The sequence below is a fragment of the Anopheles marshallii genome, chromosome X (assembly GCF_943734725.1).
Source record: "Anopheles marshallii chromosome X, idAnoMarsDA_429_01, whole genome shotgun sequence".
Lineage (NCBI taxonomy): Eukaryota > Metazoa > Arthropoda > Insecta > Diptera > Culicidae > Anopheles > Anopheles marshallii.
Window position 1 is genome coordinate 2,893,510 of NC_071325.1, and position 120,769 is coordinate 3,014,278.

Here is a 120,769-nt window from a genome sequence, read left to right on the forward strand (position 1 = left end):
GAAGATATTCTTTCGATTGTGCTACATGTCTTTGGCTATCTGTGAGGAGTTGCTGGGAGTGCTTCAATTTTCTCTTCAAATTCATACCGCTGCTAGGAAGACCTTCCGAAGAGCTCTGTAGGTTAGGTTCTATCTTCCCAGCATGATACTAATTTACACTCACACACGCTCAGCACATCTTCAACAAACCGTGTAGCTTCTGGTATGGTTTGGGATTTTTTTTTACTCTCCCCAACCGCGCTGGTTTGCCTACGTGGAAACGGTGGAAACGGAAAGAAAATCAAAGATTCCCCATGATGACGATGATGATGGTGAGTTGATTGGGCTAGAATGGGTTTTGAAGTAACGACCGGGGGTGCGGTGCACAGGGAAGAAAGGCGAAAGACACAAGGCTTTTTCCACTTTAACGGCTCCCGCTCCAGCCGCGCGGAAGGAAACGAAAATGGAATCTTGCCCCGGCAGCCCGGAGTGAAAGAGAAGGGCAGCCCATAAGAGACCGTTCCGTTCTGTGCGCGGGTAAAGGGATGGGCAAGGGACGGGGAGAATAGTTTTGGGGGAGAACCAGAACCGGTAGAAGGAAGGACGGAGTCGAGGGCGAGGTGACTACAGTTATACAGTAACAGCAAAAGTGTGGAAACGAAGGAACGAGCACTTAAAAACGGTTGGAGCCGGGCGGACATCGGACGGTGGTTTCCTCGGCTGCGCTGCTCTGCCACGTCCACGGGTGGATCATCTCCCAGAACCTGCCTAGAACCTGTAACCCAGGCCCAAAAAAAAAAAAAAACCGGCCAGAAGCGAGACAGCCCGACAGAACGGGAATGAGAATGGGACCGGAATGCAGCAGTGTGCGTGAGCGAGCGTACGTACGGGTGCGTTCGAGCTTAGCCACCTTCAATGAGAACCATGGATGGAACTGCGTTCGTGTGCGGATATCCACTGTATTTGATCGGGCGCTACTGAAGTTGCCCAATAAAGTCCAACAAAATTACTAGCAATCTTTATTGTTCTTAAGTTTCGAAACGAAGCTTGCTGGGTTGTGTTGTGCCGTTTTGGGAGATATTGTCACTTCTGAGTAATCATTCTTGTACATCTTAAACTTAATGAAGGTTTGAAAGCTTTGGTTGAACATATTTCTTTGCTAAGGTATGAGAGTTTTAAAGAGCTCTTTAGTAAAACATCGATGAGATGCAATTTAGAACATCTAAATCCTTCATCTTAAAACCCCAAAATTTGTGAATATCTTATAACAGTGACTTACACATGAGATCTTATCAAGAATTTCGTAGCCTTTCACCTCAGAATCCCTGAATTTCTGAACGTGTTCTCTAACACAACTAGTTCTTTAGTAAAAACTAACATTAGCAGACACATAAATGAGGTCTTCTACTCGTCTTCTAACTTCTAAACCTTAAACCTCTCAGAATCCTTGAATTTGTGAATGTCCAACCAACAAAAGGAGCTCTTTAGTAAGACATAAATAATGCCTCATTCAGAACTACTAAAACTTTAATCTCAGAATCCATGAATTTCTTATATCTAACCGACAAAGGTAGTTCTACAATAAAAATAACATTAATAGACTTATACATGAGATCTTACTTAGAGTTACTGAGCCTTTAATCTCAGAACCCCTGAAGATCTGAATGTCTAACTAAAAACAAAAGAAGTTTTTTGGTGAAACATAAATGAGGTCTTATTCAGTCTTATTTATTAATGTATCATCTTCTAAATTTTTCATCTCAGAATCCCAGAATTTTTAAAAGTCTTACTAACCACAGTAGTTCTTTAGTAAAAATAACATTATCAGACACGTAGACGAGGTCTTATTCCGAACTTCTGAACCATAAGTCTTAGAATCGCTGAGTTTCTTGATGTCAAACCAACAAAACATTGGTGTATTGGTAGCGGCGCCGATCTTCACTTCGACAGGACCGATCCAAAACTCTATTCGGACCAATCCCCCACTTACGCAGGACTAACTATCGCAGCTAAATTAAGTCAAGGAATACCAGAACTGCCAGGCCTACACCTCTTGAGGTTATTGTGCCCAAGAAGAACCAACAAAAGGAGCTCTTCAGTAAGACATTTACTTCGGTTTCGTGCAGAACAAAGAGAACGTTAGCAGATGACACATCTGTCACATCCGTCACATGTGGCTGAAATAGGTTAGCGAAACAAATTCGCACAATAACAACCGAATCGTCACCAATTGCGTACCCCGTTCTGGGCCTTCAAACAGATCACTCACCTCACCAGAAGGAAGACATGGAGCCAACCGCCATCTCCCCCATGCGAAAGAACCAAAACGCCTCTGGCAGCGAGAAGAAAGAGAGAGAGAGAAAGAGGGAGAGAGAAAGAGGGAGAGGGAGAGCACCGTTGTTGTAGCTTTTGCATCGTCCAGCGTCCGATCTGGTCCCACGGACGCGCGTTAGTATATCATCACACATCATCATCGATGTGTGCGTTCCGCTGTACCCGAAGGAGGCATTCTTCCAACCAGTTCACCGAGTTCGTTTGAAAATGAAATCATATACCGTTACAATCGAAGAGCAGCTCCAACTTGTCAATCAAGATTCTTCGCACCGTGCGTTCATACCCCCGAACCTCCCCCCCCCCCCCTCCCTCCCTCTCTTCACACAGTTCTGGATGGGGATCTTCACCATTGTCGCCCATGCTTGTTACTGTGCCCGGGCAAAGGAAAGAACCCACATCGCCACATCGTTGCGTTGCGTTGGTTTAGCGCTTTATGGTCAACTCCGCACAATGCCGTGCTGCTCGTTTTCGATTTAAAATTATTTATTTATTTACCCAATTTGCTTATTTGTGGCCAAAAGGTTTTCAAGTTTGTTTGTTTGTTTTTTTTTTTTAGCTGCACATTTCGCCCTGTGTGTTGGTGTATTTTTATTTTTGTGAATGTTCTAACACGCACACTCACACACACAGAGACAGAGGTAAGCGCGATCGTGGAGCTGGAGCGTGTGCCCCGTTTGACTACATTTCTTTCTTGCGCTTTTCCTTCAACATTCCCTCCCCACTGGGGGGGGGGTTTCTTTGGAGGTTTTTTTTTTAATGGTCCCCTTTCTTTTCCCGCTTTCTTCCGAGATGTTCCACCAAACTAAATTCTCTATCCTGGCGGCTAGCTCTGGATTCTGGTTTATTTCCAGTTTTCTGTTGCTTTTTTCCTCTCTCTCTCTCTCTGTTCTGTTTTTCTTTCCCTTCTTTTTTCCCCCCTCCACCCTCTTCTTTGCTCTTTACCGTAGGCTGAACTTCCGTTCTGTTTGTTACTGTGTTTTATTCCTCTTTCGAATTCGAACCGTCCAACATCGGATCGGCTTTTTTTTTTCACCATTTCCCGTTTCATTCCCTCCACTTGCCCTTGCTCGTTTGCTTCTTGTTTCCCTGCCCTGTTCTTCCTTTCGTTTTGTCTACTATATTTACGCTTTGTCTCACTTGTTCTTTGGATACATTTCTTTCGCTTCAAGTTCCTTGTTGTGGGGTTTTAGTTTTGTCCTCCCCGATTTTGCTTCTTAAATGTTGTTTACATATTAGCGGCTCGGCGGGGAAGGGCAGTAGTGCGTACGGGATGGTGGGCGGTGGAAGGTGCGAGCTTTAGAATTTGCTTACGAAAGAAATCCCATTCGGGGATATTCCGGCCCCGGGTGCCCGGGGTGGGCGATGGGACATAAGGGTTGTTGTTGTTCGTATGGGATTTCAATGCATGTCCAAGCGTTGGCGCGCGCGCATGTGTGCGTTTTATATTTTGATTATTTTTATTTTCGGCTTCGTTTTTTGCCGCTTCTTCCCCCGGCACCCTTGGCTTGGTTGTTGGCCCATTTCTTGACAGCGCCGTTTACAAACGTCACTGTTAGAGGCTGCCCGGTATGTGGGACAAAGCGACCGACGGCTTCCCTGGGAGGATCGACCTTCGTGGGGGCCGTTTCGGTTGGTTGGTGCTCCTTCCCTTCCCTCTACCGCCTCCAGAAGTTTCCAGGAATGCTTTGCATCCTTTATCGCGTCTCTGCAAACCTCCGACATCTTGTGTTGATTGAGCGGGCATAAAACTCCTGACATCTTCTTCGCAAGAACAACCAACCAGCTTAACCATCGTGGTAACTGTTGTTCTGATGTTTCATCACAATTCCGACAAGTACCAAAACCACCGCACGAGGCATTTTTGCGCATTACACTTTCCTTCTGCGGAGGGTAAAGCTCGCGAGAGTGGGCTGCAGAGGAGGGAAAGAGTTCTAAGGCCAACAAAATAACACTCCTTAGTGGGTGGGAAAGGAGGGGGAGGGGGGGGTGGGGAGGGATTGAAGACGCAACCTCAGGTAGTGAAGAGTGTGCGCCAATCATACGAGAACGAAAACAGCGCCACTGTTAAGCGTCAGCCCCTCCAGGGAGTTCGATGACCTGGAGCGGCTGCCCGGGGCTCGCGGGGTGGTGAGACGCGTGCAGCACGTGCGGCGCAGGTTAACCCCAATTTTGGGGTATTTTCGTTCGATTCGATCGGTTCAATCATACGAAAACGGCCCCCATCCAACCCTGCTCCCGGATAGCGTCCCAGGCACGCCGTCAGTTTTGTTAGGTTAGGTATTGATGTAGGGTTATTGCGTCATATATGCATCTTGGGTGCCCAACCATCCAATCTGAACCCTCTCGATGGCTCAAACTTTCTTCTTCCGGCTCTTTCAATGCTTTGATTAATGCGCAGCGCCCGGTGGAACGTCATTCGCGTGACATGACCCAGCACCGAGCCGTGCCGTGAAGAAAGTTATGAAATTCCACACACCATGAGCTCATACCCTGTTGTATCACTCGGGATCGGTTCCGTTTCGTGCGCCGTCACTCCATATCGTCGCTTCCCTCCCGCCCTCCGGCACCTTCATTTGGACGTCTGATGTCACAGCTCCAATTGCTTGACGTTTTCGCGTATGAGCGAGTGACCTCAGCCACCGATACTGCGCCCGGGTGAGGGGCTGATGGTGCGAGAGGATAAACAGAACACCCGCCCCACCGGGGTTTTACCCCAAGCTAGAAGATTTTGCACGGCGGATTGATGTTGCTGATGTTCGTGTTGCCAATGTACCGTTACGTTTCACTGTTGACGCATACTAAAGGAAGCAGAAAATGGCTGGGGAATGTCCAAGCCAAAACATTGTTGTTATTGGTCGTTAGCGCGTTTAAGTGCGTTGTTTGGCCGGTAGCACTTCGAGCTTTGCTGGAAGGGAAGGGGAAGGTATTGTGGGAGGGGAGGAGAATATGTTGGCCCTTTTTGTTACGAGCTGGTACGCACGTACAAGTGATTCGGCCATGTTGAATGTGTGTGTTTAAAGTCTGGAGAAGACAAGTTTGGATGAAAAAAAAAACACACACACACACACCGAGCCAGTGTATTTCATGTTTTGATAAGAAATGTAAGGCAAGAACAAGATGAGCATGGCTTGTAAGTAGCTGCTCCAAAAAGGTCTAAAAAGGCTGTTTCGATTGGAAGTAGCTACACTAGCGACGTATAGATGGCGTTGTACCGCCACCACTTCAAGCTTCCGATACTCACCACGAGAGACCGCTGCTACAATAATCACCGAACAGGATGCCTTTGGAAGGTTACCACATCTTTGTTTCTGTTCCATACTTTAAGACGTTATTTTTCGTACCTTTCGTACTTAATTGTAAGAATGTACAATGGAAATTATCTTAAAAAATAATACAAAAAACAGAAGCAGAGATGTTATTTAGTTTTGTACCTTTATAAACCAAACTGGTGCAGTTATAATGAGGAATAAATTATGATACATCAGCTATACTTTTGGTCGGCACGTTTAAGAATTAGACAATAAGCTGCTTAACAAACGCTTGTTCATACAAAAAAAAGTATTACAGATTTTACGAGAAAAAAAAAACATTTTGATAATAATTAAATGATCAAAAGAAAAATGATTTTAAGGAGCAAATTTAAATAACCTTATTTCCTACACGTTTTCCCTACATGAAACATTCCCGGTAAGCGGTGGGCCATTATAAATGTATGTTTTTCTTTCGCATTACCAAACCTTCGGGAAGCACACGGTACACACACTCGCAACATTCGCTGTTATTACACGCTGACGTATTTAATAGTAAAAATATAATATTATTAATAACAATAGATAATATAATAGATCATTAACCGTGATTATGATGTAGAAGACACGTTACTGGTCGGCACCAACACTTACACCTTCGTCGGTACATCCTTGAGCAGGCGGGGTAGGTGGTGCGGGGATCGGGTTCGAAGCGGACGAAAACGATGGGACGCATTGTTCGTACGCAAGCAAAAATGCACATAAATTTGGTGTAAAAATGGAATGCATCGTCCCGGAGATAGCAAGACAAAAAAAACGGATATATAATCTCCTTTCGTCTACTTTGACCCCCTCTGCCACCCACCGTCCCGATCTTCTTGTTCTTCCTTTAACTCCGTTGGGGGGGGTGTCTTTCGCTTTTCCACTCGGGCAATATTCGAAGGAAGTAAATCGTTAACCCCCCATCTCCCCATACTAACTGTTGATGGGCTTGTTCTTGTAAATTTTGGCCTTACTCTAATAAATTGTTCACTGCCCGCTATTTGTTTTGTATTGCCGTTGCTTGCATCTCCCTTGTGCAAGAAAATGATTGTTTCATTTCAGTTCGCATAATCGAGATGTGTGTGTATGTGTGTGTTGTTTACCTTTAATGAGTAATTGTTTTTCTCGATCGGTTTATCTCGCTGTATCCTCTTGCTTATCTAGTTCTCCTGCTACGCTTCACTTCTGTATCACGATGTTTGCGTAATTTTGATCAAAGTTGTCGAAAAATAAAAGTGTATAAAAATTACTTCAACCGGACGGGAACACGTAAATCATCCACTGTGAAAGAACAGTAAAATAAAACAAAAAGATAGTTAGATATAATCTAATGGGTAAGCTATCGCTCCAAAACCATAACTCCTCCTATTAACGTTACCTTTTCGTCGGTGCTGCCTTCTGGTACGGGTTTTGCAATATCTTCGGATGACATTCCATCACCTTCAGCAGCAGACTGTCGAGGTAGTCTTCCAGCTCCTTCACCTTCTGTTTCTGATAGTGCACCTCGTTCTCGAGCGTGTGCGCTATCTTAATCACATCCTCGCGCGATTTGCCCTCGTATTTGGCCAACGTTTCCGGCGACACCTGGGCAAGCTTGGACTGGCGCTGTGAGGCGGCCGCCGCTGCCGCCGCCGCTGCTATCTGCTCCCCATTCTCGCCACCGATGATGATGCGCTGGTCGGCCGAGGTGCCGAGCAGCTTCGAACCGTGCTTCTTGTGTGCGGCCAGTGCACCGACCCCAACGGCCGTGGAAAGGTTTTCTAGCGAATCCGCACGGTGGCCACTGCCCCGGTGCTCCTTGACGAAGTGTTTCAGCTTCTTGGTGAAGCTTTCCTTCTCTGGTTTGATTTCCGGTGCTGGGCCCGGTGACTGGCGACCGATAATGGCGACATCCTGCGAGCCGGTGCGTGGCAGCGGTTTCGGTGTCGTCGTTGCCGGTGCTTTGGTGCTGGTGGAATGTTGGTGCTCCCGATGGTTCGCTTTGCCATCTAGCTCGGGCGATGTCGGTGCCGTCACAGAGCGACCACGCTGCTGCTCACCCGCACCACCCTGAACGCCACCGCCCGCTTCCGGTTCCTGTTCCGATTCTTCCAGCCGGGCGGACAGCATTACCCGTGAGCTTTCCCAGCTGCGCCGCTTGAGCGAATCGGAATTTCCAATGTCGAGATGCTTGCCGTACAGCTTCTGTTCCCACTCGTCCACCTTTTCGCCAGTCGTCGCCACCGGTGTATCGCCCCGTTGCTCGGTATCGCGCCCGGACCACTCCAGCGGTGTTGAGGTGGTCACCGGTGCCGGCTTGGGAACGTTGGCGGCCGGGCGCAGGTTAAGCGACCCGTTTGAGCTCTTGTGCGACAAATTTTCCAGCACGAACTCGTCCTCGTCTTCGCTAATTACGCCCGGATCTGCATCGCCAAACGTTTGCTTCGACTGTCGTCCGCCGGACGATGGGTGCAACGATGCCGTGGACGGTGTGGCGCTACCACCACCGGTACCGCCGGCCAGGCTCGAGTAGCTTCCGCTGTACATCGACGTATCGTCCGCACCGTCCCGCTCCTTCCGGTTTTCCTTCTTCCCCATGCCGGAAATGTGCATCTTCGAGCCGATCGATTTGGCGATCTTCTTCAGCCCTTTGCGCTTTTCGATCGCACCGATGCTGAGCAGCGAACCGCCCACGCTGGATGCGAGATTGCTGATCGAGCTCTTGCTCTTCTCCTTCTTGCTCAGATCAGTTAGCGAACCGGCCTTCACCGTGAACGAGATGCGCACCTCCAGCTCGCCCCGGTCCTTTTCCTTCTTCTTTTCGCGATCCTTACTCTCCAGCTTATACCAGCGGGCGCGCGGCCGCTCGTACACCTCCATCTCGTTCAGCGGCAGCACGACCCGGCCCAAAAACTCATCCATCCCCACGCTGTTGTGATGAAGCGCGGTCAGTACCAGCTGGGCCTGGTTGCCTTGGGTTGGGATTTGCCTGTTCCGTGGGAGGGGGGAGAAAGACAAGATTAAACAATCGCGCTCCGCACGGGACAGCACCGATATACGTACAGCTCACATTCTTCATTCCACATCACCGAGTCGGGGGCCTTCTGTTTGATGGACGTTTGGTACTTCTCCTTGCCGAGCGCGATGATGACGAAGCAGTTGTTTGTGCCGCCCTTGCCCTTGATGAGCAGCCCTTTGGCGCGTTGCACTGCGGAACGGAAAACAAAAGCAAAATTAAAATAATCTTTCCTTTTAGGCGTGAACCTCCCACCGAATAAAAACACAAAGATTTGTCAAAAATCTTTTTTTTTTTTTGAGGAATATTCTTATTACCATTGTATTGTATACTTTAGGAGGCCATCCCCTTGTGTGGGAAAAGTAATTAATTAGGACGATCTTATTGCTTCTTGTGACAAGCAAAGATAAAACTCCCAAGCGAATTATTAATTGTTACTCGTTTAAATAAAAAATATATAAGCAAGTAACACAAAAAATAAAACAAATACATCCAAAGCAAGGAAATACATTCGGTCGCGATGTACGAAACGCATTTGAATGCGTTGAACGCAGCGCTTGATGAAGCATTGAACAATTTTTAACTGTTTCTCGCCCCCGGGGGCTCCGGGGGAGCACTCTGCGCGATTGCATATAAAACAACTAGCGCGAATTAATGGTGAAGGTAGTGGAACGAATTCGTGCGCTTTGAAGCACACAATGAACAGAACCGAGCGGTATAAGATATTAGGTGAACTCGTAAGTGATGTGACGATTATTTTTTCCTCGAGTTTTGTGACGAGTTCCCGAGATGGTACCGAAATAAAACAACACATTTGGTGAATAAAACATTCTAATTTAATCAAATCAATGTTTTGTAAATGTTGTTTCAAATGCTAAATGACAAAACAACTCAATAAAATAGCGGAATACATAAAATTCCATTCTAAAACTTGACACACTTACGAAATGTCCTCTAAATACGATCTTGAAATAAGAATTGTTAGCTAACATACGAAACATCGTTGGTTTAGGTGCAAACAATCAACATTTTGTCTTTTCGCAATAGAACTGCAAAACAAACAAACTTTCCGGTGTACCCCAATTTCCCAAAAGGGAACGGATAAGAAGAAAACCAAATTAATTCACCCGGCGTGGTGGCTCCGTGAGAGATTTTACCCGTGGAAACGTTTCGTCGCTTATTTCCCGGCGGTGCTAGGGAAATCATAACCCAAATTAATTAGTCATCGCGATCCACCTACACTCTCTCTCGTTGGTCTTCCTTTCACCCAAAGCAAATAAAACGGGCGAAAAGAGCAAAATTACCAACTAGAATTCAGTGTGCAATGATGTAAAGCAAAATTCGAATCTGCTTTACATACACTGGCAGGGAAAAATCATCCCGGAACACGGTGGAATATAGAAAAAAAGGCAGCAGTGTACAGATCGCTTCAATCGCATATAAAATAATTACTGAAGTTGGTAATGACTAGGATAAATGTTTGATTTCGCAATGTTTGTTCTTTCTGTGACACAAACCCCTCGCTAGTGAGTAACATAATGGTTGATATGCGGTACAAAACGTATACAACAGGGACGCTCCCTAATAACACAGCGTTTTCTGTGTAAGTGCAACAGTTTCTTCGGCCTGTATCGCTTATTGGAAATCTAAAAACATCTAACGAGTTGAAAACTAGAAGAAATGATCACGTTTGCTACTACATAAACAAAGCAAAACGTTGGCACAACCTTTTGTTGGTGGGATGATGGTGGTTTATGGGGTACCCTTGTCGGGTGGACGGGAGTTGCTTTTCCCTATCACCTTCTCCACCGGTGTTCTGTACGATTGAACGGCAGAAGGATGATGTTTTTAATGTTCCTAGCCGCCCCCTTGGTTTTGCTCGCTGGTGAACACGGCGCGCGAGCGATAATGAACCATTCTCGAGGGGGTTGTACAAGATAAGGGTGGCTTTAGAAGTGTAGTCAAGATGATTCAGTAACACAATCCTCCATCTCCGGTACCCGATCGTATCCCACCGTACGTGTGCACCTGTGCGTGCGTGCGTGCATGTAGTGGTATGTTGTATGTTTGGTTAGGGATGATTCATCACCCACGACCGTCGAAGCGTCGTGGCGCAAGCTGAGCATTATATGCACCAAACCAGCTGACACAACACAGCGAAAGAACGAGTAACGTGGACTACGGGTATGTGTGTTTATTTGCTGCTTCGCCATAGCCGTCCACCCATTTCGCATTCCAACTGCCGAATCCAGTGCCCGTTCGGGCGCACCTCTTCACTACAAAAACTATTGCATTTATTAATGTAGTTTCGCTTCTATTTGTTCAACCACCCTCATCTCAAAACCCCTCTGTGCCTCCTCCCACACACCCCTCCACCATCGAATCTTGCACACCTTCGTTCGACACTTCACCTCACCCTACCCGTTACGCTTCACTTACCTGTCACTTGAATGTGCGTCGGACTCCACATTTTGAACTGCGAATGCTCACGAAATTAATGCCTGATCACCACCTCCACCTCCGGCTAAAGCGCGTTGCAAAAAATTCCAAAAAATGTCCGGGTTTGTATGCTGATCGTGGAACAGCTGATTGGTGATGTGTGGGTGGGTGATATTGCGGAGCTTTCGGATTTTCGCTCCGCACAGCGAGGACGCGGAAGCCGCAGAAAGAAGCACGCAAATTGAAAATACCCGCTCACTGCCCGTTGGGTGAAGCGATCCAGCGACGAATACGGTCACTTTCTTTCCCTTCTCTTCGGCTCCCGTCCGCCACTGCTCCGAACCGCCCCTCTAACGTCTACCGCGAGCGGCCTTGTTGGTGTGCGTAGCCCACACAGGTAAATAGGCAAATGTGTGTACGCATTCAAGTAGCACAAAGAGGATTGTTGCGCTTTGCGTTGCCTTCGTTCAAATGCTGATTATCACAATGGGTGTATGTGGCTACGTGTGTGTTGGTACGTATTTGAGGAATGTCTCTCTGTACCTTCACGGTGCCACTGGGACAGATGATCGTCCGTTACGCACTAATCCCTGGCTCACTGGATATTCGTTCCCGTATGATGACGATGTTCGCCTCCTTTGATCAACAAAACAAAACGCACGACAAAACACAACCGCCACGCGTTCACGGATATTCACGGCGACACACTACACACTACAGCGTGAAACTTTACTGGGGTCAAGTTGTGAAGGCACAATATTACTTCTCTACGTAAGTTGGGAAAAGGCACTCCAGGAATTATCTAGCACAACGTACACTCCGTTATCCGGAATCTTCCGCAAACCCGGTTAATCGAACGCTCCCGGATCAGGCGCACCGAGCAAGCGGTTTATGACGCTTAGTTCAGTTCTGCTTCGTTACGTCAAAATGTTACATTAAGGCGCATTTACATCGTGCACGACATGCGTAAAAATGAAACCGATCAACGAAACAGAATGTTATCAGCCGAAATATCGAGAAATCTCAGTCTCAGCAGTAAAATTTGTATCGTGTATCGGAGCCAAGATATTTCTGGGCAAACTCGAATCTCGAACCACGTAGCGGCAGTTCGCTTAACACGTGCAACATCGTTCCAAAAACGTACAAGGTGATTTCATGAAATCTCGCAACATAAAAAACGGATAAGGCGAAATTTTAAGCCAAATGGCTTGGAACTTTGCAGTCTGTGGCATTATTTTCATTTCAACCATGCTCAGAGGTGAAAATATCTAAAGAATCCAACCATTCTATACAACATTTGTGCTTTTACAGAGTATTTTTGCATGTTCAACGTCGAAATATCTTCTTATAGGGAATGCTCCGCGGAGATAGCCTTACACAATTTTAACGCGCCATTTAATATGATAAATTTGTTAGGGCCACGGAGGACATGCTTGTTGCATGTCGTCGTAGGAAACCGAGATAGACTAAGTTGGATGCAAATACTCGACATAAGATCTCATTTGATTGTATGTTTTTGTAATCTTTTGTTAAATCATTCGTCTTTTGCAAAATAATCATAATCCTTTACATCCTCATTCATTCATATTAAATTAATATTCCTTTATACATGCTAAAGGAATTGATTCGTTCGGTTATCTAATAGGTAAAATATGAGCGGTGGTATGTTTGGTAGCAGCGCTGTTCCCACACGACAGGACCGAGACAAATCCCATCGTTCTCCCGTAGCAAGGACTGATGATCTACGCTACATGGTAAAGTCGATACGGTCTGATTGCTCTAACGAAATAAAAAGTAGACGATGCAACAACTCTACGAAAGAGCAGCGTAACTATAGCAGAAAATATTCTGTGGCTAGTCTAAACGGTAATCTGTTTTTGATGAAGAAGTGCATGATATGTCCTCGTGTACAAATACATTCTGAAGGATGTTGCGAAGTTCTAATAAAATATCAGCTATATCAGGTTTAAATATATTGTGTACTTTCATAACCAACGCTGAAATGCGTACAATGCTTTGCGCTTCGAAGATACGACAGAATGATTTGCCTATGCAACGACTGCCAACATCGTGTTCTGTTGCAGCGTTCCTTAAAATGGTGCTGCACAAATTGCTGACCGCACTGTTGTTTTAAAGCCCATCTGCCTTCTTCTTATCCCTCTTTTGACAGATCGGACCATTCGCACGCTTTCTCTCTTCCTTTTTTTTCCTTTCTCTCTTTCTTTCTCTTTGTTGCTCTATCAACCCTCTCTATCGCACGCACGCAGTGCGTCTGACCCGTGAAACCTCTTTGCAGGTTCAGGGTCTGCATTCCTTCCCTCTCCCACCCACCGCCTGGCGAAGGTGCCTTCCAGAAAGGTGATATCCCGCCCGCAGAACCTCGTCGGGCGAACCAAGAAAACCGCACCAGTGAAGAAGACAGCGTTGCGCCCATTGAGAATAAATACTCAACCAGCAGACGTCATTCTTGTCAGTTTTGTAACGAACGCGCCCGAAGATCGAGTTGCTGGTGGCTCGACGCAAATACGCTCTGTTCGATATTAACCGATCGTGATCAGCCCCATTACCTTTTACAATATCAATCTTACCGTCACCGTTGTGTTTTGTATATACGTGCATATGATTTTTTTATTGTCGTTTTATTTTTTTGTTACTTCGTTGTGTGTGTGCGTGTGCGTGTGGCTCAATTAGTGTGTGTTGTATGTATTTGTTTGAACCGTTTGAAGGTAGACAAGACAAATTGGAGCAGTGACAACAAAATGCAATGCATCTTCCCGCCACCATCCTCGCCTATATACGTTAGTGCACTGATCGGATGAAGTCTTTGCGCTCTCCGGGCAACATTCACACACTCACCGACCAACCGAACAGGATGAGGAACTAATTTTTGACGCCAGTTCGTCTAAAACTCCTGCAACATTCCCCGTTCTGTTTTTTTTTTGTTTTGCTTTTGGTGACCCCGAGAGAACGAAATTGTTTCCAGTGCGATCAACACGATCATCTTCCGCAACGGAGGACTCGCCATTGCAGCCAACACGGCACGGGACTTGTGGTTTACACGGACCCAAACTGCAGTACGCCTAATTGGAACGGAATAACACCTTTCGAACGGCAGAACAAACAAACAAACAGACAAAAATATTCCGTTCCGTATACGGGCGAGCGGCCGTCTCCGATTTGTGTGTCCGTGTTTGGTGGGCTTTAGTCGGATTTGTTGCCTTTTTTTTTTGCATACCCACACGTACGTTATTTACACACACACACACGCGTGCGCGCACACCTTTTTCGGGTGCAAAAACGACCCACGGCGCAGTGTGTTTCGGTTTAGTGCAAGAAAAATCCCGGACCCGACCGGAAAGGCAATAAAATAAAACTAAAAACAATAAACAACCGCTTGCAAAACGGCGAAGAAACCCGGGGAACCTCCCGTGCCCTGACCCGGTGAGCGTGCTGCTCCTGCAGAAGTAAGTTATATCCCCGATGTGCGCTGCTGATTTCGGTTTTTATCTTTTATTGATTAGCTTCTTCACGCACTCTGCGCCCCTGTATGTTGGGCTTGGTCCCTTTTATGCGTCTTCACCTTTCTTCCTATTTTGCACCGTGTGCTTTTCGGCCTCTCTTTCTATGTTTTTTTTTTTGCTTCATCCTACTTCCTTTATTTTTAACTTCCTGCACGCGGCGGTATCGACTGCAAAGAAAAAAGATTTGTTATCAAACTTTGGTACACGCAAAGATTTGTTTCAGTTTTGGTATTTACTGTTAATGCGTATCGAACAGCGTTTACGTTAAAGCGTGCGCAAGTTTGTTGTATTTGCTGATTAGGTTCGTCGCTTGCATCATTTCGAATGACATAGCAACGAGTTGTTTGTAACAACAACGACGAAAAAACAAGGGACTTGTGCCTTGCGCAACATATCGTACCCGATCGTAATGTTATCGATCGCTAAGAAGAATAAAAGAAAAACATCACAACAACAACGCACCACAAACCAGTACGGGAGAGAGAAGTCGCTAGGCAAACAGGAACTTCCCCACCCCCCTCCCTCCTCCCCCAGGCCCGTTCCCCTCGTTGTGGGTTTGCAAATGGCATCCGTTGCAAATGGCCCGTACGGTTGTTACCCTTGTGTTGCCGACTGTCGCACACCCGGTCCCGCAACCAGACGCAGAATCACTGCCCCCAGACCCAGCGTCTCGCAGGGCAATAAATTCACTCGCTGGCTCGATGCGCCTGCTGCAAAGCCTTCACAAATGCACGGCATCGAACCCCGCGGGCAGAACCGTCTGCTGAAGGCGAAAGCTATCCGGTTAAAGGGCAATAAAAAGTGGTTGACCATCGGTCAGTCGGTCCGAAGACAAAAAAAAAACCGGCATCTGCGCGCCGTACGGTACGGGTTCCCCGTTGCAGATTGACACCACAAACCTACAAATGGGCCGGCTAGACGGTGGGGTCGGAAGTTTCCTCATTCTAGCCGTGCTGTACGATCAATTCAGCACAGCCGGATGGATATTTAGTGCAGTTAGCACTGGTCGGCGTTTAATTGCGACCACTTGAGGCGTATTCGTTGAGTGCTCCTGTCTTTGCATCGACAGGGAAAGGCTAGAACAAGGTAGCTGTTGTTGTCTGTATTGGAGACGTCCGTAAGAGCATCCAGAGATAATAAAGCCATTCATGACAACTTTGAAGAATTCCCCCCTACGCAAATAAAGATATCAAAAGTCGCTCGATAAATGTCAACCGGAAGGAATTCCCATCTGCTGGATCTGCCTCATTACGAGTCTTGTATACGGCCTCACTAGAAACGTTCATTTGTATAACACGCTCAGGCAATGGCATGAATGCTCCTACAAACTCTTCGGGGTGCCTAGATCAATTGATAGAACTTCTGCTTGTGTTCTGGAAAGTTTTATAATAAAATATGTTTACATTAAAATAAGATTTTACAAGAATCCGCTTTGAAAACGTCATACTCCAACAGACCTGCTTAACTCTTATCTGCTTAACTGCTGCATCGTTACTGCTGTAGAACTAGTTTCACGTGCTGAAGTATATATTGATTTTATTTCTTTCTCTCTCTCTCTCTCTATCTCTCTCTCTCTCTTATTTTTTGTCCTACTATTGATAGGACGCTCCACTAATCCGTACTGCCTTATCCATTGTATAGGATGAAGGTACCAAAAGAAGCCAATGATAAACTGAGTCATTAAACTCTGCTGTCCTGAGAAGCTTTTGTTCCGAAATCTGGTTTAGTGTGCAGGTGTACTTGTAGACACGAGTAAGATAGATAACTAAGTTGATGAGGTAAACAAGGCTGACAGTAAGGCGAGTCCCAATACGGCGAACGTCTAATGAACGATCGAAGAGGATAGATGCACTGATTTCGGTGAGGAAAGCAAACGGCAAGAAGCGAAGCACTGCGAAAGACCAACCTTGGGGCTGTGTTAATTGGACGAACAACAAAAAACACACACACACACACACTTACAAAGCAATGACTGAATCGACAACCGGACATCAGCAGGCACTGATACTGTTGATGACACTCGCTTGCACACTGCTGCCCCCGGTAGTACACTCGCGCCAGGACTACTATTACACCAATCAAGATCCGTACGAAGACGACCTGTCGCTCTGGATCAACGAGCAGCAGGTGAAGATATTTAGCGGCGTCGCGATGAAGATCTACGCCATCGACAACGGGCGCGTCTCGCCCCATATTCGGGATCCAAACTTTAGCCAGTACCTGCCAGTCATCCCGTCCGAGGTGAGCAGCGTCAACTTCACCTGGAAGGCGGGCACGAAGAAGTACTACTACAACTTCGACCGGCTGATGTCGGTGGATGAAAACATTCTCAAGCCACCGACGATCTCGATCAAAACGTCCGGACGCATACCGACGGACGCCAAGGGTAGGTACGGGCAGGCTCCACCACACCGAACCTCCTTTGCGAATGTTCATTCTAACGTGCCGCTTTGTTATGCTCTTCTTTCCGCAAACCAGAGTTCAGTGTGATCCTGCCATGCTCCGGTAATGTATCGGGCATTGCAATGTTCAGCATTGGACTCCTGATCCAAACGCGGAAAGGCAAGCCGGTCCCCGGCACGCCTCTCCGCATCAAACTGCGTAAGGAATGTGCACATAGAGGTGTGTATGAAAGATCTTCTACTCTAACATCTTCTTCGCAAGGTAGCGTATGCCTTTTTGTTGTATTTGCCTTACTTCTGTTATGTTTTCTATTATGTTTGTTTCCCATTCAACCTGATTTCCCGCATATCCTCTGCAATACTGCTCCAACTCCTCTCGCTTGTATTTTCACCCTGTGCTCTGTTAACATGTCCTGTACTGTACTTTCCCCATTTCATGGCTAACACTATGCAAGCGCATCCCGGCATACCCATGCCCACACTTCCTGAGCACCCTGCATACCCTTCCCGATCCTACCTTGGGTACTGGTTGGTCTGTGACCCCCGTGGAGACACACTAGAATGACGGTGTTGTTATAACGTTTTGTAACGCGCAATTCCACCTGATCGTCTGGTCTTGCAACGATGGGCAAGGCTTGAGGTTAAATGCATTTCAATCCTTCGAAATAGCGAAATGAAACGTTTACTGAGGTAGTAAATACTTGCAAAAAAGAGACCCACTGGCTGGTAAATAATAGTGTGCAAACCTCCAATTCCCAGAACTGCGCGGATGGTTGAGGTTTATGAAAAGTCTGCTTGTTTCAAGTATCTCGAAGACTATTTCTCAGTTATCTCCAAGCCTTTGTACCTCAATGGTCAACGTATTGCAAACAACATCAACTTCTATTTGACCGCACATCAAAGACGCTTCGTAATTTTCAACACAGGCCACGACAAGGCCTCCTCTTTTGACTAGTCAAAAAAACCAAACTCCCCAAAATATCCCCGCCCCAGCTTCTTCGTTGTACTCAAAATCCTTTTACGCTGATTTGCTGCTTTCGCTTCAGTTAGTTTGTAAATGAACCGCTTCTACCTTGACCCTAGTGCATGTTCTTTGAAAACCGCTTTTGCACTCCTTGCTTGGCTTCCACCAGACTCGATTTGGAATAGATTGGCGCAGCGTCGATGTCACTGATGAGTACAAAGTGATACTGTCGGTAGATGCACTTCTAGACCAGATCTTGCCTTACTATATCAATAGATTAGGGACTTCTAATACCTTCAGTATATCATTAGACCAGGATCTCTTCAGGAGATCAAAAATACCTTAAATTAGTGACTGTTACAATTGTGATAGATTTTCGTGAGTATTGTGATTAAGTATTAAATGAGATAGTAAATCGGACCGTGACGTTGTGATTATGTTGAAAATGCCAATTGGACAACGTTTTAAAGAAACACTAAAAAGAAAATAAGTATCTACCTCAATGTCACAGATGTAATTACAATTGACATTGCAATCTGTCAAATCTCTTTATACTCACAAGTTTCAACCGACGCTGGCCAGTAAATGTTTGCTGTTTAACCGTTGTCCCTCTTTCCATCCTTTATGCACCTACAACGCCGGTACACAATTCCCACGCTTCGCGATTATGCAGCATTTCTGAGAACCGCGCGCCCACTGAAAATCGATTTTCTTGTTCTTCTCCCGGCTTTCGCAGCGATTTGTTGATTTATGTTTTCGGAACCGTCTGTGATGGGAGTGCAAAATTTTGAAGCACGCAAAAACAAATCACCAACCCCCAACCCCCGCTCAATCTCTCACTACCACCTCTCCCCCCCACCCACTCCACCTTTTCCTCTCGTGCCAACTATCCGCGTCTGTGTGGAAATGCTGCAAATCGTAACCCCTTTCGTTACACCACCGCAATCCTATCCTCCGTCCCCTCCGCTGGTTGGGACTTGGGTTGATCGGACTTTCCATATGTCAGTGCAGTTTTTTTTTGTAAGAAAACCCCCCCTTTTGGTTTTTTTTACAATCATATGTGATTAGAGGCGACAAAATTGTTTCCGGGGACTTAGCGTTTGTTGCAGTGCTGTTGAAACAACAAACAACACATGCAAAAATAGACAACCACACACACACACACACACAGCGAGAAATGAAACCCAAGAATGTGGAAAGTTCGAGTACGGGAAAACCGAAAGGGAGAGCTTTTCCTATTTACTATATTATTTACATGTTTTGCCAGGGGAGCTTCTGTGCGGTAAATGGCGGTTAAGGGTGGGTAATCGTAGAAAGAGAAAGTGCACTTTACGCCACCCAGCAAAAAAAAAACAAAACAAAAAATAAATAAAAACAAAACACAAACTGCAATACTATCCTACCTTAATATTACGCAAATCGTATCTACATCAATAATTATAAATAAAACCAGCTTCCATTTGTTTTCGTTTTGTTACGTTTTTCATGTGTTGTTTATGCCATATTCTTGCAAAACGCCATCTTAATTCTTCTATCCCCGGTTTGTAACTGCTCTATATATATGTATATATACTTGTGTGTATGCGTGCGTGCACCCGCACACTTGCCTATGTGTGCGTGCTTATGTGTGCACCTGTGTACGTGTGTCTAATGCCACGAACCAACCAAACACCGTCCTTATCACCGTGTCCCTATCGACCTTCCTCGTGTACGTCCTCTACATCCCAATTACAAACAAAAAAAAACAATTCTAAATGAAATTGAAATGAAACCGATACACACACAAAACGTATGTGCCCCCTTCCTTTGATACAAAAATGAAAAAAAAACAAAAACAAAACACGAACGATCGAACAAACACAACGGAACAACAATGGTTCCGACCACCTGCAACGATGACCTGCCCACCAACCCCGAATATCTTGGAAATAAAACACACACAACGAACTAAAGGACCCGACCCGGAGTGTGACAAGAAGTGCGCCAACAAGGGTGTTTGCAACGAGGACAAGATCTGCCAGTGTCCGGAAGGTTATATGGGGCAGTACTGTCAGACGGCGCTCTGCTATCCACAGTGCATGAACGGTGGGAACTGTACTGCGCCCGGGACCTGTTCCTGTCCGCACGGTTACCAGGGCCGCCATTGTGAGGGAGGTAAGGAAGATCTCCAGTACCGGATGCAACTAGTACATCTTACATCTCTCAACCACTTGTCTCTTTTTTTTGCAGGGATCTGTGCGGACAAGTGCCTAAACGGTGGCAAGTGCATCCAGAAGGACAAGTGCGAATGCACCAAGGGTTACTACGGATTGCGCTGCGAATACTGTAAGAACACTAAGACTTGGTTGGACCTCCGAACATTTCAGCGCTAACCTCAATATCAATTTACAGCCAAGTGTGTCATACCGTGTCTGCACGATGGCAAGTGCCGAGGGGTGAACAAATGCCGCTGCAAGCCGGGACTGAGCGGAGATCACTGCCAGATCGGGCGTCGGCAACGTTCCACCTGCAAGAGACCGTGCAAACATGGACTCTGCCAACCGAACCATACCTGCGCGTGCGACAGCGGATGGTACGGGCGGTTATGCAATCAGCGTACGTATGCTTGCGCCATCAAAAAGCAAGAACACTGATACTTCTATCGCTAATATTCTTCAATAATCACCGCAATTCATTCCCACAAAAATAGGTGAGAAGAAGCGCCGTAACACCAACGGAGATGGTGGTGGTTCAGCGAGACTTCCAAAGAAATAAGCGCCACACCACCAGCCGGTTTGGTTCACGCAAGACCGTTTGAATCTCAATGCGCGCGAGAAAAGCCTCGGACAATGGTGTCTACCATCTTCTCCCGATTTTCATCTGTACGTTGGATGTATGTGCAGCACATGGATGGTATTCTCGACTACGGAGCGTGTGTGTGTTCTTTTTATTCTATATAATTCAAGTCAACTCAGTCTTAGAAGGTAGTCAGCTCAAGCCTGAGTACGCTGTCGCGCACATTTGCGAAGGAAGGAAAAAAGAAGCCATGAGCAAAGCAGCGAAAGTAGTAGTTGCACTTCTGTCGCTTGTTCGCCATTATCATGCCAACCGTGCGAAACATTAAGAGTGAGAGATACGAGATGTAGTGGATACGTAACAACAACAACAAAGTGATATAATAAAGTAATGTCTTATCATGTCTTGTGCGGAGAATCTTCTCGGTGTATTATTCAATATGCTATAGACCAGTGATGTTTTAATTATCGATGGAGTCGAGTTCTTGACAGTGATCGGTACAAGAGTCTGCATGTTCAGAGCTCCGTGGACCTGTGGAATTAACTCCAAGTACCAGACTAGTACGAATGGCAATGAAATCCCAACCTCCACATCCTACGTAACAGATGATTATCAAATGATTGAGTCATCCACATCGAGTGAGTGATGGCGTTGATGTGTTCACCAGAAATCAGTTGTACATCAGTTTCATATTTCACTACAACAAAAAGTTTATTATAAAAGAATGGTGAAAGGACGTTCACAATGCATTAAACTATGCTACCAATACAAAGAAGTACAAATAAACGCACAATTAACCTTCCTGGTGAAGCACCTGCCCACAGTTGTATGGGATTAGGAACCAAAAAGGCCGAATGCATCTTACACCTTTTCTGCAATTTTGATCGCTGTACGGCAACCAAACTTAATGACGTCCGTCAGTGCACGATAGAACGGGGCTTGTTCCGCGCCGTGCTCTATGCCCGTATCGTGATGCTCTTGCTCCTCGTCCCGGAAGCGCTGAATCGTATCGAGCAACTCCTTATCGGTGAAGCTCGGATCGTCCATCAGCTTGCGCAGCTGGTCGTTGTAGTGTTCGACGATGACCGATTCTACCGCCACCGTACACGCCATAGCGGCCTTTTCGCCGAGCAGTGCCGTACCGGCACCGAGCGCAAACCCGGCCACGTTCCAGAACGGTAGCAGTGCCGTCGGCCGGACGCGATACTTGTTGATTAACCGATCGAACTCTTCCTTGTGGGCTTTCTCCTGTTCCCACATGTGCTGGATGGTTTTGCCCGCCTTGGTATGTCCTAAGGACAGAACGAGGACGAACAAGAGCGGTGAGCGGAGTTAAGATTTACAATCAAATTTGCGAGCTTGGCTATCTGTTTAAGGAAGGCTGGCAATTGCATGTCAAGATATCTTTCCTTTATGAGCGAGTGAGGATGATTCGGTGCGGAACGGTGCATAATGTTTGATATGCGATATGCATAAAATATCATTTCATGTTAGCTGTTATCCTACAGATAAGAGAAAATGCCTTACCAAGAACTGCCATCTGTCCACGGTATATTTGGTTCGCTCCCAGCTCACCGGCATGGTCCACTCTGATAACGCTGTCGATCAACTTCGAACAGCGCTGTGACAGCAGTTCACGACCGGTGTGAACGCCTCTCGTTATTTGTAACATAATTTAAGCTAAAAAGACAACAGAATTATGTAAGTATTCCAACCAAATTTATAAGTGTTGAATCTCGTTTCCACTAACCTTGCCTTATGGCGTGGATTGTGCAGAACGATGGAAGTTAGTATGAACTACCCCCTAACCTATTGCTTTGCGTAATAAACTATGTTAACCCCGAAACGTTCACAATTTTCAGTCTGATTACTAAAAAAAGTTCACAAATATTCTTATTGGTACGATATTTCACAACAGTTTTTACACATCTCACACAGTACACCTAGGAAACGCGTCGTGTTTTAAGCCGCTTGCCGGAATTTCATAACAACAACAAATAGAGCTGCTGTCAAATTGCGTCAGCTGTTTGTCGTTCACGGTGCATTGCCATAAAATGCGATACGGGGAACGTTCCGAAAGCCACAATGTTGCAGAGGTGTGTCTTGCGTTCACATCGCCTGGAACTATGCAATGGCGGTATTTGGGTTATTTTCCTCTCGTTACTACTACGGCAAAAAATACTGTTGGTCAAATTGGTAACATGCGGCAGATCATCCGGAAATTTTTAAAGTCCTAAACCTCTTCACTTCAAGCAGACTTCCTCAAAAAACAAATTCAGGGACGGACTGTTAAAATAATTTTCTTGAATTTATTCTTCAAGAATTATTCGGAACTTCAGCTAGATTTATATGAGTACCGTGTGTTACTTTTTATTGCAGATAAATAAAGATTGTGTAACGTGATTCGGATGAGTTAAAGATACCCATAGCTAGCCCGCTGTGTTTACGTATCACCATTATCACTCATTCAACCGTTTTCATTGCAAAATCGTTACGATCCCTCGTTGTTACGACTATTGGATCCGAAAGTTTCTGTGTACATATGTACCAGGTTTATATTGTGGGTGAGTAGATATTTGCCTTCCTTATCTTATCCGACTGCTGGAACCGTTGCAAATCAATATTAGCTATATCACAAACGATACACCATGTTCATCTTCATACGATGATGTACGCAGGGAAACGTATGGGAAGTAATTTAGGCGAGCTGATGTACTCGTTATCCAAAATAAGCTTTACAAAGCATGCTCAGTTAACGAAACAACTTATTGTAATATTTAATGTGTGATCACATGGTTAGAAGTTTTCGTAGCAAAACAAAAAGCAAACGCTCATCTCTTTCTTGTACGCTCTGTTAGTCTAATGACCGCTCGTTATTTGAAATCCAAAATCCAGGTTTGTGAATCTGCAAAGCATGCACTGATCGCTTGCCGAGATGTAGAAACAAATAATCTTTTTCGAATAAACTTAACCAATAAAAACGATAAATTTCTAGGGCTGGTGTTGTAGCTCGAATCAATGGTAAAAAGGTTCACAAGATGCACAATTGCTTACTCCATTGTGTTTATCGTTTGCTGTACTGTTGTTTAGTACTACTCTCGATGCGAAGCTCATTTTCCGTTCTAAATTGGTTCTATTATAATCGATCCTACATTACCTACTTCCCACCCGTACGGAGATGGCATATATTGGAATCATGTACTGTGTCGAACAAAACAATAGTACCATCTCTCAATGTTATCTGCAAGTTGTTGGAATGCCTACATAAATGCGATAGAATCAGGCGAATTTTTTGGGAAAGCATCGTTTGCATGTTGACACCAGATTGCACTTGTGCATGAGATTAGGAAAAATTTCGTTAAAACTGCCGACTGAACGTATCGACTGATGTTACGACGTAGCCGAACTTGCTATGGGGGAACGGTCCGAATAGGATTAAATATCTCGTATGATTTTAACACGTCTATGAAGGCATTTCAACAGCTTAAATATAACATTAGGAGGTGGTCCTAATGTTTTGTACGACACTGTACATCTATGCTTGTCGTCCGATCTCCGACCCTCACTAGCGCACACAAAAAAAAATATAATTAATTCATTTTCTCATCCGGCTTCCTTCCTAGTCCTACGCGATTCTATGCAATTCTGATCACAATTAATCAACCTCTCCGTGCACGCTAGTACCCTCCTCTAGTTCGTCCTCTTCCAGGTCGATAAAAAACTGCTGCAGCAAATCGCTAAAGATAATGTTCCGCTGCTCATACCTGCTGCCATCAAAGTATTTGACACCTATCTTCTGCAGATACTTTTCGTAGGACGGATCCCGCTCGAGCGATGGTTTGTACAGCTCGCAGAGCGCCCGAAACGTCGCATACTTGCGATTGTTCTGCTCGACCAGCTGCAGCAGAAAAAAGAGAAAGTTCAACAGCGGAAAGGCGAACGGTGGATCGGTACAGGCGATGCCCGTGTGAAATTTACAGTACGTCGCAAACGTATCTGCAGCAACCGTCGGTTCCTTCAAGGCAAGCTGCTGCAGTACAATATGGGCGACGAACAGATCGATCTCGCTGGTGAAACCTTTTGTGCGGCTGATTTCGATCAGCAGAAACCCGCAACTGGTACCGTCCCTAGCCAGGGCGAAGTGATGACGGGCGTGAGTGAGATCACTCTCCCGATAAAGTATCTGCGCGTACAGCTGGTGCATCAGCGGATGTCCGGTCGGAGACATCACGAGCGAACCGCTCCATTTCATTGCCTTTTCCTGCAATGGATAATGTGGTCAGTAATCGCGTATTACCTACGCTGCGGGAGAAATTTTATACTCACGAGCAACGTTTCCCGATCGACGATACTTGGTTTAATTTTGCCAATCAGCTCTGTAAGCCGTTTCATCCACTGCTCACTACATCCACCAGTAATGCCAGCCTTTTCGAGTGTTTGTATAATCAACAGACCGAGATCCGCACCACTGCTGTATTGTTCGTGCTCCAACATCGTCAGCGCACCGTCGTACAGCAGTTCCAGCACGTCGTCATATTTCCCCTGCGACACATACCGAAAGTAAAGCGTGCGGTACATCTGATGTGCTTCATAGAAGTTCTTCGATTCAATGGAAGCTCTCAGTTTGTCCAGCACCCTCGATACACCGCGCGATGATCCCGTTTTGATCGGTAGCGATTTCTCCTGTGATTCCTAGCAAATGTTGTGAGAAAACAATTAGTAATTAGTCCGGAAGGCACAGCGTGAAGTGCACGAAGGGAAACTATAACGAAATTGAACGTCCTCAATTCTTACCTGCATGTTATTTACACCATAAAATAGCTTCGAAAGCAAAATTTTTTACGAGCACGAGTGGCAACAATCACGTAGAATGCAAGATGCAAGACCACAAAATATCTAAACGTCAAAGTGTGTGTGTGTGGCTCGGCTGTCAAGATTTGGTCATGAAATACAAGACAGATGATGCGAACATTTCGACAGTTTGCGAACTATCGTTCAAATCGCGAATTTGTTATTTTAGCTCAAAATAATAAATTATTTGCTGAACACTTATTTGAACATGGAAGTTAATAAATTCTGCGTCATATTTTAATAAAAAGATATCATTTGAAGATTTAAATTAACGTTACCTAGATTGGAAAAACCAAGATACCACAGTTTAACTACACCAGTGGTGTCGAACTCTGTCGGACTGTTCTCCGTTTTGCTTGCAAATATTGTTTTATCATACATACAACCATCCTTTTACCTGTATTGCACTGCAACAAAAGATTGTTCAAATTGTTAATTAAGCTTTCCTATTGTTTGTTATCTAGCAGCTTTTTTGATCTTCGGAGAGCAGGTTTATGCGTGGGATTATTCAATTTTTATTTGAAAAAGAACATATTAGCGTTAAATAGTGACAATATGGAAAGAAACGTTTTTCAACGTATCATATAACATCGAAACGAAAGTGCATGAAAGCTTAGCTACAAGAGAGACAAGATGCACTCGATTCAAATGATTCTGGTTCCTGTTTCTTCTATTCTCCATCATCATATCACTTAAGCAAAGCGTGCACAAGCACAAACACAGATGCACACTCCAATGGAATGCCGAAAAGAATCGTCGGAACATCCATCTGGCTGGCTTTTACAGCTCATCATCGAGGGAAAACTCTTCCGGTGGAAAATCGCCCACCTCGATGGCTTTCGGTGCGACGAAGCTGCCATACTTCGGTCCACAGTCGAAGTATCGTTTGCCGTTCACGCTGCCATCGTTCACCCCGAGCGGTTCGTCAAACTTGACACCGATGAATACGCCCGGTTTCCCATCCAGCGGACCCTTGTACATGACGGTACCGAGCCGGACTGGATTGTTTTTGGCAGTCACCCGGCACCGAGCCCCGATGGTGGTGGCGTCGAGCTTACGGCTATCTTCCTCCTCTTGTCGTTTCCGCTCCTCTTCCTGTTTGGCCATCTCGTCCTCGTTGTATTTGCCAAGTTTGTTTTTCTTCAGAAAGCTGCGCAAACTGTCCGCCTTCTTGTCGTACTCTTCCTGCGATAGCTCGAATTTCGGTACATTCTCCTGGATGCACTGGAACTGATCGACAACGTGCACCCGCATACCGTCCTCGATCGGATATTTACCCAACGATTGGCTATCATCGTCCAATTTCGACACCAATCTATCCCCACTGTACAGTTCGAGCCGCATAGTACCAGCATTCCCACCGGTAATTGGTTCCAGCTTCGCCTGTAGGGAAACAAATCGATCCTTTGTTAGCAGATGGTGCGGATGGAATAGAGACAGAGAGAGACCATTACATGCCCAGCCGAAGCAGATGACTCACCTTGAACTCGTAGATCTTCAATGTTCGGCTGTATTTTCGTTCGAACGATACGGTGTCATTCTGTGAGTTGGATATGTTGATTGTGACGATATCGGAAAGCTCAAAATTACTCGTCGGTGCCATTGTTTGTTCCTGCTTTTCAACGTTCCTGTCCGGCCTTTTAATGCTTCTTCTATTTACGAGAAAAGATGTATCCACCTATGTTTGATTCGACTTTTGACTAAATCCCCACAATCAGAGGCTTCTTTCTCTAACCTGACTTTGACTTTCCAGATTAATATATCTTCTCTTTCATGCTTCGAGTCGGTGAACTTATTTCGCTTATGCTTATGTTTTTTTCTTCACTCCCCGTTATGATCTCGTGCGCCGACCACCCAATGCACAATGCAATGCACACAGCAAGGCAGCTTTCAAAAGGGCTCATTTCACTCAAATGTCAGCTGTCAAATCAGCTGTCACGCTCAAAATAATAAACACAATTATTTTAAATTCACTGTTTTTCGGATCGATTTATTGGGATTGTTTTACTGTTCCTGCTTATTTATTGAAAATACCAATAAGACGATTTTCTTCGTATTATCAAACTATTACTATTTGATAAGAAGCTATTCTTAAATATAAAAGAATAAATCAATCCTAATTTCAGAAAACCCTTTTCTGAGTAAAAAGATATGTATTTTTTTTTTTTTTTGTGTGGATAAATAATTTATTTGTAGTACTTTTCACTGTGGAAGTCTTTTTCAACACGCCCTAAAGTAGAACTAACAGAGGTAATAAAGACTCCCTGTGTAGCCGTATCTCCAGCACTGTTTAGCAGCGTAGAGCACAGTGCAGCTGGGGGGAATTCGAGCCCCAGTCCGGTTGGTTTTATTGGTTTTGTTCTTGAAATATGTTTACCGATAGTTTAAAATGCTATGTATGTGCAATGGATTAGCAATTGAAACTGATTGAACATGTGAGGCATTAAGTCGAAAGTTATTGAACGAAACATGAATCATATTTTGAGATATGTTTGATGCTGCCAATAATGTAATGTAATAATAAACAACTAGCATCACATTTCCAGACATTTAACTAGATTTCGGGATGCCTACTTGAGCTGTCTGCTTAGCTCAAAACAGACATCAAGTCCATTGACCCGATGTAATCTCTGCTCACTGCTGCCCTGAATCGGTGGTACGAGTGAGCTTCAAATTAATCACTTCCGGTAGGGACAATTGAAACCTTTCCGTTGCAACAGTTCGGTGGGTTATGAGTGGCGTTGATTCCAGAATCATTCAATTGCTGAACGCTAAAACAAACGCGCTGAACAAACGCGTACGAGTGAGTTTCGTTTGGGTTTTTGAGCATTGGTGGTAGTTTGGGCTTCAACCTCGTGCACTGTGGACGGTATGGATGAAATAAAAAAGGCCCTAACCGAGGCCGACCCATTTGCCAGTTGGTGGCCATTCATAATAGCCGGCATCGTGTTCGTGATCGGCACTGTCAGGTGAGTGGTGATGGGTGGTTAAATCGTCATGTTCGATCCTTCAATCAACCTCCCATTGCGCACCTGCGTTTCTCTCCCGGGTGCGTGTGCAGGACGTACATGGGTGGACAGCCCTGCCCGAATGGGAACACCATCCCGGAACGTGTAGTCGTGGTGACGGGAGCGTCCGGAGGCATCGGACGTGAGGTATGCCGAGAGTTGGCACGGCGGAAGGCGAGATGTTTGGTTCTGGCCTGCCGCAGCACCGAGCAGGGTGATGCGTTACGAGAGCTGCTCCACCGAGAAGCGCCCGACTGTACGTGTGAGGTGTTCGTGCTGGATCTACGCTCATTCGACAGCGTGCGGAGATTTGTGCGGCAGGTACAGGCGCACCATCCGACGGTGGATGCGCTGGTAAACTGTGCCGGAGTAATTTTCCAACCGGGCGGACGCACCGTGGACGGATACGAGCAACATCTGCAGTGTAACTTCCTGTCTCACTTCTTGCTAACGCAACTGCTTCGACCCCAACTGGTTCGGTCGCAGTACGGTGGCCGCGTGGTGAACGTATCCGCCCATGGGTACACTGCCGCCAAGATCGTCGATCGTGACGACCCACTCAATGTACGTCAGCTTACGCAGAGCGGACGGGATGCTTTCGCCCACTCAAAACTGGCCATCGTGCTGGCGAGCAGAGTTCTGGCCAGGAAGCTCCAGGCAGAGGGGCATCAAACCACCGTCAACTGCTGCTCACCGGGGTTGGTCCGAGGTACCGGACATCTGCGGCACTCCCCCATCATGAAGGCACTATTCGCGAAGGTGCTCACCTTTCCCTGGATGTGGCTGTTCATGAGGAGTCCGGCACAGGGCGCACACACCATCGTTCGCCTAGTAACGGACCCAGAACTGGCCAGCTGCAACGGAGACTTTTTCAAGTAAGTGTTTGCCCTGAGGCGTCCACAACGCGAGTGTTAATTTTTTGATGCCTATCAACAGTGATTGTGAGCGTGTGGAGATGTCAGACCTGGCGAAAGATGACGAGTTGGCCGAACGGTTGTACCACGCTTCGCTCAGTGCGGTTGGGCTGAGTGAGACTTCCTCGCAGCAGCATATCAAGGGCAAGAAGAATTAGCCGAGCAACACAGCAAACGGGAATGAAATCACCAAATACTCCGCCTGCAAGTATGCAATCCGCATCGCACAATCTACGTTTTTGTGGTTCCATTTCAACTCTTTGTTTAGCGCTGTCCAAGTTTGCACGCCTTTCACAACAAATAAATTCTCGTAGTATTATGCTTTGCTAATTCTACAAATTACACTCAATCTGTGGGTACAGCTGCCGGGGAATCAATCTTCCATGATGTACCCGGTTCTAAATCTATATTTAATGCGTGTTGTCTTGCCGCTATGCCTTGTTTTGCTTCCGCCGTAGCATTATTTGCACCCTCCAAACCCACGAAGATATCTTCCGACCACGGCCAAACTTACCTTACGTATCGTTGTATTTTCTGACACGTTTACATCTACCTTCTGGTTCCGTGCGATAAGGATGCGATTAAACGCTCTCCCCACCTAGTCATTACTACTGCATAAACTGGGGACTGTGATGAGGCTGTTCGGACACTTGTGCCGGAGCCTGGCGTTAGGTAACGGAGTGGTAAAGAAGAGGCATCATAAAAGATAATTTAACACTCTTAATATTTGGGAACAGACTGTAATATGCTAGCGCCTCATTGCTTTTTTGTTACTCTCTTTCTTTCCGTGAGGAAACCACCGAGTGGTCGATGAAAATGGGTATCGTTTATAACTTTTGCTGTAAAGTTACACCGTTTACTTACCATCATGGCTGGGAAGTTTCTTTCAATGCAATAATGGGATTTCGTGCTTTTATTGGGAGTTTCGGGGAGTTGGAGAGCAGCTAGTTGAAACATTTGTTCCCTATCGGGAACTTTTCGATTCGAGTGTATTAAGCTTGTGTGCGAGTGTGAAAAAAACGGCCTGTACACTCAACTCCTGGACGTCCTGGAGACACACCAACAAAGCAACATATTTCACAGCCATCTGTCACATTTAGACGACGACGATACTCTGCCCACACTACCAATTGACGTTACAATCGGGGCTTTCACAAAGTGGGCTCCGGTTTTCGTACGCCTTACCGCACACCATTTACAGCCCGCCATAAAAGCAAACCGACCCAATCGGACTGATAAGCGTGAGAAGCGTTTCAGCACACCACCACCAGTGCGTACCGCATCACGCCCACATCCATCCAAACCTCCGTTCCTTTGTCAGCATCCCAAGAAAAATGCGTGTCCCATGAAGTAACGTAGCGAGTTTGGATGAAACTTTGCATTAATCAGCCTTACCGCTTCTAAATGGGTTTTCGGACACAGTTTCGGAAACAATGAAACCCTTTTTTTTGTACCACTAACCAATTTTCATTCTGATTTGTTTGTTTTGTTTTTTTGTTTGTTTTTTTTTTTTTGGTTTGTTGATCCATTTAATTAAATTCTTATTTTTCATTATTTTTATAATTTTTCCTCCGATGCGTTCCCTTTCCGATCGCGCAACATTCGCGTTGTTAGGACAAAATTGCGCTCTAGAATTGTTGGTTGTTCACTTTCTTTAATTTATTATTATTTTGCGTGTGTGTTTTTTTCTGTAATGTGATTATGGTGTTGTTGCTGCTGATGCTTGGTTTGGTTTTTGAAGGGGACGCAATAATGTGCAAGTGTTACATCATCGCGGATGTGTGGGAATATACGGTGAGCGGTGTACCTCGTGTTTGAGTATGTATATGCAATATATTATAGAGCGAAAGAGAAAGAGAGGTGTACAACGTTTTGTTCGGCGTAGTGAGGGCATTAAGGGTACTAGAGATGAATAGAATTTAATGAAGTGTTAACACACTGCCCAGCTTTGCTAACCATTTTGTCTATCATTCTCTCTCTTTCTCCCTCTCTTTCTCTCTCTTTTCATTTATCTTTCCTCAAAGTTGCTAACGTTTTATCTATGGTGTGATTATCAACTCTTATTATCAACTTTATTTTCTCATCTGTGTGTGCCATTGTTTTTAAGCGATTGAGTGGTTTTTGTATGTTTGTAATTTTTGTTATTTTTTCACTCTGTTTTTTACATCTAACGTTTTTTTTGCTTCAAGGGGTTTAAGATTTCTTTAAGAAGTTTTGGTTCATTTTCCACGTATTTTTTCATCCTTTCCTTGATTTGATGCTTGTGGTCAAGTTAATGTAATGCATGCACATGATATATTTGTGTTTCTTTTGTTTTTTTCACACTCATTTTTGTTTTGTCTCATTGATTCTCCTCCCAACCGTTCTATTTTGGTTCTGGGCGACCGCTACTTGGTTCTCGAATGTATTGGGTGCTTAAAAACTTGCTCAATTGCGACTAGCGACAGCCGCACGTTGAAGGTGCAGTGCATTGTTTTCGCCTAATACAACGCAACCACACATACCACCTTGCCCCCGATGGTGGGTGGAAGGAGAAGGAAGTAACATTGTATATAGATATATTTTCTTTTGCATAACGTTTGCATTATAACTAAACAGGAACAGAAAATTAGAAACAAACAAACCATTCCTAACTAAGCAACGATCGGTTGATTTTCTAGCATTCATCTCGTCCGTTTTGTATTTTATTCTGCACCTTCGGATCGATTTCGGTTTTTTTTTGTTTTGAAACATTTTTCTCTTTTATTCCTGAAGATCCAACAGTCGTCTTTCTTTTGTCTATTATGTTACAAACTATGAATAAGGATTACAATATTAGGAATATTTTGTGAGCTGTTGCTTCTTTCACTGAGCTGCGGGATGGTAACAGCAAATTGTTCCACTTTGATTTGTATCGTTCGTTTTAGCGGTTTTGTTAGATTTGCTAATAAACAATTTATTAAAACTTGCATGTGTAGCTAGTGTTCTTTTTTCCTTTGGGACCAGCAATCGGAACAGTTGCGCTCATCGAACGCGTTAGTGTAAATTTACCACGGGTACTTTATTAATTGTTTTCAGTTGCGTTTATATTGGGATGTTTCGTGTTAAGTATTCACAAACAAAAAATAAAGAAACGATGCTTGTTTCCATTAACGTAGTTTTTTTCGTAAGAAATTCTAAAATTCAACAAACAACACGTTTAAACGTTTCTATTCGTTACAAAAAAAAACAATGTAATCTGAGTTTTGTCATGCTTTTAACGTGTTTATAATTTTCCGTAATTATCATATCCCTATAATTTTTTTATCGCTTTCAATGAAATAACTCAATTTTTGCTCAAATTAACCAAAGAAAATGGTGTATTGGTTCCTTTGGGTTTGCTTATATTTTCCTATATTGTGTGTTATCTTCATTGATTACTTGGTTCTCTTTCGCTATAGTTTCCACTTACTGTTATGTAGGCATATCTATGCGGAAACTGTACTTGCGGTTTTGTTTTTGTTTTCTCGCTGTGAGATGAATTCATTTTCTTAAATTAATTTTGCTAGCAAATTATTTAAAAAACATAACGATGTTTTCCTTTTTGCGGTATTTTCTGCCCGTTTTCTTCGTCTTTTCCACTCTGTCGCATGAGAGTGCGTGTGTTTGCAGTTGTTTTTGTGTTTCTTCTTCAGTTAGATGTGATATGTCAAACCGGTTCCACCCGCCCTACGTCTTTCCACTCTTGCGTTGGAGTTCTTCTTTTCTCGCCCTGGTGCTACCTTGGTGCCCCACCCGGACCGAAACACTTAAAGGAGTTGGTGCGTTGATTAGAGTACAAACAGTAGCATCACATAGCAGTCAAGTATCGTCAAACAAACGATACGCATACGCGCTCTCTCTCTATATCTAAACAAACAAATTAAAAGCATAAACGGACACTAACCCAATACCGAAAGCTTATTTAACGTATTTTTTTTGTTTATTATTTTTTGTCGATTAATCGTCTCCATCCGCCTTAAGCCTTACCACTACGCGTCCTTGCTCTCCTGCTGCTGCTTAAATAAAGAGTAACGAACACTCACTGATTATCACAAGATTGTTGTGTTGTGCACTGGCTTACTGGTCACCGAATACATGCGCTGAGTTAGTGTGTTTGCGTGTGTGTGGTGTGGTTGTCAGGCTTGCCGCCATGTAAACATTTACAAGAAGCGATAAGATACGGGTTTTCGCTCTTTTAAAAGGGATAGTTTTCCGGTGCAGAAAGGATAAACGCCCTAATGATTATTGTGTCGCTTTCTGTCCATCGCACTCGTCTTAATTTAATTGTTGCGTGTGATTTTAGTTATTACCACTACAGTTTTTCACTTAGCCGTGTAGCCTGATATTCTTTCTTACTGGGGCAAAACGCACGCGTCTGTTTGATTACCTTTTTAACAGTGAATTCTTGCTGCCAACATGTATAACACAATGATCTCACCTGCTTACCAAGGTACAGAAAGCAAGCATGAACAACCAGCAAACAGGCATTGGGAAAGCATTTGTTTGCATAAGTGTCTAACGCCTTTTAGAAACAAATTTCCCCAGACGAGTGTGAAAACGCCGTAAGATATGCAATTCGCGAGTTTTGGTTCATTTTCCGCACGTTTGACTGCATTTGGCCCAATGACTGGTCCGTGATCTCATGGATCTCGATAAGTGGAGTTTGAAAATTATAGCATACTTTCAGGCGTATACACCCCTAATGCAGTAGCGGATCCCTTTTGAGCGGATTAAATACGCTTTCTTCTATTTTGCTTTCAGGTGTGGCATTTTTTGTCCGTTTAAGGGAACGAAATGAAGTTCGCGATAAGTAGTTGCAGATATCAAGTTCATCATGGCCACTGCAGGATAATACGGCGTAATGGAATCCTCTTCCCGGTCTACAGTCTACTAGTAATGCACTATAGTACAACATCTGCAGGGTATTGTGCGTGGGAGTGTGTGTTAAAGATTAAAAAAATCCCTCTAAATCACACAGAGCAAAACAATCCATTAACCAACGAGCTATTATTAAAGCGGCTTTCAGGAGTAAAACAGATGGTACGTCTTGCGGATTGCATACTTGTTCGGGTGTTGGTTCAAAAATAAAATACGCCCAAAAATTATGCAACCCACCGGACACCCACGCCCCTTGAAGTTATGCTAATCGCACAGCAAAATGGCTTTAGTAACGGCTTGTTGGTCAACTTGTACCACAACGATCAACAGGGTTGTGTGTCTAGTGTGTTTTCCTCCCCCTCGTGCGTTTGAGCTATCAACTTCCACTGTCGTTTGCTTGCGTCCCTACCGCTCTATTCGTTTTCCTAATAATTTCGATAAAATAGTTACTTACACTCTTCGGCGTGATTAGCTTGCAATTCTTAACTAGTCCTACTTACTTAGATCGTCACAGTGTATAGTTTTTTGTTTTTTGGGGAGATAATAGAAATATCTATGAAGTACAGAACCGTTCCAATGTTTGTGCCCGTGCCGAGAAAGCAAAACCGCACCTCTTGCGTTCTCATTTCATCCTGTGCCTCTTCCTCTCTTAGCGGGAGGCTTAATCCCGTGTCTCTATTCGCTTTTTGTTTTATATGTTGCCAAAGGCCGCTGCTAGTCTCGTTTTAGGAAGATATAAATATGATATTATGAAAAAGGACGCGTTTACATCTAGCACGTCTCGTTTAAAGGGGAATTTGTTTCACTATTCCTAGAATGGTGGAAAACGTTTTGTAAGTGGGTTTGTTTGGTTTTCTGTTGTTTAATTTTTATCTTTCTTTTTTTCTCTTTCTTTCTCTCTCTCTCCAACATACTTTCTCTTATTCTTTTATGAGTTTGTTTTTTTTTTCTCATTACATTTTAGTTTTATTTTTACTTTATTTTTGTCGTACTCGTTTCTGATTTCGTGTGGTATTTTATACTGTGCCTGATTAAGCATTGTTATGCATTTTTATTCCTTTGTCAATTTTTTATCAGAACCTTTAGGCAATGGGTTTTTTGTTATTGTTCTTTTATAAATGTCGGTTCGGTATTTTTCTATATTTCCAGTGTTTCTCAAGTTCAATCAAGCTGTCATTTTTAGAGCAAAACAAAGGGAAAATTTTAAAAGGTTATGGGTATAGCAGGAAATCCCTGTGTGTGCCACAGCCACTCCAAAACCAGGTCAATGGGATCGGATCAAACCGTAAGAAATCATCTACAACCAAACCCGTTTACGACCGTCTAACCGTCGTTTTCGTCCCGTATCCCTCCAAACGGTGAATGTCAAGGATCAGGTTGTAGGACAAAAATCGATAAAAATGTTAATTGCCACCATTTAGCGAGACAACTGAGCCGACAACAAAATATCGGTGGCACGAGCAAACAAAAAACACAGCGCTGGAAAAATGATCACAAAAAAACGAGCAAATAATTTCATTTCGATGAGGAGCAAAAGGCAACCGTTCGTGCCGGTGTATGTGAAAGGTGGTTACTGCAAGGAGAATAATTGTACTGTGGCAGCCATTTTCGATTTCATGCCTCACCGGATAAATTATGGTATCCGGTGGTGCGCATACGATGACATTAAAAATAAAGGCTTTGGGAAATAATGTTACTTCCCACCGGAACATAAAAAAAATTGTTCCAAATGTTCGATCGGACAATGTTTCCCTGTCCGACCAAACGTTCTACATGGGGGACCGTTCTGCAGTAGCAAAGCAAGAAGTAATAAACAGGACGTTACCAGCGAGATAAACGCGAATATGGCGTTGAGTGTATTGTATGATCCAACCGTTGCTACGCAGAGACCGTAACCCATGCACTTAATTGTTTTCTCTTAGCGTGTCGCTGACCTAGAGTTCATTACCAAAGTGCAACTGCCGACTGCCGGCAAACGAAAAAAAAGAAAAAAAACAAATGGCGACACAAAACGATAACGCGATGATGGTAATAGTACTAAAAGGAATATAGCTCTTATATATCGATTACTTCACGCGATTGCACCGACAGGTAAAATTGGAAGCGAAAGGACATTTGGCAAAAACAAGTAACAAAAAAAAAACACTGTAACAAATCCTTTGGACACAGCGGGCCGAGGTGGAATAAATGTGTTTTCTATCCCGCGGTTCCATTTGGTTCCTTGTTTTCGCAAACCGTACCAGATGCTTTCTGATTGATCAATATCAACCGAAGGAAATAGGCCGCGGGTGCGTTGATATAACGAGAAGCGGCCAAAAAAATACATACGCCCGAAACGCGGCAATCCGCATTTCGCTAGCGTTAGTTGCGTACGTTCCGCGTAACGGCAAAGGAAGGAGAAGCTGTTGGGCGTTTTTTGTGTGTGTGCGTGTGCTTTCCTCTCATTCTACCCTCAATGTTTTTATTCTATTCACGGTTTTGAGGTCCCGAGTTTTATTTCCGGTCGACTGAGCATTGGTTTTAGCAGCAGTGCTACACGGAACGCTTGGGAATTTTTATTCAAATTTGCATCTTTCCAGTTTTTTCGTGAGTCTCCACCACTCCTCCACAATCGAATGGGCACGTACAGGGAGTGGGAGCGAGCCAAAGTGGTTACCAGTGTTTTTTTTTTTGCTATCCAATCAAGGAGTAATACTCCTGACACTGGGGATGGTTTTCCGGCAGAGGCCTTTTGGAATTGCCCTATTTCTAGCCATTCTAGCTGATTCGCCCGGATGACGTCAGTAAACCTGCTGTGGAGCGTACAAGGAAACATAAACCGTACCAAACAATTACCAAGAATTGGTCCTACTGCACAACCGATTCAATTAAAGATGCATACATGACACAATTTGATGGATTCTTGCAAACCCACCAGGCAATCTGCATTAAAACGTTGTATGTCGGAATAGTGACAGTAACCAAGTTTTTGGGCCTTCCCCACCCCCTCGAAACGAGTTCCAGACGTTTGTCTTTCAGAAAGTAGAAGTGTGTGAAGCATTTTGAGTGAGAGGAATCCTGGTGAATCCCCACGTCCGGGTAGGAAACTCTTCAAAACTCTGGTCTTGGTACATAGGTGACTCAGTCGTAGTACTGCCATCTTGCCATGACCATTACCAGAGGTAGAAGAAGAAGGGATAGGGGAATCCCCACCAGGCATTGGGATGGAAACGTTCACACAGCGTGAGCCTCGTGACAATGCAGACATCCAGAATCCTGGTGATTCCCCACAATTCCGATAGCCAACTCTTCAAAACTCTGGTCCTGGTACATGGGTGAGTGACTCAGTCGTTGTACTGCACCGGCCATCTTCCCATAACCATTACCAGTGAGTGGATTATCCACCATTACCATTGTTCCATCGCATGGCCGGGACCCTGCAGGGCTTTCTGTGCGATGTACGGTCGACACAGTGCAATATGTTGCGTTATATTTGAATAGACAGAGGGAGCGAGAGAGAGAGAGGAAGAAAAAACACAAATAAACAAAACACCGATCTTAACCACAAAACGATTGTACGGCGAAACCACTAAGATTTGCGCTGGTCATGGATTGGTGTGCCTTTGTTCTGGGCTTTCAACATCTTCGCATGTTTCTTTTGACTCTTTGCTTTTTTTTTCGTTAGTCCTCTCTATTCCCTGAACATGACAGGACACTCCTGTGCCTGGCGGTACAAAATGAGGCACGATGGTACAAACGGTTCACAACAGACTGGACGAAATGGTGTTACTGCAGGCGAAACCTGTCCGGCGGAACGGGGAACGGAGGCTTGCGGTACGCATTTCGCGATTGTTTCGGTGTGCTGCCCATCTAATCGGAAACGAGGAACAAAGCACGACAAAGTTTGTACCTGCCGCACCTGCACGATCAGGTGGCGTTGATTTACTAGTCCAATATGTATGTGTGGCCTCGTTACTAAGGTGGATGAGCTGTGAGTTGATAGTGTATTGTTTGTGCGCTGGGTTTCGTTTTTGTTTTTGTTTGTATCGTTCTTACTGTCTCGTTATCGCTTGCTCTCGCTACCGGCCAGAAACGTCGAGCTTATGGCGTTGGTGTATAGGTGTGTGAGTGAGTGGGTACCACAGTACATTTTTCGGAAGGTTGTTGAATTTTTTAACACCTCCACCGCAAATGATGAAGCAGCTTTTCTTTTTCCTTCGATGTTCCGATATGTATGTGTGTGTGCGTGTGTGTGGCAGAGTATATAGCATGTGTGTGTGTTTGTTTTTGGGATTATATTATGTCACGGTAGGATGAAAGGCAGGCTCAGCTTCACTAGTCACGCCGGTAACCAAACGAGGCGCCATATTGGAATGGGAGATTGTTTCGGCTGCGGTATCCTCCGCGTTTTCAACCGATTTGAAACAAAAGGCGATCTATTAGCTAGGCTTTTCATCACAAAACACATAATGTACGGTGCGTTCCGTCGCCATTTGTATCCCTGGTGGTCCCGCCTGTGCGCGATTCCACGCGGGATTGGTTCCGGTTTCGCGTTGTTACATTTGCTGTTGTTTTCCTAATCATTCCATCCGGTGCTAAACAGCACTGCGAAATAATTGATACAGTACTGCTGGCAGGCAGTGCCAACAGTTTTCGGCAAGCACCAGCGCCGTGCGTCCTGTACGCTCTGAAACAAAACCGTCGACAGCTTGTGTGGGCGAATCCAAGATGGCGCTCAGGGCCCCAAGAACTATTTTAAAACAGATGGACCCCATGTACGCGCGAACCAATGCCCGCAAAGGTTTGTGTGACTGTGTTATTTCCCTTCTCAACGATACACACTATAATAACGAAAAATTCGCCGTAATGCGATTGTGAACAGCTTGGCCAATTTCGATCGTTAAAAAAACGCAGCCTCCACACACAGGAGGCTGGGAGTTGCCCTTGTCCGGAAAAAAAAGAAACCAAACGAGGTCATGAAATTCGCGCCTGCCTGGCGGGAAATTTATTGCTCCAGAATAAATGCTGACTTGCCGCAAAATTGCTTGCTCCCTCGTGTGCCGACCCCGTCACACGCGCGTCTGCCGGGCGCACAGAACCGGCGTACGTCCAACAAGTTGCACACCAAACACCGGAGCCCCAACTGTCCGGAAAAAAAACATGGGAGTACCATATGGGCGATGGTGCTGGTACACGCGAAACGTGTACATCGTTGCCTCCCCAGGCTGCCGTGTGCTAAAATCTACCGAAAAATTCAAATAAACGACCGCGAACGTTGCGAGCACAAAGCAAGAATAACAGCTTTGCTGGCGTGGCGGAACGACAAGACAACTTCGCCGAAGCGTAACGTCTGTCCCGGGTATCTCCAAATGAAAAGTTAGTGTAAACTGTTGCGTAACGCTGTGTTCTTGTGTCCTCCCTGCCTATCTATAGCGCTCACTCGCCGTCTCCCGCTGCCCCTTTACGGCAGCTAAAGTTTGGTGTATTAAATAAATATGTCAATTCTCCACCATTTCGGAGGCACTGCCGGGATGTCCGTGCTCCGGAGGACATAAATAATCCTTCGAAGTCAGCGTGTCAGCGCTCCTAAAACAACGATGATGCTTCATGCCCATCATGTCAAGTACACCACGGCCCAACCACACGCTTGAGGGTTGTCGCTTCTACCAAACCTGAGACGCTCCACTCTCGAAAGCGAGGATCTCTGTGTGAGGCAGCGTCAGACATCTGAAAAGAGCTCCAGAGGCGAAGCTACGCAAGGTGGGGTTTCTTAAAAAGTTTGCTCCCAAAGTTTCTTCCCCAACGGAAACGGCCGAGATGCCTCAATGTTGTGCTGCATTTGGGGCGTATATTCTTCCCCAAAACCACAGCAAACCCAACACACGCCCTTACGGCATAAAATTACCAGAAAATGCGTGGACATTAAGGTCCGAATCGCCGATTCTTGCCGTGCTGAAATTGCTAGAGTGCTTTCGCTAACATTTGCTTACCGACTAGCGACCACCGGAGCAGTGCGCCTCCGGCTGGTTTGTTACCGGGCAAGCGGTTGCGGGATGCTACCGGCGGGAACGTACCTTTCAACGCACCTCCGACTCCGTGCCCGGGGGAACACAAAAGGGAACACGACTTGCGACTGTTTGCTTGTTTGCTCCCGGTGGCCCTTTTGTCAGTTTTTCTGGTGAACTTTTGCTGTGCACACCGGGAAGGGGGGTGGTGAAAGGGGGAACTCGTGTTCTTTCGGAGATACCTTGGGGGATTCGGTTAGGGTTTTCAGGGCAGCTAGGACACTTTTCAATTCTGGCGAATGACCCCCCCCCCCGAGCAAACACACATTACACACCGGCTGTAAGTTGAGCTCGCCCTTAACTCGCCACCCACAACAGTGTTGCGTGCTCATTTATAACCTCTTCTCGAAAAAAAAAGACCCAGACAAATGAGTTCAAGTGTCATGACATCCTGCCACCGTCGATGCCGTTCCGTCATCTGCACTATTGCGACGATAACTTATTGCATTAATGTGTGGCAAGGTGGTGACTGCGAAATAAATCCATCCACATTGACAGCTCCGCCGGGCGAGTGGTTGTGTGAAACAGGGCCCATCCGGACATCTGACTGGCGTGCCGTTGTGCAGTTTGCGGGTCATCAGCTTGTCACCTGCCACCGCTTGCCCAAGGTCGCCAGTCATCTGGATGGATTTACGCTGATGAGCTTACAGGGGGAGGTGGGGGAGGGGGGTGTTTCTGAGCCGACTTGCCTCGGTAGCTTCGTCCTGAGCGGATTGTTGCCAGCAGAGGCGGGCGGGAGATGCCAAAGTTTGGACCAACTTTTCGTACCGGGGAGCAAGTAAACCACATTGCCTAACTTCGGGCGTGGCTGGCATCGGTGTCGAAGCGCCCAACCAGTATTTCGCTCGCACCGGAGGCAAGGGCTTTTGGTAACGTGGTGTACGACGAGTTCGTTAAAAGAGGAACAAATGGGGCAGTGTTTTTGTGGTTGTTGTTGCTACCTCCACCTTTACTCCCGAACATCCTGCAGAGTACCTTTTTTTTTATTCACCTTCGGCACGGACAGGTTCCGGGATGGAGAATTCTTACGGAATCCGTTCCGGTCTTCTTCTCGGCCGAAGACACACGAGTTTCGCCATCTTTGTTTTAGTTGTTTCGTTACTTTTTTGTTTTTGTTTTTGTGCAACCTTCTACGGTAAAACGACCAAGACCGGGTACTGGATGGGTGGATCAAGTCCGATAAAGCGGAAAGGCAGAAAAAGGTCTACACTTTCACTTCCACTAATGGGGCTGAAAACCGTTCCCAACCACCGTGTGCGGGTTGCAGGTTGGGTCAGGGGAAACCGGTGTTCCTTTTCTCTCGTATCGGGCGGAAGAGAAGGGGGGGGGGGGGGGGGGGTGGGGTGCCCATTTTATGGGTCCAGCATTATTACCGAACCCAGGGCGGGCCAATCTCCGCACCCAGCGCCACCCTGGGTACGGAAGGGATATGGTCGGCCAACCAGGAAGGAGGGGTTGGGGAGGTGGTGGTGGGGTGGGGGGGAAACGAAAATTCTGCCCACCTTTCCACCGCACGCAACGGAAATCGCCGTGGAATTTATGCACAACCACACCACTTCCTGGCTGGTAGTAACCAGTTTTCACATTACCATGCGTGCTTGTGTGTGTATGTGTGTGTGTGTTGTAATACGCACGGGAGATGCGTGTGTGTGCAAAGCTACCCCGGGAGACTAGGAAGATATGCATGCGATATAATTTTGCTGCTTTGCGAGCAAACCCTCTCGGCAGCCAAAATGACACACGCTCCGTTTGGCATTGCTGCTTGCCTAATTCAGCCCGAATGGGAGGTTTCTTGTATTTTTACCGTATTGAGAAGACTTTTTTCTTCCTGGAAAAGGGTTTTTTTTTTTATTTTTGGTTGGAGGTTCGAACTCTTGTTGGTTGGACGACGCTAGCGGACGCGGAATCATGGCAAATGATGTGCGGAGGAACGGGGGTAAGTGCCACCCTCAGCAGAACTCAACCACCCAACGGTGAAGTGGGGGCCGGTGCTCCAAGGATGATGCCGGCACTACAGCCGACACCCGGCGTTCGAGTGGCGTTCGCGTTGTGCAACCTACAGCACGTCGAACGTTCCATTCTCGAGCACGTTATGCAAGCACGCCTCCAACTCCAAACATCCGACGTTAACCCAAAGCAAGGGGGAGTGAGGGGGGGGGGGGGGGGGAGGGGTGAGGGGGTTTTATCTTTTTTCTGCGTAACGAATTTCCGTCACCTCGAGAACACTCATCGATCAGCTTCATCGCAACACCGCCGTCCGCCACGGGATTGCAGGGTAAAAGCTCAACCCGACCACCCAGGCGTAGAAGTACGTGCAATATGACTTAATTTACTACCATCCGCAGCGGGGCTGTGCGAGTCCGTTCGAGCACCAAGAAGGTGTGTAAAGCAAGGGCAAAAATCCGGTACACCCCGGGAAGCTGACCGTGCCCGGACGTTGCAAACAGCTCGGAAGCTGTCAGAAGTTTCGCGCAAAAGAATCACTACCGGCATCCTTCATCCCTATCTAATTTCCACGCGGCGCACACGCCCATCGCTCATCGTTCCCTCGCCGAGGTGTGTCATCCGACTCCCGGGGGGCGCGTGTGTGGGCAGTGGAACCGCAAGCAGGCGCTTGATGGATGAAGTATGATTGAGCTGGTGTTCGGTGGCGCTAATGCAACGATGGCATGACGCCGATAATGAGGGACCGGGAGGGGCTGTATGGGATGCGAGTGGGTGTTTTACGTACACCGACATGCGGGCTCAAATTTCGCGACCCGCCGTACGAGGAACGCAACCCGGCTTGATGTTTATCTACATCGATGACTCGAGGCATTAAAGCGCGTCACAATAGCTGTCCGCACGGTTCGCTGCAGATAGCCTGGTTCTCTGGTAGGAGGATTTACTACACTCCACCCCGCAATACAATAGTTTTTTTTTTCGGGAGCTTCAACATTACCGCATCCCAATCGGTTTTCGGCAGCAGCTCGCACGAACCTTCCGGGGCGGTCCCGTGCCGCAGAGCGGTGGTGAAAGCGCCCTCTGCCGGAATTTGCGTGGGTTATTTATTGTTGACATTAGCTGATGATTGAATTTTTGCCAACCGCTGCCGGGGCATGAACTGTTCGGCCGGCAGCCCACCGGTTGGACAGCAACCGTGTACGGTGACGCTTCGATTTATCGCAAAGCGGACGTCCGGATGTCACACCGGCCCCCCACTAAAAACCTGGTCCCCTAAAGATACGGGCTGTAAATTTAATACCACCTTAAATTAATGACCTCTCTGGCTGACTGGACGGGGAGTCGTCCCGACCTGGGTCCCGGGATGGGTTCCTCTCAACCCTCTAATGTCAACAAATTATTGCGCTCCGAATGACAGATCCCCGAGGTACAAGTGGAAGCTTCCACCCGATTTATAATCGTGGACGCAGCCAGACATTCGATGTTTTTGGTAGCGTGAAGGTTGCTGTGTTGTCCCAACCTCACCCGGAGAAGAGCCAACACAGCGGTACGTTGCATGGGCACCGACGGGTTGTACTTCGATCATTTTATGACAGGGCGCCCTTGAAGAACAACAGAATGCCGAAAATGCCTTGGAACCCTTGGAATAGTCAAATCGCTATTGCAGTTCACCCGGTTTTACGGCACTTTGCCGCTGCCGACATCGTTTCGGGATTTTTGGCGCTTGAGCGGTTGAGTACGCACGACCTTCAAACAACCCTCCACCAGCGTACGGCGCGATGCGTGCCCTGCCGTGCGACTGTAAAGCTTCCACGCTTGTGCCAAAGTCGTGACGCCGCTCGCATAAATCATATGCCCAATCAACCCGGAGCGGAGGGCGGATCGCCGGGAAAACGGTGGGACGACGGAGTCGGGCGGGGAATGAATATTGATGGAGACATAAATTAGTATCCATGAAGGGGGGGGCGCACATCGCACATCCGCTTTCGGCGAAAAGGTGGACACACGGAGAAATTGGAGCATTGCAAGGGGAGGAAGCGGGCATTGCGGTTTGATGGACGAGCAGCGAAGGGTAATTTGGGGTACGAAGGTAGCTCTCGAGGCACTCGCTTGATTGAACCGTGGTTGAGACACAGGACCGCCACGCGTTACCCGACAACTTGCCGCCCCGCTGGCGCGTGGTCATTGGAAGCATATTGGAGCGGGCGCTGGGTGGCGGGGTTGGGCGGGGTTCGCTGCCGGCCTGGCTAGGTGGTTGGTGTTTCCGGCGTGGAGGACAGATTGTTGTCGGACGTCGACAGGGGCCGGCACAGCCCGATCCGGGCCGGGCCGAGCGGTATGCCCTTCAGTACGCTGACCGCCTGGTCCAGCGTGGCGCTCTGCAGGCTGTGCCCGTTGACCGAGACGAGCCGGTCGCCGGGAAAGATGAAGTTGGTCGTTTCGGCCGAGCCGCCCGGGATGAGCCCGCGCACCACAATCACCGTGCCGTCCGTGTCGAGCGGGTCCTGGTAGTCGAGTATGGAAAAGCCGAAGCCACGCTCCGTCTTCTCGATGTCGCAGTAGAGCACGTCGTTCGTCCAGAGCGCCAGCCCGGACACCTGCTCCACCGACTTGGACCGCTGCTGGTCGGTGAGGGTGGCCGTGCTGGACGTGTAGAGCGAACTCTCCGACTGCGCCTTCGTGAGGATGCCCTGCAGGCACTGGAGGCTTTGCAGCCCGCCCGCCAGTATGCTGCGCGCCTCGAACGCTTCCGCGTTGCGCGACGTGTTGATCACAGTGGGGGGTGAGCTGCCGCGCGCGCAGATCACGCGCACCTGCGCCGGTAGCTCCTTCAGTATCTTCACCACCTCGATGTGCTTCAGGCCCTGGAGCCGATGCTCGTTCACCTGGAGCAGCTCGTCGCCCGGCTTCAGCTGGCCGTCGCGCCCGACCGGCCCGTCCTCCAGGATCGAGCGGATGTAGTGATGCGGGCGCACCTCCACACCGCCCTCCACCTCGACCGTGCCCTCGAGACTGATGCCGAGGCCGGCGAGCTTGCGGATGTCGGCCACCACGATTTGGCTGTGCGGGACCTCGCGGGACCATCGCTGCACCACCGGGTCCGGTTCCGTTCCCCGTGCCGTCCGCGTATCACAGCTGTCACTGTCGGCGGCCGCTAGCGGTGTGGTCGCCGACCCCGCCCTCGCCAGCACCGACCCATTCGCGTACAGCGCCCGGTGACCGTCCGCGGCGCCATTCTGGCGGTCGTCCTCCGCGTCCAGCAGCGGCTCGTCAACGGACGGTGGTGCCTCCGTGCCGTTCTCCAGTGCGAACACGCTCGAGTCGAACGTTGTGCCCGATTCCAGCTCGGGCTCGATACCGCCGCACTCGTACGCACCGCACTCCGTCAGTATGGAGTCGGCGTCCGACCGGGCCGGACAGATGGAGAGCGTCGTCGCCGACGGGGACTGCACGATCGAGCACCGCTGCGACTGGCACTGCGAAGCGCAGTGCGAGAGTGTCTGTGAGTGGGACAGCACCATCCCCACCAGATCGCCACCACTGCCGACGCGGCCGGGATGGGAAGTAGTGTGCGTCGTGCCGTTGCTTCTTCCCCGGTCGCCGGCGGCGTGACAGGCGGTGGACACGCTTGCCGCGGCACTGGTCTGGGGCGCAGCCGTCGGCACCATCGGGTCGATGAGGGCCACCTGCAGATGCTCGTACTTTCGGCCACGCAGAAACCGCTCGAGCGTGAGTCGCACCGCTATGTCGGTGTTGCGCAGGATCTCCACCGCCTGGTGGTTGGTGACCCCGGCCAGCGAGCGGTTGTCCACGGCGACGATCCGATCGTTGATCGCTATCTTGCCACTCATCTCCGCCGCACTGCCCTCGATGATGCTCTTCACAAAGATGCCGGACAGGTCCTCCTCCTCGCAGACGTACCCGGCCACGGTGATGCCCAGTCCGTACACATTTTTCCGCAGCTCGACCTCGTACGTTTCCGTCTCGGGCGTATCGGGCGGGGCGCCGTCCAGCTCGCTGTACTGCGGGGACTGGGGCGTCCCGAGCGGCTCGCTCACCACACCCTCGCCACCGTTGTCCGCCAGCAGCGAGTTGAGGGTCGAGATCGCTTGGCAGTGGAGCTGGTGCGGTGGCAGGGCGGGCAGCGCGATGGAGGTGGGAGAGATGAGCGCCATCGGGCCGCCGTTCGTTGAGTCGAGCGAGCCAACCGTGCCGTTGCTGTTGAGACTGTTGTTGACGGCGACGACCTCGATGTGCGTCGGGCAGAGGACACCACCGGCCGTCGGATCGCCGGTGGCGGTTGCGGTTGTCGTCGTGGCCGCCAGCAATCCCAGCGCCGCCGGTGCGAGCGCACCGCCCGGCTGCAGGAAGGCCCCGGACGTGTAGCCGGCCGTTTGGAGCAGCGTCCGGTCGAGCTCGTCCGGATCGGTGAGCATCTTCGTGGGGATGATCGGTGCATGGCTGGCGAGGGCCTGGTAGTCGGGCGAGGTCGGCTCGACCGGGCGCGCCACTATCAGGCGCACCTGCTGGCCCGACTGCCGCAACACGGTGGCCACCTGCTCCGAGCTGAACCCGCGCAGATTCACGTCACCGATCTGCAGCACGTGGTCGCCGCTCTGCAGACGACCGTCCCGCTCGGCCACCGAGCCGGGTATGAGCGCCTTTATCACCACGCCCGTGCTGCGGCCCCCGACCAGCATAAAGCCGAGCCCGTTACCATCGTTGATCAGATCGATTATCTCCACCTGGGACCACTCCGTGCTGAGCACCATCGCACTAGCACACAGCTGCTGCCGCGCTATCTACTACGCTCGGTACCTGTCCGCGTCTCGGCTGCTTCTGCTGCGATTCCGGCTGGGTTGGAAACCGTTCAAGGTGCCCCTGTCGGAGGTTCATAATCGCAAACCTATCGAGAATGGAAGGTGTTACTTTTAGAATTCGCCCAGTACCTCACAAACAAGCTTCTTCACTTCCTGGGGGACATCAAACATCTCCACAAAAGAAAGGTTTCAATGTCTCCCAGCTCGTCTAGGTATTCGTCTAGGTGGGTATCGTATGTCCAATTCTCAAGGTATTTGATCATCGTCAGATAACTAAATCCCCAAACATTTTATCAACAACTCCTCCCGAGATGAACCGCTCTAAAATACTCTACGCACCTCAGACTTATAGAATTCTTACAGATGCACTTCACTTCCTTGGGATATCAAACATCTCCAGCGAAAATAGCCTTAAATGTGTCGCAATTCGTCTAGGTATTTGGACATCCTCTCTCCAAGATATTCTCAAGGTATTTGATCATCATCAGATAACTAAAGCAACCATCCCCAAAGCATTTTATCAACAACTCCTCGTGAGATGAACCCCTGTAAAATACTCTACGCACCTCAGACTTATAGAATTCTTAAAGATGCCCTTTACTTCTTCGGGATATCAAACATCTCCACCGAAAATAGCCTTAAATGTCTCGCAATTCGTCTAAGATTTTGGACATCCTCTCTCCAAGATGCTCTCAAGTTATCAAGCAACCATCCTCAAACAGCTTGCCCACAACTCCCCCCTAGGTGAAGGTACTCGCGACAAAAGAACCCCTCCAAAAACAACCCCCACTTACCTCAGCCCGCCCACGATGTCCAGAGTTTATTGCGTGGGGACCGTTCCTGCTGACTTTTGCTGCGCCACGAACACACTGTCGGCGGTGTGTGAAAAAAACTGTTTGCCTTTGCTCGAGATGCGACCACACTGTGTGCGGTGTTTGCTTATCACTAAATGGCACTTAACAACAAAACGGAGAAAAAAAATGGAAAACCTTTCACCCACCTGCAGTACTGCCTGCTGGGAGAATGGGGAGGGGTGCGCGGGGGGTGCGGGGGGGGGGGGGGGGTTTAAAGTATTCTTCGATATTATTACAGTGCAGCCAGCACGGTTTGGACAAGTTCAACACCGTTAATGATGCTGAACCGCAAACCAACTTCGCAACACACACACACCCACACACACACCCACACACACACACGCCCACACTTTCTTTGACATTCACCGTTTCCGAGAATTTCACGCTGGTGCCCTAGGACCGGATGTGAAGAAGCCGGCGGATATCTTTCACTGGTTCCGAAAGCCGTTCGGTTGTCACTCGCACTCGCTCCGAAGATGGAATCTTGCTTCGGCAGGCTGCAATAGGACATGCTTGGCCCGAGCTGCCTCCAGACCTCTGGCGTGTTTGTGTTTTCCCAATGGCCGACACCTTCCTGCCGTGGCTTCTGGCGATTGATAACGAGTTGATGTTGGTTGATTGTAGGCGAAGCGTTTTGAGGGATTCGGAGACTGGGAAAGGATGGCGCTGTTGATAGGCGGGTAGTGCCGAGACTTGTTGGTTGATGGTTCCCAAAACCCCCCGCTTTCCGGGCTTCCCACTACGCTTGGCAACTGCGCTCGCCAGCAGTGTTGGCTACGAATACTCTACACTCTACGGTGGGATATTGTTCCACGCAGTAAAAACCACATCGTTTTCCCACAAAAAGGGAGTGTACGAGCTAGACGAGAGTGTCCACCACCGGTCACTATGCTGCTGCACATTGTGGGCGACGGTACCGCCAAGCCGCGGCCCAGCAGTGGCAAGGGTTTTTACAGCTGGCAACACATTTTCGGCTCCTGTGTCGCAACGGTGCAACGGTGTGCGGTGCTGTTACGAAATTAGCAGCACGAGCTCGGAAATGTTTTCCGATATGCAAATGTTGTTTCGTCCGCACCCGCCACCGCCCCCTGCCGACGGCCCGTTGCGGTGTGGCACGTGTGTTTGATGTGGGACTTTTCTCGGCAGGGAAAGAAACAGACGCACCTGGGGGGGTAGGGGGGGGGGGGAAGCTTAGTTTCGAGGCAAGCGTTTCCGGCCGACACTGGCGCTGATGGGTGTGTGTGTGTGTGTGGCTGTGTGAGTGAAAATGTAAGTAGTGGTGAGAAATGATAAGCTCGGTCCCCTTTCATCAGGTGGACATAATCACACAGTAGTTAGTGAGGGTTGGAAGGAGGTAGCAAGAAAGTACGGAGATGTTTTTGACATCTGACGATGGTTGAACTATTTTTTGCCTCTGTTTTGCACTTGTAGAACACGGTGCCAATTTAGGGGGACTAACAATGTAAGGTACGGGTTAGGCACACGACTCTACCGTTCTGCTATCGAACATCACCAACCACCCAAAACAGGCACCCACCCACATATATGTATCCACCGTTCCACACTTACACCGTACGTGGTGCGAAGATACGTGGCGTATATTCCGCGGACGTCGACTACTCGCGCAACTTCCGTTTCTTATCCCGACACCGCACCGCAACACCGTACCATCGCGAGCGTCCTTTTGCGATAGTAAATTGATTTTTGCTTGGCACGCCAACCTGCGACTAATCACACCATCGCCTCCCCGAAACCACGAGTGCCACCAGTGACAACAGCGATAACAACAACAACAACAGGCAGCGTCAACCGCGAAACGCCAATGGACCGTACCGTGGGAATGCTTCGATTGATCTAACCTCTCGGATTTTGGGTTTGCTTTGCAGTGGGTGTACCGCCCCGTCGGCCAGCACTTTTCCAGCAGTACGAGCAGAAAATGTGACAGCACCACGATGATGCAGGGAAAACGGACCATCTGAATGGTTTATGGCGTGGGCAGGGGGAGTTAGCGGAGGTGAGGGGCCGTGGGGTAAAGGGGTTTCCTCTTCTCCTGGCAGGCATATAAACACGCGCGTGACAGATCGCGCACATGCTCAGTAGCGTTTTCGAGCAGCCGTTTTTCGTACGGTGTGTGGCAGTTTGAAACGGCGAGCTCGGCACCGAAATGCCAAAACAGTTTGCCATAAATGCGTTTTGGTGGGATTGGAATTTCCACGGTTTTCCACGAGGAAACCAAGGGAAAACAATGAAAACGTTCGTGATTTTTGAAGGCTACACTGTGCCCTTTACCAATGTAACTTCCCACCCTGTAGACTTCATTATTTTTGCCATAAGGAATTCCTGCCATAAAGCTTATGGTTGCTCGATATACGCAGGGGAAGTCTATCGTTTCGCCAATTCTTCTTGACAAATGACCAACTAGGTCATGTATGTCATGTATTGGCTTATACTATACTTAACCAACGCGGACTAGCTAATATTCTATCCAGCTGCCTTACGTGCAAGCACTTCAAAGGTCTACCTACGAGCTATAAAGAATTATATTTGGAGTGCCTCGGATGCCATAATGTTCAAAATCCTTGAGAAAGTATAGTATTGCCCTTCGTGTATGAATTTGCAGTAGCAATCTGGCGTGAAAGAGTTGAAAGCTAACAGCGTCGAATAGGATCCTAGTCACGGCACCAATTTGACACAATACAACACACCTTATACATATAAACATATAGCAATGGAGATTGTAAATTTTAGAATATTGGTTTTAGAAGTCAGTGACTCTGATCAACATGAGATGTTCGAACTTTTCAACGTAGAATATCATTTTGATGGAGTATGGAGTAAGCAGATTCACCAGGTGATAGCTACTACCTCTAAAGTTACTATCATGTCAGTCAACAATTCTCTACTAAATCAGGAATGTCACCTTCGACAGATACTCAGCTCTCATCACTGTTACAACTCGTAAGAGAATTCAGTGTTTGAACAATTCCAAACTCCAATCCTCGCTTTATTTAATAAAGGGTCAAATTCCACAATTTATGAAGAACTAGTTATTGACCTACTGAGTAGTATGTACATAGGAATTATAGCAATCATCCCATGCTCAGCTAAAGGAGCAGCTGACTGCTTTCGTAAAAATGGCAATTAAGTCTCCAAATTAAAAACTTCGAATAGTTATGTAGGCTAATCGACGTAGCTTAACGTGTCCAATATCCTATTACTTGGACAAGAACATTCACAATCAAACAATGTTGGCGGAAATTGCTGTTATCAGCGCTGATTGATAGCCCGCCCGATACGCTACCGCGTACGCATGTTAGGTTAATAGGTTACGAATCCGTGTACCGTACGGTATCATTTGCAACTGCCTAACCCCCCCTTGCCCCCCCCTCCTTACACAGACCTAACACAGTGGCACAGTACTAGCCCTATTTCTCTTGCTAAACGCGGATGCAAAACTGCGTAACAAAAGTGCGGTTAAGTGGTACTTATCAGCGTCAGCGGCACTGACATGCTTCTGTTTGCCTTCGTGTATTGGTCGGTGTATCACGCGGGGCGGGTGTGTGTGGCACTTTGGCACTGGTCGAGCGGCGTTTTGTGGTCGTTGTCGAACTGTCTCCGCTTTATTCCTACGGGTACAGCATCTCCTGTCCATCGTACGCGCATGCGGAACAGAGTAATGGCGGATTACCACCGTACGCAGAGCGTTATTACCGGTGCGGTTGTATATGTGTATGAAATTAGTTCCACTCTGTATACAGCGCAGCTCTTATCAAGGTGTGCGCCGGTCGGGATTGCACTGCCGTGTGACAGCTGCGCACCAGCAGTGGGGCAACAAACTTTGCCGACCTGTCGAATGCGTCAATCTCTGCGCAGTAACGCTTCAAGTTTGGGAGTGAAATTTGCGAAAAAAAAAACACAGGGATATTACATGCACCGCACTTTCACCTACGCGTAACCCAAATAACCCAACAAAAGAGGCCTTGCTTTCTTTGCTCCAGCGGCGTAAAGCAACCTAGAATCTACCGTTTGCTTGCCGTATTTCGTATTCAGGGTGCAGCTAATGATCCCTTTCACGAATTCGTGGGGTCATGTACGTGCGCCGCATGTCGACCGGTTGTGGCCAAACGCTGTCACGGGCCAAGTTCTACCATTTTCTGTTGCGTTAGCATTCATGTGTGCCTCGCTGCGTTGCGGATTTTGCTGAATGCTGATGATGCTTTCGATGTCAACTTCCGGAATTCCAACGGCTAGAGCGACGCGTGACGCACGGAACGTGCTGTCGGAGAGGAATTTATTAATTTTATTGAAAGAAAGGAAAGAAAGAGGGCGAGATTAGACAAACAGTTTAATGTAGGATTCGTGTAGCTTATGCATTAGAAAATAGGCAGAGTTTCGCGAATTTGAGCTATTGAGGAATCCTGCTATGTATCCTCATTTGTAGCTATTCTATACTGTAGGGCTCATCCTAAAGAACTTCGTATTCATCGGTTAAATATAGTAATTATGTTGTACTGTCTTGAGAAAGTTCAATGCGTCTAGCAGAAGCTGATTGTGATTTCCAGAGACTTGAAGATGAAGATCCGAAGACCCGGAAGTCGTAACAATCGGGCAAACGATAACGAAATGCTAGAAAAAGATGGAGATTGTTATACGACAGTGTTAGTAGAGGCATTCACATCTAAACCAGGAGTCGAATAGGAGCAGCTCAAGGTAATGAAGATCTTGATGGATGCAGAGTCCTATGGGACACTGATGAGCCCTGATGAAGAACTTGATGGATGCAGAGTCCTATGTGACACTGATGAGCCTCGATGAAGATCTTGATGGATGCAGAGTCCAATGAGACACTGATGAGTCCTGATGACAGACTGGAATTCCTTGTATGATGTCCTTGTATGATTAAATGTCTTCAGGACGTGTGGTAACTTGACAAAATCTCACAGTTTGTCTTGCCGATATTGTTGCTTTCGCGAGGATCTCTTCCAATATTTGTGAGGTCTAAAAGGAGTAGAGGAATGGACCGTCAAGACCACAATGAAGCTGAGCGAAAATGGTATGTTTTGGGTGCCCTTTTTGCTTAAGTGTTCCAAGGCTATTCGCTGTCTCAAGGCTATGGCGCTGAGGTGTGGACGATGTCTTTTTAGAAGCCTCCAAGACCTAACCTCAATTAACTCAATAACTAAAGAGAGATTGAAGTACCTTAATTTAATTTTACGGACAACAGTCCACTTGTTTTAACTGCAATGCGTAATGGAACGTCTCGGCTCGAACGCAATCGCAACCATTCACTGGCGCTTTTCTCTGCCTTTTTCTGCGCTGTTTTGGGGAAAAGTTTTCAAACGACCGCCCACTCAACCAACGTTTAACAGTGCGTTTGCGTTTAGCGCATCGCACAAACCATAATTTGGTTAGAAATTTTCCAATAATGTGCCCGAAATCATTACGGTGTGTGCGTTGCACTAGGAAGTGAGCGGCGGGGGGGGGGATGATGCGATACCCGTGTACGGAACAATCAACAGATGATGATGCAACATGCAAGGCACAAGGAGGCAAACCCCACCCCACCCGTTGAGTGCGCATAAGGTGTACACCGAAATGCTGTGCTGGTGCGCGCGTTGGTTCCGTTTTTCCGAGCGGATTGTTGTTATTTCCCGCTCGCTTTTCCTTCTCTCCGTTCCCCACCCCTCCATCTCACCCTCGCTGTGTCGCTTTTCCGCTCTGTGCCGTGCTTCGGTTCGATGGGTTTTCGATGAATTTCTTGCAGGCCCATCGCTAGCGAGTGCAACAACCGCAAAGGAGCACAAACTACGTCAGAGCGGGTCTACAACCACACACATCGTGTAACGTATTTCCCATGGCTGGCGGGTGCGGGATGGGGGAAGATTCACCCCCCTCTCCAACCCTCGCTCCATTTTGGCAAAGCAAAAACAAAAAGCAACACCAACCCCGAAACAAAACCCATTAGCTCGTTCGCGTTACATTAAATTAGCAGCATAAGGTGAAACATTGGTTTTGAAGAATACCTCAAAGGTGGAATGCAAACATTGGTCGAAGGCATGATTCTTAATCAGTCAGGTTGCGTGTGCTTTGCTTTATTTGTGTTGTCTGTTATGTTATGTTAACCAACAGCACCAACATAAACACCGCAAGGCGCTAGTGGCTGTAGCTGTTGCTGGCGCTTCCTCCCAACTACCGCATATTACACATACCGATAACACCCCAGAACATCTCCTGCGCGCCTTTTCCGATGCTCGCTGGTCCGGGGAGCAATCATTTCCCGGAGCCCTGTCGGTAATTACGGCTGTCCGCGGCTCGAAATACCGATATCCGGCAGGGCCGGTGTGTAAATTTTCGCGTATTAAACACTGCCCACCTTCAAGACGGTGCCCGGCCCGGGGCGGTTTCTGGCAATGCACTTGGGCGGTGGTGTGGCCTACCCACCGGGAAAGAGCGGCGATAGCGATGCACCGTTGTTGCAAACAAAAAGCAAACCCCACACATCCAACCAACAACTACTGCACCGCTACCGATTACGCTACCATGCCAAGTGCAAGCGCAAACATCATGTTTTGCATTGATATGTGAGGGCTAATATGCCGTGGTGTAAGGAAGTGTCAGTTCCCGCAATATCAGAAATGCGGATACAAAAGGTTAATACTCTGGGACGGTGGTGGGGGAAAGGGGAGGGAGGGAGGTGGGGCATTTGTTTTTGCACGCGTGCAAATTATGGTTCCCGAACAGGGCATTCCATTACCATGTTGCACTTGTTATTTTTGGTTTTTTTTGCAGCTCTGCTTACGATGTTTTTCCATCGAATGTCTTCTGTTTTTGTTTTTCGGTTGTTGCTTGCTTTTACATTCGTGTTGAATTTGCTTGACTTTGCTGTTAGCAATGTTAAGTTAAACATTTTTATACCATTCTTTCTGTCATGCTTTTAGTTGTTTTCTTTTAGTTTTCTAGTGTTTCTGTTTTCTTTCTGTTTGTGGTTCGATTACTGTTACTTGTTGATGTTTTATGTCTTTCTTCAATGTTTTTTCAACATCTTTGATTATTTCATAATTTTTCATAATGCATTACTTTTGTTTGTCTGGCTTTGCTAGCAATTGTGAAACCTTCATTTTGAATCATGTTTTATTGTAGTTTCATAGTAATTTTTTCCCTCTTTGATATTGTTTTGTTTTTTAAACATTAAACTTTTTTTTTGCATTTTTTCATCTCGTTTTTAATGCTTTCTTCTTTCACATGTTGTTTTGTGTTCGTTACTTGTTTTATTCTTCTTTTCCTCGTATATTTCTATTCTTTTTTATTATTATTTGAACTTATTTGCTAGTCTTTCGGCATTGAACGCATTGCATTAGTCATTTGTTTGCTGTTATTTCATTTCTTTTAACCAAAATTTCGTTCGTGTAGTTTTGGACAAATTTTGTTTTTATGTTAGTAAACATTGTTTATATTAAATTAGAGATTTATTTATCTTTATTTGGATCACAAATGATTATTGAACGCACAAGAAAACTAATCAGTTTTTGTTTATGCCATGCTATCAACCGCATTCCTTTGCCGATATTGCTCTTATGTCGAGCCATACATTGCAGCTGACATTTATTCACATAGTTAACCCAATATGCGCTTTATCACACCCGCAAAGGGGCGAGGGGAGGGGGGAAAAGGCAAGAACATTGGGAAGCATCAAAATCCAAATCCTTACAAGAGGAATGCAAACAAAGCCTCGATACAGTCCGCATCTCGCAGCACGTCAAATACCAAATTCCCTCCCAACGCTCGGGTTTTAATTAGATTGCCGCGAAGATGTGTGCATAACGCTAAAAGTACGCTTTAATAGCAAGCAGGCAAAACCACCAGCACCGGCACTCATCGGCCACCACTTGACTGAAATTATAGTAAACAAAAGAAAAAAGGGAACAACGGTTGAAGATACAGACGGCGCAACGTAAGCGCACTGGGCAGCACACAAAAGAAGATGAAAGATACGCGGACAGGGAAGGAGAGAAAAAAAAAGTGGTAGTCGATGGTAAAAATCATTACTGCTTGTGGTATATCTGGGTGTGTGGATGGTTTTTTTTCTGTTATTTGTTGTTGCTCAAACCAATCAACATGAAGCGCAACCATAAGCCCGCAAACATTTCCTCGCACTGGTTCCTATTCGTGTAGGAGCCTGGAGCCGTACGAAACCGTACGTACACCGGGAGGTTGTCTGCTCGGTATCTCTGTAGTTCTTTTTTTCTGGCTGTATGATTTTGTAGGTTAGTGAGTCGGATGTAGCAGTCAATTATAATGGAACGGCACCTGTGTTTGGGCTAGCTTACGATTGTTAGATCAGCCTGGTGGGGTAGCACTGGAGCAACCACTCCGCCCGAGACTTTGACAGAACGTGGAAGGATCCGATCTACCGAGATCGATCGAAATTTGGAGCACATTCGCGATACGAGTGTGGCGCCGATTGAGGTGCGTAACATCGATGCATAAAATAAAAAACACCCCTCTATCCAAAGATGGATCGCAGAAACGAAATAGATGGAAATGTAGTGAACGCTCCTGACCGCGGCAGGCTGACAGCTTACCGAGGCGTGCATGAGAAGCGGCACAAGCAGGCAGTATAGCAACAACAACAACAAAAATCAATCTATTTTGCTTAGCGCATGATAAAATGCAAAGTATTTTCACATATTCATCGGTATGCGGTGTGTTGCCGCGTTTTTTTTTTTTTTTGGTGCGCAGCTTGGGCCAAGTTTGGCTGCGTCCCACATTAAGCTTAAAGGAGTGAGAGAGAAATTGGCACATTCCCATATTTTGTGTGGTTGGGTTGGTTTTTCGTCGTTGGCGATCACTGCGTACCGCTAGGCCTGAACTGCGATGGGCAGGTGCTGGAGGATGAATCTCACAACAATATAAAACAAAGCAACAACAAAAGGAAAAGGTTAAACTTTCTTCGTCTGCTTAATAAACATGGGTTGCTATCGGTGATGTATACCGCGCCGGCCACTAGAACACTCCTGCTTTCGGTGACATCGATTCGATTCGGGGTTCGTTTATTTGTTTATGTAGAAATGCTCCGATGGTGATAGAATTGGAGAAGACCGTAGCTATTTAGCCATTCAAATCGGGTACCATTTGGAACGGGAACATCGTGCTAAATGTCAAACAACAGCCGTATAACTGCTTCTCTACTTTTGCTAGCTAAGACTACGACTAGGATATTACAATATTATAATAACTAAAGACATGCTATAAAAACATATCCACTTTTGACTGATTCAGTGTCTACTCCATTATGTCAAGTTTAGTACATCCAGCTGTCAAACGATATAATATGCAATTTACCATAATTATCCCACATTATAGCAAGTGCTAAGGCATTGAAGTTATCCATGTAATCGATCAGAATGAAATTATTTGCGTCAAATTCGTGAAGTCAAGTCACGATTACTACATATGTCAACCACGTCTGTACTAAATACTAATGTACTAACAATCCTTTATTATTTGGGGCTTTGATTTCCAACGAAACTTTCTCGAAATATAACATCTTATATTGTTCCAATTTGTCACACATCCGTCTTAACTAGAGATGAGAAATTTAATTCTTTTTAAGTATTTAAATCCGAGTTAAAGGGTTTGAATGAAGATTTAACTCTTATGCTCACTCCTCGCCGTCGAAGTCGCGAAGGTCGCCGTAAAGAATTAACTCGCGAGTCAATTCACGTTTTAAATCGTGAGTTGAAGGTCGTCGTCGAAGAGTTACATCTTCATTATTTTGTTTCGATTTACTTCTTTGGGAATGAATTAAATCACAACAAAATGTTAAAAATACTCTTTCACGAGATTAGAATTAACTCACTCCTTAGAAAGCATTGTGCAAATCACTAATCTTAGCACTAGAACTCATAACGAACTCTTGAACAACCCCATTGTGCATATGGTGGCGTTTCGAGAATTCGGGTCCGGCTTTCCAACCAAAGCAAGTAAATAAAAACGAGAGCACTCGATTGCATTACCGGCATAGAAATTTCATTAGGCAAAACCATCATTTCATAATTATTTCCATCGGGGTTCGCGGCCGCAAACACCCCACAACCGGTGGGCGAAGATAACGCAGAGGCAGTAGAGGAGTTAAGGGTAAAACTAATAACAACAGCAGCAGGCCTAATATGTAAGCCAAGCACCATCCGCAGCGTCATTATTATCACAGCGGCGATCTAGCGAAGCGTTACCGTAACGATTCGGAACGGTACTATCACAGCCCCAAGGAGAGCCTAATTACACCGCACATATTTTCGTGAGGCGTAAGAAAAGACTATACCGTTTTTGCCGATATATATATATACCGCAGACCCGAACCGTGCACACGCACACCGAAGGATTTGCCGTGGTGTGAAAACTCCGATTCCGAATCAGACGAAAAAAAAAACCTTGGTAACGGGGGTTTTCCGGATATCTCAGGGAAATTTTAACGACCCGCCGGCACTGAGACGCTGCCACACTGATAGCCACCTGATGATCGGCTTTGTTCGACCGAAAAGGTTGGGGTTTGTGTGTTTTTTTTGGTTAGTACTTTAAGAATGGGGTCATGTTAAGGAGATTGGAGGATGTAGACGATCTCCGACCATCCGTAGCTGTCAATTTTGAAGTGTTTGATATATTTGTTTCCTCACGCTGGGTGTATTATCACGGCAATGGGTAATGATTGTCTGTTATCGCTTTATCGTAAGGGTAAGGCAAGGGGAGTCTGCAGCGTACCTCGGCATCTGACGTCTGTCAGTTCCCCTTGCGGGTCGTATTCTATTGTCCTGCCGGGGTCTCGCCCGGCTATGAGGGTCGTACGCGTCGCAGCTCGCATGCAAAACAGACCTACATATCTCGGCCTCGATTCGTACCGCTTGCTCGCGTATGAAATCTCATTACCGTGTTCGCATACCACACGCGCAAGCATCACCATGTAGCGCGTGTGAATACAAACATCTTCAGCGCTAACGGAAGAGTCGGCCGCGCCGCAGCATCGTCGTTAGTTGGTGAAATGAGAATCCACAAATTTTGCCCATCTCGCACGGTCAAACATCCATACCGTTCGGGATCCGGCAAAGCCAAGCTCAGTAAGAAAGAGAAACCCAGGAGAGAGAGAGAGAGAGGAAAAGATACATTTTAATTATATTAATAACAAAAAAAGATGAATCAAAAAAGCACTCGTTTACACCCAAAGTCTTCCCGGTCCAATTGGCTTTTGCCTCGCCGTGGCGACTGTAGACGTGGTGACTAATTCTCGCTTTTGTCGAAGCGCAACTAACCGTTGCCATAACCGGCGCACACGGCCACCTAAGCATGCGCTCCGTGGCGCGAGAGCACAAAATGGTGCGGCGACACGCGCAAGGCAAAGAAACCAAAAAAAAAAAACTTTCTCCGCTTCGTCCCCACAAAGTGTGTCACCAGTGCGTCACATGTGTGCGTGTGCATTGCTCGTACATGAAAATCACAGCCCATTTGTCTTTTGCGGTAAGAAATGAAAATGGTTGCGCTTTAATGGCGAAAAGAATGGCGCACGCATTCGATTGACTGCGATGGGCACGGGAGCGTTAAACGGGAGTGCGCACAGTGCGCAAACATGACCATTTTGGTGACGGGGGTTTTTTTTTTCGGGGGGCGAACCTCCAGTGCGTACAGACGCTTGCCTTACCGCTGGGTCGCTTAACCTGCGTTTAATAAATGTCCGGTGTTGGAATGCAACGTCAGCTGGCGGTAGATGAGCTCATCGTTTGGACATTATCCGGTTACTCACCTTGTTTTTTTTTTTTTGGCTGTCCGCATCATCGCACTGACGGATCGTGTACATCCGACCACCGTCACAGGTCCTGTTCCACTTGGGTATTAAGACTCAGTTCCCCTTTTGTGACGCGTGCCATTTTTTTTTTTTTTGGTATGCCTCTTGAGATGATCTCTCACCGTTGGGAAATCCTTCCAACTCTCGCTCCGTTCCGGATGTGAGGTTAAGCGCTGTGTTGGTACATGAGTCATTCTCTTCCTCCGACGCACCGCCACTATCCGAAGACACGGAATGGGAGAAAGCGCTCGAATAAGAATGTGTGGTATGTCAGAGGGTTTTGTGTGTGATAGGAGTAGTATGCTGGATGTTTGGAAGGGTGAGCGATGCACGGCATTGTTGAGGTTCAGAGAGTAATTTTGCTATCTTACTTCTAATAGTCAAGGATGGAATTTCGACACTCTTCTTCAGGCTGTCAAGAATTCCAAGAATACCGTGGAATGTCATGATTTACATTGCTTTAAAAATAAACCCAATCATGAGAGTTTGTAGGCACTGATGTCAGTATATTACAGATGTTCATGCATTGTCTATAATTCAAAGTTTGCAGAACTTGTCGGTACATCACTCTTGAGCTGATCACAACCGTAGAATAACAACAAACGAACAAGACCCCCCGCCATAGCTGGAATTAACGATTTATTAGGCATCTCACTCCATCATTATCAACGTGATCCAGGCTCGTCTTCCCTCAAAGTACACACTGTTCATCAGCATTTCTCTTTCGGTAGAGCTGATGCGTTCTTCACCTTGACAGATGTTCTAGCGCGCAAAGATGGTGCCTGCGCACTTCTGCGCACTCATTGTCAGCTGGCAGTGTGTGGTCCGGTGCGGTTGGAAAACATGGAAGTTCTTGCCAAACTTGTCCAACTTTTGCTCGACAACCTGCTCTGAAAACATTGTTAATGCTGATATTGACTGTGACTTCTTCAAAGAGTTTTAAAGTCTCGTCTAAAGGCAAGAACAGCTACAGGTCATAGTTTTGCAGCGAAATTTAAACCGCGCATTACAATGCAAACCCGTCGATGTGCTCGAGTTTCTTCAGCTTTAACCTCCACAGCCACTTCACACCGCTCGGAATCGGAGAAAGTAGTACGGCCGAACAGTATTTGCGGAGTGGGGTTGAAAAAAAAATGATCCAGATGAAAGCTGCCAAGAAGTTATGGCAGCAAACGGAGGAATGGAGTGAGCGCTTGGGCTCACTGGAAGCACTTGGAAGCACTGCACACCAGAGCGAGCAGGAGCTCCACCGGCAAGGCAGGGACACAGCCAAAGTTAAGATCTAGCAATGCAACGGGTCGAACCGGGTCTGGGTGTGATATTGCTCATGCAACTACCGTTTTCTCTTCTCCCGTTTTCAAAACCCATCTAGGCACGAACGCGTGAATCCGATACGCATCAGGCATTAGCGCAAAAAAAAAAACCCTTTACCGAGCAGTTCGGGCGTGAGCGCATGGCTCGCGAACCGCAACACTCACCTGCGCGCGTCCGGTGCGGTTGCTCACTCCTCACAGCTCACTTTGCATGGCTTGTAGCTCTGTTGCGCTCTCGCTGCTTCCCCGTCGCTCGCTCTTCGCTCGTTTGCGCTCTTTCCGAGATGCCCCACACCGGGCGTTTATTGGTTTGTAGCTGTCTTTCCCTTTTCGCTTACTACTTCTTCGTCGTAAAAGAAAGTTGCTGCCGGTCGGTTGAGTGCGGCGGGAAGCGCACGGGACCGGGCGCAACGCAAGCCCACCTGTGCTCCGGCGTCGCGGCGAGCGAAGAAAAGCACAAGAAACCGGAATAGAGAGAGAGCGCGCGCACGTGTTGGTCGGTTAGGAAATGGAGTTGTACGGGGGGTAGGCGGTATTCTCTCACTCCCCGTCAGCCGATTCGTATGCGTACCGATTCGATACGTTTTGTTGGCTAAGCTAACGGATCACCCGGGGCCCGGGAATGCCGCCTGGGAAGTAGCGGAAGTGCGAAGCAACAGGGTGGGGAAGGAGTCGGAGCAAAATAACCTACAAACCGCGGAACAGGTACGTCGGGCGCAGAGCCAGCTACCAGCTTTCAGTAGGTTTGCTACAGCGACTCCAGCAGGACGCATACACAGCTCGTCGGCACTGTGCAACGAGTGCCGTACTCCCAGTGCACTGACAAGGCGACACCGGACCAGACTTCGCATCGAGTCGTGTTGGGCGACGCGAAACAGACGAAGCCAAGCGAGGGTATAACAGAAGAACGGGGTTCGGCGTAGGTGTTCCAGTGCCGTTCCGGACATTCCAGACCGCATCCAACGCCGTTGGATGTCACTGCTCAGTAACTTTCCCGGTGTCCTACAGCGATCGTCAGTGTGTTGACATTTGCCGGAAAGTGATCGACGGTGTCCGAGGTTGACGCGCGGCCTGGTACTTTGTGTGGCGTGCCCGCACACGCTTCTTCTTGAAGGGATACGTGCTCACGGGTGTCAGTGTCAGTGTAGAATTGGTTGTTTTTTTTTTGGCAAAAATTCCACAAAGCTTGTGGCTTTTGTTGGAGGTGATCCGCTGTGTGTGCATATAAGTGTGTTGGAGTTCAGAAAAGAAAGCAGTGTCAATAAAGTGTGATTCACTCAATTCGCCATCGACCCACAACCGGACCAAGTGTCCAGGTGCGATGCGTTAAATATTCGTGCAGGTGGTACAGTGTGTGTGTGGTGCAGAGCTCCGGTTGGAGTTCGTCGCCTACCAGGGCGCCAAAGAACAGAAGGACACTGCATTGACGCGGGTGTTTGGCATCTTTAGCTGCTGGCCTCAATGTTTTCTGCAAGCAACTGATTAACCTCACGCATCAACCAACCACACTTAACAAGCAACGCCCGTACGCAGGCGCTGGGCGATCGGTGATCTAGCGCGATCCCGGGAGACGTCACGAAGCGGTCGTGTTCCTTTGGATATTGTCAAAGGATCCGAGAGTTCAACTTCACCGCCCCGGACGGCACGTAGCGCGCAGCGAGGACACAAAAATGCTTCGTTGCCAGCAGCGAAGGTGCAACAGGCAGATTTTGTCGCTACTGTTCAGCTGCATCTTGCTCACCAGCACGTACGCCGATGAAGGTAAGTGGGAGGTGGTAGTAAAAGTTTGCTCCCAATCAGTTGCATTCGCGCAGTACAACCACTAGGCGGTGGCGGGTACGCGATATAACTAGGTATCTGGAGCTTGCCCCATCCGGGCCCTGATTTCCTACCCGGTTCCACCGGTGCGGAAGGCGAAGAGGCGAAGCAGATAACGCGTGCAGCAGCAAAAAGGGAATCGATTCGGAGTCCCGTAAGCGACTCCTGCAGTGGATGGCACTGACGCGGTGGTTCCTGTACGGTTCCACACTCTACCGCACACCGACCGCTACGATACCGCTATAATAACGAGCATGGATGCAACAACAGGTTGTACTGGTTTTTCGCTGATCATCCATTCGTGCCGGTCATCCCGCATCGTACCGGGCACGCGAGAATGCGCCTGTTGAAACTAGCGCACCGTTTGCACCGTTCTCCTGTTTCTATACCGAGGCCTTGACCTATATTAAACTAAAGCTGCTGCTCCTTCGCCATTCTCACCAGCCTCTACAAATACACCTCAGATAGAACAGAGAACCATTCTAGAACCGATGCCTCCACACCTCCCATCAGCTGTCACATTGACAAGCACGAGAGAAAGTATTCTCACGCGGTCCACTTAGTACTGCGCCTGCAAATAGGCAAGGTTGCCAAATGATAACACCCTCGTAACACCACTAAGCGTTCGAGATGAATAGCGATGACCCAACCAACGAAATAGGCAAACGGGTACAAGCAGTGTTATACACCCGTTATAAACGAATTCAATTCATTCCACACATATTTCATATGCATTTATACGCTCATTATCACAGCGCTACATTATGAATCAGCGGCGGGTAGGTTCCGTTTTAAGATCGGCTGATTATCTACAAACTTTCACGTGTATTTCTTCAAATTGTTTTTCTTCTTTATCTCTTCATCCAACACATCTTGTGCCGTCTGTCGCTGTTAGAATGAAACAGTTACAGGGTGGTTTACGCTTAATTATTAAATTTTTAATTGACGTAAAGGTGTATGACAGCTCTAGCTCAGTTTTAATGACAACGAAGATCTCCATTTGCTGCAGTACTGATAAAGCGATATGACTCATCCGCTAGTGTATTTGATCTGATATCTGATGTCTGATACAACCTGTAGCACAGTGGTTGTGAAGAGAATTTCAAAAGATCATGTTAAAGCAGAAGTGTTATACTTGGGAGGTGCGTTTTTGGAACCACTGTCTAGTGCTCTAAAGCAATGTGGTAGTGGCACTTGATAGGTGTTCGACTACCTCAACTAATACTTAACAAACAGCTACACTGACTTTATGCCACTCAGAATGCTGAAGCGTTTCATCTAGTGGGCTAGAACTCAGTCCTGAGTTCGCTTTCAATGACATTATGAATGCTCTGAAGACGTGTTGGCTTAAGGGGGCGTTTGACGTTTTTTCTCTCTTTATTTTAGTTTTTAGTTAACAAATTTAGTTGTATTGTGAGGAGGTGCCAAAGGAGTTACCAGAGAAGGGAACTCACCATGCTCAATTTGCTAATCAGTAATGCCATTCTGTAAGTGTTCTTTTCCCCAATAGAAACATCGCTAATTTGTCACATTACTTAATGTACAGCAGCGAATGTCTTTCTTCATTCTGCTATAATAATGCATTATTCGATTTGGAGCACCGAATGTTTGATAGTTCGCTGCTTGAGGTTTATTTTTCCTTCCCTAATTTTGTCGGCCCCGTTTTGTACGATACGGTTCGACAGGCAATTTCACTTTGGTCCGTTTTTCCCGCAAGCTTCCCCGCCAGATGCTTTTATGCTCACTGCGTTTCAGCGGACAGGGCCAAAGTGTGCGTGTGTGAGAGAGAGAGAGAGAAAAATGAGTTTAAAAAAAAGCTTCGAATTGGAAATAACTGTAATCCAACCACAGGCCGATGCTAATACACACTCTCTTTCACACAGCTACATGCACACGCACACACGAACACCAAGACGGCAACGTTAAACAGGTGGTTTACTGTGAGTTCCTCTGGGTTCTGCTTTAATTTCCATGACCAACAAGATAAACTGAGCACCTGCTGCAAACTCTGCATACGAGTTGTTTCGGGGGGGACGATGGGAGGGACTGAGGTGGAACAACACGTATGCATGTATATCTTTTTGTTAAACACAATTTTTCGGTCAGTTTTTAAAGCAAATCGCAAGCAAGTGTAGAAAGAAACCCGGCGCAGTGATGGAGACTCCATCGCGTTGCGTTTTGTTCCGCTCCGGGGAAATACGATGGAGTCGCGGGATTTCTCTGACGGTTTTGCTAATTAATCGTTCATTGCCTACTGCTAATGTATCCTCTCGCTCTCTCCCGGCGCCTTCCGAACAGGCCAGAAGTGACGGAAACATGAAAAGAAATAAGCTTCAGCACACACAACACTTGCAGCAGCGGATGGCATCGGTAAACCACAGGACGATTACGGTTTTCCGTACCGTAAAGCGTGGCGTTCGAGGTTTCGCAACATTTACTTCCCCCCCCAAAAACACTGTGTCAGCCATGTTCTGCCCGTGGTGGTGGTGGTTGCACCTTGGCAAAACGCAAACGGTAAATAACGCTCGGTACGGGCCTTTGCTTTTGCCAACCGACGGGATTCGGCTGGCTGTGCCCATTTGTTTTCTGTGTCGACAATGCTTTTCTTTCGCTGAGTTTTGTGCTGTTTCTGGTAACCGCCTGACAGTAGGATTGTCGGAATCGGGTTCTGGAGCAGTATAACACGGTTACATCAAGCGATGCATAAGACGGGCGCATTGGTTTTCACGCAACAGTTGCAACTGAATCAGTGCATCGCATTCGGCCCAACAGTATGTTTCGGTATTGACATCAAGTGAATGGTAATGATGGTAGATGTCAAAGACGCACAAGACTTTTACGGCTAACCAGAGCGTGTACGGCAGCTATCAGATAATGAGATATTTTGCGTGAATACTACAACCTGACGGACTGTTTGTGAGTACTTTGTTATTACTGCGAGTATGACTGACAGACAGATGTAGTACAGTATAACAGTTTTTAGCTAAAAAGTTATTTGTCACTTGGGGAGTTGAGATTCCCTTTCTATAAGTTGCATGGGAGTTCATCGGTCTAAGTAAACACCCTTTGAAGATATCCCAAGTCTTTTTTGCAGATTGTGTTCCAGTCTATCTGCCTGTCTAAAATGTGTCTAGATGTCTACATTGTAAGGTTTTACAGCATTAGTTGTAAAACTGTAGCTAAGAGGTTGTCCTGAGATACTTGGATCTTGAAGCTCTTCTCTTAAATTTGAATATTTGAAGAATTCTTCACCATCAAAGCGTGTAACTCTAGAAGAAGAGCAGGTTGGAGGGCTTTGCTGAGGATAGACAAGAGCCCCAAGTTACCTCTTGACTTCAAGTGAAGATGTCTCCAGATACACCGAGACTTCACAGTGACTCATAGCTTTTGTCTTGTCGAGTTGAATCTCTGCTGATCAACACCATACCCGACACTGAAACAAAACACTTGCTTAGCTCTGTGTCGTGCAGCATCTCCCACAGGCATCATCGCCAAAACATGATACCACATGCACTTTAGCGGCTGTAGAACAGCAGGCAAATCGACCCCACCAAGTGGAGTTCCCCCCCCCCCCCCCCCGCTTCCCCTTTCCCAACTACCCCCGTGGCATCCGGTTACACACACACAGCGGAATTGTCGGGTGGACCTACACTCGGCCATGCTATTTTTTTTTAGATGTTCTTCTCTGCTTGGTTTCCCCTATATTCCCAGGATTGAATGCAAATATTGCAGCTTTCCCTGCTTTCACGTTCGACAAGTCTTTCGTGCGAAGAAATCTACAGAACGGGAGCGAGAGAGATGGGAATGAAAGAGAGAGAGAGAGAGAAAGCCTCTGTGTCTTCCTGGCAGTGCATGTAAAACCATTCAAATATACTTTCACATTCCCGTCGTGTGTCTTCAACTGTGTGGTGGTAAGTGCACACCACCATGGTCCGCCAATGGTGAACTCCGGGCCCGGTGGCCAAAGGGTACGATTCAAGTTCAACTGAGGTTGGAATGTTTGGTGTTTTTGTTTTGCTTCCGAAGGGCTTTTTTTGTTGCTCCGTTTTATTTTGATTCTCTCTTTCTCTCTCTCTTTCTTTAGTCATTTCGTTCCCTCCTTTTCCGCTCGTTCGCAATCAAAGCTGCGAGGCTCGTTGTGAGTGTGCGTTTTTTTCTTTCCTTCTATTGTTTTCCATCCCTGTTCTTTCTTCTCTTCCCGCGGTGGTTGTGGCTTTTGGCCTGAACTTTTAACTAGTTTCAGCGCTCGTCGTTCTCGGGCTCCACTCTCACTTTCCGGCGTGTGACTTTTTACCTTTTCACCAGCCTTACGCTTCGTTTCGCCTCGCCTGCCCGCTGTAATTGATCTCTTTCTCCGGCTCCGCTTTTCTTTCCCGCGCCTGCCCATCTTCCCTTCCCCGCGCTTTGCCGACGAGTTCGATCACTTTTCCTTTTGTGTGCGACGACAACAATGGGAAAATTAGCGTTTTGGAGCACAACCTGGCTGGTGGAAGCGGCCATTACGACACCAGAAAGTGCCAATATCACTTTCTCAGTTGGCGAACCACCGAAGCCCACATTCCCACACCGTCTGGTTGGGGTGCGCTGAAAGGAGCGGCCACACTGTGCCTAAAAATTCCTTTTGCCGATTTTTTTTTGTTGCCGTTGTTGTTGCTGCCGTTGCCTACCACAACTTCCCAACTGCGTAGTATTATTGCGCGATTTTCCGTTGCTTGCTTCGCCATTGTTGTGGTTCTGCTGGTGTGGGGCGACGTTGGAAAGTCGGAAGAAAGGCGCTTGGAGGGTGTGGAGAGCGAAAAAAAAAGAAACAAACAACAAACGCGCGTGATCAGCTCGCTCAGGGCACTCCTCCTACACCGTGAGCTGTTGTTTGGGGGGGTGGAAGGGGTGGATCGCCAAACGGTCCAAAGGTGACGGTAGGGCCGGAAAGTGAAGACGGCATTGATGATTGGAGCAGTTAACCATTGCCGTTGCTAATCGCGTTAGGCCTGCTCTGACACATTCTCTCACATGATTGCTTCCCACTGTTGCCTGAGGTGTAGAGGTGCAATTGATTTGTTTTCTTTGTTTTTATCCAAAGAGGTGACAGCAGCGCCATTGAACCCATACTCGGATACCTTTATTGGGCAGTATTGCGATACGAAAACCGGCGCGCACTAATGTTTCAATTTTCTAGCTTTGTGGATAATTTTTGCAAAATAACAACGAGCCAATCCCGGCAGCAACACTAACGGTTCCCACACAATCTCTTCATTTATAGCAGATGAAATAAAAAGCTTAAAAATAAAGTGCACAAATAAAGGGTGGCTCGTTAACGAAAATAACACACCAGGCTTGGGGCAGTTCACTTTCACCCGGGCGCCCGAAATGACAGAAATAAAAAAAAAAACACACACACACAAAACGCCGAAAACCCAAATATGGCGGATGACAGTGAAGTTTTGAAAGGCTAGAGGACGCTTGTGAGGCGAAAGTGAATCCACCCAACAAAAAAACCAACCCCATCCGTACCGGGAACCCTCCGAACAAACAATTCTCCCCCGGAGCGATGCGCGACACTCACACTTAACCTCACTGTTTGAGCAGCGTACACAAGCCTCCCTCTTTAAAGGCTCGTCCATTTTGCCGAGGAGTCCGCACAATGGCGGCTCCCCTTTGGTGACGTTTCGAGTTTCGATTTTCGAGCTCTAGTTGCAAACATTGCAGACTTCGGCCGGGCCGGAAAGGATGGCGCAAACTGGATCGGACAAACTCAAATGTTTGAGCACTAACTCACCTTACTCAAAATGGCTAACAGACAATTATTGCTTCTTGGGTAAACAACGCCATTTTCGTAATCCATCTTCGGCTTTTGGTAGTTGTCAATTTAACCACAATATTGCATATCTCAAAGAGCGTAAGAATGTCTCTAATGTACTAGTTTGGATACTAATAAAATACAGACACAGAAATAGTACACTATTATTTAGTGACTATAGCATCTGTCAGCCTAAGCTGTCAAAAAAAGAACAGCACTATCATCCATTTGAGTAAGAGCTCTAGAATGTACTAATTTAGAGGTTAAGTTGATAGGCCTAAGATGCTTCAGATATTATCAGTAGACTATCAAGAGAGTTACATTGAAGTCCATTGATGTCCAGAATGTACTAATTTAGAGGTTAAGTTGATAGGCCTGAGATGCTTCCGATACTATCAGTAGACTAGTATCAGTAGTAGACAATGAAGTCCTTTGATGTCCAGAATGTACTAATTTAGAGGTTAAGTTGATAGGCCTGAGATGCTTCAGATATTATCAGTAGACTATCAAGAGAGTTATATTGAAGAAGCGAGGCAAAAGTGTGACGTTTGATGTTGATCAGAAGTTGAAACTCTTGAAAAGATATGTAAAAGTCACTCCCTTACCTACGATCGAATTAGAAACCCTTTAAAGTTAATGTCTTTAAAACGACGTACCAGTCCGGGAATGACTATCCCGGTAGTAGATCGAGCATTAAATCCAGTTCAATCAATCTCATCGTCGCGTCCTTCATTTTATGTACTTTAGGTACGTGTCGCTCCCACCCCGCGCGATATCCTCAGCCTATTTGCTTCGATTTAATGCCTTTAATCAACGTCCACTTCAAAACCGAAGCAATCCAAATTCGTATATAAAACGCTTATTGCCGCTCGGCTAGCGATCCTCCACCAAGGCTCCATTAAGTTGCCGCTCGATCATCATCAGCGTGTGTAGAACAGGTTCCCCGCAATGGGAGTTTGGTTTAGTTTTGCCCTTTTTTTCTTGTGGTTTCGGTTGTGCTTTGCTGCCAGTTTATTTCCTCCTGCAGTCGGTCCGCTTTCACAAACAAGATCAAGCCTTCTTGAGCGCCTCGTGGCGGTGTGTGGCGTGTTTGGTCAGTGGAGGGTGATGTCCTCTTTCACCTAGCGCTTCTTCAGCGCTGCGTATTTATTTTGATTGGCGTTGGAAACCGGATTTCCACCTGATCTTGCGGTTCGATTCGGGCACGCTACAGGAACCGCAATGCTCGGGAGGGTACTGGGCAACTACAGAACGAAACACGTTGCGCACATTGGTATGTAGGTCAGCAGAGGTCTGCTACGGTGGTGGATTGTTGATTTTGTGCCGCTTGTTACAATCTTTCTGACGCGTTCCATCGCTACGTATGCAGTTGAGCTGAGCCCCGGTACGATCTTCAATCAAATCAACGTACCATTTAAGGCACTCTTCGTTGGCAAGCTGTCAGTTGGTCTGTTACAGCTGGATGCGCTCGTACGCTTCGGCGTGAAATATTTCACAAATAGAAGATCTCCTCTGCTTCATTCTGTGTTTTTTTTGGTTAGTAATAAACGTAACGGACAATACAATAATCAAAGCGACAGGCTGAAGAATGATGATTAGAGTGAGCAACAGTTATTGGTTGATTTGAACGGTACATTTCGGTAACGGTGTACAACAATTTGAGATGAATGCATGCACGATTGAAACTATTGTACGGAGGCTAATTAGTGTCTCGCTTATATCTACCCATTGAGCTCTTATTTATATCGTTGCTCATGGTTGAGATTACAACAAAAAAAAAGAGGAACGGCACGTCGTCTAACTCATCCGGGCTCCGCCACTACGAATGCTATCGGACCTCTTCCACCTCAGATATTCACCAGTAATTGTGCGGTGCCCGATAAAAAGCTAATGCGTTCCTTTCACTGACTTTTCATTTTTTTTTTTCATTTTCTTTTTTGCAGAAGAAAGCTTCACCTCGGCCAGCCTGGTCGCGGGTACCGGAACACTGACAAAGGTTTGCCCATTTCCGGGCGTACCGGCCCACGGCAGCGTACACTTCTCCGATGACTCACTGCCTAACAACACCGTCGCGACGTACTACTGCGAGCGAGGTTTCGAGCTGCTCGGACCGTCCCGGCGTGTTTGCATCGATGCACAGTGGATACCGGAGGGTATACCCTTCTGCGGTAAGTCATTATTTGAGGACTCTTCCTTACTGGATGACATTGTTTGCCGCTCAGGCTTTACGGTCGAAAACATAAACTTATCTTACAATAAAACCTGTGCATTGTAACGACCTTCGGAAGTCGGAGTTCCGGGACATCCAAGAGCATTTATAGTGCTCTTAGTAGGAGTGGTAGGCTATTGACGTCTTTTGGATGTGATTCTTTCTCCACTTGATTTTCAAAATGACAGTTAATATAGTATACGAAGCAGGGCGGGTCCGTGCACTGTCAGACGGTAACTCAATTAGGAACTTCCAGTTGTCAATGCGTCAACCTGTCCTACAGCGGAACTCGCCTCGTTACGGTTGATGAGCATGCGTCAGTGGGTCACCTGAATGAAGCCTCACCAGCCGCGCTCAACGCGCTCGGAATGTTTTACAATTAATTCTCATTTCCTCAAACAAACTAAGACTCCATTCATAATGAATACAATTTCTTTCCTACTTTCCCCTTCGTTAGGCAAAACCCCCACAATGGCATTTTGCGGCCCTACGAAACGGGGAACGGATGGATGAAAGAAAACACACACTCGCGCGCTAACCACGCGCGGGACGGAGCAGAACAAAAGAGGCCACTTTCTTTTCCGCAGCGCCGCTCGCGGAGCGACTGCCCTAGCGAACTTTTGAAGGTGTGCTCGTGGGTTTCTCACTCTCCTTCCTTGCTTTCGGATGACGCGTCACACGGCGACACGGCGCATTGTGGTCGAAAGAAATTGAGCGGGGGTTCATCACCTCCAACGCACTCCAGCCACCGTTGGCCAGGGTGGTACAGGTTGGAAAGTTGGCGATGTGTTCAAGAATTTCTCCTCCACGCACGCATCACCACCGCGGGCATTAGCACGCGTGTGTCACCGTCGCGTGTTTTGGTGCTCCTTTGCGATCATCGGCCGTCGGTGTCGATAGCCGAGCGGCCAACAGACCGATGATGATGCTGCCTCACTGTGTGTGTGTGTGTGTGTGTGCTAAATTTGTCGCGCTTTCTTTCGCTTTCACCAAGGCACATTCTTTTGCTCGGTGTGCGCACACGATCGGTGTCACGATGACGGCATAGACCTTGTGTCCGACCTGGCAGAGGACCCTTCCCTCCTGCCCGAGGCAACCAAGCACGCGATTATGATTGCCAGCCTCCATTGATGTGGATTATCCGCGCGCAAAGGGTGAAGGAACTGAAACCGCACAGCTTTCAAGATGGCGGCTCAAATGAGGCGTTCGAGATAAGCTATCTGTCAGATAGGGGAGATCGACGACGAATGCACAATTTAAATGACATCTTCATCTCTTTCTGACAGCAGCTGTCAGATCTGTGAAGTTGCTATAGTATCTTGAATACTCGAAAATGATACACTCAAGATATGCTCTCTGTTGCATACTAATACAAATGTCACCTTCATCTGTCAATTCTATCTTTCGACACCTGTTCAGCTCTGTGGAGTTCCTGTAGTATCTTGTATAATCGCAATTTCATACTCCACTTGTTCGAACCGGAAAGTGCCCTAGACTGGGTACAGATCTTACCTAAACCCTCCCCACGACGCTGTACACCGAGCCGACCCTATCCTTCCGTTTTGCTTAACGGGGCGGAATTATACCTCTATTAGATCAGCGCAAGATCTGCCTGATAATTGATTTTCGTTTCCCTATTTTCGATGTTTTGTTGTTGCTGTTGATTACGGCGTCTGTAGCTGTAACACACGCCGCCATTTTACAATCCACGGACGGCCTATTTGTGGGGCCGGTCGGCCACACGGCACGGAAATTAACGGCATCTAGTTTGCGCGCTAGATTCCAACCGAAACAACTCCGGCACGCAGCCGGATGAATGATTACTGATTTGTTTTCTGTCGAATTTCGTTCCCGACTTCACCACCAGGGGGGGGGTTGCATTCCTGCCCAATCGATCCCAACTTATAAACGCCGGGCGCAACACGATTCGATTCTCTCTCCCTCTCCCTTTGGCCGTGTTTTGTGCTGCAACCTGTTTGCAAAGTGCTAAATAACACCGTTAAAAGAGAGAAGAAGGAAACACCGCCCTCCCTCCCCCCGCTGCACCTCATACATGTTTAGTGTCTTGTTTCGATCCGCACCTGGCGGCACCTGGCGCTGGCACTACTCTGGGCGCGCTGCTGTTGTGCCTAATGGTCGGGTGTGTGTGTGTGTGTGCAGGAGAAGGAGGAGGCTGACTACAACAATTATGGCACGGTGTTACGTTCCAGGCGAGGATAATTAATGGATAATGGATACTCCTCCTTTTATTTCGAACGCGCAGCAAAACAACACCAGCTTGTTTGGTTTTTTTTTTGGTTGTTTCGGGAAGAAATTTCTTCATTCGGAGCTGGTGCTGATAAAGCTGATCGGTTGGGATGGGAAATTTGACAGGTGGAAACGATCAGCATTAGGCAGCACAGGTTAAGAATGTCCGAGATATTGAGGACGCCCTTCCAAAACCCAGCTTTACGGTTATCTTCCTTCACCAAACACAGTGGAGATGCTTCTTATCTTCCGTTTAGCAAATGACTCCCCCAGTATCTAACAATACCAAACCCGTTGGAAGTAGATCACCTTAATCATTGACTATCATTATCAAGTCATTTATCATCATCTCCTGGATCTTCACGGATCAGAGTTGGTAGGAATTCAACATCCAGTGAAGCGTTTCCCTGTTGGGGTAGAGCAAACAGGTCAATTGACCTCCTGAAGTGGTTAGCAACCCAACCAGCCGAAAAAAAGCGGAGATATCTACCGAAAATACGGTGTTGCGGCGTACCCGCGTGGCCAGACCAACGCACCCGCCCTAATTGAGACGCATCTCAAATTGAATTCCGTAAAAGGTTGTTTGGCGAAACGGGCTGTGACCCACTTGCCGTGGTGTAAAGGGAAACAATTGCCCCCGCTTTTTTTAAACACTGTTAAACGGTACCGGTCGGGGTGTATTGATTGAAAACGAATCGGAATGCTGGCGAGGCATCAGCGCGTCAGTTCCCAGGATGGCGTACTGCAGCTACTTATCTCTTTTCCAGGCTGTGGATGAGGTTAAGATATTGCTTCTCTTCAAAGCTGGATGTTTTATGTTACTAACCTCAAAAAAAAAAGGCAGGGGAAAACAGCCCCGCATTTAATCTCTCCGCATGTACATGGATCACACCCCCCCCTCTTCTTCCATCCGCAGTGCTGAATGTGGCGGCCGGTAAGGCTCCGATGCAGATCTCCACCGAAGCGTCTGGTATACCGCAGAAAGCGATCGACGGATCGACGTCCGCCTTCTTCTCGCCGGACACCTGCTCGCTGACCAAGCCGGAACGTGTGCCCTGGTGGTACGTGAACCTGCTGGAACCGTACATGGTGCAGCTGGTGCGGCTAGACTTCGGCAAGTCGTGCTGCGGTAAGCATTCCGTCCTGATTTTGTACCGACAGTCTCACGACGACATCTTCCGTCTTTTCCGTTGCGTGCAGGTAAGGGCAAACCGGCCACCATTGTTGTGCGCGTCGGCAACAACCGGCCCGACCTGGGCACGAACCCGATCTGCAACCGGTTCACCGGCACGCTCGAGGAAGGCCAACCGCTCTTTCTGCCCTGCAATCCCCCGATGCCGGGCGCGTTCGTGTCCGTCCATCTGGAGACGAGCGCACCGAGCCAGCTGTCCATCTGCGAGGCGTTCGTCTACACCGACCAGGCGCTGCCGATCGAACGGTGCCCCGCGTTCCGCGATCAGCCGCCCGGTGCGTCGGCATCGTACAACGGCAAGTGCTACATCTTCTACAGCCGCCAGCCAGCGACGCTGCGGGACGCGCTCGCGTTCTGTCGGGCGCGTGGCGGCACACTGATCAACGAGAGCAACCCGGCCCTGCAGGGGTTCATCAGCTGGGAGCTGTGGCGTCGGCACCGCAGCGACACGTCCTCCCAGTACTGGATGGGTGCGGTCCGGGACGCGCAGGATCGCAACACGTGGAAGTGGATCGGCGGCGAGGAGGTGTCGGTATCGTTCTGGAACCTGCCCGGCGGTGATGAGGACTGCGCCCGGTACGACGGTTCGAAGGGATGGCTGTGGAGCGACACCAACTGCAACACACAGCTCAACTTTATCTGCCAGCACCGTGAGTATCCGTGGCAGTGGGGAAGGTCTTCTGCGGTGCGGATAGGGTTGCTCAGTGCTGTGATTTCGTTACAGAGCCGAAGGCCTGCGGCAGACCGGAACAACCACCGAACTCGACCATGATCGCACCGAAAGGCTTTGATGTGGGTGCGATCGTGGAGTACAGCTGTGACGAAGGACATCTGCTGGTGGGACCGAAGCAACGGACCTGTCTGGAGACTGGATTCTACAACGAGTTCCCACCTGTATGCAAATGTACGTATGGCAACCTGACGTATCCGAACAACCGGGAAGATGGAAGAACTCCTCGGGAATCAAAGCCTCTCAGGGGCCTTGTCGACAACACCTGAATATCCTCTGAATATCTGAACATGTACACATCGTGGTGCTCAATATCTCTCTTGCACGTTCTCTTCTAGACATTGAGTGTGGATTGCCCGCTTCGATACCGCACGGATACTACGATCTCATCAACGGCACGGTTGGCTACTTAAGCACGGTAATGTACAGGTGTGCGGAAGGCTACGAAATGGTAGGTCGGGCCGTGCTGATCTGTGACATCGACGAGCGTTGGAACGGACCGCCACCACGCTGCGAGTTGATCGAGTGCGATCCACTGCCAACGCTCTTCCCGAACGGTGCGATCGTGTCCTCCAACCAGACGGTGTACGGCACGCGTGCGGAAATCCACTGCAATCGGGGCTTCGTCCCCGACGGCGAGCCCGAAATAGTCTGCACAGCCACGGGTCAGTGGAGTCTTCCGCTACCGAAGTGCGTGCCGAATCCGGTCGACCATAACGAAGGCCCGGCAACGGTGCGCCCGAGCGCCGTGTCTACGACACCGAGCTCCTCCCGGGCACCTCCAGTGTTGATCGTTTCGCCGACCACGCCTGCATCGATCGGTGGCGTTCCCTCGCGCCGTCAGCCCACTGGTGGGCGACGCCCGGTCAGCACAGTGCGGTACTCCACGCAGACCCCATCCCAGAGCAGTACGGTGTCGGCCGCGGAGTCGACTACCTCCGTGACGGTCCACATGGCGGGTCCGACGACGGCACAACCGGGCCACACCAGCAGTACCACCGAATCGCCCATCTTCAGCATCGAGATCGATGATGGTACGGATGACGACAGTAGCTATCTGCCGCACGGCGGCCCTAACCGGAAGCATTTGAACAGTAACGATGACTACTACTACCGCAAACCTAACCTTGAGGACGGCTTCGGTTCCGACACGGCAAACGACTACGATGACGACGACGACGACGCAACTGACCACAACGCAAACCACGACGATCAGCTACCGACCTTTGACGATAACTTTGACAGCCTCGAGGGCTTCTTCATCGGCACTAACGAAGATTACTCTCTTCCACCCCCTCCCCCCTCAGAAGTGCGGCCCGGATCGATGGGTGAGGAAGCGGTGCGGCCGTTCCGCCCGCAGCAACCGTCCGTCGTGATACTGTCGAAGGAACCATCCGCCGGCAAACCGGCCACCCCGAAACCGGCCGTCTACGAACCGTCCCATCCGCCGGCGGTGGTAAGCGTTACGCCGCCCGCCCAAACGCAGCGACCGCCGGTCACCGGCACGACCGGGCGCCGGCCCGTCACGACGACGCGCGTCCGCAACCAGCAGCCGAACCACGAGCAGGACGTGCTGCTGTCGCACCACCCGCAGGACAACGAAATCCCCGGCAGCGTGAACATCCGGCAGGATCAGTCCCCGAAGGTGAACGTACCGTTCGCGGTGAACAACGTGGACGATCTGGTGCCGGCGGACGGCACGAACGGGAACGGCGGCAGCGACGGTCTGCTCACGAGCTTTGGCGGTGCGAACGGCGGAACCGGCGGGCTGGGCAGTGCGGGCGGCAGCGGGTCCGGGGCGGGCGACCGGAAGGAGTCGAAGAATGCGAAGCTGAACCTGGGCGCGATTGTGGCGCTCGGTGCGTTCGGTGGTTTCGTCTTCCTAGCCGCCGTCATCACGACCATCGTGATCGTCGTACGAAGGTGATTAACCGTGGCTACCCACACGCAGACAAATGCTTGCACATAGTGCTTCTCTTTGCGCTTTCGTTTTATATTTGTTTCTGTATCACACACACACACCCATTTACGTGCAATGCAAGTTACAAGTTTTAGGTTCCTTACTATAATACAGCAAACACTCACCCACACAAACACGCACACATCATACAGACGTTACTGATCGCTTGCAGAGATAAGAGCGGAACGTGTATACTCACCTTTATACACACCTGTCACTACTGTCACACATGCTACCAAGAACAGCTACACACTAACGGATAAGACAATTACCTCGTGCAAACACACAAAATGGTCACCACGCACGTCAGGAACTTTCCATCGTGCTACCTTCTGGTGGTGCCTGTTATCATCCTTTTTCCAGCGGAACAGTTACTATCGCACCGAGGGCATTATTGTTGCTAACTGCTTGACAAAATTGACAGATGGTAGGGAAATTTCGTCTAAACGTCTTCTTACCACGAGGTAGATACAGAAGGAAGCATCGAATCGAGGCAAATCATCACAAAAAAAATCAAACTATTCTCTAACCCAGTCCGCACGGGCAGAATTCTTTGTGAAGTAATGAGTGTACTGCTGCTTTCACTATACCCCGCTTTCATTGGTTTATACGGGCTTATGTCAATAGCAACTCCACAACGTAGCGTTACTGTTAAGAATAGTTTGTAGAATAGTGTATTTCTAGACCTAGTGCGCTTGCTTTACCAGGCTAACAAACCTATTCCAAAGGTGATGGTGAAATATTGTACCATGTTTTCAGTGCAATAATGCAGGATATTGCATATCTTAACTAACTTAACGCTTAAGTAGTGGTCATTAGTGCACAAATTAGTAGCTGATTATGTATTTTCTTGTATGGGTTTCGTAGTTCTAATGGAATAGCTCTGTAATTCGTACAACTGTACTGTACTGACTCTTATCCAAGATTTAGATTTCTTAAGGTTCTCAGGGGGATTTTTCTACTACAATACTAGCAAAATCTGGTGCTTCTACTAAAATAATCGCTTATCACCCGAAACATGACAGGTTACCAGGCACAGAGTAACGCATTCGCTTGACAATTTCCCTGTGCACAATAGTTTGTTTGTTTTCGATTTACCAACACAATCACGTTAAATAACTGTTGCAAAACCTTGTTGCAAGCGTACCGTGCCCTTTCCAGTTGCTGGCGTTACTGGAACCGGCCCTTAAAGCCAATATCCTACTTACACCGTTTATTAGTTTTAGCCACACATGCCTAGCGAAGCAGCGGAGTTAATATCGCATCCCAATGATTATTGTTTTTCTTTTCTTTTTCCATGAATTGTTGTCTTCCCCCCATCTTTCTCCATTCTCGTTACCAACGATGTTGCGAAACTGTTTTGCGAACAAACACCTCGTATGTGCCAACCGCATGTGTCGGAACATACGGTACCGATATCAAAACACCTGCACATCACGATCAATCAACTGTAACTGCGTGCTGTAGAATGAACACGATCTACACGACTGCTAGAGTTCACAAAAAGAACACCTTCTCGTACTCTTAAGCGATGTTTTGCTGTTTTCGTTTTCTGCTTCTTCCTGTTTTGTTGTGGCTTTTTTTTTCTCTATCTAAGTATAGCTCTGGTAGCATAATATTTATTACGCGGGTTTTTGAAGGAAATGTTTGTGCAAAGCAAAGGCAAAGACTTAACAGTAGCAAATGGATAGTTGCGTAAAGAATGCATTACTAGTAGACGTAATCTCTAATTCAAAAAAACCACACACGCCATGAAACGGATCATGCATCGTGACGAACGTATTTTGTGACAGATCGTGCACATTACTAACGCCCATCGCTGGCAACACTGCGTTCACTGAGTGAACCGTCTGCTGTCTGCTACCGCTGTTTGTAGTTCGTTTGTAGTAAAATAACAAACGTCATCGGCAATACCGATGAGTAGGCGTACAATTTACAGACGCCATTTTGACATTTGGCGTCCGGCATTTTTTTTTTGTTGAGGTTTATTTAGACGTAGTAGACGAGACGCTTGGTCATAGGTACGTACCGAACGTCCGTAAAGTTGCTCGCAATAATTAGTACCGTGTGTAGTATGCTCATACAGCCACCAATACGCGAATTTGTGGGAGTTTTGCAATATGAAACTGAGCTAGTAGATTGTTGGCCCGACATCGTTACAAAGTTGAGTCGGTGTTGTACGCCGGCGCGTTACACGAGAAGTTCGGCCCAATGTTCGCTGGTGGAAATGGACGATAAGGAGAGCGCGGAGGGAAGGAGAAAGTGCCGGTGATGGTGGTTGTGGTTGTGTTTGTTTCTACTTTTTTTTTGTTTTTGGTGCGTATCCTCCCGTGTCCCTTTCCCCATTGCATATCGCTACCACCAGTAACGCAGCAGTGACGCGCTATCAGTGTGCGCAGTATGGGGATAGCTCGTGTGTAGTGGGCTCCCCTACCTACTCAAAACAACATCCCCCAACACCAGCATACCAGATGGTAACACAGTCGACACAGTCAACACACACACACATGCGTTACACACGCGGGCCGAAGTAACGTCATCGGAAACGGCATAAAGCACAGAACCGGCACCGAACTCTACGCGCCATTTCGAGGATGCTCCAGCACTGGCAGAGTGACCGCCAAGACCGCGTCCCAGAAGTTGGTGCACGCACTGTACGGAAATAGTCTGCAAAACCGGCTGCTGATGGTTTTTGGTGGGCGAAGTGCGTTCAGCCAGCGGGTGGTTCGGGGTTAGTGGTACGCAGACACACTGCTTGGGTACGGTAGTACTAGTAGTGGTACAGCAACAAGACGGCGGAAAGCTAGACATTCCCCGCAGGCTAAGGCCCGAAGGTGTTTGGTCGGACAACGCAATACACCTGCAACCGCATGCTACAATGGCGGCTTTTTGGACTCCATTACAAACTACTTACTATAACTACTACTATTACCACTCATATTACTCACTACCATTATCATTATCTACTACTATTACTGCCATTACTAGTACTACTACTACTACCGCAATTACCCTCCCCCCCCAGTACTATGTATCGCTACCACTAGTAACAAACACCTGCTACTAAAAACAAAAACCCCCAACACTGCAAGAAGTGCCATAACCACTAGAGCAAAAGCGACCAAACAAAAAAAAACCCCGAACAGTGGGCGCAAGTCTGCAATGAAACTCCAATAATGGCCACAACTAGCGAACCCAAGGGGGCAAAACAGACAGAGTATCATCCAGCACGCGAATAACGCGTTATCTACCAACTAACGTAGCATTACCCACCAACATCCAACCCACCAACAATACAAAACCACCAACCAACAATGGTCATAGGTCCCGTAAATGTAAGAGCTCATTTTTATTCCCTCCTCATTTGTTTTCTTTTGTTTGTTATTTTTTTTTGTTTTGGCTTCATTTGCTAGTTTTAGTTACCACCGTTCCAACCGCTCTGCTACACAGCCTTGTTTAGTTTGCTTATCTTTTCGTTTTTTTATTGTTGATACCCACTACCGTCCGCCATCTTGCTCCGAGAGTGGCGTCCGTGGCGAAAATATAAAAGCGCAAAACAAAACCCGGCCAACGTTTGCAAACGACTATTCTGCCATCCTTGTTCCACTGAAAAGGCGAAGTAAAGATAGCCTCACGCTCAATTCCCAACACCAATGCATCACCGGACACTACTACCAAATCACTATCGCCAACGAATAGTGCAAATCTTCTTTCCGGCAATTATCACGCTCTCTCTCTCTCTCTCTCTGTCTCTCCATCACCAACCACCATATTAGCAGCTTCATCTATTGTTGTTGCACGCTGTTTCAAGTTGCGTGTTTTTTTTTAAATGAAGACAAGCAGTTTCCTTCCTTGTGTGTGTGCTCTTGTTTTACCTTTTTTTCCCCGTGTGTGATTGTGTCGTGGATACTTCTAAACGCTTTGCAGCTGTTTCCAATGTCTACTCATCTTTATGGCTATTGGTTTACACTAGGCATCTCGTTTCTCGAACGATCTTTCAGGTTATGTTTTGAAATGCTTGTGAAATTGAAGATTTTTTTTTGTTTTTTTGGTGATTTGGAACGAAAAGCCTTTCTGACGCGATGATCCGAAGTCCAAAATTCTGTAGGGTACTGTACATGGGATATCTGTGAGGCACTGGATACGTCTAGCTATGCATGCAACCAGCCACTAACCGCCTGTTGAACGGTATTTAGCGATAAATCTGTTTCGCTGTTTGTTTGTTTTTTTTGTTTATTTCACTCCCGAGCTGGTAATAGTCGCCCAAGGCTTTAATGTGGTAGAAGGCAATAACAAAACAACCTTTAGTAATTCGGTCATGGTTAATGTTAACATGTTAATAGAACCTCCTTCTCTTGCCGCGCGCATCATTTTGCTTTTCTTGGGGTGTAGTATTAATCTTTAGACACGCACACACTTCACACACCGTCAGCCAAGAAGCAGAACCTCGAATATCCGCTTCCGTAGGAGATCGCTATGAGGTCGCAATTTAAACAAAAATCCCAGTAAGTTCATGCAGTTCAAATGCGTAGGTCCCTTTCCCCTTCTTTTAATAGCGGTTTCCATGTTGAATTAGATGCCGTCATGTACACAACTGAAGCTGCTAATTGTGGCCAACGTTTCTTAACCTCTCTGCTTCGGTAGTTCTCAAACCTCACGCCTGTCAAACTACTACTGTTCACGTATAATATAGTATCAATTTTGCTTGGAAAAGGATGGTAAGAAAAGAGTTCGCAACGTTTAGTGGCATATCAAGCAGAAGAAGCCCCCGCGTTATCAACTAGCATGTCAGGAAGCGTCATCACTTCTCTCAAGTCATTAGTTTAGTTTGAATTAAATTTGAAAACAAACTTCTTCTGAGTATACCGATACGAACTGTCACTTACGTCAATGTTTTTTTTCTCTCTTTCTCTCTTTCTCTCTCAATCTGTTTCTCTCGTTTTCCTTCTCCATTCGCTCACCTCCTGCTCACACACCGTTGTACACGAAACTCGTACAGAAATCGCACCTCCAATCAACACTATCGGCATCGTGCCTCACCGGACTGCAATACGGTCGCATCCTTTTCCAGCTCTAGCTCAGAGTCCCGGAACGGTTTGAACCGCTACTACCGCCAGGCGTGGGAAAATCTGCACGAGTCAGCATCGAAAAGCCACAACCATTCCGGTCTGAAGCGCAAGGAAACGATGGACGCACCGGTGAATCGGTCCCGCTCGCGTGAAAACCTGGACGTGAGCAGATCGCGCGAACTGGACAGGTACGTGCAGTGGGTAGTGTGCAACGCACACCAAAACGCTCATCACCCGACACATTATTCTGCTTTCTCGCTTCTGACAGATCCCGGGAGAACCTATCGTCGGCGCGGAGCCGTGACTATGGCCGGGACAGTATGGCGCTGCGCGACGGCTCGGAGATGGTAGTGTCGGACGTGTGCGTGAAGGGTGAGAAGAAGCGGCACCATCACCACCATCACAAGAGCAGTCACCGGAATGATTTCCGCGAACCGAACATACTGGGCAGCGGCAACGGACGGCGCGAACATCGCCATTACTGACGCGGTAAAATGATCATCACCGTCCGGATCGATGGATGTGCGCAACGCCACGACGGCGACAGTCTCAGGCCGATTCGCGATATCTAGGGAAGATGGGGCGCACACCGAGACGACGATGTGTTTTAGTAGACCGTTGATTCGGATTGTGTGGGTGTGTGTGTGTGTGAGGGAGTGCACCAACAACCAACAACCGCTGTCGCAACTTGGGTCCAACAAGCAGACAGCAGGGGCGTAGAAGTGCTGACCAATGAGCCAAGCTCAGCAACGAAGCAAGATGGACGAGAGACGTGTGTATATGCGTGTGAGTGTGTGAGAGACAGGGAAGGGAGTAGTAGCGAAGGATAGTGCAGCACGAGTGACGGGGCTTCACACATCACCACACCAATTGTTACTGTTTCTATTTTTAAGTACGCGTATAACAGTATAACAGTGGGTTACTGAGGAGACACTACCACAGTCAACATATTACTGGTTGTCTCCTTATCGTTTGTGTACTACATTCCACAACGCACCATTTTCTTTTGTTTTATAGGACGTACACACCAACTCCAACCTTCTCCCATTTCCCGCCCGCATCCCTCTACCTTGCCTCCACGCTTCATGGTAACACCTGAATACCTGGCAGTGGAGCAGCGTGGATAGAGCCGCGGTATTGCTACTAATGGTGAGAGTACTAACACAGACAGCATAGTTATATAGTGTAGGTTCGACCCGGGTCGTCCGTCCAACTGTTAATTCGCTAATTTTACAAACACACCGGTGGATGGCAATGGTAGTGATTGAACGAAGGTTAGAACGCAAGTCCCAGTATCGACGTATTTGTAATTAAAAGCCCTAGTATCACGAATTTATCGGATAACTGTAGTAGAGCTATTATGTATATGAAGAATGGTTTGTTAAGGTCTTCTAAGTATTTCCTCGGATTCCTCACGGAACTGCCCGAACTTTCTAACTTTGTTTGCTGCCTGCACTAGCTTTCCGTCATCGTAAATCGGTCGCGAAACCGCTTTGACCACGTTTAGTACAGTTGATCGAGTATCTCCATTTCTAGGCGCGGTTGACACGTTTTCCATCCTCTTTGCAAAAATGACTAATGCCTTCCCTTCCTTTAGATAAAGGACCCTGTACGGAAAGAGAGATGTGTTACCTAATCTTATTCTTACTTCAACGCTTGTTCTCTCTCTCTCTCTCTTTCTCCCTCCCTTTATCTACGATATCTGTATGTACATACGCTAACAATGACGAATTAGATACATCTCCACCATATAACACCCCGGATACACCTTCGCATACGCAAACATGCCCCTAAGAAGGCTAAAAACGCATTTTAAATAATAAGGGAAACGTAATACAAAACATGACTTAAGGAAAAGCAAAAAACACACAAAAAAAAAGCAATAACAGAAACGCGCTATGCGACAAGTCACAAGCTCAAAGAAGTACGTACACGGGGAGATGCGCTCAAACTAAAGGCAAGCCGAAGGACAAGACAATCTAAGTGGCAATATGATGTTCTAGTTAACCTATTTTTAGTCGCAGTTTTGCATCGGGTTAGGCGAAAGAAAATAAATAAAGGGATTCGATTGGTCCGACTTTTTGCAATAATGGGACGGGTGTTTGGAGCAAAACGATCAGCCGACGCGCGGCAAAACCTTAGCTGGTTCGTATTTAGTCGTACAGCGTGCGCCGTTACTGCTGTTGGTAGTTTGTAGGTTTTGCTAGACGTTTGGTTTTGTTATATACCGTACTCGAATAACCGTAAACGTTCGGTGGGAAAAGTGTGTTATTTTTACAAATAAACATTATCGATGTTGCTATAACTAACTCTGGGTGTTTTTTGTGCGCTTTGAAGGGATATGGTAAAGGTAAGATACTTACTGAACCGGCGCTGAAGTGCCTAAGGAACATCTTTGACAGGTGCAGAAGTCCTCCCAAATCGCTCACGATTCCTTCACCTGCCATGTGACCGAGATGCCAAACGAGCTCATTGGGTCGTAAAGTTAAACCCTGTATCTTGCAGTCAACGAACAAACAAACAGACAGTGGGATTGTTTTTGGTTAGTATTGTTCGTTTTATTACTTACAGCGTACCCAGCTGGTTTGCCTTACACTGTTTTCTTGCTGTTGTTTTTTGCAACAGTTTGCCGACGCTTTTACCCACTTTGCCGATCAGCAGGGCGCGTACCGTTTCAGTTTCACTCATTGTTTCGCATTACGTTGTTACTATCAATTTGAATAACGAATCTGTCGGAAAAGTCCTTTACTCCTACCCTAAAGTATGCCGGTTAGGATGAGAAAATGGTGCAAACGACGAGTTTGATTTTTGGTTTCCTATCGTAAAAACACTACAACCTCACAATTTTGCCTGTTCGCAGTCTCGTGGCTGGGAGGTTCGTTTTTGTTTCATGTATATATTTAAGAAAAAAAAACAAAAACAATCGTTTCGAACTTTTCTTTTTGCCTGCCAAAACCGTATGCGTTGCGGCGACAACGAAACGATTACTAGTTGTAAGAGTGTTGCAACTTTGAATTGATTACTATTGGCACTGTTGTTTTTAGAGCACACTGTTTAAAGAGTTCATTGTTAAATGCGACAAAACGTACGTGCGATATAAATAGGGATGTACTGTATGATAGTTTGATTTGCTTGTTAGTCCAAAAGTGTTTCCATTCGTTACCCTGCATATCCAAAAGTATTTATTTGACAGTAGGTGTTTTTTTTTTTTGGTTTGGCCTTTTTTGTTTTTGATTTTCGAGCGATTTTTCTAGATATGTTGGACTATATGGTTTTTGAACGTTAAACGGTAATGGAATTGATACTATACTAGGGGTTTTGTTTCAAATTTGCATATCCCCTCGAGACACGTTTTACTGAACGTATCACACTACTATTAATTATGCTTGATTTTGAATTTCACTCATCTTTTATTCCCTCTCCATTGGGTGTTTTTTTTGTTCGTCTATGTTTGCACTGCTACAATTCTCTCTACGGTATAAACGGAAACCTTCGATTGCTGAACGTTGAATATGCTAATCGGGCTTGTATAGGTATTGTAATAGTTACGATTAATAGGATTAATGTGTAAAAGAATTTAAGTCCTTCAATCAGGTTCGTTAGCTTCTATTCTGTTTTGTCTGTCACTGTTATTTCTAACTTAAAAAACACTCTTAAAGCTTTTATTTTCTTTATTATTGTGTAGTTAAAAAAAACAGAAAATTTAATTTCCCTGGCACGAACAAAAATAAAAATCTAACTGAAACGAAGCAATAAAACAAAACAAGCAAACCTAAAGGCTCGATGTAAAATGGATAGGTACATCACTGAACCGTTCCGGTGAGTATTTAGACTGTTTGACGAACAGTGTATAACGTTTCATCTTGCGGTGCTCGTATTGGAAGCATTATCGATTTTTACTGTATCGCTTCTTGCTAGTAATTCGTGTGTGAAAAAGTTATGTCTCTTCCCTGCAGGAGATGTGCATGAATCTGAATAATAATTTTCTACCGGTCAAATAGTTTTCACCAGTCTGTTCTAGCGCCATTTTAGCCTCTTTCACGCTCTGAACGGTGTAATTATGCAGTCGGGAAATTGAATTATCGTTACTAACAAGGGAAGGATTCCACCCTTCGTCCTGTAAACATTCCAGGTTATTTGTGTGTTCATTTTAGTACTGCCGACTATTATCGTAAAGCTCCATTTTTGCCTTCCCGAAGCTAATGGTGTTTATCCTTTTGTTCCTATTGTACACTATTCATTGTAAACCTTGATTACAGACTAATGCTCTTTTTGTGTAACTAGTAATAACTTGCACATTGTTCTGTAACCCGTAAAACAAACAGTGCAAAAATAAATGCTGCATTAACTGAAGGAGATAAGAACAGTGTTAATAGTATTTTGTTTCGTTTTGTTCGCTTTAAATAATGAGTTTCATATGTGTTTATGTGGCTACGATAAATTGTTCTAATCAATAAAAAAAAACTACAAAAATCTCTCACTAAACCGTGCGTAGCTTACAATGCGACCCATACACGGTTTACCATGAAGAAAACAAAGGAACGCATTGGACTGTTGTTAACATAACGCAATAAACAAAAAGAAAACAAAAGTTTAAATAATTACAAAAAAAAAACAACAAACTTAGTCACTTATACGTTTGACGTGTCTAAAGGTCTAAAATAATGTAAGTTAAAGAATTTTGCTAGCCCTGTTTTACTTATGAAGGGTGAACTAAGTTTGTGCCTTTCCATACGTGCCGGCCGGAGGTCGATAGACTGCCGGAAGGGACAACACTTGCGGCATGTTGAACGCGTACTTCCGCGTGCCAACGTTCTTCATCGTATTATCAGATCGGGTTCCCTCGCTAAAAAAGACACAACACCGAAGAGAGAAACACGTTTTAAGCAATAATAGAACGTGTAAGATGGACGTTTTGGTTTGAAATATGCTTACCTGCGCATCGTATTAAGCACATTTTGCGCATTGCCCGCGGACAGATGAAACTCCTGCTGCAGCACGCGACACTGCTCGAGCGTAACCGCCATCGAGGTTCGATCCTTGGCACTTTTGCACGACGTGAACCGTAACCCCTGCACAGCGCGCGTTATCTCCTCCGCTAGCTGCAGGATGGCGTAATTTTTAGAACTGTTCGCGCGCAATTCCGCCTCCATGTCATCGAGGAACTTAGCGACGGTATGGTCCGGTACGAGCAGCTCCTTTTGGGGCGTGGTGTACGCACCTACCTTCGTAGGTGTGTCCTGGCTAGCGGAGCAGTTCGGGTTGACGAAGTTAAACGGCACCTTACGATACCGGATGTGGTACTGCTTCAACCGATCGTAATTGTCCCAGTTCGAGCGGTGCTGTTCGCGCGTAAAACCAAGCGTTTCCGCCACCGTTGCCTTCTCGTTTAAGCCGATGTTGAAGAAGACGGGTGTTACGCGGAAACTAACCGCTTCTTTCGTGGGCAGATGGCAAAACACCGACTCCGGCACGGGTAGCAACACACGCAACGCCTGCCGGGAACCGGTCACACGTGGCACTGGTATCGCACCCTTCGTGTCCCGGTGCAGGTTGCTGCGCACGAGCGTAAACCCAACGGTGGCCAGATCTTCCACCGCCACGCTCATATCACCCCACATGTCCGTCTCGTTGCCGTACAGCGACAGCAATCCTTCGAAGTACGCGAGCGGACCGAGATGGACCAGCAGGCTGATGAAGTTTTCCGTCACATTCTGGCCCCACAGCTTTGCCATCAGGCCCGCGACCAGTGAGGTAAGCGCCTGGGAGAAACACACATCCCGTCGATACATGATCGCGAGTGTGGCGCTCGTTTTCTTCATATCCTGCTGCAGCCGCTGCACCGAATGCATCAGGCGAGCCGTCTTCAGCAGTCCATCCATTGCCTGGCGCAGCTTCTTCATCGAGGGACGCAACTCGAGCGCCCAATCGGTGGTGGCTGACAGATCCAACCCGTCCGTAAACTTGTTGCCCTTCTTCACCTTCCGTGCCACCTCACCGACCGCCTGCGTAAGAGCCAGGTTAAGGTCCTTGCTGTTACTGAGATGAGGTGTGGTCGGTTTCATCTCAATACCGCCACACATCGCCACATCGCTAACACTGGGTTTGGTCGGGCTTTCATTGCCGGCCCCTGCCTGCGACAACTCCTCCCGCGGTATCTCGACAGTTGCGATGGCTTTTGTGTCGCATTCTGCCGTTCCAGCATTGGCGTGCGGTAGCGACAGTGGTTGACTCGTAACTACATAAGTCTGTAGCGTTTCGATGCTGGTCGGTCGTTGTAACGCACCCAGCGGTCCACCTTTGGGCTGTCTCAACCGTACTGCCGGGCTACCGCATCGACCGCACAGAAACTTCACCTTCGACACGAGACACATCACACTCGCCTCAATGTTGAGCTGCGTTAAATCCAGCGGTTCCGGTTCCTCCGTCGGCCGGTAGTAGTTTGCCGACGGGCTCGAGCTCATCACCTTCGTATCGAGAAACGCACCATTATGACCGAGCACGATGGCGGTATTCTCGATCAGATAGCCCTGTTCGTCGTACACGTTCGAAAGTAGTTCGTTCTTATTCTCCAGCAGTTGATTTGCCGTCAGTGTGGATGATCCCATATTCGGCAGGCTCGCCAGTGTTTTGCTGTGCTCGGATGTGGTTGCTTTCGCCGCTACTGCCGGTACCTGGCTGGGTGTCACCTCACCGTTGATGTCGAAGTGCGTTTCACTGAACGTGACGCTTCCTTCTTCGCCACCGGACTTCCCTGCCGGTTTGTTCGCTTTGGAAGTGGAAGGTTGCTCGGTCGGTAAATAGCACGGGCTTGGCAGTGAGTACGTCGTGCTGTGCGAGTCGCAACCCTCCTGCATCACACCGTCCTGCTGCTGCAGCTGGTTAAAGCTGCTCTGTATAGTGGCGATTGTATCGCCAAGCTCAAACGCCGACGGGGACGGTACCATCTTCGCCTTCGGTACGCTGAGCGTACCGGATTTGCTGGTGCGTATCTGCGGCCACAGATCCGGTGCCGGTCCCATCGGTGTGGAAAAGTCTTCCAGCTCGGGCGATTTCAGATCCAACGCACCGAGCTGCTGGGTAATCTTCTTGAACGGTGACATGGCTGACGTAGCGGCAGACACCGTCAGTGATCCACCGTCCCGGTGTCCGGTGTCTCCCTCACCAACAGCCCCACCATTGCCGGTCGCTTCGTCGATGATACGATGCCGTTCGATAAAAGCAAATGCCTCCTCGACCAGGCTCGGTTCCCAAATGTTAAGCAGGGCGCGCGTTTTCGTCATCATCTCGTTGCAGAGCGGCAGCATGCCTTTCGGGTTTTTCGACTTTGCCAGATACAGCAGCTGTGACATGATTTCCACAATCTCCTTGCGCAGCTGCTTGATCGCCTGTACCGCATCGTTTGCGGCGGCCACTTTATGTTGCCCTTCGCTCTTCGAGGGCGATTCTTTCACGTGGTGCAGCAGCTTTATAAGGCCACCCGTTTTCGATTTGCCCGAATGGCGCGTAAATGCACCGACCGTGATGACGTCCAGTATGCCGGCCCGCTTCAGCGTATCGTTGTGGGCCCACATGCGCTGCAGGTGCAGATTGACCGGGGCAAACTCTAGCGTTTCATCACCCTTGCGGCAGCTCGGTTTGAAGGACCGGCCGCGCTGCTGCTGCTGGTGCAGGTACTGTTTCGCCTGGGAGTAATCCTTCAGTAGCTTCAGATGCTTGTCGAGCAGCTCCATCTGCTTCTGGCGCCATTCGCCCCCAAGCTCACCCATGCCGGAGATTTCCTGCAGCAGTTCCTTTTCGCGGGCAATCCATACGGAGAGCAACTGCTGGGGGATAATGTAACAAAGGTAGCTTTCCAGCATTACCTCCAGCACGCTAATGTCACCGCCGAGCCCGGAATGGAGCCGGTAGGTGTGTATAATCGGGTTGGTAAAGACCAGCCCTATCTTCGACGGGGGTGGAATGAAAAGCTTTATGCCGAGCTTTGGTGGTAGCGATTGCGAACGCCGATGGCCTAACGGTTGATGCTGATGTTGCTGCTGCTGCAGTTGGTTCTGGTGTGGTGAATTCTCACCCATTGGCAAACCGGAAAACAGGCTCGATTTCATTGGCGATCGGGGATTGTTGCGCCGTTCCATATCGGGCGTGCAGGTTGCGATCGTGAGGAAGCCGGCATTCTCACCGCATGCCTGCGTGCGCAACGGTATCCGCAGGCGTGACGTATCCGCTATCACGCCGAGCGATATCTCGGCCCACCCGATCGGAACGGCCGTTTGCGTTACCTTCTCCCGCACGTCATAGGCGGTGAAGCGTATCAGCGACTCACTGTGCAACCCGTCGCACGACCGGAAGGCAATGGTGCAGATGAACTGCGGGTTCGAGCTACGCTCAATCACCTCCGTTCGGCCATACTTGATCCAACCCGACGACCGATTGTTCGACGTGACCTGCACCACAACGGACGGGTTCGGGGGCTTACCATTACCGTCGCACAGCAGATTATCGCACGAGATAACCGATTCGCAGATGGGGATTTCGTTTAGATCTGTTGGTGTTCCAGCAAGGCGGTAGGATTAGATATAGAAATGCTGCACGTCTGCTGCATCTGATGCCACTTACCGATTTCTTTCCCCGTTTGCAAACGCAACATATCGATGTCGACATCGTGTATGGTGCCACGGTGACGGTCGATCTGTTCTCGCAGGTATTTCAACTGTGCCCGCTTAATGTCGTACTCGGCCAGCCCAATCGCTTGCATCCACTCGAAGCGTTCCTGTTGCGTGTTGGCTGCGAATCGTTGTCTTAAACCATCGTTAAATTCTACAATTTAAATAAAAAAAAGTGCATAAGTCACTTTGCTGTATTATTTTTCCCCTAGCACGCGTAGCACGCAGTTTCATACCCAAATAAAACACGTAACCATCGTATTCCTGCTGCTCGGCGCTAGATGTGATGCATTTATACTTTTCCAGCACGATGCATCCTTGCGGTTCCGAAAATGGGTCACTCGACTTAAAGTAGAACAATAAATTTCCACGCAGCCGACACCACCGTTCGAGGCTTACTGTGTGATCGTCGTCAGTGTCGCCGGGATTGTTGGGAAAAACAACACGAAAAGTAAAATCAGTCAACTAACCATTACAATGTTCTACCAGTGACAAACAAATGTCACATTGTTGAAATATTATTTCCTTTCCAAATAAATTACTGATACTGAGAGTTGTGTTAACGATACCAAGCGAGAACTACATCACCGGCTCCATGTTGAGGTTTACACTTAATTCGTTACGTTTTGTGGAAACATGCAAGAAAACAAAACTCTCGTTTCAAGACTATTCATTGCATAACATTTTCCATTTCATTTTCGGAAACGTTTCGAATTAAGTTAAGGTTCACAGTTATTAGAGGGAAACAGTTTAGGGTCCAATTTGGTTAGTCAAAAACTAATAGCACAAAACCACTACAACGTGTCAGTGGGAGCATATGGGAGTAAACGAGCGGGGTTTTTTTAGTAACAGGGTGCGTGTATGTGAAAGAGGGTTTTTTTTCTATCAGAAAACGAAACGAACCTTGATTTGATGCACTACCGATGCAACTGAATGGCTTTTGGCGCTTTAATAAACCCTTACGAGCTACCCGATCGTTCGTGAGCGATTCGTCTGCAGTTATTCAACCCACACAGCACATTTGAGAAAGGAAAATCAATCTCATCCGAATGTCGGAAGTGCAAATGATTCCAATAAGGTGAAATGGCGAAAAAACAAACGCCGGTTTTTGGAAGGGGAATTGTTTGAGCCCAACAAGTAAGGAAGAAGTTCCAGTTAGCATCGTTGAAGTTTCCGTCGACAGTAGTTGAGAGCCGTGGGTTGTTTGCGATGAAATGAAAGGTATGGATAAAAAAGAGAGGAAAAACGGAGGAGAAATAGAGAAACAATAAATAAAACAATTGCAAAAACAAATCCATAAAAACAACAAAAATGGGGTAAATTCAAACACAAATATTACCGCCATACACAATTAATGCGTATCGGTACAAAAGTAGGGGACCTCATTAAGAAAAGCAATCTTCTGTCCGACCATGTGTAAACAATGAAATAATGAAACACGTAAATATGATTTTCAAACCACAAACCTAGCAAGGGTGCTATGATGAACGAATATTGTTCCATATGTTTCTGGCGTATCCAAAGGTGAAAAATGGTATTGTTGTGGACGTAAATAAACCCAGATTAGCACGAGTCTCTAACCGAGGATGGTACCAGATTAACGAGACGATTACAGTATAACCCATTACATGCCAGAATAAACGTTTTTTGTAGCAACTTGCCTTCGGTTTTACGGAAAAAACCTTCTTGCTTTTCCGTCACGTGCAGTGGGCCTTCCTTTTCGAACTTGTTGCTCGGTTGCGTCGCCAGTGTGATCAGTTCTTGTTTGTTGAAACGCATCCTGATTTGAGTAGCTTGCCCACGGTAAACGGCGTACTAGTTAGGCCACTGGAATGTATGGCGCTTTTGCGGAAAGGATGAACTAGATCCTAGTTTGCGCAGCGCAGCTTCCCTAAAATGGTTAGACAATTTAATTAGTAACTGCAATGTTGTGGGGATGAAGACGTATTAATACGATCAAGTAGCGGAACAATAATACTGAACGAGTAGTTCCATCAACACTTTGGGCGTTTGCGTGTAAAATACCACACCTTTGTGCGCCTTGAGAATCAGGCATATATCTCTTCACTACATTGATACGGAATTGTTTGTTTACGCAGATCGTTATGAAACTTTGCTCTTATCTTACCCGTTTGGTGCGTCGGCAGTAAGATCCACTTGAACACGACAAAAACAAAAAGCTAAAACTCGCCCATCCGTGTTTGCCTTGCCCACTTTCACGGAATGCTAGCTCCGTTTGGGCTCACTCTCTCGCTCTTGCTCTGTTTCAATGCATCTATCGCACTAGGTGGTCATCGTTTCACGGGTACCGTTTTATCTTGCACTTCTACTGGGACAGCCAATTGTTTCGGGATGCAACCAGCTGGCACACACTGCAAAGGAAGGATGTAATTAGCTGTTGGCTATTTTAACACACTTTGGCAGAAACTCCTTGCCGGTACATACCACGGTACGGCAGGGGTTGTAATTCATCCGCAGAGAATTTGCCCACCGTCCTACCCGATCGACTTCTGGCTACATATACATGAGATGCATATGTTTTTCTGATAGCTGTCAAATTGATGAAGCCGCGACTATACGTACAGTGGGTTCAAAGTTACGCACAGCTGTCAAAATTATAGTTTTAAATATCTGTGTTATTACGGCTATGTATTCCGTTAAATTGTTTTATTTGTAATAAACACTTCACCGAAAATCATCCAACTCTAAACTTAACTCATAATTCTCCATAGTAGAACCAAACTAGGCTTGAAGTTTAAATAATGAAGTACAATGATTTTTAAAATAATTTGAAGTGTAAGGCAAATATGAAAACTTGCAAAACTGGCAACAGGGTTGCGAGCCATGCATTTGGGTGTGTAGCAACCTTACCCCCTACACGATTGCACACACACTACGTTGGACTGTTGCGCCTGCTGGATTGAAATTTCTAACGAGTCCCAGGAATTCCCTTTTGTTCGCTGGAGCAGAGACGGTGCGCAACTCCGCTGGTGCATGGTGTGCATTGTTTTTTGTTGATAGTTCACGCCTCATGCGCAGAAATGGGACGAGAGGTTTAAGCTGAGCTGCAAAGCACCAAGCAGAACCATCCGTCGCGTTTGTCATTCGCCAGCAATCGACGAAACAAGTGAACAGAGTGGCTTTCTCCGTGATAGGTGCAATTAACCGTAAGTGTTACATGACTGCAATTCGAAGTGATGGAATTTTTTGAGGATTTTTTTGTGTTAGTTGCCCAGAGAGTTGGAAAATTTGATGGTGGCAATGCGAAATGTGATCCCTGCTTTTCGTGGTTCAAAAATGTAAATGGTAACGATGCAACGCGTTATTCATGAAACAAGTGCACACTGTTTGCATAAAAAGGAATACAAATACCCTTTCCTACACGTTACCCGTTCCCTTTTTCATAACAATACGAACCCCGGGGAGGGGTGTGAGAGGTATGTAGTAGGGCGTGTAAATAAGTGAGTGAGTGAGTAACCGTCAATAGGATCAAATTAAACGCGCAAGTGTTCGCGAACGGGATAGTTATTTTTTCTACGAAGAAACATACGTGAATCATAAACCTGTTCTCCGACGCCCAACCATGGCCCTCACTAACTATGATAAATATGCTGTGTGTAAACACATACACAGAGAAACAACTCATGTGTCATACTGGAAGTGATTTTAGAATAACGTTTATTTGCATATAAGCGCACAAAGGCGGGCGCTCCGAACGCCGCACAACACCAAACAACTAACAAAAGCCTTTACGAAAGGTGAGTTACAGCTAAACAGCCGCAGGTGATCCACAATTGCAGAGCCGGTATTTGAATTCGTCAACCTTTTTTTTTTTTGCACTTCCTCCAATCAACTCTGTTGGACAGCTGCCAGGTGTTTGAAAGAATTAAATAACGAATACAAAACAATAAACCGGTCGAACGAGAAATTCACCTGAATTCAAATCCTGATCTGAAGAATATCCTTTGGTCGGTAGAAACGGATAAAAAAGGACAACGAATACTGTACGAAGAAACAATAAAGTTTGCATGTAAGTATTTTAAAACTAATATCGATAGTTAGCTAGTTAGTTAGACAGTTATTCGTTATCCAAAAGTGCATGGAATGTCGTGAATAATTTAAAGAGAATTCATGCTTTTAAGTACACTAAAACCTCCCTACAAATGCCTTGGAACATCCGGGATCTCCGAAAGTGATCCTCATTAGATTTATTGACACAATTAGTCGCAGCGTTTGTTTATAAAAGACACAACCGAGCACTACCTGAATATAGCCTTTGAACAAAACCTCAAACAAGAACGAGAATGTGGAGTGTCATCATCACTCATTAAAACCGATAAAAATGCCTTCAGTTTTTTATGATGAATTCTTTGTTGCCTTTATACGCACATTGCGTTATCATGCGATAAGAAGCGGAGCGCGCGATATCACCGCGATGCGTTTTTCATCGATAACTTAATAATAAATGGTGGGCTTTTGAACCTTCATTCCATGAAAGCAGTACGATTGTTATCCAACATTTTGTGCGCGATAATTGGGTGAACTAACCGATCTAATTGTGTAGCGAGGTGGTGTGCCGTAAGCGTGAAGAAGATGTGGATCATAGATGGAATGTTTGTAATATGGAAAGGGTTTTGATATGTTGCCATATGTTGGGCCCACTAAGTGCTGAATTGCACACAACTTTTTGATCCTAGTACCAGAGGGTGATGCGCCGATAAGCATCAGTTGTTGGATAATGTACTTCCGTAAGAACAAGCTGCGCGCACTCGATGTTGATAATAGAGCGAACGACCCGCAGGCGGTTTGTCTGAAGCCTTTAGAACCTTGACGATGCAATAATGCTTGTGTTCCAACAACAACAACATTGACAGTCAGTCTCAACTCGAATTCCCCTGACCGATGAATGACTCACCGAGCAGCTTATCGTGCAAAATGATGTTAAATACGGTCGCGCTTACCACCACTAGCTCATCGCTGTCTCTGTTTCTCTTTCTCCCCCATAGGTTCACACGCCACCCAGGCTAGATGTAACGATGATGGAGCGGAACGATTTAGGCGAGCGCAAAATGCCTCAGTCTGGTCCCGTACCATTACCGCGCCCAAGACAGCACGTAAAGCAGGACGTGAACACACATCAACCGACACCGTACGTCAACGTAATTGTAGAATCCATTCCAGCGAATAACGTACCCGTACCGGCACCGAGACAGCGTACGAAAATAATGATATTTGACGAGGAGCAAAAACCCCAGGGCACCGACTATGAACAGGATGAGCGTTATCAGAATGTTGTTATCGTGCGTCCTGCACCACCGTGCCCGACACAGCTAAGCCAAGGTTCAGTGGCCCGCAAGGTTGCTTCCCATGAGCCGGGTGGTGGTTTCCCGGGGTCTGATACGTCGCTAGGCGACAATTTGCGGGAGTTGAAGATACACAACGACATCCGTGATTCCGTCACCAGCACGAACCAACGGGGTTTAGATGCGGTTGATAAACCAAGCGACGAAGTTCGCGCGGATGAGGAACCACAATCGCCCAGTGTGGACGGGAAGTATAAAACTTTATCCCCGGGTGATCTATTCAAAACCATCGGTACGGCGTCGCGCATGCTGACGGAATCGATCGGCGAGCGGGTTGCGCACAAGACGAAGAAGGTTGCACATAACGTGCGCAACACCGGCACGAGTCTGGTCGCTTGGAGTCAAGAATCGCGCAAGAGTGCTGCCGGCAAGCTACTCAAAAGCGTAGGCAAATCGGAAAAGGCCGAGGGAACGATGGAGCAGACGGGAGAGGAGCAAAACTCGAGCCCCAAATCGAAGAGCGCATCGAACAGCCCGAAAACAGCGCGTCCACATTCGGTCGCCTCGCCGGATGTGATCGGCAAGATTCGGTTCGAAAGTCCACTGATGAACAACGCTGTCGCGAGTGGGACGTCGCCAACTGTCCAGACGACTTACGACATACCGAGAAAGCGCAATCTATTCACCGGCCTACGATCAAAAGATTCGACGCCCACGTCCACCGCACCGTCATCGCACGGTGGTAGCGTACGGGTGAGCAGCAGCAGTTTGGCCTCGTCCGAGGGTGCTGAGGTCGCACGTGGACGTTTTGAGAGAAATGCACCGGCGAGTCAGAGCCTGTACAGCCGCGTCGTACCGAAGCGAAATCGGGGACCGGTCGCGAATGATGCTGTCATACCGCCACCGGGACAACTTTCACGTACCAGCAAGAACAAGAGCGAATCGAACCTGTACGAGTCCGTATTTTACATCGGACCACCGGTGACGGGCGACTTGACGAGTGCGAATGATGGCCTGTACGGGAAGCTTAACATTATTCCACATTCAAAGATGTCCAGCTCGAGCAGCAGCCTTTCGGTGTCCTCCCACCAAGAAGCGGGTGGTTCGGAAGAGGACAACACCGCACACGACGCGATCCGGGGCGGTGTACGGGTACGCGACAAAGCAGCACCATCTGGTAGCGGTGTGAATTCACCGAAAGGCACCACTACACGCCCTGTAACGCGTAGAATATTTTCACGCCGTCTCTCGATCGGTGAGTTGGAACAGCAACAACAAAACTTACGTTCGGATTCGTGGAATTTCTACGACGTCACAATGGCGGACACGTTCGAAACACACAAACAGCAGGATGACAGGGTGGAAGACCACGACGAAGAGGAGGAGGAAGAGGTGATTAGCATTTCGCATATCAGCACACCGGAACCGTTTTACGAGAATAGCGAACCCAGCCGAATGCCGATGCCGATCTCTGTACAGCTAGCGCAGATGCGATCGCTGGATGTGCTGCAACCGGTACCGATCGGTGCGGAAGGTATCCATCTGCGGCACGATTACGACGAGGTGTCGATTGCGGACATTATAGATGAGTTCGATCCGTTGGCCGGTGCGGTGAGTTACGGTTCGGCACTGGAAGCTATTATCGAGCAGGATAGCAGCAATGGCGAACAGGGAGACAACCTGGCGCTGATCGAGAATCTGCTCGGGGCGGAATCTTACAGCCGGATGCCGAAGCGTTTGTCAGGAAGGTTAGTGTCGGAACGTTGTCCAAAACCACCGCAACGTTCCGATTCGTTGCTTGTGACGGAAACGTCTTCAACGGCAGCATCTACTACTGAACCTACAACAAGTCCAACAGCGGCACCGGAGCGTGCAGTACCTGCTAAACCGGTACGTCGGAAGGTGATACGCTCCACCGCAAGACCGGCGGAACAAACCGTCAGTCAGATTATCCACCAAAATCTGAACCTTCCGTCGGGCAGCGTGGAGAACTTGGTGGAGCTAGAGGAACGTTTGATCGAACCGCATCTTGCGCGAACGGGTGACGATGAGCCAGTAAATGGAGATGCACCAGTGGATCTGAGCTATCCGCGGGAACCACAAACGAACTGGTACGTGGGGGAGGTGGAGCAGCACAACGTAGGAAACGCCGCCCAAGGTCAGGTTCCGATTAACACCAACCTTTATAGGAAGCGCGTAACGGTTGATCCGATTAATGAGAATCGTCTCGGCTACGCGAATGCGGACTCCGCTGGGAAGGTTACCAAGTCACCGTTTATGGCGGCAGGTTCGGGCAGTACTAGTAGTGGTCGTCGTCCTCCCCAAGATGAAGAAGGTTCGTCTGATGACGAAAGAGCATCCTACCTGCCCACCTATATGGAAGCGATTGGTGGATCAGATCAACCCACGGAACGGGGTCCTGCTGAAACATCTGCTGCAGCTACTATTGCTGCTAGTCCTTCAGGTTCTACCACCACGGGTGCCATAGCCAAGTCAGCCAGTGTTGCTACAAAGCTGCTAAATGTGCTGAAGCGCAAACCAAGCTTCAACAAAGGCGAACACACATCCACCGTCCTAACCACACTCGAGATGGTACCGAAGCCGAAGCTAACCGAGCGGCTTATATCGCACAAAGGGCACGTGCTGAAGTTTCCCTCCGGCAAGATCGGTGACGTGCTGAACGAGCTGTCACCCCGATCGGTGGTATTGCGCGAACGAATCTTCCAGACGTATCTCGATCCGCAGCAGACGCTACCGAAGGAGGCGATTCATCTGCGCCACATCCTGTCGGTGCAGAGTATACTGCAGCACAAGTTTGCCGGCGAGGGACGGCTCGATCTGCACTGCTTCGAGGTGGTGCTCGGTGTGCCAAAGGGGGCCAACACCTCCGGTACGGGTGGGGGAGGTGGGACGGGTTTGTCCGCGCTCGCTGCCGCCTCGATGTCCACCAATCCGGATCTGCTGATTACGAGCGGGACCAGCGCGAACGTGAAACTCGTTCGCCAGTCGTACATGTTCGGCACGCACAAACGGTCCGACCGGAACCTCTGGATGGCGAAGGTGCTCCAATCGGTGACGGACGTGTTCGGCGGCGAGGGTGACCTGTTGCGCGAGTTCTTGCGGGCCGGTTGGTGCTACGTGAAGAAGTCAGTTTCAGCACCATGGTCCGGTGCGTGGATGTTGCTAGCGAAGCGCAAGCTGTACCTGTATAGCTTCGCCGACAATCGGTTGGAAGAGCTAGACCTGAGAAAAGCACGCTGTATCGGTGTGGTCGATAACGAACCGGACACGATCGGTACGCTGTATGTCGAGCATGGTCCGAGCCTGTTCATCGACTGTCCGCCGTATACGACGCTGTACTTCGTGATGGGGTCGCCGCGGGAAACGCAAATCTGGCACAAGGTGATCCGGCAGGTGGCACACAAAAATGGGCCCACGCTGCACAGTCAGCAGTTGACGCGGGGCGACGTACCGGTGCTGATCGACAAATGCATCAACTTCATCTACGCCCACGGTTCCATGTCGGAGGGCATCTATCGGAAGTCCGGCTCACAGTCGGCCGTCGTGCGCATACTCCAGCTGTTCAACGAGGACGCATTCAACGTGCAGCTCACACGCAACGATTACAACGAGTACGATGTAGCCGGTGCGCTGAAAAAGTTTATACGCGAGCTGCCGGGTTCATTCTTCGGCAGCTATGCGGCATCGTTCGTTGCGATCGGAACGCTAAACGCTGGGACGGATGGGCAACAGCTTAAGATCGACTCGTACCGGCAGTTGCTTGACCGTTTGCCCCGGATCGAGTACTGCACGCTGAAGAAGCTGCTCGGACATCTCGCGTTCATCGCGTCGCTCGAATCACATAATCGGATGGGTGTTCCCAACTTGGCCATGATTTGGGGCTCGGTGCTGCTTGCGAATGCGAGTCAGAATACCGTACAGGAGCGGACCGGTTACCATCAGCAAGACGCGGATGTCGTTGCGGATCTGATCCGCCTGTACAGCAACCTGTTCCCGGTGGCAGCCGACGAACTGTACAAGGAGCAACTGATGCTGACAGTGCTGAAGAAGTACCATGCGGCGGCAGAAAATCTCTCCGACACGGTTAAACATTCGGGCGACTTGAAGGTGTGGATAACGATCGACTGCGATAACCCACCGGAAGAGGAGAGTAGTATACGCGTCGGTGGAAAGAGCAGTACCGGTAGGGAGGTAAGTTTCGGTGAAGCTATGTTCGCAATATTAGGATATGGTGAACTTATTGTGTTTTTTTTACTTCCACAGGACAAAGCACAGGTTAATGTGGATGTCAATCCTACCAAGACTGCCGCTGATATATGCAAGGAGCTGGCAGCAAAAACGAAACATCCCTGGTACAAACTAACGCTGTACGAAGTGATCGCAAACGATGCACTCATCCGTCCCATACACTACAGCGAGAAGGTTTTAGAGATAGTCGTTCGGTATGATTGCCCTTTGTCTGCTTTCGAGGTCCTGTTGTTTTTTTCATTGTCCATTTGCTCCTCTATCCAACTCTTTCCACAGATGGACATACTGGGACGAGTCGGATCGTAAGAATAACTATCTTACGCTTAAGCCAACGACGACCCTGAACGATGTGTATCGCACCATCCAGAAGGCACCGGTATTGACACCGACGATGGAGCTGAAGTTTGCCGAACGCAAGACGAAGGCCCTGCGCAGCCTGCAGCTTCAGCTTATTGGCCGTGGATTGGTGGTGTTGAAAAAGATGGAAAAGAAGGACAAAGGTTACGAGGAGATGCTGAAGATCGATCTCACGCAAATGACGGCGTACATCGGGTGCGAGCCAAAGCGCGACTGTTCCAGCCTACGGTGGGCAATCACACTGGTGGACCATAGTTTCAAGAAAAGGTATGATAGCTGCTGCTATCTCATGCAGATCGCGCGTATTTTCGGTGGTATACTTGAATTAATATATTTTTACGTTCTTTTTCACATTAAAACAGAACCCGCGATTCACCTTTCATCGGCCATGTGTTTGGAGGATTCGATTACGCTAGCCAAATACTGTGGTATTCGAGCATTCTCTACAGTCAATATAAGGACGACATTCTTCCCAGCGGGGATTTGTTTTTCTAATTGAAAATTTATAAATAGGAAAATCCTTGCTTTAGTAATAAGTACAACAAGTGCATTTTGAATTTTTGAAGTGGTATTGTTTATATTATTCATATTCATGAATTCCAACCCACGTATAGGGGAAAAGATACAGATAGTAGCATCGTGACATGTTTCTTATAGTTTTTATGTTGATTGTTACACATACGTTGATAAGAATTTTATAATATGAATTACGAAGAGAAACCACCATAACCGGTAAATGTGATCGCAGGAATTGCGGAAATGAGCCATATTAAATAACGTTCATTCCAAACCGTATAGCAAACAATTGAACATAGATGCCGTTATGTAAGATTACATGAATTGTAACAATAAAAGTTAAACCATGAACATAAACAAGCGATAGAAAATCGGTTCTATTTTAAACATAGTTTAGCAACATATTAATTAACAAATTCAAAGTAAAAAATTTAAAGAACAATCGGTCTAGATTCAAAGCTAGTTCCTTTAACGCTTTTGGTAAACTCTAGTGAGCGTGAACATACTGCAAATAAAAACACACGAAAATTTGAAATTTTTGATTCAAATTAAATTCATTCGAACATAAACGAAACCGTAGCGTGTATTAATTTAATTTGGTTTTGGTATATCACTACATTCGTTTTCATTTTTGATATTTTATATTTTAGAATTTCACGACAATAGTCAATTTGCCATAAATTATTGATTGGAAGATTCCTGTGCAGACACGCCCAAAGGGAAGGCTTTGTGCACTGCAGTTGAACCGAGAGTGCATTGTGAACCCTACGTAACCATTCACATCTTTCAGCTGTCAATGTGTGAAATCACAACAAAAAGTACAAGCGCAATGTTAGGAGTTTATACTGCAAATATTGGACCCAAAACACCGAGCGAGCTTAAAGAACGATCACAGCAGTTCAGTGATGAATGAACTTCTCAAACGCGTAAGCAAAAAAGTGCGTAATTTATCAACATTTACATCACGAACCGGCTTCTGGGGCTGTCAGTTTTGTTTGTTGTTTCTTCTTTTTCTTCGTTATAGTGACAGCGCGCACCGTACCGCATGATCCAACCTGGCAAAGTGGTGCGAGGTAATAATCTGTGGCAGAAACTTTAACAACGAGACGTGGCTAGCCACAACACTGTCGGTGCGGGGTTGAAAAAAAAAACACGGTAGAAGAAGAGACCCGAAACATTAATTAAAATCATAAAAGCATCACACAACGGTCCTAGCAAACGATAATGGGTCTCTGCAAGTGTCCCAAGCGGCAGGTGACGACGCAATTCTGCTTCGAGCATCGAGTGAATGTGTGCGAAAACTGTATGGTGGTGAACCACACGAAGGTAAACATTACGGTGCCGTGCGGCACCGTAGAAGGGCGACAAGTTTCAGCATACCATCCCATAAACATTAACATTTTACGCTTTGTTTGGCTTCCTTTTTCTTTGCTCGAAAACAGTGCACAGTGCAGTCGTACATTCAGTGGTTGAAGGATAGTGATTTCGACTCCAACTGTACCCTGTGCGGAAGTCCACGAGATAGTGACGATTGCGTTCGGCTCATATGTTACCGTACGTGTGTTTTGGCAGCAGCAAATCGTTTCGCAGTTTTACCATTCTAGGATGATTGAATCCGTTTTTTTAATGTTTTGGCTGCGGTTCGTCACTTGCTCTTTGCAGATGTCTTTCACTGGAAGTGTCTCAATGCGCGACAGCAAATGCTACCCCCAAATACGGCCCCCGGTGGCCATACCTGTCCGATCTGCAGTGAACCACTGTTTCCGCCCAGCAACCTGGTGTCGCCGGTTGCGGACGTGCTGCGCGTACGGCTCGGCCAGGTGAACTGGGGCCGGAACGAGCTTGGCCTACCGTTGGTAACGAATCGCAGCAGCTTCCCAGCGAACAAGCTGGCAAAGGTTCTTTGCATAATTTCATGAACGTTTTCCCTTTTGGTGCATTTTAGATTTTGGATGATAAGCACGATAAAAGCTACACGGAAGCTTCGTCCAAACCATCGGTGGATCTGATGGCAAATCAGAATGGTAGCGCCATGACGGGATACAGTGACGTACACGGGATGATGTCCCAGGGCCGGACAATGGGAACCAACAGTACGAACCAAGGGTCCAGTAAGGAACGGCCCGAAACACCCCATTCGGTACTAAACCTCGATCCGTACGTTAATATCGGTAAGCCAGCATTGAAATGAACGACAAACCCTTACCGCTAGAAGGCTCTTACTCACCGCGTTGCTTTGTGTGCTGCTTTTTACAGCAAACAGTAGACGATCGACACTGCTCACCCGAGAACCACCGATCGGTGGTTCGGATCGGGACGACAACAAGTACAAGCGCCGCACACCGAAGGAAATATTTTCCCGGTGGTCCCGCCGGCTGTACGCACCGTCCGCCCGGCCCGTTTGGCGAAAAACGTGGTTCCTGTTCGCGACCGGTCTGCTCGGGTTCGTCTGCATCGTGTACGTGATGGCAACGATCAGCCGGGGCGAGGATCACGGTGACCGGGAGCTCGGTGGTTTCATTCCGAATCGCAACCTACCGCACGCCGAAGAGTGACGATCCCTGGTCGGATAATAAGGAGAAGAGAGAGAGCTTATCCATCAAAACATTCTGCTCGCAATTGTGATGTGTTGTATTCGGTGACGAAGATCAAGTGTATGTATATGTGCGTGTATGCGTGTTTGTGTGTGTGTGTGCGCGCGCGAAAGAAAGGTAGGAAAAAAAAGAAACACTGTTGTATATGCGCTAGTGGGAAGGAAGGGAGCACTAGGAGCTGTGTAAGGAAATATTTTATTTGTTTTCATTTACAAGAAAAAAGTACATTTACGTATTAACATTCAATTAAAGATGCATTATTATTGCGTTATTATTACAAAAAAGCAGTGTCTACGGTTCTCCTTAAAATTGCCGCAGGAGTGTCCGAAACTCGTCGTCTGATGAACGCTTTTGTCCCGATCCATTCTTCCGGCCCATCCCGTCTCTATTTAACGATCTGTGGCTGTGGGTTGTCCATCATTGAAGTCACTCGATAGCATCCACTGGTAACGAATGACTGCAATCGTGAGCGATATTAAAGTCACCGTTACGTGCCTTCTGCCTTCAAAGCTGCTGGGATGGGATGGAGATCAACATGAGAAAAAAGGACAGTCCGTGCCATAAAGCTGTGTGTGAAGTATACACAATGTACAAAACAAACTTGTTTTTTAAGTTTTAGCGCAAAATATGTTGGTAAAATAACTCAATTTACATAATAATATTTAAAAGAAAAACAACTCGGTGAGCATTAGCGGATTAAATAAAATTAATTAAAAATTTATATAAAACAATAAAAGAATAAATTAAAAATACAATATCACACACTCACTGAAGCACAAGTCCCTTAGATAGACTGTCGCAAAAACGTATATTGTTTGCTATTGCTTGCTTTACTCATAAAGTATCTGCAATGTACGGCCATTAGAGATAATTATTTACACTTTTACCCAAGCAATTAGGGTAACGGGAACTAGATAAATTGAGTTTGAGATGAACAGGGAACAGGCACAACAAATGGTGGCCAGCAGGAGATAGAAACGCTAGAAGCGAGGGACCATTAAAGCGCATATAACCGGAAACGGGTCGGTTCCAAACTAATGCATCGATGCACATTGTGCAACGCAAGGTTGGCATGAACTTGGCGACATATTTTCGCTCGTACGCGGAACGGTTTTGCGGATTTTTTTTCCTGCAACGCACCGTAAGGTGTTGGCAGACAGTTGCTGGTTAGCTCTAGTTGGGATAAGATGTTTTTTAGTGATCGAAAAATGAAGGGGATGAACATCCTAACGCTGGTAGTGATTTCGGTGGAAGTGCTTTTCGGAGTCCGGTTTGCTGGTTGCGCTGAACTCGGCACCGAACCGGACCTAATGATATCCGCCGACGGCATTCTAGACGCACAGCTGATGCCCATTACATATCTAATGCTGGACGGTGTGTGTGAGATGAGTGAAGGTGGTGGTGACTGTGGTCAGGATAAGGGGGCTGAAAGTCGTGCTGAACCGGACCGAACGGATGAGGGACCATTGCACGAGCTCGGATCGAACGATGCCAGCTACAGTAGTGCGCTTTCCACGCTGGAATTTCACCGGTAAAATGAGAACACTCGTCGAATGTGCTACCTTTGGATGGCTGTTACGCAAAGCAAAACCTTCTCTCCAACCAAACTCGCTCTGTTTCACCGCAGGACGATGATCAATCTTTACCGCTGCAAGGGTTTCCTCGCCAAGCGCATCATCAACGTGTATCCGTCGCAATCCCAACTATTCAAACGCATGAGCTCAGCGATGCCGAACAGCTCCTCCCCGATGATGAATGCACCGCAAGATCCTACCGATGGTATGCTTTACGATCCGGGCTCGTCGGGATACAAAGAATGGCTCACAAAGTAAGTATAGCGGGTGCCTTTGGTTGCTTAGCTCTGTGAACTTCCAATCTCGTTTTGCAGGACCTCTACACTGGATGACATTTATGAGAATTTTCTCTCCACGCGCAAGGTGAACGATACGCTGAATCGAAGTCTCCAGCATGCCACTTTCCACCGGCAGTCGGAAGCGCATCATCCGACGTCGAATCCGCGCCTCGGTCAGGAAGAGTACTTCGACGAAGGTATCATTACCGGGTACGCGATGCAACCGGAACAGATTGGTAGTGTGCAGGGTGGTGGCGCACCCGTTGGTAACTACGACCGTTACGGACAGTACGGTGCGAACGATCTGCAGCTGAGACAGTCCAAGTACCAACGGGGCCTGCTGCAAGGCGAAGCGGACGGTGGTGGGTATGAGGCATCGCGCGGTGACTACGCCTACCACCACCATCATCACGCGCCGGTGGTGGAGTACGAGGAGAAAGCGGTCGATAAGAGTTTGCTCGGCTTGAAGGATCTGTTCGACATCGCGCTGACAACGCTCGCGTACCTGTCGTTCGGGATGTTCATACTGCAGGTGATCATGTGCATAACGATGACGAAAAGCGACTCGAACATGATGATACTGCCGACCACCTCGGAGGTGGAGGTGGAGGACGAGGAAGGACGTCGGGTTGCGCGTGCGCTGCACGTGGAGGGGTCGGCTAGGGCGCGGGAACTTAACCAGCTGGCGATGTACGTGGTCGATTCGATCGATACCATCGCTGGGAACGGTACGGCACAGGATCTCTGTCTGCACGCTTGCCTCTGCAAGGCGAACAGGTTTTCCCGCGACCTCACCAGCATCCCCGGATATTGGATCAGTGTATGGAGGTGCGTATTGCAGCAGAGTTATGTGGAGTTCTGGTCCGTGATGTCTAAGTACCTGCTCCTTACTAACATCCTTTTTAGCTTCGGCGTATCCTGGTTAGCTCGCTACAAACATCCCTCGAGAAACTTACCAGAGTTTGCGTTGAGGTGCATGAGCGCCGCTCTGATAGGTCTTGGCAATGGCAAGTGCACAGAACTTTACCCTTGTGGAGGCAAACAATCGAAAGCCTAATATAGGTAAGCATACAAGGTAGTAGTAGTTTCGCTCTCAAAATAATTCTACAATCGAGTTTAAAATAAACATCTGCCCTACTCTAGTATGGTTTCTCCTATTGCAAACGTTCAACATTCGAACTAGAGCTGGGTCACAAACTCTGAACCTGTACAGTTCGATCAAGTGGACGAACGAACTTCCTACGTCGAATTATGTTGTGGTTGAGCTATCTAAATTAAATGTTAAATGTAAAAGTAATTAAACGAACGAACGTAATGCAGGTTGAACTGCCCTAACGCAAGTGAAACTGCTCGTAACGCAGGTAACGTAGGTAAGGCGACCTAGAACGACAGGTTGACCAAACCCTTATTTCGATTGTATAACTTCATTACGAAAGTAGTCTATAATATCATTTAAGTAGTAGGCCATAGTAGTAGTAGTAGTAGTTATACTAGTAGTAGTAGTAATAGGTACCAATCGAGGGGAGACGCTCCTTGATTTACGACGGATTACAACATAACCTGGTGGAAATCCCCGCACCCAACAAAACAAAAACTACAACGAAGGAAAAAAAACACCCGGAACAAAAGGGAAATGATCTCTTAGTAAACATCAATTAGGGCTTGCATCGTTTGTTCGTTCCCACCCAAAAAAAATTTCACTCCAACACACACATATACCGCCGCTTTTCCTGCGGAGTTTTCACCCGTATTGCCATCGGCGGCAGGCACAGCAAACCGTAATCAATCTGCTCACTGTGACAGAATCCATTTTTCTTGCTCTTTTTTTGTTGTCGTTGTTGTAAGATTTTTGTGAGATTCATGGTTGCGTGCTTACCTAAATTGGATAAATCAAATACATTTTCACCAACCCTTCCCACCTTCCCCGCACGCGGCCCTGCGGGGGGGCATGTCGAATGGTGCTTTATCTTTCCCTTTACCAGCGGAAGTTGAGCAGTTATGCAGTTTTACCTTGGCGTGGGATTTATGAATCATGAGTCGACCGATTTTAGTGCTACTTTGCTCAGCGTTACGGTGTGCGGAGTGGTTGTCGGCGGGTTTTTTTCTTTTGGAGCGGTGTGTGTGTGTGTGCGGAGATAATGGTGAAGGATAACACTTTGTTAGCGCAACTGTTAAATACTCATAATGTAATCGTAATAGGAGGAAACCCCGAGACGTTTAGTCAAATCGGAGTATAGGCAGGGGTGGAAGTTCTTTATGTAAGAGGAGGTACGCACGGAGGCTCTTCGAATATTTTGTTGGAGATGCTGGACATGCTTTCTGGTTAACCTGTCGGTGCAGGATATTCATTACTTCCCCTTATCATAAGGGTTCCATTTGCCGACCTCCTCAGGAAATATTCAGAGTTCTCAGAGTATGGTGAACGTTAAGTTGGCCGGACAATCCGGCTGTGGACTTCAGTAACGTCGGTAAAATGGGTGCTAAATCGCACGTCAGCTTCCCACCCAGCAACAAAGGAAACTTCAGCCGCGCACCACGTGTGTGTTTGCGTGTCTCGGAACGGTGGGCGAAGCATGCAGCCGGTAAATGGCACGAATTACTTCGCGTCGTCCGGACGGAAGAAATCTCACCTGGAAAAGCATTAAAAGCACCGGCAGGTTCCGCTTGTCTGCTTTCCCCTTCCTCAGGGGGGAGGTTTCTCTTCTTTCATTTGAACACCGCGCCAGAACGCAGCCGGTCCTGCAGAAGGAAAGCCATCTATATAGCGTGCGCTGGTGGTAGCGCGAAAAAGGGTCCCGGGAAGGTTTCCATATTTCATCGCGCATTTTCCCATGGTGGGCAGGCCCCCGACCCGTTTAGGGTGAAGTATGGGAAAGGATGGATGATGAATGAATCGTGCTACGATTGGTCTTCGCCCTGTGCTGTGATGCTGTGTGCACCGTCATGGCGAAAGAGATCACTGGCTGAGCGTTTCGTTTTTAGTTTTGTTTGCTTTTTTTATTCCCGATGCTAACGGCGCGGATAATCCATCTCGTTCGCTCTGCGGGTCGTGCCGCCGGCTGTTTCTTCTGTTTACTTCTTAGGACGCATTTTTCTCACCTATGGAATCGAGTATTTTTCGGCTAAGCGTCGTGGACACTGTTGAGCGAACACGGGGGACTGGTCTGCTCATTCCGTTCACGGTTCAGTGACGAACAGTTGCAGACGAGTAATTATGCGATAATGTCATCCTGCGTGCCGGGCAGGTGATACACGCATCTATAAACTCCCCCTTTGTTTGAGTGTTTGAATCATTATGCAAAACGTGTTTGCGAGTTGAGTTTTGGCTGATGCTTAAGTGATTATTTACCGACTGTTAGTGATCAGCGAGGATCTCTGTTGTGTTGTGCGTTGGCGAAGAATTACACACTGATGTGCTGAAACAGTGTATGGCAAGTGAAGTAATATATAATAGTTCGGTAACTTCCCGTGTGTTTCGCCACTCAAGCGTTCAATTACTGTCCTCAATCAATCGAAATTGTGTAGTGTTGTGTCCTGCCAAACAAAGAAAAAGCACAATGAGTAATAATACCATCCTGAGTCATAGTACTACACTTACATCAGATTCCGACCATGAAGAGCATGAGCCTGAAACGAATACAACGTCCGAGAAGAATCTGCAGCAGTTGATGAAGAAAAATGTCAACTGGTCTTCGGTCGGTATTGTGCCTCCTGCACCAGACACGACGGAGTTTTCCGATGGATGTTGCATGAATACCGATTCCAGCATGTCTACCGATGCCGTACATCAAAAATCCCTTCCAAGCTTCTTCATCGAACGGTTGCTCGGTTTCGGGAGTGTGAACCATTCTGCCACCAATGCTGGTGGCTGTCACTCAAAGGAGGACCCGCTGATGGAGACACTGCTGAACGTCTCCAAATTGAGCTCAGGTGAAAAAAGTACGGCATCGACCGGTACACCGGCAAGCCTCTGCTCAACACCACCATCCGGCAGTGCCATCTCGATTGCCAGCGAACGGGAATGGTGTGGTGCCGCCACCTCTCTGGCGGCACTGTCCCCAACTGGGTCACCGCCGCCGGAACAAACTGTCCCGGGATCTGCACTGGAGTCGGAGACACAATCACCTTATAATCGATCCTGTCTCGCCTCAATAGTCTACAATCAAGCCGGGCAGCAATCAATCCCGGGTCGTAAGGTTAACACCGTGTACATAGCCTGGCCGGAAGGCAGAACGCTGGAGGTGAATCTGAACCGCTTTCAGCGGAAGGTGCTGTCGCACGGTACGCACGATCTGGCAACGTACGGAAAATGGCCACCAGAACCGGGGACGACGCCGCATCTCCTGCAGGAGCGTCCTTCGCACAAACCGAACCTCTCCAAGCTCAACATCAGCAGCGATCCGTACTTTCATTTGCAAGGTAAGATCTTTCGCCTACTATAGTAAGAGTGTAGTGTGAAATAACCTTAACATCTGAGACAGGTTTTGTAAACATACCGTTTTTCTTGTTTGTTAAAAACCTTGAACATTTGGAACTAAAAGTGGGAATGGGAAAATTGTTAATACTAACATATTTTCTATGGCAATAACAACGTTCATAACTTTGTGTAACCGATACACTACGCATTGTATGGACGATAACGACTCAAACACGATTTGGGTAATACGTGTTTCACACAAAAAATCACAAGACGATGACTGTTTTCAACCACAACACCATATAAAGTATAAACGATTGTGATAACAAGCCAAACTACTTATTCACGATTTGTACACTGCACCAGTTCACCATGGTTTAACAGAACATTAGATGCGTTTGTGTGGTACAGAGCACAAAGAAGATAATAAAATACGGTTAGTTAGCCATTTTGTTTTCATTACGAAAAACGTTGGTGACGAAAACTTTCTCGTGCGGATTTTGATCGGTGTGCGATCGCATTATCTCTGTCACTCACTTGTCACTTCGTTATCGGTCTGTATTGACGCAAGTAATGGTTGTGTGTTAGTAGCAACCGAAACATGATTACAGTTGGCTTTGTTTTCTCACACCTACGCACTCGATTGAAGCGTTCCCCTCCTGGCAGCTTGATATTAGCGTCCGAGATTCTCAGTAACTTGGTAAATTAAACCAATTAGGAACCTACACACTGTTGTCCAATGTGACGACCGTTGACACGAAGAAGAAAAAAAAAGCCAATACACGAAATGTGATAAAAACCGAACAATCAACAGCTGGCCACAATACGTGTTCTATTTGCGTACCTGGTTAGCGTCCTATACCTGCACGTCCTAAGCGGTTCTAATCGATGGTGCATGAGCTGAATAAGACGTTCGCCGCTACGACCAAAAGCCATACCGTGCAAACAGTGCAGCCGCCTTGTTGCCTCTTCTGCTGAAACTTAATTTTCGTTTATTGATCGTCATTGAGCTGTTTAGGCGTCTTCGCCACATACAAGCGCGGGACACAGACCGAGACGACGATAAGTAAACGACAAACAAACGGATTGAAAATTGTTTAATGAGGCTGCATATCGGTGCGAACCGCGCACCGTCTTCTTCTGCTGCCTGATTATGGTAGCCTCTCCGGATGATGTTGGTTCGGTTAGCTTCTCCCGCTCTTCCCAGTGGAAGTGAAAGCACGATCCAGCGGTGTAGCGCTGGACGGTTGATGCTATCCCTCACACAAGCCCCAGAGGGGGTGGTGGGCAAGGACCCTATATTCCTTTCTCTTCCGTGTTTGTTTGTTCTCGGCTCATTGAGCAGTGTGGAATTTTATAAGGTGTTAATTACGGTGCTTTTCTACACTGTTGGTACGCACTGTTGTTTGCATGGGCGATGGAACCGGTCATCATCCCATCGCGTCACAGTGGCCCAAGAGACCACGGCGGGCCCCTGCTAGATATTGTCACGGTGTGTCATCTCAGTGTCGCACTGGAATGTCGTAAGTGGTAAAAATCACACCAGCATCCTTCTGTGTTCGGCTTGTTAACTTTATTACCTCCTCATTTTAGGCCAGCAGAGCCCCGTTCTAGGGACATTGCGGATGAAAAAGACAACTGGCTAAACATGAAACAGTTCGTTGCGATCAATGGGAAATGATTATCGCGTGTAAACAGATAATTGTTGTACAAACACGTCTGGCAGAACTGTTTAACCAGTAGAAGATTAATGGAGGAACGTTACCAGACTGCATCGAGCTATGCACCCTAACGTCCATGGCAATCCTGCGATGAGAGCGTCCATTCGTTACAAGTCTCCAGGTGCCATGTGCCTTTTTCCCTACCTACTTATAATTTGATGGTCGAAGAGATGATCGATCCAGTCACAACCCTACAAACCAGACAATAGAAATCCAATTCTATAATACGTCTGCCTTAGTTGACTGACATGTCTATAAATGAACACATTTTGTAGTTGTTGTTGAAGATAACATTACAAACGTGTTGTATAACATAAACTCACTATAAATCTTAAACGATTATGTTGCTACACGAAACTAGGAATCGTGATTAGTTCTAAATACTGAACATGATAGGATAGTTCTTTACTGAGGAACCTTTACTATTGTTTATGTACGCTACCACAACACTGGTGGACGTTTTGCAAATTTTTCAAGACAGTATAACAAAACTCATAACTGTGCCAACAGCACGACAATGGTACCTCTGAATGATATATAATTCGTTGTCTCTTGTAGCCTCCTCGCTGGTGAAGCGCTACCGGAAGCAGAACCGGGAAAGGAAACCGCGCCAGGCGTACAGTGCGATGCAGCTCGAGCGTCTCGAGGATGAGTTCCAGCGAAACATCTACCTGAACGTAAACAAGCGCTTCGAGTTGGCGCAATGTCTCGGGCTAACCGAAACCCAGATCAAGACCTGGTTCCAGAACCGGCGCACCAAATTCAAGAAGCAGCAAGACTCGCGCAACAAGCGCGAACAGCGACAACAGGCACAGTTGATCGCCCAGTGGCTGTTTCAACCACAGCAGGTCGGTAGCATCCCGCTGGACGGGCAGTTTCAGCCGGTGTCCCGGCTGCCGGTACTGCCCACCCATCGTTCATCGCTGGCGCTCGCCCAGAGCACACTCCAGTCTGCACTGATGGCACCGTACCATCTGCTACCACCTGCACCATTGACCGTTCCGCTGCAACAGTCGCAACAACAGCAGCGTGCCTTGGACAAAGGACCTCGCATTGTAGCGCCGGTCTACACGGTGCGCTCCTCGACCGGTGCGCCACTGTTTCCCAACGCCGTACCGTTTGCAACGTGCATGGTGCCGCTGGGGGGAACCGTCGCAAAGGAACCGGGTGAAACATCGGCTCAATGTGCACCAGAAACGCTAGCGCCGAATGAGAAGGTTAACGTGCAATGTTAGGTGAATGTATTGATCACACGTCATCTGTTTTGTCCAGTCCAGTAGAACGGTACCGGAGTTATGCAAAAAAAAAAATATGGTACCAAAATGTAAGTTTCCAACGTAACGTTTTGAGCTTTAAGACATTTTAAGAGAAACCGTAAAAGACAGCAATTGTTTTACCGCTAGCAGGGTGTTGCATTTTCAACTAGATGTTCTAAACCAGACAAGGAAGGAAGTAAATAAATCATTCATTCTTCATTTCTAAAAGTCGGACTTACGCATTTTGTGCATAAACAATCGGATTTAATCGCTAGTGTAATAGTATTTGTGAACTGAAAGAATAAAAAAAACGCTGTACGTCGCAAATTCCTCCGTCCCTTGTTTAGAAATGTTGCAACGCTTAGTCAAGCCTGCATCTCCGGATGAATTAACACGTTCTCTCACCTACGTTCGAACCGTATGCCGTCGCCATGGAAATGCGTGCTGCTTTGTTCGAAGCGTCTTTCGCTAACGTTAACATATACTGACTGCAGACGTTTCATACGTTTGATCGTCAGGTTTTCAAACGTATCGTCAAAGACTTGATTATGGTACATTATTGCTGATGTTACATCATTCATTGTTATATTTAAACAAAGAAACAAAGAAGAATTTAGATTGAGATGAAGTTTTTGAAGAAACCGACGATAGCGAAAGACGGTTCGAACGTAGCGGCACGCGATTTGATGTTAATTCGTTCCAGTACACAATCCCCAGCAGAATAGAACCCGTATCGATGTATAGTAGGCCAAAGAAATTTTGTTTATTACAATGTTGTTGTTGAGAGGTTCACCAAATTGTTCTATTCGTGTCATATCTTCTTTGGCATAGTCTTCCAATCCGGGCGACCACGAAGGCTTCTCTACCAATGCTCAGCGTCCATGTGTTCCTCTCGGTGCGTTAGGGTATAGTTGCAAAACGTGCACATCAGTTTGGTTTACAACGAAGATGCGCGTTTCGTACTGTCCAGCAACTTGTAAGAACTTCGACAGCGTCCTTTTCTCTGGTTTCAAGTATAGTAAACCGCGTACACTGCCTAATATAATTGCATACGTGCCCATGAATCGGCCTTTCGTGATGAAGACCAGCGTGTTCGGCTTCATCTTGTCGTTATACCGATCGACCGGAGCAGCCATAACTGTGCAGGATGTGTTTGGCTGTATCACGATTCTACCATCCAGCAACATGATCACCGTGAACATGCCCATCGAACCGGTCACGACGCCGATATTGATAGTTGGTGTTTGCACAAACGTGCCGATGTCGGGAGCCTCCCACAAGCGATCAATCCTTCGTACAGTGTCTGTTTGCGCCATGTTTGCGTCTTTCGTTCGTAAATTTAAGTAGTTTTAAGTTTTTTTTATTGTTAAAATTCCGCAGTTGCACTTATTAACTTCAGCTGTACCACGAGACAACAGTGACTGATTGCTCGGATCAAAATGGACCTGCTGTCATGCTGGATGTGCGCGCCGTTGCCTAGCAACCGTGCTGCTAGAGAAGTAACCAAGGCGTTTTGCAGCAGCCTACTGCGATGCGTTTCGCAAAAGCCATTCTGCAACTGTCAAATGGGAATGCTGCAACCGTTGTGGCAGAACTTACTGTAGGAAATCTGTGGAAAGGTACTTGAAAATCGAACATGCGGTACGCTTGCATAATCCATGTGAAATTTGTGATAACTTTTTAGGAATCCTAATAAGCACTACCGATAATCCCGTGACAGTTACTACTGGAAAAACCCCGTAGAATTGCGATAACTCTCATTAGTAGTAATTTCCATGATACTACTATGTCGTTGTTGGTCTTTTACTCCACCTGGAAGGTGTCATGATAAGCGCGGACTTCGGTATCCCGAGCACGATTTTCACCTGTTTCCTCCAATTCCTTGTCTTCGCGGATGACATCGACATTAGGCGGCGGTGTGCGATGCGTTCACCCGACTAAAACGTGAAGCCTTGTGGATTGAGGATTGAGGATCCATGCGACGAAGACTAAGTATCTGCTTAACGAAGGTTCATATGGCCCGCCTGGGAGCCAGAGTAGCAGTTGACGGCGATGTTCTTGAGGTAGTAGAGGAGTTCTTTTTCCTTAGTACGATTAAAAGTTTGGAAAAACAACCTAAGCGACGAAATACGGATGCGTATTGTGATGGACCATCGTGAAATTAAGATAAGTTGGTAGTTTGCTACCATCTCGTCGACTTCCTGACAGACTTACCATCTTCCCGTTCAGTTTTTAAGCTTCCTTTGTGTTAATCAAAGACGTATATAAATTAATGTAATATCATCGGAACATGAGATCAGGCTTCGTCGGTCGTTTCTTACAAGTCCTGTATTTTGACTTCATTGTTGTGCTTTATTTCAAACTTCTTTGTGTTTCGTTTCGCGTTGTTTTTATACATCACTTTCCATCTGGCTGTCTCATTGCATGTTAATAAGACATTTAACCGCTTAAGCTACTGTAAAATACTGCATGTTTATACAATGGTAGAATATATCGATGTGGGTGAATTACTGTTAATTACTTTTTACATTACACTAAAGTGACCACTAAGCTTTAAATCGGAGAGTTTGTTGTTTGCCTATCCACTCCACTACTGAAGAGCCGTAGTTCCGGTGTTGGGTAGAAAAAAGCACAATATTGCGCTACCTGGAAATGGAGGAAAGAAGTGCATTACATACATGACGTGAATGGTGATCAACACATCGCGGTAACTTACCAAAGAGCATAATCGAAAACAGCACTATCGGAACGAAACAGTTCAAGTCGACGAGAAACCCGAACAGTAGGTTTCCAAGCAACGCTCCACAGCGACCAAATGTAAGGGAAAATGCAGCCGCCATTACTCTGTGATGTGAGATAATTCGTGATTAAGGCCATGGTTTATAGTACATTACAATCTCGCAATGGGCAATGTGGATACCATCATTTAGGATAGCCATTTAGACAGCTTCGCCTCGCAAGTACACTCACCGTAGATTGGTTGGAAATAGATCCACCATTACGCAGTAGACGGTGCTGATCCCCATGGAGGTAAGTGCTTCGAAAATGCAGGAAAGAATGAGATTTTGCGTCGAGTTGCCAACGTACGCGAGTCCGACAGTAACGAGACCAGCCACCGTCAGACTGAATACTGTGTTGATTTTTGTCGGGAGGAAAGAAAGAAAGCAGGCGCAGGTGCACAATGAGTAACGAAAGTCGAACAAAGCAAAATGGCAAACAACGGCACTGCGATGTGGTGTGCTACTCACTGAGAAAGAACTTAGCTCCAAGCCGATGCACACACAGCGGCAACCAAAGGCTCGTTGGTATGCAGGCAATACCAAGCAGTAGCGTATGCCAATACACCTTCGTGTCAATAGGCGTGCCGCAAAAGTCGTCGACGAGCGTATCGTTCACGTTCTCCAGCACTATCGAAGACACGTCACAGACGGATACGGTTGCGTTCGGGTACCGCTTCTCGTACTCCTCGAACCGACCGAACAGCTCCGGAAACCAGATCATCAGCGTGTAGTAGCTGGTGGTAATACCGAACTGGATCAGGCAGGCGAGCGCAGTGTTGCGCCTAAACTCGGCACTGCAGAGGGCTTTCGTTTGTTCCCATATTTCCGGCAGCAGGATCTTCATGTGCTTCGGATCGTGTATGTTGAACGTGCGGATCGAGCGATTGTGCGTTTCCATGATGGTGTTGCTCCGGTCCGACTCCTTCAGCCGGCCAACCTGAGGATAGGAATGCAACGAATGGAAGAATCAGACATCTCAACCGTAAGATCTGGCCTTAAGCACACTTACCGGACATTCATTGCGGTCACGACCTGTGTTGATCTGGTAGATATCCTTCAGTATCTCTAGCGCAAGCGCAGGTTCACCGCATTCGATCAGAAACTTTGGACTCTCGGGAAAATACAACAGCCACAGTCCTAGTAGAAGGCTACAAAAAGCGTCGAGGTGAGTGCCAATCAAACAGTGCGACACGGTGCGTCGTTTACCTTGGAATGGAACAGAGTGCTACGAACAAATTCCAGCTACCGAACATGACACCTCCATCTGCCGATCCGAAGTGCAATGGCAGCGGTATGATGAGCCATGCAATACACGGCAGCACTACGATACCCAGCGTCCAGAACAGCTCCATCCAGCAGAGAATTTTTTCACGGTATGCCGTCGGCTGAAATTCGCCCAGGTACGGAAAGCAGATGCCCATAGCACCGGTAATGCTGGAAATAGTACAAACACGCTAGAGGTGCTGCTCATCCCGTATTAGGAGTCCGGTTATCTGTTCCACTTACGCAAACCCGTTGATGAACCGAAGAAACATGAAGATGGGGAAAATTTGTGCTGCAGTTGACAGTAGACCGATCGTACCGTCCAGCAGCAGTGCGGCAATTAACACGATCCGTCGTCCTTTTGTGTCTGCCAGACAACCCCAGAAGTAAGAACCGACGACCATACCTATGGAAGGGTGGGCGATGTGAGACCATTACCAGAAGCGACCCAGGATATCCTCAACCTCCGGACCGGACTTACCAAGCATTGGGGCCGCTGTTAGCCAACCCTTATCCTCCGACGTCATTCGAAAGTCGCAGGTAGCGGACGGCAACACAAACGACATCACGGTGATGCCGATGGCCGTGTTGGCGTATATCAATCCGCATAATGCCAGCAAGCGATAGTGAAACCAACCGAACCCGGTAAGCGTAAGCGCTTGTTCGTAATCAAACTCAAAGCTACTGTAAATGTCGGACATTGCGACAGCGTCCTCTACATTATCGGCTATGTTGCCGAGGTAGACGAAAGGATGGTGCGATGAGGACTGAACCGTACTTGTGCCCTCAAGTGCACATTTACTGTGGAGGAGGAAGATTTACTGTAGACACCTGTTTAACGCAATGGAAAAAGAGAAAGACTTGATGAGGAACACGACATATTCTACGATGCAATGAGGCGACTGAAAGATCTCGTCAAGACGTCAAGACGAACTGCCAGGATACGGAAAAACCTTGTCCACATTTACTATCCAGAATAATATTACACGCAGGGGTGACTTGTAGTTGAAAAACTCAGGGTATAACACCGTAAGTGTATATGATGTTATGTAAGGTACTTAATAGAGATCTAGGTGATCGAGGGACAGTCTTACAGGAAATGAAGATGTACAAACTAATATTCCTTGCAGTACACAATTTTTAGCAGAAGAAACCCGTATCGATGTAGGCCACAGAAATTTTCTTTATGACAGTGTTGCTGCTCTTGAAACGTTGACCAAACTGTTCTATTCGTGTCTCTACCAACGCTCTATTTCTCTACCAACGCTCAGCATCCGTCTGTTTCACTCGATGCGTTGTGGTATATTTACACATGAATGTATCACTATGTTCTACGGAGCCGGTGGAAGTCATCAGTGGAAGATGCATAAACAAGGGTGATGGCGTAGTGAACCATAGTGACATCGACGGTTTCTCACAGACGTCGTTTACTCACTATGTCCGCACTAACCGAGACTGTTACATATCCTTTATTGCATTGTCAATGACTACTACTATTGAAAACCCTTTCGAAGTTTACGCCTACAGACACCATTTACTTCTACTACTGCTGCAACTACTTTCGTCACCACTACAAGGGTACGTCAAGATGTGATCATGATTGCACAATCATCATGTTTATCGTTTGTATTAACCACTCCGAAGATCAGAAGCTAGGAATGCAGAGGTGAATGGCCAACAGGCTCAAATAAAAATAAAGGATCTATGACTAGAAGACCAAAATAAATCAAGAGTTAAGGTATGAACCACACAGAAGTGATGTACTGAGTCTTCTTTGAGGTTCCAGCAGAAGAAGGAAAGACACTTTATGTTGAAGTCTTTTTTAAGCGTTTGTTTCCACAAGCAGTTGAACATCCCATCAAAGATTACGTACGGCTCGGGAATAAACACCTTCAAGTAGTTATGTAAATATGGCTACATCCGCAGGATCACTGCACTAACTTGTAGTTTCACCCGTGAGATGAGATTGATTGAAGACACTTTGATCGAAGATGGATGCACTGTAACCGCAACCACGGTTACTATCATCCGATACCCTGCTTTGGGGTACTGAGTCGATACACGAACTGAAGGACACTTGGCCAAACACCACGACCACGTACGTCACGTTTTGTACACACGCGCTGCAGCGTCCACGTTATGCGCCAGCAAGACAATATCACTAGCAACACCGTAATCACAAGGGATCTGCTCAAGATCCACCACAGGAGTCACTGCCGTCACTGGGATGCGTTCAGGTGTGCATCGGCGCCCTGCTCCGTCACCGTGTGTCACTGCCGTTCGTACGCACTCACTGGTGCAGTTGCTTCACTCGGTGCGAGAGCACTACATCCGGTGCGGACATGGTGGAATGGACATGCTAGAATGCAGTTCACACCGACTGGCGGCAGACAACTGCTGATCGGAAGATGGCACCAGAAGGTACCCAGGACTCGGAACAGGCGAAACGGCTGAACCCGTCCCAAGAATAGGTACATCCGACCGTACGAGCCAATGCGCACTTGACACTATTCAAAGTTTTGAAATAATGAGCTGTAAAAATAAATACTTTTCCCACCCCGTGTGCAGGGTAGCAGGCATCTGCTGGTGGGCGAAACAGCGGTGAAGCGGCGAAGGTTTTGGACGCGATGCAACGCCAAGCGTTGCTTGATGCAGTGTGAGCTAGCTTTTCTGCCGCAAAGCTAGCGTGCCAACGCGGGACGTGGGAAATACAAGACGGCCACAAGATGGTGGACAGTGAGGAAAACACAACAGCGAGTACTTTCTTCTTGCCTGGTGCTAATCCGTGCAGAGGCGTCACCACCCGACAAATCAAGATCACGATCAGCCGTCTGCCGCTGCTCCCTCAATGCTCCGCCCGTAACTTTCTTCGAACAACTATTTCCACCGAATTTCTCAACCTCTCCTTTGCGGGACCACCGTCCGCGTTCGCCGACATAGCGGCCGTTGGTGGGCGAACTGCGCCCACAGGTTGAACTTTACCGGTGGTCATTTGTGTTGCCGTGCACTAGTGCAAGTGTTTTTCGGTCACTTTCGCCGTATATATGCCACACGCTAAACGCCCTAACCCCGTCCTGTTACACCCGCAGCGAATGCTATCGTCTTGATATTAATAGAACAGCGAGGGTTTTTTCTTCCTTGTTGTTGCTCTCGGTGTTACTACCAGTAGCGACCGGGTTGTTACAATCGCTTTGCTGCCTAATTATTTACAAATTTATGTCTTTTTTGCTGTGGGTTCTGTTGCTGTTGTTGCTATCATGCGGAGCGGAGCGCACGCGAAATAGTGTCTTCTTTGTGGTAAAGCGTGGTGTCTAAATGGGTTCAATGTTATTTTCTAGCTTATGCGTTTGTTTGCCCGTCGGAGAGCTCGTTAATACTTTGCATGTGATTAGACGAGCTGAGTTCCAGAGATTCCAGAGGTACTTTAGGCTGTCGGACCTGAGGCAACTAAAAAACAAGGCACGTGCTACAGCAAAATATTCTCAGCCACAGTGCGGCATTGCTGCTCACTCCTCCGTTTGCCGGTTGTACGGTGATTATCTTCTCACGGTCAGATGAGCAGATTAGCATGATAAGACTGCATGCACCATATATG

The 120,769-nt window shown here is 47.3% G+C and overlaps 14 protein-coding genes across 14 annotated transcripts; 7 read left to right on the forward strand and 7 right to left on the reverse strand.

The window, feature by feature from the left end:
- Positions 1-6,877: 6,877 nt before the first annotated feature.
- Positions 6,878-11,068, reverse strand: LOC128713251 (rab11 family-interacting protein 1). The gene is made up of 4 exons (XM_053808146.1): positions 11,038-11,068; positions 8,646-8,790; positions 6,982-8,571; positions 6,878-6,884 (listed from the first exon to the last, which is right to left on the reverse strand). Exons 1-4 carry the CDS (start codon positions 11,066-11,068, stop codon positions 6,878-6,880), a joined length of 1,773 nt encoding a protein of 590 aa, XP_053664121.1.
- Positions 11,069-16,526: 5,458 nt separating this feature from the next.
- On the forward strand, positions 16,527-20,678 carry LOC128706670 (protein shifted-like). The gene is made up of 6 exons (XM_053801647.1): positions 16,527-16,944; positions 17,037-17,222; positions 19,878-20,078; positions 20,154-20,249; positions 20,316-20,519; positions 20,614-20,678. Exons 1-6 carry the CDS (start codon positions 16,527-16,529, stop codon positions 20,676-20,678), a joined length of 1,170 nt encoding a protein of 389 aa, XP_053657622.1.
- Positions 20,679-21,560: 882 nt separating this feature from the next.
- Positions 21,561-22,371, reverse strand: LOC128707655 (5-demethoxyubiquinone hydroxylase, mitochondrial). The gene is made up of 2 exons (XM_053802650.1): positions 22,227-22,371; positions 21,561-21,991 (listed from the first exon to the last, which is right to left on the reverse strand). The coding sequence occupies exons 1-2, from the start codon at positions 22,369-22,371 to the stop codon at positions 21,561-21,563; spliced, it is 576 nt and encodes a 191-aa protein (XP_053658625.1).
- Positions 22,372-24,354: 1,983 nt separating this feature from the next.
- On the reverse strand, positions 24,355-25,499 carry LOC128713470 (Golgi to ER traffic protein 4 homolog). Its single transcript, XM_053808367.1, has 3 exons — positions 25,494-25,499; positions 25,026-25,391; positions 24,355-24,960 (listed from the first exon to the last, which is right to left on the reverse strand). The coding sequence occupies exons 1-3, from the start codon at positions 25,497-25,499 to the stop codon at positions 24,355-24,357; spliced, it is 978 nt and encodes a 325-aa protein (XP_053664342.1).
- An 831-nt stretch (positions 25,500-26,330) lies between these two features.
- On the reverse strand, positions 26,331-27,153 carry LOC128707323 (tubulin-folding cofactor B-like). The gene is made up of 2 exons (XM_053802279.1): positions 27,031-27,153; positions 26,331-26,933 (listed from the first exon to the last, which is right to left on the reverse strand). The coding sequence occupies exons 1-2, from the start codon at positions 27,151-27,153 to the stop codon at positions 26,331-26,333; spliced, it is 726 nt and encodes a 241-aa protein (XP_053658254.1).
- A 1,268-nt stretch (positions 27,154-28,421) lies between these two features.
- On the forward strand, positions 28,422-29,630 carry LOC128713690 (retinol dehydrogenase 13). The gene is made up of 3 exons (XM_053808591.1): positions 28,422-28,519; positions 28,612-29,433; positions 29,495-29,630. The coding sequence occupies exons 1-3, from the start codon at positions 28,422-28,424 to the stop codon at positions 29,628-29,630; spliced, it is 1,056 nt and encodes a 351-aa protein (XP_053664566.1).
- Positions 29,631-44,584: 14,954 nt separating this feature from the next.
- LOC128709316 (patj homolog) lies at positions 44,585-47,110 on the reverse strand. Its single transcript, XM_053804306.1, has one exon. It carries the CDS (start codon positions 47,108-47,110, stop codon positions 44,585-44,587), a length of 2,526 nt encoding a protein of 841 aa, XP_053660281.1.
- A 15,718-nt stretch (positions 47,111-62,828) lies between these two features.
- LOC128707075 (uncharacterized) lies at positions 62,829-82,665 on the forward strand. Its single transcript, XM_053802025.1, has 8 exons — positions 62,829-62,919; positions 70,717-70,941; positions 74,146-74,358; positions 74,430-75,071; positions 75,146-75,325; positions 75,490-77,074; positions 82,111-82,368; positions 82,449-82,665. Exons 1-8 carry the CDS (start codon positions 62,829-62,831, stop codon positions 82,663-82,665), a joined length of 3,411 nt encoding a protein of 1,136 aa, XP_053658000.1.
- Positions 82,666-86,893: 4,228 nt separating this feature from the next.
- On the reverse strand, positions 86,894-92,625 carry LOC128708362 (inositol polyphosphate-4-phosphatase type I A). Its single transcript, XM_053803340.1, has 6 exons — positions 92,508-92,625; positions 91,750-91,839; positions 91,083-91,244; positions 90,800-91,000; positions 87,116-90,725; positions 86,894-87,026 (listed from the first exon to the last, which is right to left on the reverse strand). Exons 1-6 carry the CDS (start codon positions 92,623-92,625, stop codon positions 86,894-86,896), a joined length of 4,314 nt encoding a protein of 1,437 aa, XP_053659315.1.
- A 3,257-nt stretch (positions 92,626-95,882) lies between these two features.
- Positions 95,883-101,270, forward strand: LOC128707929 (uncharacterized). Its single transcript, XM_053802890.1, has 6 exons — positions 95,883-96,294; positions 96,358-98,451; positions 98,485-100,361; positions 100,434-100,612; positions 100,695-101,042; positions 101,138-101,270. The coding sequence occupies exons 1-6, from the start codon at positions 95,883-95,885 to the stop codon at positions 101,268-101,270; spliced, it is 5,043 nt and encodes a 1,680-aa protein (XP_053658865.1).
- Positions 101,271-102,515: 1,245 nt separating this feature from the next.
- LOC128707775 (zinc finger protein-like 1 homolog) lies at positions 102,516-103,846 on the forward strand. Its single transcript, XM_053802735.1, has 5 exons — positions 102,516-102,617; positions 102,734-102,845; positions 102,954-103,147; positions 103,237-103,462; positions 103,548-103,846. Exons 1-5 carry the CDS (start codon positions 102,516-102,518, stop codon positions 103,844-103,846), a joined length of 933 nt encoding a protein of 310 aa, XP_053658710.1.
- A 1,226-nt stretch (positions 103,847-105,072) lies between these two features.
- LOC128713797 (uncharacterized) lies at positions 105,073-106,794 on the forward strand. Its single transcript, XM_053808703.1, has 4 exons — positions 105,073-105,416; positions 105,513-105,713; positions 105,774-106,565; positions 106,644-106,794. The coding sequence occupies exons 1-4, from the start codon at positions 105,073-105,075 to the stop codon at positions 106,792-106,794; spliced, it is 1,488 nt and encodes a 495-aa protein (XP_053664678.1).
- A 2,500-nt stretch (positions 106,795-109,294) lies between these two features.
- Positions 109,295-113,110, forward strand: LOC128707740 (homeobox protein NOBOX-like). Its single transcript, XM_053802702.1, has 2 exons — positions 109,295-110,156; positions 112,434-113,110. Exons 1-2 carry the CDS (start codon positions 109,295-109,297, stop codon positions 113,108-113,110), a joined length of 1,539 nt encoding a protein of 512 aa, XP_053658677.1.
- A 2,611-nt stretch (positions 113,111-115,721) lies between these two features.
- Positions 115,722-117,875, reverse strand: LOC128709791 (synaptic vesicle glycoprotein 2B-like). Its single transcript, XM_053804813.1, has 8 exons — positions 117,656-117,875; positions 117,418-117,580; positions 117,118-117,345; positions 116,921-117,059; positions 116,380-116,848; positions 116,102-116,261; positions 115,848-115,975; positions 115,722-115,777 (listed from the first exon to the last, which is right to left on the reverse strand). Exons 1-8 carry the CDS (start codon positions 117,873-117,875, stop codon positions 115,722-115,724), a joined length of 1,563 nt encoding a protein of 520 aa, XP_053660788.1.
- Between the last annotated feature and the right edge of the window lie 2,894 nt (positions 117,876-120,769).

What these genes read in the sequence shown, in the direction of transcription:
- LOC128707929 (XM_053802890.1), top strand. Translation starts at nt 95,883, where the DNA reads ATGATGGAGCGGAACGATTTAGGCGAGCGCAAAATGCCTCAGTCTGGT. An exon ending in GAAGATACACAACGACATCC is followed by an intron (nt 96,295 to 96,357) that starts GTGATTCCGTCA and finishes CAAGCGACGAAG; the next exon opens with TTCGCGCGGATGAGGAACCA. An exon ending in GGCAGGTTCGGGCAGTACTA is followed by an intron (nt 98,452 to 98,484) that starts GTAGTGGTCGTC and finishes AAGATGAAGAAG; the next exon opens with GTTCGTCTGATGACGAAAGA.
- LOC128707323 (XM_053802279.1), bottom strand. Translation starts at nt 27,153, where the DNA reads ATGGCACCGACGAGTAATTTTGAGCTTTCCGATATCGTCACAATCAAC. An exon ending in TGAAGATCTACGAGTTCAAG is followed by an intron (nt 26,934 to 27,030) that starts GTGAGTCATCTG and finishes GTTTCCCTACAG; the next exon opens with GCGAAGCTGGAACCAATTAC.
- LOC128708362 (XM_053803340.1), bottom strand. Translation starts at nt 92,625, where the DNA reads ATGCGTTTCAACAAACAAGAACTGATCACACTGGCGACGCAACCGAGC. An exon ending in TTTTTTCCGTAAAACCGAAG is followed by an intron (nt 91,840 to 92,507) that starts GCAAGTTGCTAC and finishes GAATAACTGCAG; the next exon opens with ACGAATCGCTCACGAACGAT. An exon ending in CGGTAGTGCATCAAATCAAG is followed by an intron (nt 91,245 to 91,749) that starts GTTCGTTTCGTT and finishes ACGATCACACAG; the next exon opens with TAAGCCTCGAACGGTGGTGT.
- LOC128709316 (XM_053804306.1), bottom strand. Translation starts at nt 47,110, where the DNA reads ATGGTGCTCAGCACGGAGTGGTCCCAGGTGGAGATAATCGATCTGATC.
- LOC128707740 (XM_053802702.1), top strand. Translation starts at nt 109,295, where the DNA reads ATGAGTAATAATACCATCCTGAGTCATAGTACTACACTTACATCAGAT. An exon ending in TCCGTACTTTCATTTGCAAG is followed by an intron (nt 110,157 to 112,433) that starts GTAAGATCTTTC and finishes TGTCTCTTGTAG; the next exon opens with CCTCCTCGCTGGTGAAGCGC.
- LOC128709791 (XM_053804813.1), bottom strand. Translation starts at nt 117,875, where the DNA reads ATGTCCGACATTTACAGTAGCTTTGAGTTTGATTACGAACAAGCGCTT. An exon ending in AACAGCGGCCCCAATGCTTG is followed by an intron (nt 117,581 to 117,655) that starts GTAAGTCCGGTC and finishes ACCCTTCCATAG; the next exon opens with GTATGGTCGTCGGTTCTTAC. An exon ending in CGGTTCATCAACGGGTTTGC is followed by an intron (nt 117,346 to 117,417) that starts GTAAGTGGAACA and finishes TACTATTTCCAG; the next exon opens with CATTACCGGTGCTATGGGCA.
- LOC128713470 (XM_053808367.1), bottom strand. An exon ending in TCGATCGGGAAACGTTGCTC is followed by an intron (nt 24,961 to 25,025) that starts GTGAGTATAAAA and finishes TATCCATTGCAG; the next exon opens with GAAAAGGCAATGAAATGGAG.
- LOC128707075 (XM_053802025.1), top strand. Translation starts at nt 62,829, where the DNA reads ATGCTTCGTTGCCAGCAGCGAAGGTGCAACAGGCAGATTTTGTCGCTA. An exon ending in CAACTTTATCTGCCAGCACC is followed by an intron (nt 75,072 to 75,145) that starts GTGAGTATCCGT and finishes ATTTCGTTACAG; the next exon opens with AGCCGAAGGCCTGCGGCAGA. An exon ending in ATCGTGATCGTCGTACGAAG is followed by an intron (nt 77,075 to 82,110) that starts GTGATTAACCGT and finishes AAACTCGTACAG; the next exon opens with AAATCGCACCTCCAATCAAC.
- LOC128713797 (XM_053808703.1), top strand. Translation starts at nt 105,073, where the DNA reads ATGTTTTTTAGTGATCGAAAAATGAAGGGGATGAACATCCTAACGCTG. An exon ending in TACAAAGAATGGCTCACAAA is followed by an intron (nt 105,714 to 105,773) that starts GTAAGTATAGCG and finishes CTCGTTTTGCAG; the next exon opens with GACCTCTACACTGGATGACA. An exon ending in TATTGGATCAGTGTATGGAG is followed by an intron (nt 106,566 to 106,643) that starts GTGCGTATTGCA and finishes CATCCTTTTTAG; the next exon opens with CTTCGGCGTATCCTGGTTAG.
- LOC128707655 (XM_053802650.1), bottom strand. Translation starts at nt 22,371, where the DNA reads ATGTTACAAATAACGAGAGGCGTTCACACCGGTCGTGAACTGCTGTCA. An exon ending in TGGACAGATGGCAGTTCTTG is followed by an intron (nt 21,992 to 22,226) that starts GTAAGGCATTTT and finishes TTCTGTCCTTAG; the next exon opens with GACATACCAAGGCGGGCAAA.
- LOC128713690 (XM_053808591.1), top strand. Translation starts at nt 28,422, where the DNA reads ATGGATGAAATAAAAAAGGCCCTAACCGAGGCCGACCCATTTGCCAGT. An exon ending in TTCGTGATCGGCACTGTCAG is followed by an intron (nt 28,520 to 28,611) that starts GTGAGTGGTGAT and finishes GTGCGTGTGCAG; the next exon opens with GACGTACATGGGTGGACAGC. An exon ending in TGCAACGGAGACTTTTTCAA is followed by an intron (nt 29,434 to 29,494) that starts GTAAGTGTTTGC and finishes GCCTATCAACAG; the next exon opens with TGATTGTGAGCGTGTGGAGA.
- LOC128706670 (XM_053801647.1), top strand. Translation starts at nt 16,527, where the DNA reads ATGACTGAATCGACAACCGGACATCAGCAGGCACTGATACTGTTGATG. An exon ending in CGGATTGCGCTGCGAATACT is followed by an intron (nt 20,250 to 20,315) that starts GTAAGAACACTA and finishes ATCAATTTACAG; the next exon opens with CCAAGTGTGTCATACCGTGT. An exon ending in CGGGCGGTTATGCAATCAGC is followed by an intron (nt 20,520 to 20,613) that starts GTACGTATGCTT and finishes CCACAAAAATAG; the next exon opens with GTGAGAAGAAGCGCCGTAAC.
- LOC128713251 (XM_053808146.1), bottom strand. Translation starts at nt 11,068, where the DNA reads ATGTGGAGTCCGACGCACATTCAAGTGACAG. An exon ending in GACGCACATTCAAGTGACAG is followed by an intron (nt 8,791 to 11,037) that starts GTAAGTGAAGCG and finishes TCCGTTCCGCAG; the next exon opens with TGCAACGCGCCAAAGGGCTG. An exon ending in TGGAATGAAGAATGTGAGCT is followed by an intron (nt 8,572 to 8,645) that starts GTACGTATATCG and finishes CCCACGGAACAG; the next exon opens with GCAAATCCCAACCCAAGGCA.
- LOC128707775 (XM_053802735.1), top strand. Translation starts at nt 102,516, where the DNA reads ATGGGTCTCTGCAAGTGTCCCAAGCGGCAGGTGACGACGCAATTCTGC. An exon ending in CGTTCGGCTCATATGTTACC is followed by an intron (nt 102,846 to 102,953) that starts GTACGTGTGTTT and finishes TGCTCTTTGCAG; the next exon opens with ATGTCTTTCACTGGAAGTGT. An exon ending in ACGAGCTTGGCCTACCGTTG is followed by an intron (nt 103,148 to 103,236) that starts GTAACGAATCGC and finishes GGTGCATTTTAG; the next exon opens with ATTTTGGATGATAAGCACGA.